Source organism: Cynocephalus volans, chromosome 15 (assembly GCF_027409185.1).
Source record: "Cynocephalus volans isolate mCynVol1 chromosome 15, mCynVol1.pri, whole genome shotgun sequence".
NCBI classification, from domain to species: Eukaryota; Metazoa; Chordata; class Mammalia; order Dermoptera; family Cynocephalidae; genus Cynocephalus; species Cynocephalus volans.
This window is the reverse complement of record NC_084474.1, coordinates 14,532,543-14,676,721: the sequence shown is the minus strand read 5'-3', so window position 1 is coordinate 14,676,721 and position 144,179 is coordinate 14,532,543. Positions and strand designations below refer to the sequence as shown.

Below are 144,179 nucleotides of genomic sequence, written 5' to 3'. Positions count from 1 at the left end.
TACCTGGCAATGCTATTCTTCAAAAATGAGAGAGAAATTATGTATTTTCCAGAAAAAAAAAAAAACTGTGGGAGTTCACCACCAAATGACCAGCCCTGCAAGAAATCCTTAAAGGAGTCCTATATCTGGAACCCGAAAAACAATAATCACTACCATGAATACACAAGAAAAAACAAAACCCACCAGTAGGACAAAAATGCAAATGAGAAAGAGAAAGAAACTATATCTTACCACCTCAAAAGTCCAGCAAACACTGAAGATGAACAATAAAAGGGAAAGAAAGGAAAAAAAGATACGTAAAACATTCAAACAAAAATTGATTAATTCCAAGAGTAAGACAATGCCTTTCAATAATAGCTCTACATGTAAAGGGAATAAATTCCCCTCTCAAAAGAAACAGTCTGACTGATCAGATTATAAAGCTAGACCCAACTATATGCTGTCCATAAGAGACTCACCTCACCTGTAAAGACACACAGACTAACAGTGAAGGGATGGAAAAGATGCATGATGCAAATGGAAACCAAAAGCAAGCAGGAGTAGCTATTCTTATATCAGATAAGATAGACTTTAAACTAAAAATCATAGACAAAGAAGGGCATTATGTAAAGATAAATGAATCTTTCCATCAAGAAGATATAAAAATCATAAATATATATGCACCCAACACCAGAGCACCCATACATATAAAGCAAATACTATTAGACCTAAAAAAAAAAAAGAAAGAAAGAAAAGAAATAGACCCTAGTATGAGAACAGTTGATGACCTGAACACCCCTCTCTCAGCAGTGAATCGACAAAAAAAACACAGGATTTAAACAACACTTTAGGCCAGTTGGACTTGGCAGATAACTACAGAACATTTTCCAACAACTACGGAATATACATTCTTCACATCAGCACATGGAACGTTCTCCAGGATAGACCACATGTTAGGTCACAAATCAAGTCTCAACAACTTTTTAAAAATTGAAATTATTTCAAGTACCTTTTTCAGACCACAACAGATTAAAATTAGAAATCAATAACAAGTGAAACTCTGGAAACTACGCAAATACATGAAAATTAAACAAAATACTCCTGAACATCCTATGGACCCAAGAAGAAATTAAACAGGATATCAAAAAATGTCTTGCAACTTGGGCCAACCCATGGCTCACTTGGGAGAGCGTGGTGCTGATAATACCAAGGCCATGTGTTCAGATCCCATGTAGGGATGGTCAGTTAACTCACTGAGTGAGCGTGGTGCTGACAACACCAAGTCAAGGGTCAAGATCCCCTTACCGGTCATCTTTAAAAAAAAAAAAAAAAAAAAAGTCTTGCTAATAATGAAAATAAAGACACATCATACTAACACGTGTGGCATACTGCAAAGGCAGTACTAAGAGGGAAGTTTATTGCAATAAATGCTTATATCAAAATAATACAAGGATTTCAAATAAACAACCTAATGCTACATCTCAAAGAACTAGAAAAACAAGAACAACCCTATCCAAAAATGAGTACACAAAAAGAAATAATTAAGATCAAGCAGAACTAAATGAAATAGAGACCCAGAAAAAGATATAAAAGCTCAATAAAACAAAAAAGTTAGTTTTTGGAGAAGATAAACAAAATAGACAAACCATTAACTAGACTAAATAAGAAAAGGAAAAAAAGGAGACCTAAATAACATGAAATGGAAAAGGAAACATTATAACCAATACCACAGAAATACAAAGAATCATTAGAGCCTATTAGGAACAACTACACACCAACCAATTTGAAAATCTAGTGGAAATGGATAAGTTTCTGGACACATACAAACTACCAAGACCAAACCAAGAAGAAATAGAAAACCTGAACAGACCAATAATAAGCAATGAGATTGAAGCAGTAACCAGCAGTCTCCCAACAATGAAAAGCCCAGGACCAAATGGCTTTACTGCTGAATTCTACCAAATCTTTAAAGAGGAATTAATACCAATTCTCTTCAAACTATTCCAAAAAATTGTAACAGAGGCCATTCTGCCAAACTCATTCTGTGAAGTCATCATCACCCTGATACCAAAACCAAAGGTACAATAAAAAAAGAAAACTACAGGCCAATATCTTTGATGAACATAGATGTAAAAATCCTCAACAAAGTGTTAGCAATCAGAATATAGCAACACATCAAAAATATTATACACCATGACCAAGTGTATAATCTGTTGCAACAGAGATGCAAGGATGGTTTAACATATGCAAATCAATAATTGTGACCCACTCTTCAATAAAGTCAAGGACAAAAAACATGTCATCGTCTCAATAGACCCAGAAATAGCATCTGACAAAATTCAACATCCCTTCATGATAAAGACTCAGCAAATTAGGTATAGAAGGAAAGTATTTTAGCACAATGAAAACCATATACAACAAACCGAATGCCAGTATCATGATGAATGGGGAAAAGCTTTCACTTTCCCTTTAAGAACAGGAACAAGACAAGATGCCCACTCTCGCTGCTCCTGTTTAACATAGTGTTGGAAGTACTAGCCAGAGCAATCAGGAAAGAGAAAGAAAGAAAGCGCATCTGGATTGGAAAAGATGAAGTCAAACCATTCCTGTTTGCAGATGCCATAATCCTAGATATAGAAAAACCTAAATATTCTAAGAAAAGAAAAAACAAAACTCTTAGAGCTGATAAATATAAACACTCATTTTTTTTTCTTGGCATCTGGCTGGTGCAGGGATATAAATCTGTGACCTTAGTGCTATAAGGCTGTGCTCTAACCAACTGAGCTAACCAGCCAGGCTTTAGAGCTGATAAATGATTTCAGTAAACTAGCAGGATATGAGATCAACATGCAAAAATCAGTAGGGTTTTTATACTCCAATAACAAACTAGCAGAAAAAGAAATTAATAAAGCAGGCCCATTTATAATAGCCATCAAAGAAATAAAATACCTATGAACAAATTTAACCAAGGAGGTGAAAAAATCTCTACAATGAGAACTACGAATCATTGCTGAAAGAAATTAAGGAGGACTGCAAAAGATAGGAATGACATTCCATACTCTTGGATTAGAAGAATTAACATTGCGAAAATATCCATACTACCCAATGTGAATCTACAGATTCAATGCAATCCCCATCAAACTACCAATGACATTCTTCACAGAGAAAGAAAACACAATCCTAACATTCATGTGAGCAGCAAAAGAACCCAAATAACCAAAGCAATCCTGAGGGGGGAAAAAAAAAAAGCTGGAGGTTTCCTTTAATAGTTAACAGAGTGGAAAGACAACCTACAGAATGAGAGAAAATATTGGCAAACTATACATCTGACAAAGGATTAATATTCAGAATATACAAAAAATTCAAACAACTTCCCAGTAAAAAACAAATAATCCAATTTTAAAAAGAGGCAAAGGAGCTGAATAGACATTTTTCAAAGGAAGACAGACAAATGGCCAATAGTTACATGAAAAAGTGCTCAACATCACTAATCATCAGGGAAATGAAAATTAAAACCACATTGAGATATCATCTCACCCTAGTTAGTGTGGCTGTTATCAAAAAGATGGAGAATAACAAATGCTGGCAAGGATGTGGAAAAAGGGGAAATCTACACTCTTGGTTGGACTATAAAACAGTACAGCCATTATGGAAAACAGTATTGAGGTTTCTCAAACAACTACAGATAGAACTACCATATGACCCAGCAATTCCACTGCTGGGTACATACCCAAACAGCTCTATTTACAATAGCCAAGAGTGGGAACCAATCTAAATGTCCATCAGCATATGACTGGAAAAGGATAATGTGGTATAGATACACAATGAATTACTATTCTTCCATAAAAATGAATGAAATTTTGCTATTCACATAGATGAACTTAGAGAAAAAAATTTTTAAGTGAAATAAGCCAGGCACAGATAGAGAAATTCCTCGTGTCCTCACTCATCAGTGAGAGCTAAAAAAACAAACAAACAAACAAACAAACATACAAACAAACAACGGTCAGAATAATTTGTTGAACTTCCAAAAGGAGAGAACAGAACTGTGGTTATGAGAGGTGGAAAAGGGGGAGGGGAAGCAGGGTTAGCAAGAAATTGGCAAAGGGCCATAAAGAACGATTATGTTTTGTAATGATGAATATACTAATTATCCTGATTTAATCATCACATATTGTACATATGTATTAATATTCATAATTACGTACCCCATAATTATATATAATCAATTAAGTTTCAATAAAATAAGTAGATAAACCACACACATCTCACACATAGTGGCAGCCACAGACTCCACAATGACCCCCGTGAGCCTTGCCTCCTGGTATTCACACTCTGTGTGATGCCCTCCCACATTGAAGAGGCTGCCCTGTGTAAACCAGTACGATTGTGGAAATAATAAAGTGTGAGTTTCAAGTACAGGACATAAAAGACTTTGTTGACTTCTGCCTTGGTATCTCTCTCTTGAATCATTCACTCTGGGGGAAACCAACTGCTGTGTCATGAGGACACTTAAGCAGCCCTGTAAAGAAGTACACATAGCAAGGATCTGAAATCTCTTGCCATGAGCTAGCAAGGAACTGCTGAGAGTGTGAGAGGATTTGGAAGCAGATCCTCCAGCCTGAGGCAAGATGACTACATAGCCCCAGGCAACATTTTGATGACAACCTCATGAGATACCCTGAGCCAGAACCACCCAACTAAGTGACTTCCAAATTCTTGACCCTCAAAAACTCTGAGATCATAAATTTTATTGTCTTAAGCCAAAAAGTAAGTTAAAAATATTAAAAAGGTATAGTAAAAATACAGTATTATAATCTTAAGGGACCACTGTTGTATTTGTGGCCTGGTGTGGACCAAGAGGTACATACAGTGCATGACTGTACGTAAATTCAAGAGTTTTCTGGGTGGTTGAAATGATAAGACTAAAAAACACAAAGAACAAGGTTAGAGAACAGAACTTCGGGAAATGTCTAAATTTCTACACTGAGTAGAAGAAAAAAATTTTGTTAAAAAATTTACAAAAAACATTTACACCTACAAGAGGGTCCAAAGTAGTAAAATATATTGAAAGCAACAAAAGAAAGAGTTGCAAAAATGAGGCAGAGGTCAACTTCCTCCATTATAAGAAAAATATCAAACAAGATCTGAAGGAGATTCTATTTTCAACTCTCAGATAGGCAAGGATAAAATCACTTTATCTTTTTCTGTGTTAATAAGGGTGTAGAGAAAGAGGCACTCCCATGCACTGTAAGTGGAGTGTAACTCGGTCCAATATCTTTGTAGGCAATTTGGCAATAACAATTGTTACAATAATTTGTGATAGTCATTTGACCCAGCAATTTCCTTAAAGGAAGACTTTAGCCTGCAGACATATTTACATGCTCAAGGAATTACTGTAGAAGATCATTTATTGTAGGATTATTTGTCATAACTAAAAGCAAGAAACAAATCAACAACTTTAATAAGGGACAAGTTAAGTAAATTATAGTAGTACATCCATACTATGAAGCAATATGCATTTGTTTTCAAAAAGACATATCCATGTGCACTGATATGGGCAATTTTCAAGATGTATTCTAAATGAAAAAACTGGGGTATACACAGTTTGCTACTACTCCTAAAAAAGGTGTGTGTGAGAGAGTAGATGGGAAGGGGTAGGTATGCTTTTATATACACGGAATATGTCTGGAAGTACTTCACACACACACACACACACACACACACACGAAAAAAAAACTGGTAACAGAGGAGTTTGAGGGTTCAGAAAAAAAAATTTTACATTTGTATTGTATGATTTTTTTCACATGAGCAAATTTTTAAAGAATGGGAGACTTTTTTTTTTTTTTTTTCTTGGCAGACTGGTTTTCCTTCCTGACCCAACTAATGAAAACCACTAGAAGTGCTCGAAATTTTTTTCAGAGTATCTTTTTAATGTATAAAGAAGCTGACCAAAAAAGGAGGATTCCTAATAAGCCAAAGACTAAGTGAAAATAGGACTCTAAAAAGATAAGCTGGCATTTTCCCTGACAGTATTTGCTGAACTCAAAGAGTTGGAGCTTGGATTTTTAAGTGTAAAGTCTTTAAGGTCTTCCTAAGTTGGGGGTCAAATAAGAGACACTCCTCTTACAGACACACTCTCAGGTTAAACTTAACCTTCAAATCACTCTTGCTCCTTCTCTCCACTTTTAGCCTCCACCAGGGGACAAGAAGGATATTACCAGGGGACAAAGCTTGGTTTATAAAGAAGAAAAATTACCCCTGAGAACTAATAACTACAAACTAATCCTCACAAAATTTTGTTGTCCAAACGTATCCAATATGAGAGATCTTAAAAAGTATTAAGCTAAGAAATAATTTAGCTGAAAATACTCCAAGTTCTAAGTGCTCCCAGTGCAAATGCAAAAACTTTTTGGAGAAATCCACCTTTTAACCAAGCCTCATATAAGTCCCACAGATAAACTTCCAAGAAGCTGGTCTTCACAGTTAGAAATTATAAACACATAAGGGAACAAAGTACTATAAATGAGAGAAACACAGAAGAAACAGGCCCACAAATACATGAATAATTTTTAGAATTACCAGATACAAAACATAAAATAAGAATGGGCTGAAAATATTTTTGCAAGGAGCAGGAGACATTAAAACATAATAACTTTTTAAAAAACAAGCTTATTCGAAAGTAACTAAATAGAACTTCTAGACATTTTTTAAAGCATAATAAAAATTAAAATACTAATGAATGGATTTAGCTGAATAAAGAAGTAACAAATGAGAGAACAGAACTGAAGAAATTTTCCAGAATATAACACAAAGAAAAGCAAAATAAAAATTAGAGAAATGGAGTCCAGAATGTCAAGTCCTAATATAGATGTCATATCAGAATTGTTGAAGAAGAAATGGAATATTTGAGCAGATAGTAACTGAGAATGTTCCAGAATTGATGAACTGGTAAAAGAACACCAATTCTCAGATTCAGGAGACCTGAAGAACCTCAAGCACAATATATAAGATAAATCCACACCTAGATGTGTCGTGGTAAATACACAGAACGCTGATGACAAAAATAACTTGAGTAGTAACTTGAAATAAAATACCTAAATAGAAATTAGGGCTGGCTGGTTAGCTCAGTTGGTTAGTGTGCCCTTGTAACACCAAGGTCAAGGGTTCAGTTCCCCATATAGGCCAGCTGCCAGAAAAAAAAAAATGACAATTAGGCTTATTGCTAAACTCTCAAAAGCAATAATGGAAGGCAGAGAGTAAAATTATGTATTCAACATGAGAAAAATTAACTGTCAACATAAAACTATACAAAATAGCTTTTTATGAAACAGAAGTTCTTTTAAAAGATTTTTTTAGAAACAAATGAACTAAAGTATCTTTTTATTTTATTAAAAATACTTTCTTAACAAAATATCTTTCAGAAATGGGAAAAAATAAAATAAAACAATTTCAGGCAAACAAGAACAGAGTTGCTACCTGCAACCCCTCACTAAAATAAACTGTAGGATTATGAGGCAAGCGGAAGAAAAATGATCCCAGAGAGAATGACGACGGAAGAAAAAAGTAAAATGTGAGTAAACCTAAACAAACATTAACTACATACAATAATAATAAATATATTGTTTTGAAAGACTAAAATAAGATAGGGTTAATACGTCTAAAACTGTCAGATTTGAACCGATCACCTTGTACTGTTTATAGGTCCTTGTACTGTCTGAGAAGAGGTACTTACAAATTTTAGATTTTTAAAGAAATAAATGTATATGCTAACATTGCTAGGGTTATAAAATAAGTAGAAATATGTACATAACTTTCAAACTAATAGATGGAAAAATTAAGAAATAATAAAACATATTCTGTAATTCTAAAAGAAAGAACAGAAGTTGTAGGAAAAACAATCACGGAAAAGGCAGAACCGGGGGACTGCGGGAAGACCGCAGAGGCTGTGACATGGCTTTCAGTATATCCAAATCCCCACAGGAGATCTTTAAAAAACAAAACAAAACAGTGACTCCATAGCAAAAGCAACAACCACAAGGTCAAGGGTTCAGATGTCCAGACAGATCGCCTGGCCAGCTGTCCAAAAAAAAGAGAGAAAAAACAAGAACCCCGTAGGTAACATTTTCAGCAAAATTAGGTGACAACTAAGTGGGGACAAACCATCAAGACCTGCGTGGTATCAGTCTATGTATGTGAGAGAGCAGAGAAGAGCAACAGTTGTCTTTCAGATCTTAGGACAAGGGAACCCCAAAAGAGCCAGCAAGTGACATGCTAGAGTGCGTTGGGCCAATTTGAAAGCAGCAACAGAAAGAGAAGGGGTTGACCCACTCCTGGGAAAGGTGAGCACAACACATCGATGGTAGGGATGGAAAGGGCTGGAGCAGCCTAATCCCTACAATTCTACAAACTGACCCACCAAGGCTTCTTTCCAGGATAGGGCCCAACAATTTGGAGAAATTTCCAAGAATGGAATCAAATTATATGGGAGAAGAACAACGGAAAAGAAAGAAAAGATGCAGGTAAACGAGATGAGAAGGGGAAAAGCCAGGAAATCTCAGAAAACAAGCCACTAACTTTTAAACACTGCAGGAAAAAATAAATAAATAACAAGAAGAGTTATGAATTTAGAAAAGCTATCTGAAACAACAGCACCTTCTAATATTCAAGAAAACTGTTTTCTCATAAAAGAAAAATACAACTGAGAACTATCATGGTCAAATCTCATACAAAATTATTGTAAGAAAAAAAGAAAAGGGAGCAAGACAGTATCCTTTAACACAATGAATAGAAGCGTGCCAAAGGCACTGCCCACAGAACTGGTCAAACTATAACGTTCTATTTCAAAATTAGTCAAAAGAAATGAAGAAAACAATAAAATACAAGAAGAAACATAACCCAGAAACTAGAACTAGAAAAACTCAGAAATAAGTTGACACAACTAAGGAAAGAATTTGAAATAAAAGGAAAGCAGCTTATTTCAGAAGTGAAGATGAAGCTAAAAGGGACGCAAGAGTGAATAAACACAACAGATAATACCTTAAAAGAAATAAAAAGTAGAAAAAGAGAAAATGATAAAAATAAAAGGTTTTATGTAACTACTTAAAACAGCATTTTATCATAACCAAAAAGTAGAAACAACACCAATGTCCATCAACTGATGGACAGATAAATAAAACATGGTATATCCATACAATGGAACAGTATTCAGCAATAAAAACAAATTAGGTACATGCCATGATGTGACTGTACCTTGTTTGAAAACATACTAAGTGAAAGAGACAACTCACAAATGGCCACATATTGTATTATTCCACTTATATGAAATGTCCAGAATGGGCAAATTCATGCAGACAGAAATATTACTGGTTGCCAGGAACTAAAAGAGTTGGGAGGAAATGGGGATGATTACTGATGGATGTCCCCCTAAAGCTCATTGAGATTTAATCCCCACTGTGACAGTGTTAAGAGGGTGGTAAATCCTATTATTGGTAATTGAAAGGTGGAGCATTGAAGAAGTGATTAGATTGTGAGGACCATACCTTAGTGAGTGGGTTAGTCTACTGATGGTATAATGGTGGTCATGGGCATGGTTCTGATGGCTTTAAAAGAAGAGCCAGTGAGGAGAACACTCGCTCTCTCTGCCCCGTCATATTTGTCATGTAACACCCTACAATGCTATGAAGAGTCACTATCCACTAACAATACTCTCACCAGATGTGTTCCCTGAACTTTGGACTTCCCAGCCTCCAAAACTGTAAGCAATAAATATTGTTTCTTTATAAATTACTCAGTTACAGGTATTTCTGTTATGAGCAACAGAAACAGACTAATACATAGGAATATTAAAATGTTCTTAAATTGATCGTGATAATGGTAGCACACCTCTGAATATATTAAAAACCGGTGAACTGTACACTTTGAATGGGTGAATTATATGGTATATAAATTGTATTCCAATTCAAAAGGTAAATAAATGAAAAAATAAAAAGGTCTTGTGAAAAATTGAGAGCCATTGAAGATAGGCAAAGAAGACCCAACATAAAAGAATTAAAAAGAAGATCTCTGCCTTGGATTGAATGTCCCCCCAAAACTTAATCTCCTTCATAACTGTTGAGGGTAGAAAATCCTATTATGTTAATTGAAAGGTGGGGACTTGAAGAGGTGATTAGATTGTAGGAACATGCAGTAGTGATTGGACTAATAATGGTTGTCATGGGCATGGTTCTGAGGGCTTTAAAAGGAGAGTGAATGGAGAGGTTGATCTCTTGCTCTCTCTGCTCCACCATTTCTGCCATGTGAGACCCCTCAGTCACTGTCACCACCATGAAAACCTCACCAGATCTGTTCCCTGGACTTTGGACTTCCCAGCCTCTGAAACTGTAAGTAATAAAATTTGTTTTCTTTATAAAATACCCAGTTCTGTGTATTTTGTTATAAGCAACAGAAACAGACTAATCTCCATAAAACGAGACTCTGAAAAAGAAGACCAAAACAAGAGAACAGAATACTTAAAACCAAAATTCTAGAAGTTTCTGAAATATAAAATAAATTTGAAAATATATTGAAATAGCATACCATATACCTGATACTGTTTACCCAGAATTACTTGACACCAAGAGTTATTCTAAAAAAAAAATTACTAGACTTTAAGGAAAAAGAAAGAATTATTTGAACATCTAGACAAAAATAGAAAGTAATTTATATGGAAACAAAATTGAATGATCCAGATTTCTCGACAGCAATATTTACAAAAGAAAAAAATGAGGTAACATATTTAAGATACTGAAGGAAAGAAAATGTGAGCCAAGCATTTTCATATTGAGAAGAATATCAAGTATAAAGAGCACAAGCAAAAATGTAATCAACACGCTAATACTCAGGGAACACTGTTCCTACGAGTCCTTCCTATGGAGTCTACTAGAACACAAGCTTTAGACAAGCAAAAAGACTAAGCAAACACTGTGTAGTAAAGAATTTAACCTTCCCCCAAAAGGGGTCTGGCTTTGCCCTCACCTTCTAGGGTGTAATCTTTAGGTGCTTGGACCATCATGCCTGATGGGAGTATTTTTGTTTACCTGGGGGCCTAGGGTCACCCTGGATAGTCTAATAGTATGATTTAGAGTGGGGGCTGCACATACCTTAGGGTGGGAGCTGGCCACACCTGAAAGAACAACAATGTGATTTAAGGTGGGGCCTTTGATAAAAGAAGAAAAATAAAAATAAAAAACAAACAAAAGAATAAGATGGAGGCTTTCAGCCATGTGGTATCAGTTGATCTGGATATCAATCAGATGGGCAATCAATTGATCATGCCTATATGTTGGAGCCCCAGTAAGAATTCTGGACACCAAGGCTCAGGTGAGCTTTTCTGGCTAGCAAAACTTCATGCACATTGTCACACATCAATTGCAGGAAAACAACATGTTGCAGGCTCCACACCACAGGCCTTTTCTCTTGGCTGGTTTTAATCTGTATCCTTTCCCTATAATAAACATAATCATTAGTATAATAGCTTTCAGTGAGTTCTCTGAATCCTTATAGCAAATTATTGAACATGACTGTGGTTTGGGGAACTCTTTCAAACCTGCAGTTGGTATCAAAGTGAGGGAGGTCTTATGTGGACTGTGCATCCTCTGACATGTGTAGTTGGCCAAGCTCTTGCAGACACCAGCATGAGAATTGGTGGTGAGAATTACACTTATAATTACTAGCAGAAGTAAGATTAAATAAGGGATAAAAGGGGAAAAGTCTGGTATGCAATGTTTGTTTGCTCAATTTAGATATTGTACAACTATTAAAATGGGGAGAAATGGAAAGAGCATATACAAAAAATGTTTTCTCAGTAGATTTTCTATACCATTCAGTATTGATGGTGGTAGTATTAATAATGTTATTTTAAAACTTGTGTGTGTGATGTGTGATGAAAAAAAAAGAATGAGTAATTATTGGAGATTGTAATTCTGTAATCACCTGTGTCCCTTAGAACCAGAATTCTTAGTGTGAAGAAAGGAGATACAGATATAACAGAGAAGAAATTACTAAAAATATCTTCTAGTCCTAATTTGAGAGAGAGAGAGAGAGTGTGTGTGTGTGTGTGTATGTGTGTGTGTGTTCTAGGACTCCTACGGTAATCATATGGTTACCATGTGGTAGCTATGCATATGATATGGGAGGCCTAGAAAAAGTCACCCAGTAGCAATGTTTATCCCAAGTAACCAGAATCTGGTCTTAAAATACTACCTACCACCAAAAGAAACTAGGGTTTCTTGGAGCTGACTGCAAGACCAGGGCATGAAATATACAAGATGTGCCTAGAAGCATTATCATATCAGGTAGCAAGGGAGATGTCATAGACTTCTAGGTCCTGTCAAAAGGACTTGGGAGTCAACTTGAAGAGGCTCCTACTGGCCCGTTCAACAGTGTGGGATTCATCAAATTATTCATCAATAAGTCATCAATTAATAATTCAACAATATGTTTAAACCCATTTATTTATAATGATATATATTTTAAACAAATGGATCATCCTTAGAGGAATGATAGGGAAGAAATTATTATCTTGAAAACTGGTTCAGAAAGGGAAAAGATCAATAATTTATCCTGACTTTTTAATATGAACTATACTACTGGGAAGCCACATAGTAAATGAGGGGGTTGTTCTCTTAACAAAGTGGATCACCACAAGATGATAAAATGTTCAACATACTTGTATTATTTTGTGTGCCATTTAATGGTTTTTAGTATACGCACTATTCAAAGAGTTGTGCAATCATCACCAGAATCAATATTCTTCATTCTTTTTTAAGGTTAAATAATATTCTATGTTTTGTTTATTCATTCATCAGCTGATGGACTTTGGGTTCTTTCTGCCTTTTACCTATCATGAATAATGCTGCTGTGGACATCCATGTGCGAGTTTTCGTGTGAACATACGTTGTTATTTCTTTGGGATATATACCTAGGGTAAAATTTCTGGGTCAAACAGTAACTCTACGTTTACCCATCTGAGGAAATGCCAGACTGTTTTGCAAAGCAGTTCTACTATTTTACATTCCCATAAGCAACGGATTAGTGTTCCAATTTCTCCACATCCTAACCCACTACCACATGATTTTTTTATTATAGCTACCCTAAAGGGTGTAAAATTGTATCTCATTGTGGTCTCGATTTGCATTTCCATGATCACTGATGACATTGAGCAATTTTTTATGTGCTTATTGATCATTTGCATAGTCTTCTTCAGGGAAATGTCTATTTAGATCTTTTGCCCATGTTTTACGGATTTAGTTTTCGGCAGCTTGCCGATATGAAGATCCAAACCCTTGACCTTGGTGTTAGAACACCGTGCTCTAACAAACTGAACTAACCAGCCAGACTATTTTTCTTTTTTTTTTCGTTGAATTCTAAGAGTTCCTTGTATATTCTTGATGTATCCTTTATCAGGTACATAATTTGCAAATATTTTCTCCCATTCTGTGAGTGGTCTCTTCACTTTATTGAATGTCCTGTGAAGCACAAAAGTTTTTAATTTTGATGAAGTTCAATTTATTAATTTTTTCTTTTTTTGATGTGTGCTTTTGGTGTCATAGCTAAGAATTCTTTGCCTAGCCCAAGGTCACAAAGATTAATTCTTATGTTTTCTTTTAAAAGTTTTACAGTTTTAGCTGCTCCATTTAGGTCTTTGATACATTTTGTGTATGATATGAGATGAAGGTTCAACTTCATTTTGCTATCCAGTTGTCACACTTCATTTGTTGAAATGACTATTCTTACCCCACTGAGTGGTCTTAACACCGTTGTCCAAAAGCAATTGACCTTAAACATATGAGTTTATTTCTGGACTCACAATTCTATTCCATTCGTCAATATGTCTGTCCTTGTACCATTACCACATTGTCGTGATTAGTGTAACTTTTTAGTAAATTTTGAAATTGGAAACTGTGAGCACTTCAACTTCATTCTACCTTTTAGGATTGTTTTGGCAATTCTGGGTTCCTTGAATTTCCAAGGTTATGTCACCTGAGAATACAGATAGTTTTACTTCTTCCTTTACAATATTGGTGCCTTTTATTTTATTTTCTTGCCTAATTATCCTAGATAGAGTCTCCAGTACATGCTGAATAGAAGTGGTAAGAGTAAGCATTCTTGTCTTATTCTAACCTTAGGGGAAATTATCAGTCAATAGTAAGTACAATGTTAGCAGCAGGATTTTCATAGATGCCCTTTATCGGGTTAAAAAAATTCTCTTCTAGTCCTAGTATGTTGAGTATTTTTATCATAAAACGTTGTTAGATATTGTCATATGCTTTTCAATATTCTGATGAGATGCTCATGTGTGTTTTTTGTGATTATTTTTTATTCTATTGATAGGGTATATTATACTTATTGATTTTCATATATTTAACCAACCTTGCATTCTTGGGATAAATTCCTCTTGGCCATGGTGCATAATTCTGTTTAATGTTTCTGTATTTCATTTGCTAGTATTTTTTTAGTGTATTTGCATCTATATTCATAAGGGAATATTGGTTTGTAATTTCCTTTTCTTGTGATATCTTGGTCTAGTTTTGATGTCAGGTAATATTGGTCTCATAGAATGAGTTGGGAAGCTCATCCTCTTCACATTTTTGGAACAGTGTGTGAATAATTGATACTAACTTTTATTTAAATGTTTGTTAGAGTCCACCAGTAAAGCCTTCTGGGCCCGGGCTTTTCTTCGTAGAGTTCTTGTTACTAATTCAAGTTCTTTACTTGTTATAGGTCTGTTCAGATTTTTTGTTTCTTCTTGACGCAATTTCAGTAGTTCGTGTCTTTCTGGTAATGCATCCATTATAACTAATCTATCTAATTTACTGGCACACAATTTTTAAAGCATTCCTTTATAATCCTTTTTATTTCTGTGAATTTGGTAATAATATCCCCTCCTTCACTTCTGATTTTACTAATTTGAGTCTTCTCTCTTTTTTTGAAAAAAGAAAATCACAGGCCACTACCACTGATTAGCATAAATGCAAATATCCTAAACAACATAATGACAAACTGCATCTCCCAATCCATTTTTTTAAAAAATTCAGGGGCTGGCCAGTTAGATCAGTTGATTAGAGCATGGTGCTGATAACACCAAGGTACAGGATTTGATCCCTGTACCAGGCAACCACCAAAAAAATAAAAAATAAAAAAATAAAATATATATATATATATATATCAATCAGGACCAACTTGTGGTTTCCAGAAAAACAAATTTAAAGGAGAAAAAAACCCATACAGTTATCTCAATATATGCAGAAAAAGTATTTAACGATACAATACAAAAGAAACTCAGCAAAGAATGGAATGTACCTTCTTAACCAAATAAGTGGAATGTACAAGAAAGCCTATAGCAGACATCATGGGGAAAGGAATGTGAAGAAGCAAAGATGCTGAACTGGAGGAAAGGAAAGTGCTCAGAGAGCAGGGCCTCCGTTCAGGGAGGTGTAGACACGTGCATATGGGAACCAGACAGCTAGGGTGCAAACCCAGGCTCCTCCACTGAAGAGACTTGTGACCAGGAGAAATTACTTTTTCACTTCATCTGTAATAAAGAGATGATAGTATTTACCCCAGACTATCATTGTGAGCATTAAGTAAGTTAATATATGTTAAAAAAAAAAAAGCTTAAAATAGTACCTAGCGTGTAGTAAGCACTCAACAAATTTTAGTTAACGAGGTTCTAGACTATTACTCCTTTATCTTTGAGCAAAAAGAATGTTTTCCTGTGTTATGCCTCCATTTTCTACCAAAAATGTAGATGTCACTTTGATATCTACCAAATCCCCCAGTTTTTCTCTCATTAAAACCTGGTTTCCTGATTCCTGGCCACACACATACACACGCATGCACATGCATGCACACGCCATCTTACCACCCTCTTGGTAGCTTGAGTGATGTCATCAGTGCTCCCTGTGACTGATTCAGTGGTCCAGCATCCCCATTCCTCGAGGGCCCCCCTTGTCTGCGGGCTTCCCTACAGCTCGCCCACCAGCGGGCTCGGCCCTGACATCTGACATTTCAGTATCCTGTTCTGACTGCTGTCTCCCACCCCTCTAACTCTCACATGACTTAAATATCTGAAAGCCTGATGGACTTTTGCACTAATCCCTCACCACAAAATAAACAATACCCTCCTCCCCTTGTATTCTGGAGGTAATTGTTTATTCCCCCTCTGTAGTATTAAATTTCCCAATAGGCAGATCTAGTATGTGATTAGGGTACCGGAAAATGAGGGACATGAGAAAATATTTTGAAAAAATTCAGTATTCAAATGTGGGAAAAAACGTATTACAGGAATACATTTTTAAAAAAAGAATTATGCCGAATTTTCTTACACCTATTATATGGTCCATTATAGCTTTTTTTTTTTTTTTTTAATATGTACAATGAGGCAACATAATCATTTTTCATACTTAGGGATCCTAAAGTTCTCAATCCAGTCCTGTCCTCTTTTAGCCCCTATTAATCACCAAGTCCTGACAATTTGGCACTCTAAATGTCTCTGGAATCCCCACCAACCCTCGCCCTTAACTATCACTATACTAATTCAGGCTATTATCCTCTCACCTGGAATTTTACCAGAGATTTCTCAATTATCCTTCTGTCTCCTGTCCCACCATCCTGTCCACAGGACCACTGGAGTGGCACCTCTCAAGTGCAATTCCAATACCGTCTCAGTCTCTTTCAAAAACAAACAAACAAGCAAGCAAAACAAAACAAACCTCTCTGATGATACCACTTTGACAACAGGACAAAAGTCCAAGCACCTTATCATGATTCTTGAGTTTTTCCTTCATATAGTCTGGTGTTTCTCAAATGTGATATTCTGAACACTTCTATCAGATTCACTTGGAAACTGTTAGAAATTCACATTCCTGGAATCCACCTCAGATCTACTGAATCAGAACTGCTGAGAGAGGGTCTATTTAGCAAGCTTCCCAAAGGAACTTATGCACAGTAAAATGTGGGGACTTTTGTCTACTTTCTGAGCTCATATGCCCGACACACCAACAGGAACTGTTTCCTCACCCTTAGTGCCTGTTAAACTCACCTACGATTTTTTTTTTTTTAATACCAATGCCCAGGCATCTCCAGACTTGTTAAATTTTTAAACTGTGGCAATGAAGTCCAAGAATTGGTATTTTTTTAGAAGTCCCCAGGGGAATTTAATGCATAGCCAGGACTGAGAACTACAGACAGCAGCTAAAGTTGATAGTAGTCAAAATATCTGCACATCTCTGGTGTATCTCACCTCCATTCCTTTGCCCATAAAACCCCCTACCTGGAATGTATCTCTGCCTTGAGATTTTGCTGAACTAATTCCTCTTTATTTCTTGAGATTTGTTTCGGGGAGTGTTAATTCCAGGGAGCTCTCCCACAGGCTCGGTTTGATCCTCTTCCTCTGGGCTTCCCTAATAGCCAATGCATCTCTCTAATATTGTAAGATCATGTGCATAATATAATTATGTTTCTCTCTTCTCCTCCAAATAAGTTTCGAGCTCTTTAAAGGCAAAGACCATAACTCATGCATCTTTGCAAACTTTGAGCTTAGCAGAGCCCGGCACTAAACAAATGATTGTTGATTGAATGAACAAATTAAAAAATGAATGGCTTTGATAAACCACACTGAGATACCATCTAACCCCAGTTAGGATGGCTAAAATCCAAAAGACTATGAACGATAAATGCTGGCGAGGCTGCGGAGAAAAAGGAACTCTCATACATTGTTGGTGGGACTGCAAAATGGTGCAGCCTCTATGGAAAATGGTATGGAGGTTCCTCAAACAATTGCAGATAGATCTACCATACGACCCAGCTATCCCACTGTTGGGAATATACCCAGAAGAATGGAAATCATCAAGTCGAAGGTATACCTGTTTCCCAATGTTCATCGCAGCCCTCTTTACAATAGCCAAGAGTTGGAACCAGCCCAAATGCCCATCATCGGATGAGTGGATACGGAAAATGTGGTACATCTACACAATGGAATACTACTCAGCTATAAAAACGAATGAAATACTGCCATTTGCAACAACATGGATGGACCTTGAGAGAATTATATTAAGTGAAACAAGTCAGGCACAGAAAGAGAAATACCACATGTTCTCACTTATTGGTGGGAGCTAAAAATTAATATATAAATTCACACACACACACACACACACAGACACACACACACGCACACAAACCGGGGGGGGGGGGGGGGGAAGAAGATATAACAACCACAATTATTTGAAGTTGATACGACAAGCAAACAGAAAGGACATTGTTGGGGGGGAGGGGGGGAGGGAGAAGGGAGGGAGGTTTTGGTGATGGGGAGCAATAATCAGCCACGATGTATATTGACAAAATAAAATTTAAAAAAAATAAAAAATAAAAAATAAAAAATGAATGGCTTGATCTTCTTGATAAAATAGCAGATGGGTCATCTGCCTAGAGTAGGAGGACTACAGTGAAGTTATGTTGGAAAGAGGAGGATATTTGGGACTGTGGCTGCAAGTCCCCAAGGTGAATGAAAGTACCGAATTTTACAAATATATTTGATAGAATTTGGATGTGTCGTCCCCCGAAAACTCATGTGGAAATCCGATCCCCAATGTGGCAGTGTTGGGAGCTGTTTGAGTCATGGGGGTGGATCCCTCATGAATGGATTAATGCTCCTCCTGGAGTGGAGGGGGTGGGATGGTAGTGAGTGAGTGAGTTTAGGAGAGCCGGTTGTTTAAAAGACCCTGGCACCTCCCCTCCCTCTCTCCTGCTTGTACCCGCCGGCTACCTGCCGTTTTCCTCCATGAGTAGAAGCAGCCTGAGGTCCACACCAGATGCAGCTGAACCAGAATTGTAAGCCAAATAAACCTCTGTTCTTTACAAATTACCCAGTTTCAGATATTCTGTCATAGCAACACAAAAAACAAATTAATACAGTATTAAAGAAAAATACAGGAATAAACTTCTTTACAGTAGTTAAAATATTGGCTTAATCATGCAATCTTTTCTATGTGCAATGGACTGTAGGTGCTGTAGCGCTGTAATTAATTAGACCCAAAAAGGATTTAGTAACTGTTGCAATGAATGATTAGCCCTTCACACCTTAGTGTAAATAAAAGCTTTGAAGTTGGGAGAAGGGTGCCATCTACTGAGAAAATGCAGCATAACACAATAGTGAAAGCTTCAGGGAGTTCCCATTTTTTAATTGTCCCTAAGAGTCGTCCTACCCAAATTCTTGCTCTGTCCACCGAAAATTTTATTAAGTATGCTTTCTAAATTATTTTTAAAACATTCTTTTTTTTTTTTTTTTTTTTTGTCGTTTTTCGTGACCGGCACTCAGCCAGTGAGTGCACCGGTCGCTCGGCCCTAAAACATTCATATTTAATAAAACTTTACATCTTCTCAATAACTATTTCATGCCCATTTGTAAATACATCACTTTGTTTATATTTTCCTTAGAATTTGTAAAGTGTTTTTTCTAAATGTCTTTAATTAAAATTTTAAAAATAAAAATTATTGGATAACACAGCTCTGAAGTGAAGACTGTTATCTAGAAACAAACAAAACTACCATTTATTTTGTTAGTAAGTTCAGGGAAAAAAAAGAATTTTTGGCGCAAGGTGAGGGCCAGATATATCCACATTATTTAATGCAAAAAGCAAACAATGTGCAATTAAATGCAGCATTTGAGCCACTCGCAAAAAGGTGTCACTGGCACTGCTAGATGCAGTGAAGGAGATGAGATCACCAGATCAGACCAATGGCTTATCAGTCTGGAAAGACAAATAAAGAGTGCCACCTCAGACCTGCTCTTTAGTTCCTATGGGCACAGCAAGGAAATACTCTGTAAGTGGCATGTCTCCTGAAGATCCTTCCTTGTTATTATTCAGAGAGTTATTATTCAGAAAGGGGGCTGCACCAAGCACACAGAGCTTGTTTCGTGGCATTCCTGCTGAGATCCCTGGAAAATGCAAACATGAGCAAAAATAGCATTTATGGAGTACTTTCTTCATGCCAGTCACTAACTTTTTGCCTTATATATGGTGTACCATTTAATCAAACAATCGTATAAGATAGGTTTCATATCAAGTTTAATGATGAAGTAAAAGAGACTCAACAAAACTGAAGAAACTTACCCAACTTCATATATTTATAACTCGTTAAAATTCCAAGGCCAATCTCTTTGATCTAAAGCCTAATTTTTTTTTTCCCATTTGCCCAGGCTGCTTCAGAAGGGAAAGCTATACAATCTAGCCAAGAAAAATACTTGTGGGTAGCATCAAAGGAGAAGATCTAATTCTTATATTGGGGATATAGAGTTGAGTGGATTGCATTAATTGGAACTCTGAAATATCTACAAGATAATGTTTCTCAAAAGGATTTGTATTGAAATGCTAATTCCTCACAGTGCCCCAAGAACAAGGAATACTTCATGTTCAGCTGGGTTTGGGAAATGTTGCATCTAGTGTTTCGTCCCAAAGAGTCAAACGTACTTTAGTATGTTAAAGCTCTAAGAGGTAAAGAACTCTGTTTAAATGGCTTAGTCCATGGTCTCACTCGGAATTATCTTGAGGCACATCTAACATCCCAGCGAATGCTGGTTAGAAACTGCTGCCCTGGCCAGTAAAGAGTCATGATGGAGTTTTAGCAGAGGAGTTACATGGTTAAATTTGCATTTTTGACACAGGATTCTGGCAGGTGGGATGTGGAGGTAGGAGAGATTGAATGTGAAGGACCTGAAACAGGGATATCTGGGGAGGGAGAGAGAGGGGCAAAATGCAGAAATATTTAGGAAGTAAAATCAATAGAACTTGGAGATGGATCAGATGTAGGAGAGAAATAAATCATAAATAACCCACAAATTTCTAGCTTGGGTGACTGGATAAATGTTGTACCACCTGAGATAGAGAAATTGGCTTAACTTTTTAAATTCAATGCTTTACAAATTGATTTATCCCTAGCCCTTTTTTGTTTGTTTACGATATTCCATGGAGCTAGTGCTCTGCAGAACACACTTTCAGAAACACTGCTACCTAAGTATCATGCATCAGAAAGGCAACTGGCATGGGATATCTTTCCATCTTCTTGTATCCTCTCTAATTTCTCTCAGCAGTGGTTTGTAGTTCTCATTATATCGGATTATATCAAACTAAAAGCAATCATGACAAAAGAAACCCAAAATGTAGATCTCTGGTTCAGCCTCCCAATCCACTTGCAGAAATATAGGAACTCCAACCCTAGCACATACCTACCAAGGTTTATGATAATGGCCCTTGTGGTGGAAACCACTTGGCAGCCCTCAGTTCTTCCCCCGCCACTCCTGACATTGCCTCCCTTACCTCTGGCTCCCATTTCCCAAAGTGGGCCAATCCAGCTAGCTACCAACACCCCCTGGTGCTCATCAGCTAACACTTAGGTTTCATGGCTTCTTTATCAGCTAGGAATGCATTGGGCAGCAAATAGCAAGAGATTTCTTCTACAAAGGATTAAACAAAATAGGTGTTTGTTTATCCATTCAAAAAGAAATCTTGCAGTAGGTGTCCAGGGCTGGTTCCAAGGAGGAAGGATAAAGAATGAGGAAGGGCTAAGGGCTGGAGGAAGCATTCTAGCCAAAATTGTCCTTTCTCAGAAACTTTACTGGTGCCCAATCTAACAGCTTCCACTTACATCTCATTGCCCAGAACTAGCTCACATGGCAACCTGCTCCTGCAAGGGACTCTGGACAGGGGAGTCTGTGAGCTGTCCAGCCCCACTGGTAGAGGAAGGGAGAGGGCACTGGAAATGGATTTTGTAGCAGCCAAACTACAGCTGCCAAATCAGAGCCTTTGCTTTGCCCCATTCCAGTGTGCTCTCACCGTTGTTTGGCCAAGAGAAGACAATGTCCCAACACAATGGCACCCACTTGGGTGTGGGCCTCACACAGTCCTGTGGTTGCATTCAGCGGCCTTGTGGTCTTGTGCATGTGTCACAACTGCCTCTGCTCACGAGTCTGGGCAGGCGGAAAGCATACTACGAAACAATCCAAGCAATCCCACCTTACCACACCAACTTTGCCATGATCTCCCTCCCTTCTTATTCTAAAGCTTGTCGTTGAGAAAAGTTTGTATCACAGGCCTCCTAAAGAAAATTCTTTCCCATGCCCTCCCTGGCATTTCATGTTGATTAATCTCCAGGAGCTGTTGCATCCATCTCCATACATAGCTGAATCTGTAGATTGTATACAGCTTGGGATCTCACTCTGGGTTCTTCACAAATCGAAAAGGTGGAGAGAAAGAAAGTGGTTGGAAATAGGGTTTCAGGAACACCAGTGCTCAGGGCTTAGGTGGGGCTATAGAAGAGAGTGTTCACGGAACACCTACCATTTGCCACAAGCTTGAAGTCTATATTTTAATTATAAATATTTTGTCTATTTGTAAAGTAGACCAGAAAGAAATTCCTAGAAATATGGTGACTAGTACAGCATTATGTTCATAAATTTAATAAGAATCACTACCTGGAACAGTATAATAGATAGTTGGTTAGTTGATTATTATTTTTGGCTAAAGTATATTCTAAGAAATAATACAAAATGTGTAATGTTTATTGATTATTCTAAAAACTACCCTTGCTTTAAAATCAGTCAGACAAGAGTTCTAAACTCTCCAAACTAGAGCAGTTGTTCTCAACTCAAATGTAGTTGCTAAATACATTGCATTGGTCATGTTGAACATTAACTAGGAAACTATTCAGTGTTACAGCATAGCAATAATTAATTTTGGTGTAGAATATCCAAATCCAATTCATGTGCATTGTCTCATTTGACTTTCACAATTAAGTCACTCCAAATTGGTAAAGGGCCACAAAAAATGTTTACATTGTGTAATGATAAAATAAAACAAAAAAATAAATAAAAACAATTCACTCCATTTTCTCTAGATTTGTCAGCCCCCGCAGAAATGTGGCTGTCTTAATTATAGGCAGATTTTAGGGGCCATGGTTAAGGGCTCCCTATATTCTCCAAATATTTTTGCAACCTGCTGGCTAATGCTCGACATTTTTTCATAAGAGAGAAATCTTTCATTCCACAATTAGATATATGACCAAACAAACTTTCCACAGGACATGTAACATATTATTCAGTCTCACAGGAGGGTGTGAAAGAAATGCAGTGATCAAGAGTTCAGGCCCTAGGCGGACGGCCAGTGACCCAACGTGGGCGCAACCGCTATTAACCATGTTTTCTCATCTGTAAAATGAAATGATCATTAACTCTTCCCCATGTGGTTTTTGCCAGGATTGAATAAAATAATATTTACAAAGGACTTACTGAGGCTGGCAGCCAGGAAAGACTCAATAAATGTTGATTGTTGTTTTTATTTTTTGTTGTCATCTTTATTGTTGGACTGATGAGAAAAAGACAGTACAGAGAGCACCAAGCCATCTGAAGGGAAGGGGCGACATACTCCTTTTCAGAGGAGAAAAGAAAAGAACACCAAAAGAGGAGAGACGTTCCCGTAGCATGTAATGGACAAACAGCCCGAACTTCCCAATTTTCCCCTTTGGCCCACACGGGCCAGTCAAGGGCCCATGGGCAGGAGCCGAGAACTCACCAGGGGAGTCAGTGCGGCAGTAGCCCACCAGATGGCAGCATGGAGCCACTGCCATTTTCACAGCCTTGGACAGCACTGCAGCGTCACCGTGCTGAACTCCACAGGGCTCCAAAGAACGGATTCACAGCAATGGAAATAGGAGTTGTCTCGGCCAGGCTCCGTCTGTTGCACCGTCTAAGCCCTGAGCGCTGGTGTTCTTGAAACCTTATTTCCGTCCGCTTTCCCTCACTCCACCTCGCTGTTCTTGGGAATGTAGAATGACTGGTAAATATGATTTACCACAGATTCTCTAAAAAGAGAATTATTTTACACCCAAAGGAGAGAATTGTAGGGTCCACTCTGCAGCAAGCATGTTGTCTGTTCTTTCTAAACCCATAGTACCTCAGCTATGGCTAAAAATATCAAAACAAAATACCTTTTGTCGTGCTTATAGATGAATCACATTTGGGCAAGATTAGTTCAAAAGAAAAGATGTTGCAGAAATCCAATTGCTTTTTTTTTTTTTTTTAAGAAAAGCCAAGCAGTAGTCCATTAACATCATTTTAAATCCAATTATTAGATACTAAATAGTTTATAAATGGATTTACACAAATAAATTATATTTCCCCCAAACCCGAAGTCCTTATGAAATCTTACTGCAGATCCAAAGAAACAGGTCATATTCCTTTATAGCTACAAATAGTAATAACACTGAAGTGATCCATCATAGAATTCATCATTTATGAATTCATTCATTTTTAATTGAAGGCTAAGTGATTTATTCAAGGAGAAGGTTGAAAGTACCAAACAAAATTTCCATGGGACAGGTAATATTCAATATATGTCCCCAAATGCTATAATTTATGTGTGACTCAGTTTTAGGCAACAGATGAGAAAAATATATGTATCCAAATAACTCCCCAGAAAATATCCATATGCAGAAGCTGAAAACAAGTCATTCCTGCTTACAACAGCATTGACATACTTGAATTTCCCCTGACCCGCTTTTTCATTGTGGTATCACCTGGTCTGGTACCGCAGTTATGTGCACACCCCTTTTCTCTGGAGGTATGTGTAACTTTAATGTGGGTTAAATGTGAGCCCATATTAATTTAAATATTTTTTTAGATTTTAAATAGTGCCATTGCTTTGAGCTAAGGAATACTAAAGTACCCACCACTTAAAATATGCAGTCTGACCTTAAAATTAATATCACCAGTAATTCACTTTATCAGCAATATTGAGAAAGACACAACAGCACTTAAATAGTGCTCCTAACAAAAAAAAGCATAACCTGAATCTGAGGATGAGGAAATCGTAGATAAAACCAAAGGGAGGGAAATTCAACAAATAAATGTCCTGTACTCTTCATGACTGACAAGTTGTGAAAAGCAAAAGAAAGTTGAGAAACTAATCCAGACTGAAGGAAACTAAAGAGACATGAAAACTAAAAGTAACGTGTGGTTACTTGACCAGAAAAAAAAGATTGCTATACTTATAGAACATTACTGAGACAATCTGCAAAATTCACATAGGGTCTGTATGTTGGATAATAATAATGTACCAATGTAAAACTTTCTGATTTTGATACTTGTACATAGTTATAGAAGAGAGTGTCCTTATTCTTAGGAAACACACTTCAAGTAACAAGGAGTAAAGAGCAATATACTCTCAAGTGGTTCAAAATATATACAAATATATGTGTAAGAGGAGAGAGAGAGAGAATGCGCAAACATAGCAAAATGTTAACAATCTGTGGATCAGAGTGACAGTATATAAAAGTCCTTTGCACTGTTTTTGCAACTTTTCTGTAAACTTAAAATTATTTCAAAATAAAAATAATCCATTAAAGAATGGTAACCAGATAATCATTTTAGGCTAAGACCCAGTAAAGCAATATTTACTTTATTTTATTAATAAAACAACATTGTGCCCAAAAAAAGGGAAATTTCCAAAAGAAAATAAAATCACCGATAATGCACCTCCTTATTATGCAGGTGTCACATGTCTAAAGGTTTCCTCCCTGTCTTAGTGTCATGTGTCTTCTCTATCCTCTGCATGGCTGCTGTCCTCTGTTCCAAGCCTCTCTCATCTCTCGACTGGAGATTGGGGCTCCCCGTTTCTACCTGTCCCCTCCTTATGTTGTCCCAGCAGAGCAGCTAACATTTTCTTCCATATTTGGCACTTTGTGAAGGCTCAACAAACATTTGCTGAATGAATGAATCAATGAATCAATCAATCATAGTGAAAATACCATTCTGTCATTTGCTTTTTCCTTTTTAAACAAAGTTGTACACATTCATCTTTTTTTTAAAAAAATCACAGAAGTAGAGATTTTGGCTAAATACATTGTGATGTGTCTGCCTGATACTTTGGCATTTAAAACATCTGAACATCGTTTAATCCCAGTAAAATCCCTTCTACTCTAGCTCATCCCTAGGGTTCTCCTTCTGCCAATTTGAAAGGAGACCAAGTGCCCCCAACTCTATCTTTATTCTCTGCTTTCCACCCCTGCCTATAGCTGGCTGCCCAAATTCTGTCTTACACTGTGATTCCCCACCTGAGCATCTCTGAGTCCAGATGACTGTATCCAAATCTCTCAAAATCAGATCAGATTGGGCTCTGCCTTCTGGCTGAGCCAGAGCTTCCTGGTCTCACCAAAATCGCGGGGTTATGGAAATCTGCAGATCGAAGGTTGGGCACCTGATAGTGAGCATCACTCTGCCACTAACCAGCTGTAGGCCTTTGGCAAATTGTATAATCTTTCCTGCTCTCAATTTTCAATTGGGTAAAACAGAGGTGGGATTAAATGATTTCTAAAATCGCCTTTAGTTCTGAAAGGCTATGATTCTATGATTCTATAGTCAGGAAAAAGGGGAAGTAATCAGATAACAAAATCAGGAGAAGGAAAATTTTGAAATGCAACAGCATATAAGTATGATGATCATGAAGATCACAGATTTACTTTAGCGTTTAGATGCAGAAGACGTAAGAATAAGACTCCCCTCACACAAACTGGTGGTAATTACAGACTGGTCACTGCGGAAGATGATAAATGACTTAATAAAACAGTTGACCATGACTCTTACCAGCTGTGGTTAAATGACACATCTTCAAATGCTGTAATTAAATACCTCTGAACTGAATTCTTCCTTTATATTTCAATAGCTTGGGAAGTAAAGTACAGTCAGTTTTTTAGGGTACTAGATCAATGGTTCTCAAAGCACGATCTACAAGTCTGGACCAGAGATCAGAGCATTTCAGAGTGAGGGGAAAAGCTGATGAACAAGTTCAACCTGAGAAAAGTAAGCACCAGGCTGCCGATGGCTCGTCAAGAGTTACAATGGCACAGTGGGCTCACTCCCAGGACGTCCAACTGGGCATCTCACTGCCATGCAACTCATTCATAAAACACCAATAACCAGTCATGAATGAGCTGGTCTCTGGTGCTGTGATTGCAGCCATGGCCGTATTTCACTTCTGGCATTGATTCATGTAATTCATCACTGTTCATGCCTCGGGGACTGCCTGTCCCCTTAGGTAGGTCATATACAATGAGACTCATTGAAGTTCTAGAGTCCTTTCACCACTCTGGGATGGGGGCCAAGATGGACACCCCCTGCCTCCCTCTCTCAAGCGGGCCAGTGAATACAATTACAGGCAACTCTTCAGACACGACCATTCAAGTGCTTTCTGTTTTTCTGATAGTAGTAGTAGACCAGGGCGCATGTTCCTCCTGGGGCTTATATCTCCATTGAAATCTCCTTTGAAAATTTGGAAAGTTAAAAAGCCATTGCATCAATGCAATCCCTATCAAAATACCAATGACAAAATGACATTCTTCACAAAAATAGAAAAAAAATCCTAAAATTTGTATGGAACCACAAAAGACCCTGTATAGTTAAAGCAATCTTGAACAAAAAGAACAAAGTTGAAAGCATCATACTTCCTGACTTCAAAATATACTATAAAGCTAGTAACCAAAACAGCATGGCACTGGCATAAAAATAGAAAAACAGAACAATGGAACAGAATAGAGAGCCCAGAAATAAACCCACACACTTACAGCCAACTGATTTTCGACAAAGGTGCCAAGAATATACAGTGGGGAGAAGACAGACTCTTCAATAAAATGGTGCTGGGAAAACTGGATATCTATATGCAGAACATTGAACATCATCATACACAAAAATAAACTCAAAAAGCATTGAAGACATAAATTTAAGATCCAAAACTATGAAACTACTAGAAGAAAACATAGAGGAAAAGTTACAGAAAAAGGGGGTGGGTGGAGCTTTTTTGAGCAAGATCGCAAAGGCACAGGCAACTAAAGCAAAAGCACACAAACGGGACTACTTCAAACTGAAGAGTTTCTGCACAACAAGGGACACTGTCGTCAAAGTGAAGAGACAACCTACAGAATGGGAGAGAGCGTTTGCAAACTACACATCAGAGAAGGGACTAATATCCTGAATATATAAGGAACTCAAAAGCAAAAAGTCAAATAATCCAATCAAAAAATTGCAAAGGAGCTGAGTAGACATTTCTCAAAAGAAGACGTACAAATGGTCAAGTACACAAAAAATACTCAAAATTACTAATCATTACGGAAATGCAAATTAAAACCACACTGAGATATTATCTCACTCCTGTTAGAATGACTGTTATAAATAAGGCAAAATAGCAAGGACTGGTGCGATGTGGAGGAAAGAGAACTCTCCTACATCGTTGGTGGGAGTGTAAATTGGAACAGCCACTGTGGAAAACAGTACAAAGATTCCTCAGAGAACTAAAAATAGATCTACCCTACGGCCCAGCTATCCCACTACTGAGTATGTACCCAAAGGAAATGAAATCATTATATCAAAAAGACACCTGCCCTCCATGTTCATCACAGCACGATTCACAATAGCCAGGAGATGGAATCAACCTAAATGCCCATAGGTGGATGATGGATAAAGAAAACTGTGGTATATGTACACAATGGAGTGCGATTCAGCTATGTTAAAAATGATTCAAATTGCAACAATTTGAATGAAACTGGAAACCATCATGTTAAGTGAAATAAGTCAGGCACAGAAACACAAATACCATGTGATCTCATGCATATGTGGCATCTTAAAAAAAGAAAGAAAGCGGTTGTCATGGAAGTAGAGAGTAGATAATGGTTACCAGAGGCCGGGAGGGGAGGGGGCCAGGAGAAGGGGTGGACTAAAGGGTACAAAACTATGGCATATGCATGTACTGAAACAACACGCTGTACACCACAAATATGTATAAGTAAAGTTAAAATAAAAATTAATCTGTTAATTAATTTTTTAAAAAGCCACTGCATTACAGCACTTTGTATGTATTCTGAAATCAAACTAACATGCCAAAGAAAAGAGCCAATCCTTTTATATGAACACCCGACAACGTGTCTTTTCCCTGGATTTGTCCAGATAGAGAAGGTACCATTAAGGAATACTTTCATGGGAGAAGGTAATTCTCTGTATTATGGCTATTGGCAATCATAAATATAGCCTTGTTACCTGATATGGCAAAGATGGCTTCCTTTTTACCATGTGGTGGAGCAGGATGAACATGTCTTCACACCTGTGCTAGTCTTCGGGCAGAGAACCATCTTCAGCACCTCTTGGGCTAACCCCCAGACCCTGCCAAAGCTAGGTGAGAGTGAAGCTTCTGCGGTGCCCCTGCTCTGTGTAGAGACCAGTCCCTCCAAAGCCTTGGCATCCAGAGAGACAGCAGCAGAACCTGCGCCCACAGAGCCCCCTGCAATGTTTTCTTATGAATATTATACATTATTTTTTTACCAGGTGTGAAGCATCTTCAAGACATACAAGAATGTAACTCCTTCAATCTCGAGATATCAGGCCTCTATGCTGTCAATAAATCCTCCTTAATTATCTGGAGGCTTTTTTTTTAATGTCACTCTACACTTTGCTAGTTCTCTCAGGCCCTTTTGTTATTCATAATATTCCAATGAAATGAAAGTGATTGCTCACTTATTCAAAAGTTTGAGAATTCTTGACTTAGAAATTTGGATTTAGAAGGATGTAATTTCTGAGGCCCTTGTTCTAGAGAACTGAGACATGTAATTTAATTTGTGAAATCATTCACGGGAAGGGGAAACGGTAGAACCATGGCGTTCGGTTTTCCCCTTTTTTGGGAATCAGACTGTCTGAATCTGAATCCCTGTTCTTTAATTTACTAGCCAAGTGAAACTGGACAAGTCACCTCATCTCTTCAAATCTGCTTTAGTCCATTTGTGAAAACAATTTGTTAATAAACAATTAATACATTTCAACTATTACTATTTTGCAAGTTCTGCTGGGAAGGCAGTGTCCCAGAACATTCAGGCTGATGGGCTCTGAAATTATACTGTTTGAGTTAAAATCCTGGCTCCAGCCCATAACTAATTATGTGACTATAGGTGAATTATTATTATCATCATCATCATCATCATCATCATCATCATCATTATTATCTTGGCAGCTGGCTGGTATGGGGATCTGAACCCATGATCTTGGTGTTATAGGGCTGCACTCTAACCAGCTGAGCTAACCAGCCAGCCTCCAAAATTATTTAACCTCAAGTTGCAGATCTTTGTTCTGTAATATGAGGATGAGGGGTTGTCATGAGGAATTAACGAGAGAGAAAATCAGCATCTCCACAGAAAGTGCACAGCGCAGTGCTTGGTGCATAATAAGCATTTGGAGAATATTAGTTGTTGTAATTATTAATAGTAATGTAGTCACAGCAGCAGTAGTGGTAGTAATATTGCTCTATTTAAGAGGCAACTTGTAATTATTAACTGTGGAATATCTCTGAAAAATGTTCTTGGCAGAATTAATGTTTCCATCCTGACTGGAGCTCATTACAAATACCCATCTTTTCTGAACAGTGCGAGGACCTTTGGAAGAATGTTCTGGGTGAACTGGGAGTGCACAGCATCCAGTAATAGTCTAGACGGGGAAACATGTTTTTCCTTCCTCAGCTGTTCCATTTGATTTACTAAAAATCTTTCTCGTGCTAATTTAAGAGTTGGGATAGTAATGAAAACAACAATTTCTGCCAATATTTCTAATATAAAAATTTTCACTAGTCTAAAATTATAAACTTTAAAGTATTTACCTGAAATCAATTTATTCTCAAAAGGCACTATTGTATAATAGATGTGCACCAGATTTGAAGTTAAAACAAAATCAAAGTGTATGTTTTTTTCATTGTCTTTTTTGTTATTTTTCTTCAAGAGAGAGAGAGCAGAGACAGTGCAAACTGTGTGTGAAACAGTCCTCCATCTATGGTCTTAGGTAGAATACTGTGGCCCTGGACCGTCACTGAATATTTTTTAATGTCGGTTTTCCTCATCTGGGAAAATAGGGGCTTTAGATATCTGCCCAGTTGTCTTCCAAAGTTATTATTGGAGATCAGATGAGAAAAACTTGGACTGAGTTGTAATTAAAGTCGTTGTACAAATTTAAGTTATTCTTATTTCAAAGGGTGAGCTCACTCACCCACACAAATGCTAGTTCTTGGATTTTGTTTGCACTAACTGAAAAACAACCGATTCAGCTCGTTGGTACAATTACCCCATGGGGACCTGAATTTGGCTCCATTTTAGGAGGGACAGTCAGTTTCAGAATATGCATTAAGGTACTGAGGGTGTAGCACCACTTTCTCTGAAAACAGGGGGCTGTGCTCCTGTGGCTGGAGCCTTTCACAGACTCCTTTAAGGAATTTTAACAGGCCCTCCCAGAGCCGTGCACTTGCCAAAATATATATTGACATGATAAACCACAATGGATTTAAGTGTTTAAAGTCAAAAATACACTTTTAAAAATAAGTACTTAAGTTGGCCGATGGAGCAATAATACCTGGATGCTGAATTGAATTTGTTTAGAATAAACCACAGAGTAAACTTTTTCTTCTTAACATTTTGCACTGAAGCGAGGAAAACCAAGGGGAAAGAACACAATTCCATGAAACATTTCCTCATCTCTACATTATGGAACAATTGCAATTTCTAGCGGAGTTGTGTAGCCAAGCCAACAAACCCCGACAGTCTGTAAAAATGTTTAGATTCAAATTAAAAGTAAATCTGCTTCCTATGCCTCTGGATCTGTCTGCTTCTTTCTGTCTTACACTTGTTTCTTACATCTCCTGTAATACTGTCTGGTGCCCAGAAAATCTGCTGCAAAAGAATCCCCCAAACTCGGTGGGGGGGAAATTGCAGAAAAAGCCAGGTGCCTATTTTTCACTTATTTATTCTTTTTTGTGACCGGCCATTAAGGGGATCCAGACCCTTGACCTTGGTGTTATTGACCCCACACTCTAACCAACAGAGCTACCTGGCCAGCCCTATTTATTCTATATCTGCCTGCTGGTGTTGAGATACTTATGGACTGTCTCTTCCTTTGATTATGTGCAGTCTATGTTACACTTTCCAGTTGTCTCCATTGTTTTAACTTGGATGGAATATTGTGAAGTAATTTTGATTTGAGCATCTTCTTGTGTGCATGGGCTACCTATGGTGAACTCCAGTGTTCTGAAGGGTAAAGGTTATTTTGTCTCATCAATTCCGTTCATTCAGACATCACCACCTCCAGCTTATCCTAAGATGTGAAATATTGTTTTTATCATTTTGTAAGCTTTCAAGCACCAACTTGGAAGGAACATCAGAGGGGAGAAACTCGGTTTAACCAGGTAGGTGGCTCAGAGAACTCTTGCCCCATTTTGTGTTTTCCAGTGTGCACAGCATTCAGATGAAACACTGAGATTGCACTGGGGGTGTCCTTGGGAAGATCTCAGAGTTTGCCACAGGCCCCTTGCTCCTCCACTTCTAAAATGGTTCTCCATTCCAGGGGTGGGAGTGGAGAGCAGTACGCCTCCACACAGTACACGTATAGCAGCAGCAGATTGGAGGTTGACAAATTCGCCCCAAGGCTTAGAGGGGACCTCCGCATTTTGAGGCATGAACTCATTTAGTGCATTTGCCTCTGCCAGCGATGAAGGCCCGCCAAACAGCATGGTTAGCCTAGCATGGGCTCCGACAGCCAGGACAGTGGCAGCGTGTTTCCTGGAAGGGGGACAAGTGTTTCCTGCTCCCACCTGACTTTGCGCTACTCCAATCTTAAACCAGTATCCTGATTATTTTATACCAGCCCTCTTATCATAGCTCCAAGCTTGACCCTGAGTACACAGTGCAGTGTCCTAGAGAAAAGTGAGAACTTAAGAGCTTGGCATCATAGCGGCAGACAACCAACTACATTTTTCACTTGGGATCTTAGAATGCCCTATGGAAAGGGATTTTTCTTCAAAGATGTTTAGCATTCTACAGATACAAAAGCGAAAGTGGTTTTGAACCTCATGGACAGTCTTTGTTCATTTTATGTGTGGCAATACACCTACTCACTCTCTATGCATGTGGTTCCTAAGCTCATTGCACTTACTCGTTGTCCTGGCATTCCTGGTGTCCTTTGTTATCTGGACCCTGGAAAGCTTTGATAACACTACTCACTGATGCATTTTCATGACCTCAGTAAATATGATTTCCATGTTCTTCAAATGCCTACTTCTGCTCTCACAGGGACACACATATAACCTCTTTTACTTCCACATTTTAAAACCCAGGAGATGCTCATTAGACAAGCAAAGTCAGATGGGATAGCAAGAAGCAAAGACGTCCCTTTGGGTGGTGGTCCACACTACTCCCGCCAGGCAGGAATGAGCTTTGCTGCCCCTGCCCCTTGCCATACTCAATACATCCACACTCCCGCTCCCTCACCCAGCATCATTTTGCTCCCCACTCCTAACCCTCTAAGCATCCACCCCCTGCCCCTCCTATCTTGCCTTATGAGTCCTTTCGTTTACAGCACTTATAACTTTCTAAGATGCTATTTAGTTCACTTATTGTGTTTATTACAATTGTTTGTCTCTCTCCACTATCATATAACTTCCATGACGGATTTTTGCCTATTTTGTTCAGTAATGAATCTCAAGTTCCAAAGCCAGTGTAGCACATAGCAGGCACTCAATAAATATTTGTTTTACAAATGAATGAAGGCTGAAAGACAGGTACTTCTCTAACATTCAGGTCATTATGTGTACCCTGCTGGTTCTCCTCATCTCTAGGTACAAAGTCTTGGCAACATTTTAAATTAAACGTTGTCCATGTCTTCTTCTCTCTTTCCTCATTGGCCACATTCCTCACTGCCCAGAACTTTTATTTAATCTAAAAACACCCATTTCTTTGGTCTACCCTAACCCATATTCTTCAAAGTGTCCCATGCTTCAATATATATAATTCATTCTCTTTGGGCATGAAGATCACTTTTTTATAGTGTTTAAATATATTCTCCACTTTACTTAAAATACTTCTTTGAAGTCTTAAAATTCTTAAAGCATAATGACACATTATTGGGCAGGTATCTTTATTCAACGAGAAATTCAAGTCCCAACAGTGAGAGAAAAAGAAGTGAGAAAAAAAAGAAGTGAGAGGGAAAGAAGAAATTAAGAGTTATTTAGGGCTAACATGCCCTAGGCAGTGTAGTGCGAATTATGATTCTCATTTACAGTAAGGAAACTGAAGCTCAGATTATGTGATCAAATCAAGGATTTTCTTTGACACAGTCTATTAAAAAATAATTCAGGGGTTCTGTTTTCATAATGGCAATGTGAGGATCTCAACAGATCCAATCCCCAGCCAAAAAAGCAAAACTGTTGAAAATTGTAAAACAAGCAAAAAAAAAAAAATAATGCTTTCTCTCTCTTGATTACTCATCCTTTCTAAGTAAATCCATCCCATCGTTGGTTTTATTGAATCTCAGAGCCATAAACATTTCAATAGTGCTGTGCGTTGATTGAATCGTGTCCCCCCAAATCCATACATTAGAAGCATAATCCCAACCGTAGCTGCTGAGGGTAGGAAATCCTATTATGGTAATTGAAAGGTGGGGCTTTTAAGAGGTGATTAGATTGTAGGATCATGCCGTAGTGAATGGATTAATAATGATGGTTGGGGCGTGGTTCTGAGGGTTTTAAAAGGAGAGTGCATTAGGAGCTCTCTCTCTCTCTCTGCTCCACCATTTTCTGCTATGTGAGACCCCTGCATTACTATAAAGCCACCACCAAAGAAGACCCTCACCAGATGTGTTCCTTGGACTTTGAACTTCCCAGTCTCTGACACTGTAAGCAATAAATTTCGTTTTCTTATTAATTACCCTGTTTCAGGTATTTATGTTATAAGCAACAGAAACAGACCAATACAAGTAGGAAGGTCTGTATTCAAATTAATTACCACAGTGCTCTTATCTCTGTAAATATACAACTGTATTCTTGAAGATTATTGAGTTGCCAAACCGTACAATCTTATCCAGGTAGCCCTCTCCCTTAGGGATACCCAGATACTAAAATAACTATGATTAGTATTGTAATTACTCAGCACTAAAGAATTATTACTCAAGATTTGGATACTATTTTGAGAACACAAGGAGCTCAATGACATAGAGGTAGATGGTATTGATCCAGAAATAAAAAACAAAATAGAAAGTCCTTGATTTTCCACATTTACACCCCATTACTTGAACGGAGATTTCATGTGTCTTTCTACTTTTCCTTCTCCTCAAAAGGTAGGAATAGAGAAAACAATTGTAATGCTTACCGGTGCTTCCTTTGGTCCAGCCACTGTGCTAAGCCTTTGACAGACATAGTCGTACTCAATGCCCACAACCACTTTCTGAGGTTGGCATTTTACAGTTGGGGGACTTGATACTTTTAAATCTAAGGAATTTATACAAAACGCACAGTTAGAAAGAAGTAAACTGGGATTATAAATCTAGCCAGTGAAATAGCAGAGGCCACACCACTAATCACTAAGGACACCTTCCACATTCTCCCATCTCTCCTCAGCTTTGCACATCTTCTCTCTTGTCCCTCCAACACCAAAATTAAAAATAAATAAATAATGGTATTTTTAAAAGAGATATAGGTAATTGACTCAAACACTAGTCTAAACACTCTTGTCCTAGGTATGAGGCGTCATAAGGCTGGAGATGCACAGCCTAATGTTTCCAGGACCACAGAAGAATTAACCAGTCTGGGGTTTTTGCTGTGGTGGTAGTTGTTTGGTTTTGCTTCCTCAAGAGGTAGAGAAATGTAGTCTATTAGAGTTGTGAAAGACATTCTTCAAAAGTGGGGATTATACACAAAAGCTGTCAAGGGTTTGGAATGCTGTTCTACAAGGTGACATATACATTTGAGGTGAAAGAAACAGGGAGATGAGATGACACTCTAGTTGGCAAGTATATTTACTATAACCTGGAAACACCCGCAACTCCAGTCTACAGCTCCCCAAGTCTTTAAGGAGCCCATGTATGTATCAGGAAACTCTAGTACAAGAAAACAACAAGACCAATCTGCTTAGCTGGGGAAAGAAAAAATCCATTTTGCAGATGACCCAGGTATTTTGTCTTAGTCTTCCTTGCTATTTTGTGACAAAGAGCACTATTTTCTCTCACTAATGTTCCCTCTCACTATAGCAGAGGATGGGACAAGGTTGACAAGACACACAGAATCAAACATTTTGAAAGACTTTTTAGAGTCAATGAAAAGGTTTGGTAGAAAACTATCCAATGAATGGTACTGGTTAATTTGTAACTTCCTGCTAGGGCATACATACTCTCACTCACTTTTACTCACCTACTGTAGCCTTTTATTTGTGTACAAATGCAGTAAGTACTGAATGGTGAAATGAATAGTAATTTGAATAATAGTCACAGTCAGAGCTGCAAAGGGAATGAAAGACACTGAGCAGGCAGAGGAGACGGGGGAGGCAAAATAGCCACTGTGTTCAATAGCAAGTTGTCTGAACTGCATGTGAGTCTCAGTCATGCATCTGCAAACCGGGGACAACACTGACTTCACAGGGTTACAGTGAATTTTAAATAAAATTAAGTTTCTGACAATATTTTATAAACTGCACTAAGTGCTGCACTAATATGAAGAACCATAACGGTCTCTGCTTTTGCAATTTAGTGCAGGACATGACAGAACCTCACCTGGAGCTGGACTCAGTGCTGCGACACAGGGAAGGCAGAGAGAGGGAAGCTGTATGTGAGGTTGAAGAATTACTTCTGGAACAGACTGGGTGAGGTAAAGTTAGCATACAAAGAGATTTCAGTGACAAGAGACTGGAAATGGTTTCTGAAGGAAATGCAGGACAGCTTTTGAAGAGAAAAAGGAGAGGACTCCTGTTCAAGGGTAGTGGGACAATCTAGCGATGTTAGTTTTATTTATGTATGTCATGCCCTGAATGTTGATGAGTAATTCCAAGTTTCTTCTCAGTGACTTGGTAAATATGTCCAGTTCCTTTTATAATCTCCCCATGGCCCCCCGCTGAAATTTTTTGAATTTGCTCTTACTTATTGGAGACTTCAGGTATACATGAAAGAACTAGGGTTAAGTGGTAGGGTGTGAGTGAGAAGAAAATTATAGGAGAGAATATTCTGTTCCAAATCGCATAATAAAACTATAAAAGAGTGAAATAAAAGAACAATCAGTTTGGCTTTTTGTAGCCTTTCCTAGCAGAGGTGAAGAGGTTTTTTTTTTTTTTTAATTGTTGTTTTGGGTCTTTTGGGGGAGGGGAGATTTAAGAGGGGGTCAAGTAAGAAGGTGGTAGTAGTGGATGTTATAGCTTTACCAGAGCTGACCAAGAATTAGCTGAGGCTTTCACTTATTACAAATAAGTCCAGTATCTATATCAATGCATTTCAACTATTAATATTTACTTGCACGACATATGGGAAACCTTTGGGTTTCACAACAATCTATAGGTTATTTTTTTAACACACATCTCACAGAAGGAAAGGTGCTCAGAGATGAGCAACTGACTCTAGATCATGCAGGTGTTTAAGAGACAGGGCCTGGGTTCACACCCAGATATTTGGACTCCAACTGCAATGCCCTTCCACAGCCTGCCGAGTTTTCCTTATGTATATTAAGTGGGACTTTTTGGTTTAGATCCTGGCATTGGGAACTTTGTGCTCCTTATGAATGCTCTTATACCTTCCAGGACTCGTGATCCGTGACCAGTGCCTGCACCTGCTCACCTGAGTCACTCTCTTTTCTCCAGCATCTCCTCAGTCTATCATTCCCTTGCTCTTCGTCTTGCTTTTATTTCCTTGTAACTTGCCTCCTTCCCCTCACCAGCCCCAACACTGAGGTACAAGGCTTTGAAATGACACTTTCTTTCTTTAGTTGCTTTAGGAAGACTACTTGGACTGGGGGGAGGAATCTCAGTCAGTCCCAAGCCTATTTATTTGTGGTCACTAAACATAGTGATAAAAGAAGCAGAAAAATTGGACACACAGACCTAGATCACTCTTGCAGACTGGTGAAAGATTTTGTAGATGAACAGATTTTTAAATGTAATTGAAGAGTTTTCCTAGATAAAAGCAGTGTTCTGAAACAGACTTTGCATTTCGTTGTGCAATAGCACCATCCAGTTGTCAGAAGAAAAGCCCAGCAGCTCCCAGAGAAATGCAGCCAGCTCCGGGGGTCTGAATGTGGCAGGCAACTTGGCTTCAGACCTCACAAATGCTACTCTTTACAGCCACAAGGCTGTCAAGTGCAGTCCGACACAAGCAGCGACAACAGAAACCACTCACAGTATTAAAACTTGTCAGTGAAAACTGTTCTTGTGTTTATAACTGAAAAGCAAAACAAGTCTATCTCTTTTAGTCTCCTTTTTGGAATAAAAGCATTTGACATTTAAACTATTTTATTCTCTTATTCTTCCTCTGCAAAATACAAATGGAAGTTAGAAAATTAAAGAGTGCATTTAGGTGAGTTGATTTGCCTAATTTTTCCACCTCCGGTTATGTACCCAGCTACCCACAGGACACACCATGAATGCCACAGTAGAGACGGAAGGGGAATGAGGAGAAAGTGAGATGAATTCTGATTGGGGATACTGGGAAGGCTGAAGAGATTACTCGTGAGCTGAGTCTGAGTAGACAGGTGAGATATTACCTGGAGCAACTGGAAGACAGTCGTTCAAGTTCGGAAACTAGGATACGTTCGGAAATGGCAAGTGCAGCAGGAAGATGCTGTGCATGGAAGAATATTTTCACAACTGTCTCCCTCATGGACATCTAAGGCCGCAGAGAACAGGGCCTGGGTCTCACATGTCCAAAAACAAATTCCTTCCCAGCTTCCTCATACTTGCTCCCTTCATACATGTGCCAGATCTCAGAGGATAAACAAACAGAAAGAATTTAGACGTTAGCCTGAGGTGGTGGGCAGGTCTTGGGAATTTAAGCAGAGGAATTATTGCATTTGCATTATCCAAAGGCTTGCCTGGCTGCAGTACAGAGAAAGAACCATTGTAGGGTAACAACTGATGGGAGAAAACAGTGAAGACAGTTTCGGTGATCCAGATCACTGTAGTAACTTCTCTGCCTCAACACCTCCAAAATTATTTTTCTAAACACAAACTGTATTTTACAGCCTGCATCTCAGAACTCTTAATAGCTTTCTCTTATGTACAGAGTAAGGTCTTAGATACCAAGCACAGCATTCAAGGCCCTTCTTAATCTGAATGCATTCTACCTTTCTAGATGTATTTTCTCCTGCTACCTCCCTTCACGTACTTCGGCTTCTGTAAGGACTTCTCCCCAAATACATCATGTGTATGGGCCCCTTTGTGTTTATTAAGGCTACTGACCCTCTCCGGAGTTTGCTCCTCCTATGTGTTCCTTTCATTCTCCCTTGCAGCATAGTGAAGTTCTTCAAGGGCCAGAATGGTGACTTACTCCTCCATCCACACCATTAGCCTAGCACCTTGCACATTGCAGGCACTCGGCAAATATTTGTGGAGCAGAATTGAACTGTAACATCAGTACTTGTACTTAAATTAATTTAATATTTATTGTGCTCCAGAAGTCATAAACAAAAAGATTAATCAATTTAATAACATTTAAATGAACAACACTGCACAGAAATGTTTTAAAAAGTCAAAAGATGGACTGACTGGGGAAAATATACAGAATATGTATGATAAAGAGGTGATTTCCATAATATACCTAGTTCCCCCCAAAATTCACACCAACACTCTGGGGGAAAAAAAAAGAAAAGAAAATGAATACATCTATTCTATTTTTTTACTGATCTGACTGGGAAGAATGAAAGAGTCTTGAAGTACCCAGTGGGAATAAGGGTATCAGAAAAGAAACACTCACAGGCTTTGTTTAAGAGTATAAATAGGTGTGCTCCTCTTTGGAGGGTGATTATCAATACCTACAAAATTCAAAATGTGGAAACCTTTAACCTTGAAATTCCTCCTTAGAAATTTATCATACAGATAAAAACACACACGGGCAAAGACCCACATACACAGATGACTGTTGCAACCTTGTGTATTAATAGCATACCCATCAATAGGAGATTTGTTCACAAATGGTATATCATACAATGGAACTGCAGCCACTGAAAGAGGTGGAGGAAATCTATAAGCAAGGATAAAAAACTATTTCAAACTATGTCATTAAGTGAAAAAAGAAAGGTTCCCTACAGCTCATGTATTATGATGTTCCATTTGTGCAAAATAAACATACACAGATATGCTTGTATATGCATGGAAAACCTTGAAAACACTTGGCAGTGGCTACTTCTGGGGTAGATTTATTGTACATTTTATACCCCTTTGCATTTTAAAATCCACGTTTTTCAATGTGTTAAATTTTGAAAGTCACCACCTCCCAATCACATACATTTGCTAATCACTTATTACACACTAGAAGCTGACCAGGCATTATGGATATAGCCATGAATAATATTGCTTATGTCCTCCAGGAGCTTAAAAATGGATACGGCAGTTCTCCAAAGGATTGCTTTTACATGCTACAGACACTGCTCTGCCCTCCCCCATCCCATTGAGAATCTGTAATGAGATGCTTCCTACAAGAGTGAGATGCACATGAATAAAGTGCCTTCTACATATTTTGTTAGTTGATAGCTGATATCAAAGGTTTGCGTGATGCCAAAATTTGTCACTGCACTCATTAACATCCTGACACAATTATTTCTCCAATTAATTTGCTTCATCTCTCCCAAAGTAGAATGCTGGAGAGAGAAATACAATAGTGGCAAATTTAACAGTGGCGATGGAATTAGGAAATAACTGAAGACAAATTTAGAAATGAATAGTTTTGCTTGGGTAGAGCCATATTATGATTACATATAAATATATGTTAACAACTTGCTGGTGAAAAATCCCAAAACAATTAGTGAAGTTTGTCATCAAAAGCAGTTCATCAAAAACACACCTCTAGAAACCAATCACCAAAGAGATATGCCATTAATACAAAGCTACAATAATTAAGACAGTTTAGTGCTGGCATAAGGATAGACATATCTTTGAACAATGAAATAAAATTGACATTTCAGAAGTAAATTGAGCCTCATGTACAATCAATTCATTTGCAACAAGGGTGCCAAGACAATTCAGTGGGGGAAAGAACAGTCTTTTCCAACCAGTGGTGCTAGGACAATTGGATAGCCACATACAAAAGAATGAAGTTGGACTCCTACCTCACACCCTATATAAAAATTAACTCAAAATGGATCAAAGACCTAAATGTAACAGCTAAAATCATAAAACTCTTATAAGGTGTAGATCTTTGTGGCCTTGAATTAGGAGATGCTTTCTTACACATGACATCAAAAGCAACAATAAAAAATAAATTGGACTTCAAAATTAAACACTTTTGTGCTCCAAAGAATAACATAAAGTGAAAATACAACCCACAGAATAGGACAAAATTTTTGCAAACCATCTACCTTATATGGTACTTGTTTCTAGTGTATATAAAAAACTCTTACAACTCAGTAATTAAGACAACCCAATTAAAAAACATGGAAAGGGTCTGAATAGACATTTCTCCAACGAAGATATACAAATAGCCAATATGCACACTAAATGATGCTCGACATCATTAGCCATCAAGAAAATGCAAATCAAAACTGCAATGAGATACCACAATGAGATACACACCCACTGGGATGGTTGTAATCAAAGGCAGCCAGCAAGCAGTAATGAGGATGTGGAGAGATTAGAACTCTCAAACGCGGCCGGTGGGAGTGTAAAAGTGTGGCCACTTTGGAAAACAGCTTGTCAGTTCCTCAAAAGGTTAAACATAATTACCATAAGACCCAGCAATTCAACTCCTATGTATATACCCAAAGAGAAATGAATGCCCACACAAAAACTTGTACAAAATGTTCAAGAGACAGCATAAGTCAATAGCCAACAACTGGAAACAACCCAAATGCCCATCAACTGATTAATGTATAAATAAAATGTGGTATATCCATCCAATGGAATGCTATTTGGCAATAAAAAAGAATTAAGTACTGATATGTGCATCTATATAGATGAACCTTGAAAACATTAGGCTAAATGAAATTATACAAATTATATAGATAAAACGTTATGCTGTATTTCATCTAGATAGATGCCGGTCACAAAAGACTACGTATCGTATGATTCCATTTACATAAATGTCCAGAGTAGGCAATAATATAGATACAAAGCAGATTAGTGGTTGCTAAGTGGTGGTGGGTGGCATTAGGAAGAAATGGGAAGTGCAAATGTTAACCATGGGTTTCATTTTGAGGTAACAAATATGTCCTAAAATCGATTGTGGTGATGGATGCCCAACTTTGTGAATAGACTAAAATCCATTGAATTGTATATTTTTAAATAGATGACTTATATGATGTGTGAATTATATCTCAATAAAGTTATTTTTTTTAAAAAAGTCTTTCAGGGTTGAGTACAGGCTGCAGCCTTTTTTCATGTAAGCAGACTCCGTGCCCCATAATCCTAGGAGGAGCTGTGCATCGAGTGAAGCTTTGGCAGTCACCTGAATCCGCAGGCCAATGTTGCCCAGGGCCAGCCTCGGCCTGAGCTCCACCTTGGTCCTCAGCACTCCAGACCTACAGCTCCCTATAGGGCCCACCAGGAGCTGGCAGGAAACCTCAGTCCAGAGACCCAGCTTAGCAATAAAGCAAAGGTGTTGAAAATAAAAAGTTAAAGAGAGCTAAAGCAGTACAAAGAGCTACAGGATGAATGCTGATATTGGTAGGTATGTTTGAAAAGGTGGCATTAAAATTCTCAACCCTTAAACAAGCATGTTTAAAAGTACTGAAATGCTTCTCACACAATTATGTATTAATTCTGTTCAGGTCCTATTTTAATCCATCTTTTAATCCATCATTTTTATAGTAATCAATACAAATTTTAAAAATTTTTGACACAATCCATTTTGTATTCAAATAGAATCACATTTAACAATCAAGGTCATATGGCTTAAAAACTTCTGAGCTGCGTTTTGAACTCGGATGGATATTCAGGGTCAGCAGCCATTAAAGTGATGCTCTTGGTGTAAGACTAGATGAAGAGGCATGAGCAATTTGTTCTCATTGATGTTCTAGTATGCATTAAATTTTGTTAAATAATATGTCTTTCATAAAACTATTCTGTAGATTAAACAAACTGGATTTTAAAAGGCAGTGGGCATAAGGACAGTTGCTACACAATCCACCTGTCACTATCCTGAATATTTTTTTTTATATCATAAAAGGAAGTTAAGCTCTAGTCTCATCTAGTGTCATGTTCACCAGATGAACCCCCTCTCCCTTCCTTGCCCATCTCATCTTGCAAATAAAAATCCTACTTCTAAGGGAATCTTTTTCCCCCATTACTGTGGTTCAAGAACTGATGCAATGGCTTCAGAAGGTTATCCAGTATTTACTGAGTTTAGTCACAGAATCCTGTAACAAAGCCTTTCCTTATAGAAAGACCAGTTTTTTTCATGCCATTTATTTAGGACAACATTCCTGCATCCTTTTCCCTCCAGTGAATGTACTAACGTTACTTAAACTTGAGTGATGTAAGGACAGAGTTTTTAGGAATGAGCCTGGCATCTGAGGCCCACCACACCTTCAACTTACCTTTCCAGTCTTCTCCCCACACTCCTCCACCTACCTGGAACTCTAGGTCCAAAAGTCTACAGACTACTCGCCAGCAGGAGCCAAGCCTGCATTGATCACTTTGCTGCTCACATCATTTCTTTGCCTTGGAAACACTGCTTTCCTCTCAGCCCCACTAAGTCTTTAGGTGTTTACATCTGATGTTCCTTTCAAGATGCTGAGGGAAAAGTTCAGCTCCTCTCATAGCCTTTGCTAACACTCCCTTACCTCGAGGAAGCACTATAAACTCAGTGCCACAGAACAGCCAGCAGTACACCATCATCATGGCACTGAGAGCAAACAAAAAGCACACGGGGCTAATTTAACTCTGTCTCCCCTTGTAGAACTTAACATCTGTCTGGGTGAGGCCTGGAAAGTCTTAAAAGATTACAGCAATCATTTATTAAAAATATTCATCTGCTTCTAAATTATATAAACAATTTTAATGCAAACATTCAATAGGGCATCTTTCCCATTGCTCCCAAGATTTCATCTCTTTCTGCTGCTGTAGGCATAGGTGGATTCACTCCATTCCGTCTTCTCTGGATCATGACAGAATGCTGTGTATGGGCATAAAAAAAGAAGAAACCAAAGTCAGTCATGTATTATATGCTAGTCATTTGTCAGTAATTCGCTATTGCTTCCCCAAAAAGGAAATTCTAAAAGCCAAGTTTAAAAAAAACCCAAAACCTAATTGTAGGAATTCAGATAAATGTTTTAAACAAATAGAAGTGATTATTCCCATAGGAATATGTTAAAAGTAATTGGGAAGGGGATATACTGTATAAGTACAAGAACACAAGCATATATATGAGGAGTCTTCAAAAAGTTCATGGAGAGATTAGTATTTATCTATTAATTCTATTTTTTCCATGAACTTTTTGAAGTACATGTGTATAGTCCACCTAGCAGAGCTACTGAGCAACTGCTAAATGAAACCAACAGTCCACTTAGTAAAAGGAAAGGAAATAGCTGGATCAGTGCTCAGGGAAACAGAAATTATATACCAATGTCTTGAGAAACATGGAAACGTTTGAACTGTTATGGATAGCAGTGGGAGAGGAGGAGGCAGAAGTACATGCCTAATGTAATGTGTTATGGCAGGGTTCAACACCAGGAAAACTCAACTCAGTACTTCTGGGCTGCAGATATTTATATTCCTAGGAAGATCTATATTAATATTGCATTCTTATACCTTAGAGTAAGTAGGATGAGGCAGCTCGCAAGAGCTCTCGAGGATCCTTTAGGGCTAACATAACACACAAGATAAAGTCAAACAGTTAAGTTTCTCTACAGCCATCACTAGGAAAGAATCGTGTGTACTGACTAATTCCAGGCCTTAGTTTGAGGCCTAACAGATGGGTTTTAACTTAAAGCTAACCAAGCTACTAGGCTTACCCAGAATCTCCGGCAGTTTTTGTACTTCAAGAAGTAAACGGAACATCTTTCTCTGTTATAGTTATTTTCATTCATGCATCTAATAGAAGCATCAGATTCCTTAAACATGTAAGAGAGGCATCTTTTAAAACGAAGAATGAGATCTTTAAAAAAACCACAAAAACTTCTGAAGCTGCTTCCCCCCAAAGCAGAAAATATGAAATAGTTCATTTTTGTTCGTTTAAATGGGTACACACTTATAAAAACTGAATTATCTTGCCAGCTATCCCAGCACTCATTCTGCTCAGGCAGACATCTTCCTTTTCATAGCCTGGGCCAGTTTTCTGAATATCTGATCGGAGGAATTTGAACTGCATGGACTGATATCATTTAATCCACTAAACAAGAAACTTTTGAGGCAAGGTGCTCAGAATCATTGCTGTGCAGCTAGAATCACAACCCCGTCTCCCACAGTACAGCTCTCCTGCTTTTCTAAATTCTCACTTTGGCTTTAATAGTTTAATCTTAATGTTGGTTTTGAGATCCTAAGTAAATTGCTAATAACTGGTCTACATCAAGGCAACTTAAATTACCACCATTCATCTCAATGCGTTTTTGGCTATCACTCACTCCATTACATAAGTAAACACACTATTATGTAAGCAATTTTAATAGATACCATTAACATCACTTCAAAACCAAAGTGAGCAGCACAGGGCTATGAGTTCAAAGGAGGGTAGCTACCATTTGGAAATTAAATTTAAGCTGTATGAACTGGAAGTAGATTGGATAACAAACTTCAAAGTGAAAGGTATGATTCTGAGAAGTCATCTGAAGTTAAGGTTTAACCAAACAGGAAGGTAATTGGCTTCACAGATCTAAGAAACATGTTCTATCTCAACTGATTTACTTAATAGACCTGCTGAAAACAGACCTAATATACAGGACATAAATTTCTATCCCAAATATTTAATGAATATATACATTTGGAAAATGCATACTGGATTAGGGAGTATAATTCTCCTAGCACCAACCAGTATGATGAATGCATTATTCAAGAGCAGTAAAGCCACAAGTACTACAGGCCACATAATGCCAATAAAAGCTTATTACTACAACAAAATATTTGGTTTATAAGATACTGTTGTGAAAATCTTTAGGCTTTGAATAGGCTAATTCTATTACTAGTCCATTAATCTCAGCCAGGTTGTCTCAAAGACATGATGAAATTATTGCTATTAAAACCATAAATTTCAGTGACAGTTTAAAAATATCATACCTTCCAAATTTCCGTGTTTGGACTAAAGATTTTCCTCAGTGTTACATATGCCTATGTAGTATTACAGTGACAACTAAATGTTTGCATATTATACAAATAAGGGATACTCAAGAGGAGGTAAATCTTTGTTAACTAAATTATGAATATTTAAAAACACTCTAGTGAAATAAGAATACACTGGCCAGGAAATTTATTTCTTGTAACAGAAATAACTTTAATACAACTGCAAAAAACAGATACCCCCCCAAAATTAGAAGTAGCCTGTTCTTCCAACTTAACACTCATAGAAATTGGAAGCAAACCACCCTACCGACAGGCAAGGATTTACGTCAGGATCTCTCAGCCTCCGCATTACCACGGGCATCCTAACAGTCTTCTTACTGCAAGTAAGATGGGGAAGAGTTACACAGTAGATGATAGAAAATAAATCAGTAAATATCCTTAGCCCCACTTGAAACACTTGAAAATGTAATTTTGGCATAATGATCATGTAGTGAGGAACTTCATGTATTCTCCATATTTTGAGAATAAAGACTTGGATGTGTCCTTCTTTTGTACTGCCATGGTACCTTCATACAAAGGCCACATTGAAATAGATCTACTGAAATTTGATTTTAATGACCAGTAAGAAATACAGTTCAACTATAATTCAGTTGTAGTTCATGCTCACTTCTTAAGTTTAAGCAACTAAATGTACTAACAAAATCTAAGAATATGGTATACACTCTAAAAATTACTTCCTTATTATATGTTGATTAGCATACAAAATAAGCACAGAAAAATTGAGTACAGCCCAATTTTAGCAAAAACATTCATCAAGTAAAGTACTGGAGTGCCTACTCTGTGGCCAGCACGAGAAAAGCAAAGTTATTGCTTAGTTGACATTTTGAAAAGCCATAGTGATTTAAAAAAAAAAAAAAAAATGTTAAAACTTTACTTCCAATGGCGTCTTCTATTTAAGTGATACTTCCCTGGGCTGAAGTAAGTCAGGAATGCTGCAATGGTTCAGTAATCTTCCCACTCAAGTCTTAGAGACAGAGCTTTGTAACAGTCTTTATCGAGTAAAGATGATCACAGTTCCTCAAAAGCCAATTAGTTATTCCAAGTCAAGTCATACACACGTAGTAAATATGTCAACTATATCCCAGGATAATTGCTCATTATCATGTAATTCAACTGAAATTGGTGTGCCTACTATCTTTAAAGCAATGTCAAGGGAGAACGCAGCAAATGCAGTGTGACCTACAAAACTCCACTGATTAAAAAATTGCATTGGCCTGTATAACCAGAGGTCAGAATTTTTGTATGAAATGGTTTCTACTTTCCTTGACCACAATGGGACCATCAAAAAACATCAATCATGTTCAAAGAAATGAAGTTTATTCAGGAAGAACAATCAAACCTGATGAATGGGGTACTCTTAATCAAGAGTCGTCTGTTAAGGGAAAGATCAAGATGTCCAGGCTAAAACAGACCAATCTTTGCAAAGAAGGATGAGAAGGGTTTGGTTATTTGGGGTCCTTAACTTTCAGTAACCTATAACTAATCATTTTATTTTATGATTTTCATTGAACAATACATGAAAATACCCAGCTAACAGAAACACCTTCGCAAAAAGGAAATCCAAGATGTTGTTCAATTGTATCTAGAAGCGTCTTCCTCTTCTCGACACAATCTATTGCAGGCTTGATTTCTTCTTAAGAGAGATGAACTAAGCAAGTCCACAGCCTTGGATGTGAGAACACAGAACTCTGTTTAGCTGTTCATACACCTTGGATGTAATAATCTCAACAAGGATCAGACACAAAATTCAAGTTGTATGCCTTACATGAAAGTGTTCTACTCTGTATTTTATTATCATCATCAGTCAGAAATTCTTCAAAAGTAACACCTAGGTAACATCACATATACCCGGACCAAGTTTGTTGCATGAGTTTATTCACATTTCATTCCCTTTTCCTTCCGGATTCTAAATACAAGTCACTCTAAGTTTGGATTTCCGAAACTCACCTCCTTTGCATGAATTCCTCATGCATTAACTGGAAATGAAGAAGAAATGTCAATTTACAGTGAGGAGCGGTGCTGAATGAAGAAGGGCAAGATCGAGTGCTCTGCTAAAGAGGCCTTATCTACTTACTTTTTGCATGTACTAAACAGATGTTACAAGGCTCTACTACTGCAGAGGACAGCCAGAAAGAAAACCAAACAAAGATTTGAGGGAGGGGCCGCAAAACCACAGCACACTTGAGGAATAACTCTAAAATCCACTCCAAAGAGCACACTGCTTAATAAAGTAGCTGATTTCCAATCCAGTTTTTCACGTCCCCGCTCTCCAAGTAGCTGTGAAAGGGAAGGGGGAAGGGAACATTACTGAAGACGTCCTGTCCACATGCTGGTCCAAGCCGGGGCCAAGGCAGGGTCTGTGGCTCTGCTAAATAGGGAAGGTGAAACACATCTTGCCGTTAACCCACTGTTGGGTGCAGAGGGACAGGGTCAAGAAGTCCAAGGTGGCGTACCAGAGGGAGTTGGAGAGGTCGAAGGAGAAACTAGACAGAGGGGAACCCAAGGCCTCGCCGCCCTCCGCGGTCTGCCCGTCAGTGTCTAATCCGGGACGACGGGTACAGGTGAATACACCTTGCTCCGTCCTGCGAAGATGCCGAGAGGGGCAGGGAGTAAGGAACACGCAGGGAACTGGGGGTGGGAGCAGGCAATCGCGTTTCAAAAGCTGGAGAAAAGGAGAGTGAAGGAAGAGCTGGAGGTACCCGGACGGAGAAGGGGTCACCTTCCTCGGCCCCGGCTCGAAGAGACCAGAGTGGCGGGAAAAGGAGCGACGGGAAGGGGCTCGCACTGAGCCGAGGCCTGGAGGGAGCGGCTCCGGGCGGTAGATGTGGGTTCGGGGCCCGCGGCGGCCCAGGTGCGTCCCCCTATTCCCGCTTCCCTGAAGCCGCTGCGGAGGTAGGGAAGGGGGGACCACTTACCTCAGGCAGCAACTACTCCACAACCCAGGACGTCTCCAGCTCCAAACACGTCAATGGCTCACGCAGCAGGACCTTAAGTAGCGCGCAGCCCAACATGCTGCCCCCGCTCCCCGGCGGCCGCCCGTCCAATCGGCGCGCGTCGCAGCCAGACTGACAGCCGCGCGGGGCTTTGCGCGGCGGGGGCGGGCGAGCCTCGCCCCGCCCCCAGCTGGCGGGAGGAGGACCAAGGAGGGAGTAATGGGCGTGGCGTCGCGCGAGGCCCCGCCCCCAGCGCTGCTGCCCGCCTCTTAACACTTTGGCTTGATGGACGGCGCCACCAGCCAATCGACGGGCCAGTCTCCGGCGGCGGCGGCACCGAGTGGCCGCCCCCAGGGCGGAGCGCGCGCGGAGGGCGGGTGCAGTAGCGGGCGGGGGCCGGGGGCGGGCCGGCGGGAGGCGGGGGCGGTGGCCGAGCAGGCCGGGGGAGGCGGCGGTGGGCGCGACGTCGGCGGCGGCGGCGGCGGCGGCAGCGGCAGCTGCAAGTTGGGCTGCAGGGGCAGCGCATACACTACAATGGCTGCTGGAAAGAGGCGTAAGGAAACAATTTCCAGGCCCGCCGCGTCCAGCCCGAAATATGAGAAAAAAATTATTAGAAATTCCGCGGGCGGTGTAAAGGCGGCGGACGGGCCGGAGGGAGGATGTTAAAGCCCCGCGGTGAGTTCTCCCGGGGTCCGGGGCGGCGGAGAGGCATTTAGCGGGAGAAATATCAGGGTTATTTAAATTATGGGACTAGCTGAGGGGGCAGAGGAGCAGCGGCGGCGGCAGGAGGAGGAAAAGTTTGTGCTACTCTCAGCCCCTGCTCAGGACCCCAGAGAGAAAAATAATAATAAAAAATAAAATAAAATAATTAAGCGGGGCTGCGAGGACTCCCGAAGTCGCTTCTGACAGGGCAGGGGGCGATGCGGCTGGGGACCCGAGGGTGAGGTCGGTGGGAAAAAAGAAACCCCTTTATTCAGGGTCTGGAAAGTTTGAAAAGTTTTCCTCCTCCTCCTCCTCCTCTCTGGTGCTGTGAATATTGTGACAGCGGCAGCGGCAGCAGCGAGAGCGGAAGACATTAGAGACCCGAAAAATAAGGGAAAAATTAATATAAATTCAGTTTTGAGAGTAAATTCTCCGCATTTTCCACCAAAACATCCCGGGGGAAGGTCGCTTCCCAAAGGGCCTGGCGGAAACCCGCAGTCGGCAATATTTGGGGGGCACTTTGAGTGACTTGGGGTAACTTTGCCCCTTTTTCAAAAGAGGTTTTTCTTTTCTGGAGAAATGAATTTGTTTTTGCCCTTTCCTCAGGTGGGCGAGCCGGGGTCGGGGTGCGGGGTCTGCGGGGAGGTGTGAGCCCGGGGTGTGTGGCTGCGAGGGGGGGTAGGGGGAGGGGGTGCTAAATGAAAGCAGGAGATCGGCACAGAGCAGGGACAGCTTGTTGTCAGTATCATAAACAACCAAAATGGAGGGAGAACTCAGGCATATAACCAAATAAAAATTTTTAAAAAATCGCAAAAAATCCCTAAAAATCCGGGATGCTCCCCCTTTTCTCGCTAAAGGTAAAAGTATGAACCGCCTTTCCCCTGAAGTCCATTTTGACTTTTCAGGGACCAAGGAGTTAATATTTATTTATTTTTTAAAACTTTCGAAGGGCAAAAGCCTTTTATAACTCAACCGACAATGAGAAAACGTGAAAATCCAATGCAAGAGAAGCAGGGGGAGGGAGGGGGGAGGTGGTAGTGCAGAAACTGCTAAACTTATTGGTAATGTGTACTGATCTGAGATAAGATAAACACTATATTTGCTATTTTATAACTCCCTTTTAATGATCTTTGCGGGTTTTTTTTTTTTTTTTTTTTTTTTTGGTGGAAAAAAAGTGATGCCATTTTCTTAATAGAGTTAATATGTGTGATTGGAAGAATAAACCTTTCCGGCTTTAGATTGCATTTTCGTCGCATTTATGCTTCAGGTTTTGTTAGTGGCTCCCTCCTTTCTTTAAACTAGTCTCACAGAGGAGGGGTAAAGAGGTGATGTTGTACAGAGAGGCTGGAGTGCAAGACTGGAGTACCTTTTGGGGAGGGCTGGGGAGTTGCCTTGGTTTCTCCCTTCCTGACACGTTGCTTCTTCACCTGCTCATCCTCACTAAAGAATGTTAAGCTTTCTGGTTTTATGTATATAAAAGGATGGTGCCTCTTGCATCACATTGATGTTAATGGGAAAGTGCTGCTGATGTTGGTTCCACGTGGGATATGGGACAGAGCAGGGCATTTTAAAGGGACAGCTTCTCTTTTCTTATAGTTTTCATCACCTACACAGAATCTCTGTCTGAGGACCAAAACCAGAGGTGCTTGAGAGGGTGTGGTGATGGAAGAGCCTTCTCTTTCCATTACTCAAGTGCACCCACCTTTAGGAGTGATGGAGGGAAAGAAGGGATAAACAAGCTCAACAGAAGATGGATATGTGTTTCGATTAGTTTGTATCCAAGCGTTCTTTTGTGTAACAAGCCCTCCCAGGAACTTTTCATGTTACATTGCTTTGCTTTGGAAGCTGATTTTGGAAGGAATTGTGGAAAAATGGAAATAGTTTAAGGTGTGTGGTGTAATGGTATAGCATTATTGAACAGTTATGAATTCTGTGCACTGAGATCAAAGAGCTATGTATGCCCATAAGGTGATTTTACAGCCATTTTGTAAAAGCTGTAAAATACCTAATATTCCATTTGGCTTAAAGTACATTGAGAACTTCTGGTTGAAAATTGCAGACAGGGTGGTGAAGATTCTTTAACATTGTAAGCAGTAGGCATTTCTTTGGGGGGAAAAAAAACCACGTACATCAACACCATGGAAAAGTTTACATATGTATCCATTTTTAAAGTCCATCCTATACATGTGCTGTAACTTTGTGCCTTTGAAAAGATTTTAAAATCCTGAGACACATCAATTTGCATGTTTTAAGTTGAATTTATTTGTGTTATTTAACAGGAAATGTTTGCTGGTCAGAAACTACTGTTGGCTCTTATGTTTTAGATTTCCACAATATTTTTAAAGTTTATAATATGTAAATTGTTAGCTATTTGGGGTTAAGGTTAATCTTGAATAGAAATTATTTGTCTTCCGTTGTCCATAGGTATATGGAGTTTCTGAAATAAATCCCTATTTTCCTTTGTTTTTATGATGTATAGAAATGGATTGAAGTTAGAGCTGAATTTTTAAATTTCTTGTACAGAATCTTTTTTCTTGCCATTACTGTGTAAACAGATTATTATTTTGTGATCCATTGCATGTTACCTTGTGTTCACAAGGAAGCTCCTCTCTGCACCTTTCTGTAAATACCTGCATAACAGCATTATAGTGTTTGAGTACATCATCTTATGGCTTCTGATTTTGGAAGCAATTACAACTTTCTAAGAACTCATTAAAAAATTAATCTCATGAACCGCTGTTAAATCAAAATTGATTGGAAAGGGATTAAGCTATCGATGGAGAAGAAAAACTCCCCTGCTCCCCAAATAATCTTCTGTCCAGAGGTTTCAGAATGTCATTAATACCTACAAAAACCTTTGAAGTTTATCTTACATTTTCATAGTATTTTGGTTCAAGGTGGTTAGGTTACATTTTCTGTAAGTCAGAATTATGCTATGTGTTTAAAATAAATGAGACTTTTCAATCTTGAATAGTTGCCATTTTGACAAACTAGACACTAATATCAATAAATTCAATTTCTGTAAAAGTGAAGGAAAAGTATTTCTATTATAGTAGTAGATCACTGAGTTGTTCAGGTTCGGACACTTCAAGTTATGATTAGTTTATTGTCTACCTAAATAAAAGTGCTGCTATTGTGATTTTTATTTATTTATTTATTTTGTCTCACACATAGGGTGGTATAAAACTTTCTTCGTATTTGGGTTTTACACAACTAGCTACTTGTCTGAATTAGAAAACACACTCAGAGTGCACAAATGTAAAATTTGTAGTAGCGCAATGTCTAATTTGAATTGTTTGTATTGAACTTTTTTGATACCTTAGAAATATTACCTGTTGAGCTCCTTTGTTGGAAGTTATTATTAAATTATACCAATTTAAAGAAATTATTTAAGGATATTGTATACTCAAAATCTTTATTTCATTTAGAATTGGAGAAACCTCATAGATGAAGATTCTTATTTGAAATTTATATGCCTAATTTTGCTGTTAGAAATCCTATTATGAATTTAGCTACTGTGGAACATGATTTGTGAGTGTGGGCTAGTACTGATAAAACTCTATATCTGTATATTTATTATAACCAAAATATTTTAATAAAAAGATATTTACAGGTAATAAATTAGTGAATTTGCTTTTATTAATATAGTTTTAAAATTTTAAGGATGCTCTTTGTGTTTTAATATCATCCAAAGATGGGGTTTTTTTCCTTCACTTTTAACATAATCCTGGTTGTTACTACATACATTTTGGTTTGGTATTCTGGAAATTTTCCTTTCTAAAGATTGAGTTGTTTTTTTCCTAAATTAAATGTAATGCTCTCGTCTTAACTGAGATTTGAAAAGCCAGATAACTAAAACATGTATCTTTAGCTATCTTTGAAGTTTTGTTTCAGTAATCATTTGCCTCTTGAGCTCTGTATCAAAATGATTGCTCCTTTTAGGAATGTTATAATATTTTTAATTTGAATCTTGTTCTTTGGAAAATTAAGATATGTGAAAAATTACCTGTTACACACACACAGACACACACACACACACCCCCAAGGGGGGAAAAAATCTTACTGAATAACTTTACTTACACTGCCTGGAATACATGTTCTTTTTGATGTGTTTGCAATTTATAAGAAATAAATATAAATTTTTTCTCTTTATATTGATAACATCTTAGATTCTTAAGTTATTTGAGTAAGGGAAGAGTTTCAGAAGGAGAGAACTGATTCTGTCCTACAAAATTCCAAATAGTGAATATGTTCAAGGTAAAAGAGCTATTAATTGTCCCTTGAGCCACTTTAAAAATATTTTAAGAACATGATAAACACCTTTTCTGAAACATTAAATACTTTGAAAGTATATCAGTCACTGCTGAAAAACAAAAGTGGATCTTTAGTTTTTTTAATTTTAACAGGAATTAATATAGGCAGCATATTTAACCAATTAGGAAGTGTTTAGGTAGGCTGGGAAAAGTATTTACAAATAAGTTAAATGTGAGGGCAAGGTGCATCAGATTGATGAACTGTGAAGTTAACTATGATCTTAGAATTCAGGCATGGAAATTCTTTTTCATTTTACTATAAGAACACTTTGGAGGTCACTAATTTTTACTTTTTGTATTTATTTCAATGCCTAAATTTTTTGAAATGCCCGAACCTGAAATCCACTCTTACACTTTTTATTTATATCAGGGCAACTTTTATATCTCATTTGCAAATTTAATTTTTAGATTTAATTTGAGAAACTAAATGAATTTTTATATCATAACACTTTATAAAAGTATTGGTGTGTAGTTATGAGAGATAGACATGTGTGAAAGCATAGTAGAAATTATTACAGAGGCATAATTTGATTTTTACTTTTAAATTGATTGGCCTGCTGCTCAGTGGTTTGCATTCTACTCAGTGTGTACACCTGTCCCTGCCTCCTCTTTTCAGGGTGGTCTTGACAAGGATATGGTGGTGTGGAACTGCCAAGAGCACTTGGGAATTTTTGGTTTCTGATTTTGTGTATGTATTGATGTTCATTGTTGTTAAGGACTTTGCTCTTTTTTTTTTAAGTGCTTATCAGAATACAAAAAAAATTTTTTTTGTAAAACAAATATTTCACATTTTAAAAATGAAGTGGTATGATACTACTTTAAAATTATTAGTATTTAAAAGTCCCTGAATGTCTTGTAAACAGAGTTACTGCAGGATCATTGTATTAAAACTAACCACAGTGTGTGTTGGGAATTTGAGATGACTACCTAAGAAATGTGTTTGCATATGTAGAATGAATGAACTTATGCAGTTATGTCCTAGGTTAATAGGATAAGCAGTTTGCCTAAAATTTTTCTTTGCAGTTTTTTAAAAGTGGAATCTTCCTAAAGACGTAGAAAACCTAGAAATGTGAAGGTATTAGAAGGCAAAAATGGTTTTTTGATGCCTTTTAAAAATAAGAGTTTGAAACAATGAAAGTGTGTAATAACAATGTAAGTGTGGACTAAAATGTCCAAAATTAATGGTAAGGAACTAGGTAGGTAAGTATTTCAGAATAAAATAACAATTATGGTAAGTTTAAAATTCAACTTATATGAATAAAGAAGAACCAATTCAAAGGCAAAAATTAGAAATTTACTAAAAAAAAACGAGAGAGATAATTAGGGGGATTTATCAGAGAATATTTGTAATGCAAATGGTCACTTTTATAAGCACCTTTTAAAAATAGATCCTCGAAGCCTTTTCTCCTTATCTTCTTAGATTTGAATCAAACTAAATTAAATTGTAAGAATAATTTGTAGTGGTTATTTGGAATTCTTTTTTTTTAAATAAGAAAAAATCATTTTCTTCTATTTTTTAAAAAGATTTCAAAGATCATTTAAATTGTACCTATGTATTTTGAGAACCTTAGAAACCATTGCAAATTATTTTCTTCATTGTTCATGAGAAAGCTTAAAACTTTCCTTTAAGTTAATGAAATAAATTTTAAAACCTCAGTTTAAGAACAGCTTGCTTTGTGAACTTTTTAAGGGAAATTTAAATAATTTCTTACAGACTTAACATTTTTAAAGTTTTTCACAAGATAAAGGTACAAACATTTCACCAACAAAGTTCTTAGTTTCTGGAATATTTTTAGGTGTATGCTGCTGATTAAAGGAATTTTTCTTTGCCATTTATTAATTAGCCATTGATTTTCTGAAGGAGAATCTAAACCTATTAGTGTTATGTTTGGGAGTAGAAGTTGCCTTTAGTATTAGAAAATACTTTGAGAATGGAGGAGGCATCTTTTCTTAAAGGGTGACAGAATCCTCTACAGATTGAGAATGTCATGCTGTTGTAGAGTCTTGAACTCTCCTTTCTGAGAGTGAGAGCCTCATTTTAGACTTTCAGTTATTAAATATTTGAATTATTGTCTCAAACCAATATTGGAATTGCACACATGCATATTGATTATTTATGATTTACTATCTTTTAGTTTCTGAATATAAGACTATTAATTCTCAGAATAAATGCTACAACTAAAGGGCTATCTGGCGTTTTAAAAAATAAAACCTCTTTATTCAGTGGTTAGACTTTAGAGCCTTTAACTCTAGGGTACATTTTTGGAGACAAACTAGAAATCAATTACAGAATGAAGAATTTAGCCCCTTTTGCCAAAAGGCAAAATTAGAAAGTGTTATAATCAATTTTGTTCCCTTGAAGATACCTTAGTAGACATTTATTGAATTCTTGATCAGAACAGTTTTAAGAAATTGAACCTGGAAGCTTAAGGTAGTTCAAGTGTGCAGGTTCAAAACAGTACTAGTTGAATCTGAGTCTGCTACATTTTCTCAGTAACTTGATTTTATTTTTTTGTACTGTCTTAATGCTGGAATTACATAGAACCCACATGACTCTTCATCATACCCTGAAAATGTTATCAGTAGGTTTTATTTTTACCAACTTTAGGCAATGAAGTGAAAACACTGTTTTATATAGGAGTTGCATTCCCTTTGTTAAGCTACTTTTGCATTTTATAAATGTAATTTCTTTATTTTACTCCAAAGAAGAGAAATTAACTCCATTACTTTAAAACTAAATTTGTTATAAATTTTCAGTTTATGGGAGAGTTGTCACTTTCTATATGTCGATAAGACCTATTATAACCTCAAAAATAAATATTACTATGACCAGCATATCTGATTTGAAGCCACATCTCAAACATGAACTTGCTTTCCTCATATTTTTAAAATTATTTTCTAAATAAATCTGAGAAAATGTTTTTCATGTGTTTTGCTAATTTGTTATTGTCTGAAGTAATTTAATTGAGTAAAATTTAATCTAGGTTATGTTTCTGTTCTAATTTTAGTAATATTTTATTTGAAAATCACTATTCAAATTTACAGGGCTTCAGCATTAAAATAGAATTAGATATAATATAGGCTAATTATACCAAGAGTGGTTGAAACAGCCCCACTAGTTCTTATTTGAAAGAATTTAAAATGTTTCAAGGAAGGAAAATACCTGTGAGTATAGGGCAAACCAAACAGGAGTTAGTGACATTTACACCTTTTTTTTTTTTTTCTTCATTAAACTCGAGCATCCTCAGAGCTACTGTCATGCAAACAGATAACTGATTTAACTATGCTCAGTGTAAAGTACATGTGTCAGGTTTAACTTTTAGTGTAATTGCTTCAGTTTACTTTTAAGAAAAAGGTATTAGATATTCCTCAGCAATAATTTGGCATACATCACATTTTAAAAGATGCTATATGTAAGACATATTGTCATACTGTAATTGTTTACCCAAATCAAAACAAAAGTAAACTATCAATAGATTTAATTAGAAATAGAATGTAGGTTTCAGATATTTAACTGAATAACTTAATTTACTGCTGAAAAATATACAGAATTTTAATTGAGTTGTTTTTGTATCTGAATCTATTTTTTGTGTCTAGAAGTTTGTAAACAAAGTGAATACATATAAAAGTCTGGTGGTCTACAGAAGTTCCTAAGCATCTGTCCTTTGACAGTTAACAAAAATGTTTTTTCAAATGCATGGCCAAAATTACTTCAAAGATTGTGATATATTCCATTATTTTAGTTATTTTTCAAAGACAAGTGGCAGTGAATGGGTTAGTACTCATTTGAATGTCTATTTGAAAATTTTAATCATTGAGCATTTAATATTTTAGTGGTATTTTAGGTTTTTTAAAGTACTGTTACAGATGTTTTCCTTAAAAGCCTTTCTTTGTAGACATTATAACCTAATTCAAACAGTTATTTTAAAACTCTTAACTCTAACTACTTCTATTTATTAAGAGTATTGCTGTTCCTGAGATCTTGTTATTCTTAAAAGAAATTCCTATCTTGGAGCATTTTGAATCATACCTTGGGTTAGTTTTTAAAATATATTCTAAAGATACAATTGCTGTATTTAAACATTGGATCTGATGTGGCGCTTGAATTGAATTATACCTTTTATCTGTCCATTCAGGAAGAGGAAGAGAAAGTTTGTTACGAGAGAAGGGCAATTCATCCCATTCAGAGGCTGACTCATAATAGCTTTTCTACAATGCATGAGATCTCTGCCAGAATTAAAAGGATTTTTTAGTTAAAACCAAAATACCCGTGTGTCTAAGAAGTTTTTTCCTAATCAGATTTCAGGCACACTTGTGTGCTTCCATGGGCCATTCCGAGTGTCCTTGCTATTTGCCTCTGTTGTGTTCTCAGTGCTGCCACCCTGTGTATAGCAGTGCCCCTGCTACATGCACTAATTTTCTGTGCTTTATTATGAGGCAATAATATCTAAAACTATTTCTGGAGAATGAGGATACATAACAAAATTAATATAAAAGGTATTGTGGTATATTCTGCTTCTATGTCTAATGCTGTACTGAATCTAGGTTTGTAAAAGATACAAAGTTCGAAAGTATGGTATTCAACTGCCAAAAATGAAATTTGGAAAATTTTGAAGGTAAATACCTTTATCTGTTTCATCTGTCATTTCACTAAAATAAAGTAGAATTAGACTTTTATTTTAAATCTAGCTTGAAATGGATCAGATAAGAAAGCAGAAGCTCTGATCCTTTAAAGATGAGAGGTGGTTCAAGATTTTTTTATTTTGGCCAAGTTTTGGTTAAAAGTTCTTCCTAGTAAAAACAAAACCAAAAATGAGCACAAAAAAAGAGATTGTTTCTGTTTAAGAGAAAAAGAAACTTAACTAGATTGGTTAAATTATTCTCTGAATGACTTAGCCAACATGACTTTTAAATTATATCACTCAAAATATTTGGAATAATAATGCTATGATTCAGCAATAAAATACTTTGGCTGGATAGCCGTCTTTGCTTTTACCTGTTATTATCTCATTTAATTTTCACGGCAATCTTATGAGAGGGGAAGTGCAGGCATAATGTGTATGCAAGAAGCAATAATTTCAGAAATTGGAATTCTGTTACTTTATACAAGTCAGTCTTTAGAATGGACAGACCATAGAAGCTAATTATTATAAATTAATTTGCTAGTGTAAACTTAAATTATGTCCATATTGAATTTAATGTATTTACAAAATGATAAATTTGTTGTAAAAATAAAATTTTTAGGTATAAAATTGACACTGAGTAAGTAACTCAAGTTAAAAAGTGCCACATGTCTACTTATTTTAAGCTATACATAAGGAATTGGGGGAAAAATTATAAATTTACTAAGTTAAAGGAGATTTTTAAAGATATAGGCCTAGTTTCATAGTAAGGATCTTAAATAGGTACAGTTTTATTAATTTTAGCTTTAGAACAAATTTATAGCAAAACCATTTGATTTCAAAATAATGAATCAGAATTTCTATGTGAATTTTTTAATGGTCTTGGTTAAATAAACAATGTAATTCTGTGCGGTAACTTAGTTTGGTTTATTTTGCTTTATTTTATTTTTTTCATTTCCTAGATGAAATGTCACCAATAATCTTCCCACACAGGATTGTTGAAAGAATTTAATAAAGTACAGTATATGATATTGCCCCAATTACTGTAAAATTCCAACTTATATTCAGGTTCTTCATTTTGTTACTCATGTAATTATCTCCACAGGTTTGAGGGATTTAGAAATGTCTCTCTTCCTTTGTGTCTCCCCCACAACACACACACATATACCTCTTTTAAAAAAAAAACAACTTGATTGATATGGGAAATGTGACTGTTGAGTCAGGATTGAAGTATTATTACCTTGAGAGAAAGAATTTTTTAAGAAATTATCTTCATTATTTATAGCAACCTTAAGATAAGACTGGATCTACTAAACATATTTTGATACATAAAGCAATATGAGAGTTGTGAGGACTTGTCTAAAATCACAGGATTTTAAACTGAGTGATTATCTGTGATTTAAAATGCATTGCACCCTCCAAGTTTCTTGCCTGTGCTCAACTCCAGAGAACCATGCTGCTACTTACAATGAGTAGTATTTTATCAGACATTGATTATCTTCTACAATGAGACAGAAAATTGTTTGTTTTTACTTTGCATCCTGTTTATTAAAAATTTATTCTTGCTCCAAATGAAAGCCAGAAGTGAGGAGCGTACTTCATGTCACTCTTAGGGTACTTACATTTGTCTCCTACTTTTTCCTTGACTTTTCTCTTATGCCTTTTGGGTTAATGTACAAAAGAGATCACAAAGCAGTGTATTTTAAAATGTCAAATGAATGGTACAGACAGGAAAAACTATAGGTATTCAAGGGAGGTGGAGCTTGAGATAGGCTAGGAATAGGTGGAAAGAAGACAGGACTTTCAGGTGAAAGGAATGGTTTCAGCAGAGGTTAGGAGGGAGAAATATACTTTTTGTTACAGCCACCAAGACCAGTCTAACTGGAGAGGATGGTTTGTAAGGGAACAGTGCAAGGGAAGACTAAAAAGGAATGCTGAGGCCTGATTGTGAAAAACCTTGATTGCCAGCCTGAGGAATTTGTGCTATATGCTGTATGTAGCTTTTTTTTGTAGGCATTGCTGCTTTTTGAGCAGGGGAGGATGAGTTGGGGAAATTAAGTCAATTCAGAATCCAGAATACATTGAATCACTGGATGTGAAACTAGTTACAGAAATGTGAACATGATCCATATTTGAAGTGGTGTCCACTGCCACGCACAAGACTCAGGTCTTTATCAGTAGATCTGCTCTCATTAGCAAGTTCTAGATATCTATTTTCAAGTGCCTCTTTGCCATAGCCACCTGGATGGATGATTGGCATCTCAAACTCTCAACATTCCTAAAATCAGCAATTCAGACTTTACTAATTTTATGAATGGCCCTACCATTCTTTCCCCTGACCCCAGTCACTAAAACCCCCCTTCTACATTCAGTTGGAACTTCAATTATAGTTTTAATTTTCTGTTGTAGAGACATGCAACACACATTGGGTTCTCTCCTGTTGCTGAGTATAGGGTGCCAGGAGTGAGCAGAGTGGTGGCAGAGAAGGCTGGAAAGGGAGACGAGCCAGGAGGTATGGGTTCCCAGATACCATACTGAAGGAGTTTTATTCTTGTCCAGTGAAGGACCTGCTGAGATTCAAAGCTGGTTCTATAAATGGTGTAAAGCCACTTTCTTACCTTTGTCTCCCTTCTCAGTCCTCTTGCTCATTCCTCAATGCTTAACAGTTTCTTGAAGCCCTTTTTCCCCTACTCTCTCACCAACAGTCTTGCCTGGTTCCCAGGGAAGACTGGGGCCGTCAGTGCCCTCTTTACCTTTGGGTTCCTCTGTAATGGTGTCCAGCCCTCTTGGAGGGGAGGACAGGGGTCCAAGGCTCTGCTGCGCCCCAGGAAGAATTGGTCTAGCTGGGAAGGCTGAAGCCCAAGGCTACTGGGCCCGCAGCTTTCTGTGGCCCCTCTCCCCCTCCCATCTTGGAATTCCCATCTCTTCCTCTCCACCTGTAAAGTATGCTCAAATCTTCTTCCCCCATCAGAAAAAAACAAAATACAAGACCCTCATCCTACCCCCTCAAGTATCTTTCTCCCCCCATCGGTACCAAACTTCCTGAATGAGAGATCTGTGTGAAATCTCTGTTTCCTTCATCCCCCTTACTCTTTAACCATCCTGCCCTATCCTTTTGAGTCTACATTTGAAGAGAATATCCATCAACAGCCCTCCAGATGCCTAGCTAGTGGCATCTTTTCCATTCTCTTCCCACGTGGACTTTCTGCCATACTCCACTCAGTTTGTGGTTTGTGCACTTTGCTGCTCTTTCTCTGGCACTTTCTTTGCACTTTCCTTTGATGGAGCACATTCTTCCACCTGTCCCTGATCACCAGTACTTTGGCATTTCCCAGGGTTTGCAGGGTTCCCTGTTTCACTTCTCTCAGTGGACACCTTCCCTGGGCACCAGCTCCCACTCTTGCAGTACCTTTGGCTTGCAGCTTTGTGCTAATAAAGCCTCAATCTCTGCCTCTCTCTTGGGCTGCCATGCCTTATTTTCTTTTTATGCCAGTATCTCCACATCTGTGGACAGGACACCTTTCCTCATTCAGCAGACTTTGCAAGGTACCTGCCACTGGTCACGGTATGGTGCCAGGTGCTAAGCCAGGCCCCACCCTTGTTGAGCAAAGGAGACAGACAGTAAGCAGAGTTCCCTCAGATTGTGACAGGTGGTGTGAAGGGAGTAAGAGGGAATACCTGGAAAGCACAGCCCCCTGAGACTAGTGGAGGGGGGGAACACACACACCAGGATGTCAGGGGAGATGCACTAACTCCTGCTATGGGGGAAGACACACTCGCTGCACCTGGGGTTAGGGGGGCAGAGATGCATTCACACCAGAATGTAAGGGGAGACACATTCACTCCCACTGTGGGGGGCGGGGACACACTCACACCAGGATGTGAGAGGAAATATGCTCTCACTGTGGGAAGGTGGGGAGAGACACTCACTCCCACTCTGGTATCTGCACCATCGCGCCAGTGACAAGCTGAGAAATGCTCACAGTGCTGTTCAGTCCGCTGATGTGTTCTGATGCCCCTGCTGGGTTTTGCCAGAGAGAGACGGCCTGTAAGTGGAAGTCAACGCTTGTCCACTGAAGGTACCTTGACCTCCAGTCTGTCCTCTTCATGTCACACAGAAGGTCACACCACATTCCTTTTGCTCTAATTAAAATGCTAAAAGTGTGCAGTGTAGCTATCATATATTCATGAGGAAGGTTTTTTCTCAGACTGTCATGTACATATGAGTCACAACCATCTTGAGAGCATGACAGTAGCTTAAGAATCCTTTGGTTCAACCAGCACGATAGGTTATTACCAGAAACACTAACACTTTCAATCACCATGCCTTTGGCTCCCCGGTGTCCTTCATCTTGGGATTCTCTTTTCCCACTTCTCCCTGGACAGCATCCTTTCGTGCCAACTCCGCAGTAATTCTGTGCTCCCAAAGTCCTCTTGCAGCACCTGTGTTATGGCACACAAGCCACAGTGTGCCTTGCCTCCCAGTTGGGTGTGTCTTTCCCCCACATCCTTGGGACTAGGTCTTATTTATCTCAATATCATCCCTCACCTGCACACAGAAAGCACTCAGGAAGTTTTGTGAGATTTAAGCATTGAGAGCTATAACAGTTCAAAGGAGAGACTCCTGTTGCCAGTCTTGGGTCCTGTCTTTTCACTAACCCAGAGCTCCTTGGCAGCTGGCTCCCTCCCAACTTGCACTGTCTCTCGTTCCCCACAAGAAGCCAAACGTGCCTGGCTCCAGCTCCAGGATTCCCTGCCTCCTTGGAGTTGGACTGAGATGACTTCAGGCAGGGAAGCCTGCTCAGCGCCTTCCCCAGCTGCTGGGTACGGATTTCTGTCCTACCACCTGCAGCCTTCACCTGTCCCTGACACCTGGCACTGGCTCCACCGTCACCCTGCCCCAGTCTCTCTGGTCACCTGCCCCCTGGATGTTCTCCCCCGCTGGTCCAAGGAGGCTGGTAGCTTCTGTGAAGAGGGCAGGGAATGTGTACTGTTACCAACCCAGTGGGCTGGGATGTTATCTCCCTTCTCTGGAATAATAGTGTTACCTGACATTGTGAAGTGCTTGCTGTTCGTAGTGCGCACTTACACATAGTGACACCTTGAATTCTTGTGACAGCTCCCTAATAATGGTACTCTGATTATCCCCTGATCACAGAGAGAGAAAATGAGGCACAGAGAATTTAAGTAACTAAGCATTAAATGAGATAAGGCATGAAAAAAGTTCTTAGCATAGTACCTGGTTTATTTAAGTGCTCAAATAGTTCTTGTTTTCTAAAAACCCTGTCTACTCTATTCTATGAAATTCTAGCTAGTAATGAAAACGATGATAACAGTTCTCTAATAGAAATAGAATCTCTAATAGTTAAGTAGCGTTACCCTAAGTTCACTGAGAAAATGGAGTCTATCAGATATGCTCTGTCCACAGCCTGTTGCCTGACCACCAACCTTATTTACACCCTAGCCCCTACTTTTCTTGGCTTCTGAGAAGCCCTGTTCTCCTACTCCAGGCTCATCATCTCTTTCTCTGGCCCATTGAATACGAATTTGTGTTTGGCCACACTGGCTGCTTCTCTTCAGCCAGAAGAAATGTTTAAGATACTCCAGACCAACACTGTTCAAAGCCTTTCCTTGACTGTGCCATCTCCACCCCATCGTTCTCTGTCTCCTACAGGCCTTCACATCTTCACCTCCTTTCCCAAACCACACAGTTCACACTCCCACCCCACCATTCCACTGAAGCCGCTTTGGCACAGGTCCCCATGACAGCCCCTGCTGCACACTCGTGTTCAAACACACACGTTCCACTTTCAAGTCCAGCAGGTGCTATCGCTGGTGCTGGGTCTGCTGCTCCATGACTTGGGTCCCTCCCACTGCAGTGCACCTGTTGCCTCCACGAGCCACCATATTCTCCTACCTCACACCTGACACGGTTCCTTGATACTGCTGCACTCATTTATTCAACCCTCTTATTAGAGTTAAAAATTGCCCAGTCATTGTATGCTACCATACCTTGTGCATACAAGGTATAATAAAGCACATGATGTGTGTGGATTTCTAACATCTACTTTGGCTGTTCAGAAACTGTGCTCTTCCTTTCTGTTGTTTTCCCTTGTGTTTTAGATCATTGATGTTGCTGGACAAGTGAAAGATGACTGTGTATTAGTACCACAAGTTCATGTTAAGGTTGGGGGGAGGGGCAACACACCTCCCAAACTGAATTAACTGTAATTTGCAAAGCACATAAATTAAGGGAGTAATTATTCACATTACCCAATAACTCACCTTTTAAAAAAAATAAGGATTCAAATTGGCACCTCTTTTAGTACCTTTAAGTATTAACTATCTGCGGGATGTCAGTTGAGAAATCTGAAGTGTTAGGACAATTCAAAAGTCATAAACAAAATGCTGTGAAATTACAGTACATTATAAAAATACCTCATATTTGCATAATGCTTTGCAATGTGCTATCATCACTTGAAACCTCTCCACCCCTGTGAACTTGAATCCTAATGTGGCCCTTGCCGACCACAGTCTCATAACCCTTACTCCGCTTACTGCCTTGCTTCTACTGACCTCCTCTTATCTCTTACCATGACGGTTGCTTTCAGCACGTCCTTTCCTCTTGCTCTGTGCTTCCCTGTGGTCTCACTCGCTCCCTGCCACCATAGCTGGCTCTTGGTCATGCCCTAGGATGTTCCACTCCATCACCCCTCTATACCTGCCTTCCTGCTCCCAGCCCTGGAAGAATCCTCTCCTCTTGCCCTTTCTTTGCCTGGACTCCCAGATGACTGGGGACAATGATGTTACTGATCTAGAAGTTGCACATGTAGAGTAGACCTGAAATGACAGTGTGAATCCAGTTATGATTTGGTAGAACTGATGAGTGATTAATCTTTGTGTTCTCTATGATACCTTGATAGTTAAATTAAATGATATTTATTTATCTGTAAGTTTGGTCTTACAGATAGACTGTACTAGTCTATTGAGGAAGACGAACTTTCTAGACATGACCACAAGATGGCACAGTGACTGCAGTGTCCTAGTATCTGTCGAGGGTGGGCCAAGTCAAGAAAAAGAACAGTGTCTTCTTGATTGCTGGATATACTCAAGGGAAATCCAAGAGAATTTTCAAATTTGAAGCATTCTGTCAATTCCCAGTCATTCACAGAGGTAATCAGATAGATTTGGCATCTTTCTTCCACAGATCCATTTGGCCAACAAGGTGGAAAGCTTCTCTCCTTCCCTTCTTCTCTTCCCTTCTTCTTTCTATTTATTCAGCAAACACGTGAGTGCTTCCAGTGTGCATCCACTGTTGTAGGTATTGGGTGGGGCACGATCTCTGCTCTGCTCTGCCCTCACTTATATTCTGCAGCCTTTACTGGGACCCAACTGAAGGTATTGGAGACAGAACCAAGAATTTCTTTGCTGTTTTTTGTTACTTCTGAAGTCTTCTTTTCCCCTCTCCACCAGCATGGATCAATCCATAGTTTTATATTATCCAAACCTGCTTCAGTTTAACAAGCAGAAGGACCACTAGTCAGTGTATCGCAGTGACTGATTTTGTTTTAGCCATGATTATCCTTGGTCTTCTCCCTTACTTCCCAGTTACCTGGTTAACCAAGAATTGGCTATATTCTCTTTCCAGTTAAAAATATTGAGGTTCAGAAAGGTCAGAAATTATGTCCAATATTGCACAAGTAATGTGCAATACATGGAGAAGTACACACTCAGGTCTATGTGTCACTTATTCCTTTATGATGATAAGGTGGGCCTAATATAAATTTACTTAGTTAAAATTACGTCTATTGTTTGGAAACAGTTCTTCTCCAAGGGGTAAGCAAGAGTGCAAAAATAATACAAGTATAATAATTTAGAAACATTAATATCACACATTGCTTGTTTTAACGTTATGAGAATTTACTATGAGAGCAGCCCTCTTTGTGGTATGTCTCAGTTGAGTACTCATTTTTTTTCCAGTATTGGATCCCTGTCTCCTTTTTATGCCTTCTCTCCCTACCTAATCCCTCCACTAGCTTGGCTCTGCAAGATGAGATTCAGTTCCATGCACCTCTTGCCAACCCTTGCTTCGGTTTCAGGAGGATGTGGACAGGGGATTAACTTGAGAGGCTATGTGAAAGAGACATTCCCATATTGTAGAATTCACAGTGCGGAATTTTGCCAATAGAGTAGACTTTTTTCTAATATGTAGCTGTTTTTTCTGATTTTTAGTAATCATAATATTTTCACAGATGCATTGTAATCTTTTATCAACCACAGTTAGGCCACAAGCAGGGGTCAGTCCCTCCCTGGATACTCAATAATCACATATTACCCAAATTACCATTCAATTAACATGTAAAATGACTATGGGCACCACATGGATCAGTTTTATCTTTTGGGGTGGGGATCCAAGCCCTTGACCTTGGTGTTTTAAACACCACATTCTAACAAACAGAGCTAACTGGCCAGACAGATTAGTTTTATTTTAGCTGTGATTTGGGCTTATTTGTGACCACGGCCACCCTAAAATTTAAGATGCACCCTACTTGTGTCACTGAAATGAGATCTAAAGTATGCTTCTTCACCAAATATCACTTTTAATTTAAATCTCACATTGTATATGAGTGTGTAGTCTTCTTCACATGAAGTAATTCCCATTGTGTGTCCTTCAGAGATTTGGTTGCCTCTTGATTCTGTATGAGAACTTGGGGGCAGTGGGGGAATCCTTATTTTTGAAGCCCACATCAGGCCATTTTGGGACAGTACTTATTTCTGAGTAACACACTGAATACAGTAGCTTTGCATTTCCAGCCCTCAGAAAGATGCCAGAAACTTTCCTTCTCACAGTACTGCATGGTATTTATTCCCATCTTGCAGGGGAAAATGCTGAAGAAAGATTAAATAAATTGTCCAAAGTTACACTGATAGTGAGAGTCAGACAGGATTTAAACCCAGTTCTGATTCTCTGAGTCAGGGTAAGGATTTGTGTTTTGAGGTCCTCTCTGAGTCACAGTTTCAAAGGAAATTTCCAGAACTGTACTGCCTGAGATTATGGAAAGAGATATAACACATCTCTTTGTCACAGTAGGGAAGGGGACGAGGGGTACAGGGCAAACTGAAGAGTGTGTCCTGCAGTGGGGAAGGTATTGCCCCAGGTCCTGGTACTGAAACTTCAAGTAATAGGACCTGGGGCTTCGTACTGATGGGTTTGAGCACCGTTTAGTTAATTACCTGTCAGCAAACACCGCAAAGGACTAAGTGAGTTTGTAATTTAGGAAGGTCAAGTTTCTTTTTAAAAATGCTAACTGGAATAGAAATTGAAAGGAGAATCACCACTTCATGCTGTTACAGAAAGCAACAAAGGCACACAAAGATTGGTTGTTTTGTGAATAATCTAAAAATGGGACTGGATGCAGGAGTGGGGGGAGCAAGTTGTATGGGTTTGTACATTTAGGGTAATTTGTAAATTATCAGAGTAATTTTAAAAGTTTCAGCTCCTGTTAATGTGATTCACTCGAGGCTTCTCCACCCAACGCCAGTCTCATAACTCCAGTCTATCTTTCCCTTTGCTCCAAGAATAGCAAATCGCCTGAAGTGATCCAGACCCACCATACAGCTTTCTGACTCCAGGTGCCTGGAATACCTGCCCATGCTTGGCTGATACTTGTCTTTTGTTATCTTGGCTCCAGTGTCACTTCGTTTATTTTATTGAATTAATCAAATGCAGGTCTACCAATTAGCATGACATTTCTTTGTTTTTATGGCTACTGCTAATGAATATATCTAAAAGGGCTGCACAGAGGCTGAGCTGAAACACTTCAGTGGGTACTTCCTTTGGAATTTGATAAATGGAACTTATCCCAGACTATTTATTATCTGTAGGTGTCAGTTCCAGTTAGAGTGTATTCCTGGAGCCTTTAAATCATGTAGTCTGTAAAGCAACAGGTGATTTGCACTGGCTTCCTCCAAGTTCGACAGCTGAGAATGTGGCTGTAAAAACGCCTAGATATGCATCCTTCTTAGTAGGGATTGAAAGCAACTCACATTTAAGCCAATATTCCTCTCATCTTTTTTCCACCCTCTGTTTGGGAAGGAAAGATTTTAGTCATTTTGAGTTATGCCCTTCTAAAAGATTTTAGTTTATCAGTTCACAAAGTTTTCTTTTTATAATTCAGTATATTCATGTGAAGATTTGTTTCTCATCCTCATCAATTTTGTTTTTTTCAATATGAAAACTTTACCAATTTTTGTATTTTTTTTACAGCTTTATTGAGGTATAATTGATGTTTTATAAACTGCACATATGTAAAGCATACAGTTTGCTCAGTTGTGACGTATGTATCCATTCCTGAAACCATAACCATGATCAGCATAATGAACATAGCCATCATTCCCAAAAGTTTGGTCATGTCCTTTTGTGGCTGATCCCTCCTTATCTTACCTCCTGTCCCCACATAACCGCTGATCTGCTTCTTGTCACTATAGTTTGCATTTCCTAGACTTTTATATAAAAGGAGTCATGCAATATACATCTTTTATTTGCCTGCCTTTTTTCATTCAGTGTAATTATTTTGAGGTTCCTCCATGTTACTGCATGTATCAATAGTACATTCCTTTTTAATGCCTATTATATGAACCTGCTGCAACTTTATCCATTCACACATTGTGGACATTTGGGTTGTATCTAATTCTGACTGTTACAGACAAAACTGCTGTGAATATTCATATACAAGTCTTTGTGAAGACATATGTTTTTATATCTCTTGAGTAAATAAATACATAGATGTGAAATGGCTGTGTCATATGGTAGGCACATGTTTAACTTTAAGAAACTGAGAAATTGTTTACCAAAGTAATCATACCATTTTTACCCTCGTGTCAGTGGTGGATAGGAATTTCATTTGCCTCCTGTCCTCACCAGCACTTGATACAGTCAGATGTTCAGTCTTTTTAATTTTGGTCATTCTAGTGGGTGGATAGTATTATTGCATGTGGTATTAATTTGCATTTCCCTAATGACCAAGGATGTTGAGTATCTTTTCATGCACTTTTTTGCCATCTGTATTATTTCATTGGCAAAATGTCTCTTCACATGTTTTGTTCATTTTTTCTCAATTGGGTTGTTTGTTTGTTTTTTTTAATTTTTATTGAATCAAAATTGATTATACATATTTTGGGGGTTCGACATTGAGATATGTTGATCAAATCAATATTACTAGCATATATATTGTTATAAATCATAATTATTCTTTATGCCCCTTGTCTAATCTCTCTCCCTCCCCCCTCGAATTACCCTAGATTTCTTCTCTCTTTCTGAAAGAATAATGGTTACTCTGTTGATTTGTTGCCTAGATGATCTGTCCAATGCTGAGAGGTGTGATCAGTTCCCCCAATATTATCATAGAACAAATGCTTCTTCTGTCACTCTGAAATGGGCTTTGTGGAGAGAGACATCCTCTTCTTTTCTTTATCTCTGCTGGTGACTCTCCTTGGGTCAATGCACTCCAGTGGCTGGCAGACCATCTGCATGGTGGTTGTGGCATCTAGCCGCTTTCATGGCAGCCATGGTTATTGTGGTGGCTTGATGGGCCACCCACATGGAGGTGATGTTTTTGGCATGCTCCTTGGTGTTGGCAGTGTGCCTGGTTGTGGGGAGTGTCTGGTCCCGGCTCAATGCATCAGGTCCCCAGGCAGGCCCCAAGGCACTAGCATGGTGTGCCTGGTTGTGGGCAGGGGGTCCAGTCCCTGGCTGCATGCCCTGGGCCCCTGGGCAGTACCCGAGGTGCTGGCAGTGTGCCTGGATGTGGGAGTGGGGTCTGGTCCTCAGCTCCAAGCCTCGGGTTCCCAGGCAGGCCCCGAGGCGCTGGTAGTATGAGTGGTTGTAGGCAGGGGTTCTGTCCCCGGCTCCGTGCCTCATTTCCCTGGTGGGCCCCAAGGTACTGGTAGTGTGCTGGGGCCAGAACTAATTTTTTGTCCTTTGCTTACTTCTAACACAGGGGAACTTCCTGTGGGAACCAGTACTTGAGCTCTGTGGTTGAGCTAAATTGCTGCTTTACTGCTTTTTCCCTAGGGAAGGCTTTTTGTGCAGCTCAGGGTTTAATGGTTGACCTTATAGGTACTCCTGGCTCTCCAGAGACTCGGTGCAGAAAGACTGGGTTGTGTAGAAGCTCTAATCTGGGCCTGAGTTTTTTCATCAAACTGCACCCCATGCAATTCTGCATTCCCAGTCTCCTCTGAGTGGTCCTGTGCTGATTGGGGGGTGGATCGGCTGTCCTTGCTGTGTCCCAGTGTTCTCCCAGTGGGCCTGTCTCCCCTACCACCCATGCTCCAAACGCTTCCCATGGGACAGGCCCTGCACTGGTCCCTTGCAATGACTCACCAGACTCTGATGGCTTCCCAGCCTCTGAATGGCTCCTCTTTTTCAGTTGTTCTGGCTCCACCTGCATGGGTCCACAGGAACCCTATTGGTGGTCTTGCTGTCCTGGGAACCACCAAGGTCCTCTTCTCCCCTGCTGCCTCCATGTAACTCCATCAGAAGGGCACAGCTGTGGCTTCTGCCAGCTCCTGCTCCATGCACTCAGCAGCTCCAGCCTTAAAGTGGCTGCATCCCGTAATACTCCAAGCAGTTTTTTCTTTCTCTCATCGTGGTTTCTCCCGCCTTCATGAACTCTGTAGGTCTCTCCTCCTCTTCCCCTAAGCTCCAGCAGCCCAAGCTTGGCTGATGTTACATTTTTATAGTTGTAAATTGGTTGATTTGTGGGAGAGAGGGATACTAGGGACCATGTGTTCCGCCATCTTGACCGGAACCTCTGTTTGTTTTCTTATTGTTGAGTTTTAGGAGTTCTTTATTCTGGGTACAAGTTCTTTATCAGATATATGACTTATGCAAAGATTTTGTTCTGGTCTTCTAGTGGCTTGTCTTTTCATTCCCTTACATTGTCTTTTGAAGAACATTTTAAAATTTATGTGAAATTCAGTTCATCTATTTGTTATTTTATTAGTTGTGCTTTTGATGGTGTAACTAAGGAATTTTTGACTAACTGAATGTCACAGAGATTTTTTCTATGTTTTCTTCTAGAAGTTTTATAGTTTTAGGTTTTATGTTTAGGCCTATGGTCCACTTAGAGTTAAGTTTTGTATATGGTATGAGATACCGTTCTAAGTTCATTTTCTGTATATGAACATCAAACTTTTCCACCAGCATTTGTTGAAAAAAAGACATTCTGGGCCGGCCCCATGGCTTACTTGGGAGAGTGCGGCGCTGGTAGCACCAAGGCCACGGGTTTGGATCCTATATAGGGATGGCCTGTGCGCTCACTGGCTGAGGGTGGTGCGGACCACACCGTGCCGAGGGTTGTGTTCCCCTTACCGGTCCAAAAAAAAAAGAAAAGAAAAAAAGACATTCTTTCTGATCAAATAATTTTTCATAATTATAAAAGTAATGTATTTGTGTAATACAGAAAAGTATAAAGCCTATACCATATGTATCTTTTGTTTATAACTCTCCTAGGTACATTAGTTGGGGGGGGGGAGCAGTGGCATAGTTTAGTTTGAAGTGCATACATTAGAAAATTGGAGTCATAGTGTAGACACTTATTCTGTGTCCTGTTTTTTAAAAAATTAATATTATGCCTGTTTTTCCATGTGATTCAATATTCTTTAACTGTTCTTTTACATCTGATTTAATATTCTTCAACTGCATGGTTTTTAGTGTTTGCATAATTATTCTAGACATTGTCAATTTTTATTCTTAAACTATACTTTGAATGTCTTTATACTTAAATCTTTTTTCCTCATTTTTTGCTTAAATTTCTAGAAATGAATTATCAGGTCAACATACAAACATTTGAAAAGCTTTGATTACATATTTCTACAGTGTATCCCAGAAAACTTTCAACAGTTTACCTTCCCACCAACAACAACTAAGAGATTTTATCCTTTATGGCAAGTTTTTGTTTGTTTTTGTAAAACCTTCGAGGATGTCCCTGGACACACCCCTCCTCCCCATGGCTATTTTTTCCCTGGCCAAGTGCCTTGCTCCTCTCTCATTCTTACCAAACATAGGACCCTTCTTCTCAGCACTGGCCACAGTGAGCAAATTCCTGGCATTTCTTGCCTCTGTGACCAAAAATCTTATCAGGATGAACATACAAGGGTACTTCAAAAAGTTCATGGAAAAATAGAATTAAAAGATCATACTAATCTTTCCATGAACTTTTTGAAGTACCCTCTTAGATCCCTCCTAGGTCAGTAAAAAAGCCTCTTTTCTTATCCGAGACAAAAACCTCTCCTCCTCTGGATCCTGTGCTGCCCTGTTTCGTTAAGAGTGCTTCATTTTCTTCCCCACCTCTTTATCCTCAGCACAAAAACATTCTCTTCTCTCTCTCACCCGCTTCTCTCTCTCACCTGGTCCTAAGTTCTCTTTTAGCTACCATCCTCCCTTTTTTTCTTTTCTTTAGGGTCAAAGCTCTTTGACAGAAAGCATCCTTTTGCTGGAAGTCATTCCCTAGCACCCAACCAACCAACCTCATTTACATGTTTCTCCCCCTTTCTCTCCTTCTCACCTCACCCCACCCCACCTCACACTCTTTCCTGCTGAAGTTTGGTGTCTTCATTCCTAAGTGGTGAACACTATGCAGGAATTGTGGGGTGATTCTGTAGCTCTTAGCAGCTTTACCTTTTTGAGGTTTTTGCCACCTTTTTCTTCTTTATCCTTGAAGTTCAGTCTCTACCTCCTGGTCTCCTTTGATTACCTGGTTTTGTCTCAGTGATGGTCATTAGGCTCCAACATGAGTAAACTGTTATCTGGTTTGATTGTCTATTCTATGCATGTAGGCTGTTCAACTATCTTTGTCTTCCTTTCCTTTATCTCTTTTTGTTAATATTGTCAGGCATATAAGTGGCCTTTCTTCTAGGAAATCTTATTTTTGCTGGTGTCCACTCTGCCTTGGACAACTCCAGAACACATCGTCTGTGTCTAATTCAACAAGCACCCCTCTCCCCTTTCCCCCAATCCCCAAGTGCTTGTTGTTCTATGCACTTTTGATCCATTCAGTGTTTTAAAATTACCCACTTCCTATCATGAGTATGTGAGTGTCAGATGTCCAGACCATTTGGTCTTCAGTGTACTTTCCTCATTTGAATCCCTACAATGAGTGTAAATTACACAATAGCCAGAGGCCTCTTAGACTCTGTAATAATCTGGTTCTAACCTCTGAGTTCTTCTGGCTGTCATGCTCACCCTCCCCCCACGACCACACATACATTTTTTATTCTTAACCTTTCTTAATTGTACATTCTTCATGGCAAAAATCATCAAAAATCCATAGTATTCTTTTCCTTTTTTGACCTTCTAAGGTACTTGTTTATACTTTATAATATTGTTCGTAACTGTTAATTTGTCACTCTAATGCCACCTTATGGCAGGTTTTATTTAACAGTTGTACGTATTTTTTCACTTCACAAAAGGTATACAGAATATTCCACAGCCACACCTAGCTTGTGCACTCCTAGAGAACAGGGATTGTGTCTGTCTACACCCACAATAAATTCAAATTGGAACCGTATATAATAGGTGTCGGTAATGTTTATAACATCAGTGTCAGTTATTTATCTTAAGAGAGTGGTAACCACATAGAATTAAGCATTGACTCTCTGGTGTAGGTAAATGAAGCAGGTGATTTTCTGCATAGAACACCTGGCATTTCTTTTCTCTCTTGGTTAATGCCCATAGAGGTCAGTCTTCATAATCTGCACCAAAAGAAGGATGCTGAGGATGACTCAGAACGTTGAATACTTCAGAATACGTTTTGGTTTTTCATTGTATGTTGTTGTAGATTGAATTGCCCCTGGGAATTGACTTGGAAACAAGTAATAGTCACATCATAAAGACCAACTCAGGAGCTCAAAAGTTGTCCCTTGCTCCCTATTCTGCCTCTGCTCTGGGGTGCTCAGTAGTTGGCACCTTTCTCTGCACAGATGGCCTGGTCTCTGACCGAGGAAAGCACTCATGGGGCAGAATTTCTCCCAGAGCCATTGTTCAGAACAAGACAGACGCCACAAAAGGTTTTTCTGAAAACCGTGTTACCGAGAGGATAATGGATGTGTTTATAATACAAATAAGGTAAATAAGCAGCAAATTTGAGAAATGGCAATAAACTTGGAATAATAATTTTACTGCATAAAAATATAAATCTAGGTAACTGTGATTCAGAGAGAAAATACATAAACGTAGGGATATTGATTTGTTTACTTTTCATTTTACAATGTACTGCACTATAAATATTTTATTTGTTTCACATGTGTTTCTAACAGGATTTAAGGAAGATTTTTCAATAAAGTACAAAGAATATGAATAAGTGATAATGAATAAAACACAATTTGGTTCATATGCCATTAACCAATTTGGGCCTGACTTTTGGAATTTCAAACTAACTCTTCTTTTCTTTTTAGGTTTCCTCTTGGTGCTGCCTTGGCTGTATTTGGCACCCAGAATGCCTCATTCTGTGACAGTCTATTGATAAGGTTGCTTTGCTAGAGTTTGGAGCAGAGCCTCAGGTAGGTGGCTTTTATCATTATATGGCATGACTTTCAAAGTGATCAATTATTTCCATTCCCAACTAATGTAAGATATAATATTAAAAGCTTTGAAAAGCATGCCACATAATAAGCATGCCACTTACCATCTTAGGGACCATCAATATGTATTGTGATCGTCAGGACTTCATTAATAGTTAAGGTATAATGGAATGTTTGAAGTACTAGCAAGGAGCAGTGTTCCTCCCCCTGTGCACAAAATTCGTAGTGTTGTAAAAGCTTATTGTTCCCCAGATAGCTACAGATGAACTCTTAAGCTCTTCTTTCTCTGAATCTTTCTCCGAGTGATAGACTATCCCATGTTGCCACTGTATCTTTTTCTGTCTGCTGGAAAGAGAGGGGGGCTAGATCTGCTCACTGGTATGATGCTAGAATAAGGAACCCTGTGTAACAAGAGCAACTTGCTAGCATTGTTGGGAAGAGGACATGTACAAGAATCTAGATTTCCCAACCTGTAGCTGCAGCTCAATGGCAGAGAATCAAGGGGTAGCAATACTTGAAAATCCAGGCACACACGGATTTGGCACCAGGTAAGTGTGTCAGAAGGACCTCAAAAACAGGGTTGAGGTTTAGAGGCCAGGACCCTCAGCTCTAGGGTGGGGAGACTGGAAAAAGCAAAGGTGACTGTGCAAGTACCAGGGGATGGGTTTGTGTTCCTAAACTCTCCACTGACTACAGACAGGGGCCCCCAACCCTGGGGAAAGGAGGACTTGGGCTGAGAGCCAGACAGGGCATCACAGTATATACGAACAGAGCTTTTTCAATCAAATTAAAGGTGCAGAAATTAATCTGGCTAAAATTTTCTGTTAAGCACAACATTCTGTGGAAGTTAAGCATTAAAATCAAGTTAGCCTAAGTTTTTAGCCATCTGTATACAATAAATATTTTTTAAATAAATAAAAAGATGTTAATGGTTTTTTAGTGTTACAGGTTTTATTCTTTTTCTACTTCATTGTAGTTTTTAAACTTTTTAGTGCAGCTGTTCTTTAGCAGCTAGATAAAGAGGGAAGAATTAATTTACTTTTACTTAAATAAACCACATTTATACAGATTTTCTCCTTTTTGATTCTCTTGTATCTGTAATGAGTCAAATTTTCCATTTTGAACATCTCCTTACATTTTAATTTTACATGAAGAACATCTTCTTTGAAGATTTGAATTTTACTTTGTTTTTTTTTTCCCATAGAGCTTTCCAATGATAAATCATTTCCAGTGATAAATCATGATCCATACAGGTTATGTGTGCTTAAGGAGCTATGAAACAGAACATTCGAAGGCAGAAATGTTCTGAAAATCCAGGCCAGCTGAGTGCTGCCTGGGTTTGTCTCCATGCTCATTGAGCCTCTGAGTGACACGTGCCCAGTGCCCCTAGCTTTCGGGGCCCACAGAAGCAAGTGATGCTTCTCCCAGTGACACAGAGCAGTATAGACTCACAAATAGTTTTGTTGTTCCCCTAAGTTCCCAGCCCTCTGCCAAAACAAACTAACCATTTAATTTTGTGGGGGGTGCCTTCGGAGCTTGCTTTGTAACAGATTTGAGATTTCGGGAGCCCTGATACATATTTATTTACCTGCTAGCTTTGATTCGTGAAATTCCCTTAAAGGAACTACAGTTCATTCAACAAATATTTATCAAATGTCTACTATATGCCAGGATACTGACCAGGTGCTAGGTATACAGGGATGAATAATAGTCTCCCTATAGATGAATTTACTGTTGCCGGAGGAGAGAGAGGTCAGACAGGTCATTTCAAAGAATGGCTTTCCAGTCCATATTAGGGGTAAAAGGCTCAGAGAGGTGAGGTTTTCAAGTTCTTTCTCACTCGAGTAGAATCAGTGAAAGAATATACATATCAAGTCTCTTCTGATTGTGCCAGCTGGAGGTGGAGGAGAGCGTGGCCGCTGACTTGGCAGGTTTGCCTAGATCACATCCTATTCACTGTCAACTGTGTGGGAATGAATAGAAGTGGTTGTTTCCAGAAGTGATTTTATCCTGGAAAGCCACATGGGAGGACAGACTGAGGGCACGTGCAGACGCTTACCTGGATGTGGATTCTGTTTTCATTACATTTTTCAGTGCTGCTCAAGCATCAGCACATATATTTAACAACATTTATATCTCTCATACCACAGCACAAGCCCATATTTAAAGTGCACTTTACTTTGAGATGGCTTAAAACTAATTCTCTGCATGAGCATTTGTAATTAAGTAAAACTTTGTTTTCTTAGCACTTTTGTTATAACGCATCTGATGTCTGCCTTTTCATTTGAATTTATAGACAGGTTTAGTATGGGTGCTTGAGAGGTCAAACATGAAATCTGGATTATTCTGTTTTTGTGATTTTAATAGTATTAGGCAATTAACCGTACTTGAAAGGAGGCATGTCCTTCAAACGTTTAGGGTCTTTCAATGTTAACATTTTTATAGCTGTTGTCAAATATTTTTGTTATAGCTTCAGAAACTTAAGAGGTTACTGGTAATAAGGTAAAGAACTCGTCACAGTTTGGGATATATGCAATTTTCTAATAGAGCTGACCTGTGAGCTACCTGCTTTATCATAATAGCCAGATCACCAATATTTTTGGAAATGTTTTATACAAAAAAAAAAAAAAAAACCCAGGAAATCCTCTAAAATAGTTAAAGTATTGATTAAGTAATCTTACTTTGTATTTGGATATAATTGCGGTTCTCTGTGCTCTCTCAAGCGTCACTGCTTCCCCTTGGCATAATTCCTCTCTCATTTCCTGTTTGCAAATACTAATTGCCCTATGTGGGGAAAATGAAAATACCCTGATGTACCACCCATCTGTATTTTTTAGTTTTTTTATTTTGATAAAAATATATAATGATAGAGAACCCCCCCAACACACACACACACACACACACCCACACACACATAGTGGTTAAACTTCTAAATTATGGATCTTTAAAAGAGAAGAAAAACGTGTTTCCATGGCATTTTTGCTCCATAAAATAAATAACCAAGGAAAATATCTCTGATTGGGAGATAAAATTTATTTGAATATTGCATCTTTATCAGGTTATCTGTTCATTCTGTCTGGGTACTCTAGAAAATGAGTGACCTGAAAAGGAACATCCTAATTGTACAGATAAGAGAAATGATGGGATTTGTTGGTTCCACTTTGGAATTCGTTTACTTTTTCCTATTGTATCTTAAATAGGTCTGCTATTTTCCTTTACTTCTCTGTTAGTTTTTATTATTTGTATATTAAATATAAGACATTTCTAAACTCAGTAAGACTAATTTTTTATGGTGAATTTCAAAAAGATTGTCTTAGAACTACATTTTAATGAATTGCTCAAAATAAGTTGAAAATATCAAATACAGTAATTCAAAAAAGGCATTCTTATTTTTTATTAATTTTAGTTAACTATGATATCTAATATAGGAAAATAAATACTGTAATTTCCCATATTCTGACTATAAAATGAGTTGTCTGGGGACCCACTATAATTCAAGCACATTAGGCGCACGTCTGGGCCATTTCTCCTGCTTCTCAGTAGGCTCTCAGCTCCTTTCTTTTCTCCTCTGTAGGGATCAGCAGCCCCATCCAAGTGTCTCACTGTCCTTCCTGCTCCATGCCAGGCACCGATCAGGCACCAGGCGTGTTTCCACTTTGGAAATTTTGATGAGGAATGTGAACTGGATTGATGTTATCTGCTACTACTAGTTGATTCCTTAGTAATAAGAGCAATCAGAGAATACTTGTTTTCTGAAACAAAATAAGTATTTTAGTCAGCTTTTATTATAATTGCTGTTGTGTTAATGTAAGACTTTTCAAATAGGAGCCAAGTTTCACAAAAATATCCTTCTATTGAGTTATTCAATATGTTGGACCAAATTGTATCCATAGTGCATTATCTTTGACTTGATTATAGACATGTATATTCTGTCCTATGTCCACTGTGGTGATTGAGCAAGCCTTTAGGTCATTGTGTTGCTGGTAAGCATTTTCCTGGTTCTAATTTTTTTCATTTATTCAATAGTGACTTTTACTGCCTTTATGGGAAACAGCAGTGAATAAAATGGACATGGCCCCTGCCCCTACCCGCTTACGGTCAATTTTTCCATTCTTTCTTAGGTTTTATAATTGCAAGATAGATTTTTTTCCCTTTATTCTTCACTAACAAGTTATTTTACAGACCTGTGGAAATTGAATGCTGTAGATTCCCAAATTATCACACAGGGTCATTGAAGTTGTTTTTTTAAAAATGTCCTAAGTATGTTGTTGACATTACTTCAAAATAGACTGTCTTCAATTATGTTATCTTGTGAATAGTTTCTTTCACATCATTCAAAATTCTATTGAGTGTAAATTAAAATATTAATAACTGGTAAGTTTCATTTTGCAACCTACCTTATTTACTCTATATGAAAAATATATTTTAAGCAAACATTGACATTTTCTGAATTGTTTACTAATGGTATTTCATGATAAGCATAAGGGAAAATAAAGTTTTGATGATTGTTGGTATTTACCCTTGGTTAGCAAAATCTATGTTTGACTTTTAAATATGAAAGAATTATTGGTGCAGGTAAGTGTTGTAAAAATTCACAGCTGTTAGCAAAATGATTTTCAGAACTATGGGATTTAAAATACAGAAACAGTTTCTATACAGGCCTCTTCTTTTGCTGGCATCTCATAGAAATTGGTTTTAGTAGACCCTCTGATGTCTGGTTCATGTTTACTTGTTATTTGTTTGTTATTTTTCTGTCTGAGTCACTATTTTAGAATAATGCAGAACACAGAAGGATAGGCCTGTGTGTGCACAGAACGTACAGTATTCCCTCTAACTGCTGTTTCTGTGTATGCAAAGTTGCTCTGGAAAAAAAATGTCTGTTCTGGTACCAAAAAAACTGAAAGGGTATTCTGAAATGCTTTTTCATCATAGAGCAATTTGAAATGGGTATATGTATTTTCTACACAATTCTTCAGACCAAGGCAAAGACGGATTTTCATCAGTTGAAGAGTATAGTAATCAATCTTTGATAAGTTTTTTAAAAAGGTAGAAAAGAGAAACACGGGTACAAGTTTTGTTGCAGACTTTTCAGTCTCAGTACTTCTTTGAAGTATTTCTTAATCCTAAAAAGAAAATACACTGATAATTTTAGTTAACATTTTAGTTAGGATTACATAAATACAAACTTTTTATGTTTATTATGTCAATCCAAATAATAATTAATTCTAGCCACTTTCTGATTTTGTTTTGGGAAATAATTTACAGTCCTTTGAAATTACATGGCAACTCATTAAGAACTCAAAATAGGTTGAATTTAGGGAAATTACTCATAACTTTGGGATTATGTTTTGTGATAAAATAGATTAAAATAATGGCTTTATATTATTTTATTTCAGACTTTAAAATACATAGCTGGGGTAATTTATAGACTATTGGTCTATCTCAAAACAAAATGTATAATTTTAAACTATATTGAAATACTTAGAGCTAAAGTATTTTTATAAAATGTCATTGAGCATTGAACAGTAACATAAATAAAACTTTTATGCAATTTTATGAATGTATTTGAGATACAGTAAAATTTATACTGTTTGGGGAAAGAAGAGAAAAAATATACAAATTTATTGTTTACTCTTCAATTTTGGTTTTAGATTTTTTCCACCCAAATCACTATTTACTTAGATGTACTAGTTATTATTTTAACAGTTAGTTAAATTATTTAAAATTTACTTTGTAAACTGTCTTTTAAACTTTTTAGGTATTAAATTTATTTTGGGGGGACCACATTTGGCATAGAGAAAATAGGCACTGTCCTCTCTTCTGATCTTTTAAGTATAATGCAAGATTTATCCACTTGCAAATTGGTTTGCTAACCTGCTCTTGTCATCGAATGCAGTTGAATAAAAGGAGTTTTAGGGCATAAGCCCTCTCTTAACCACACTGTCAAGTTGTTGGGCTTCTAAGGCCTCTCACCTCTCACCTTAAGATGGCCTGATAATGAATGCGTCCACCTCTCATATTCATTGAATTCCAGGGAAGTAATAGAGATGAGAACACTGTATACTTGTATTTATATTATTAAAATAACATAATACGCACAATGGTCTTTCATATTCTTAATTATCCTACAAAAACTCAGTATGTGCCCTGGGCAAGTAAGTACGTACAAAGTTAATTTTATTATTTTGCAATTTTGATGTGCAGAATTCGTTCTTCCATTTGTGCATGTCTTGTGCTTTTCAAAAGAATGGAGCTTTTGCTTTAACTTTTTAAATATCTTTTATTCATCTAAATTTTTATTTTTCTTGTCTTTTAAACTATGAGAATAATGCTGCTTTCAAATATACCGTTAGTATTTTTATATTGATGCTTGAATGTCCTCTATTGAAAATTTTATTTAGACATCATCAAATTCTTAAAGTATGTGAAAATTTTATTTCGGGGAAATTATTAGATTTCTGTTTAGAAGCTTAAAGTTATTTTTATTTAACCCATCTATGGTGAATCCTTTTATTGTGTTTTAACTATTTGACTTATATTATCCTTCTCAAGTTCTTAAAATTATAATTTCTGACCATTCATCTTTAAGATACCCAGAGCTTACTAATCTCTCTATGCCTTGTACTCTCTATAATAAATGATTCTATGTTTTTCTATCTTTCAGCCATTATTGTTTTCATGTTTACTTGTACCATCAATAATTATTAACAAATTTTTTCTATGCATGTTCTCAGTCTACTTAAGATCATGCTACTTACAGGCATTTTTAAACTACTTTTAGGTTTTTCAACAGAGATTTCTTAAACCAGATGATGCTTTCTTCCTAACACCTCCTTCTCCTGTAGCAAACCTATATTTAACTTCCCTGCATGCTTTTGACATCTAAAGAGCACAGAGTTATTGCTACATTTTAGCAGTCCTTGCACCATTCTTTTCAGAATTGGCAGGTATTGCAGGTAACAAAAGTGTAGCTCTGAGAAGCCCCAGTTGCACAAGTGTGCACAGCGTGGGCGTGAGTGCGTTCAGCAGGAGTCGGTTCGTTGGTGCGGTTTCTGATGCGCTCTCTGAGAGGGAACTGAGTTTGTCTCTTCCATAATATTATGAAGCTTAATGAAATTTTGATCAGTTTGGTTTACAAACAGTAATCCTAATATCCATTTTTCCTAGTAGGAAAGTTAGATCAAAAAAAATAAATAAATTGAATTTGGGAAAGAAGTGGGGAGTCATTCAGCATCACAAATTGCCATTTATCTAGGTAATACTATTTGCTTTTTATTTCTGCATTTATTTGGTCATGTAATTGTGCTTAGAACTAATAAAAATAAGCAGTTGGTGAAAATTAATGCATGACTTGTCGGCAGAGTATGGAATGTAAGCATGTGCCATGAAGTTGCAATTCTTTTATCCTTTATTTTCCATCATTTATGCACTTGTTCCATTTAGAGGATAGTCCATTCTTATTTTTTTTTTAATAGATTGGCCAAAATGGGAAGGATTGGATTCCACTCTCTTCCACGAAGAGTCAATGGAACTGGCTAAGATCAAAGTCTGAGGCTTTTTCCAACTGTAATCAGGTATGCATTGAACAAAAATCACTATAATACTGTGCATGCGCCTTTCAAGTATTTGATTGATTTGCATATGATGAATGTGGTTTTTTATTAGATATTGAGCTCACAACCTTATATTCACCCTATAGTTTTAAATGCACCTGTGATAATTAATTTGATTTTGTAATACATTAGGATAAAGTATTATCAGCCATGAAAAAATTTCAGCTGGTCTTAGAAAAGTGTAATATTTGGAATCAGTGCAATTCTTCATTGCTCAGTATGTACATCCAAAGATAACAGAATTCACTTATTACTTTATATTGAGTATCACCAATTTTAATATAATCAGATGTTTGTATATTGTTTCATGGTGCACTTTTAATACATTTTCTTTCAATAACTTAGAAGTAGTTTTTCTCAACTAGAATTCTCTGCCCATTTTGGTTCGATTTTGTAACAAATGGCAAATATGACCATTTTTCGAAATATTTTCAGATATTATATACAAAATGCATTCCATTTTGATATCGCAGTTGGAAAATGGTTAGCTTGTTTTCCACAGTGTTCTAAATAGGTGCATAAAAGCATCATGTTAGGAAATCAATTTAATGAAAATTAAATTTTTTCCTCCCTTGGCAGAATGCTTTCTATACATTTACAGTATCTTTACTGGTTACAGCAGAATATCTATTTAGGTATTTCTGAGGGAGGCAGAGGAACTATCTTTTGAATGAGAATGTAACAGGAAAAGAACAAGTCCTAAAGATTCAGAAAATCTGAAACCAGAGAGGGCATATTATGTTAGCATTGGTAACATCAGTTGCATTTTGTTAATCTGAGTTTTAAACTGTAAAGGGGACATTTAGGCAATTTGAACAGCTCAAAGGGCTTGCCTAATAAAGAAGAAAGGACACGTGAAGCAAACACTGGCTAATTCACCCATACGCTTTACTACTTTAATTAAATGAGAAGATAATTGATATATTTTGCCTATTTATGGATCGCCTCTACATTAAAATGCAATAAGACCTATTCTAACATACACTTAATTTTACAAAAATGTGGGTATTTAGAACTCCTACAAAAGTGTAACTGGAATCTGAGAAAGTTGGTGTAATAGACGTAAGCTTGTGAAGGCAAGAATCAGTTTGATACCAGAACACGGTGATATAAGGAAGTTGGTTTTCACTTTTTAAAATATGTAATAGGAAGAAAAACCCAATTGATTAGTAGTTGATAAGTCGGTTAGCTACATTCAAGTTTTCTATTTAAAATTAGATCTTTTTTAGAGATGTTGCAGGTATTAAACATTTTGTGGTCTCCTAAAAGTACATTGCTAAACTAGCATTCACAAACCTTGAGGAATTATTTAACTCTTATATCAACTGAATCTTTGGAGTTGGTTGTCTTACTCTGAGAAATAGAGTTGATAATATTTACTATCTCTTGACTATGAGTTTCAAAGGTTTCAATTCAGTTTTAAATTTTTTGTTTAAAAAAACATACTCCTTGCTGTACAATTGCTACATTTTATTCTTTCTCACAGTGCTTAAAGTGAATTGAAACTCTGAAACACCTCATCATGTATTCTTGCACAGGTATCATGCGCTAAGTCGGAAGTCCCAACAGGTGTGTTGCACAGGGGTTACAGGTGTGTCGAAAGGCTGATCCCCTCAGCTCTTGGGGAGGCCTAATGACTCTAGCTTACCTACTAACCTGTGTGCCGCGTGAATATAATCATTTTCTGTGACTTGACAGGTGTTGAGGAAAATTACTTTAAGCATATCTTTCCCCCAAAATGACAAGAAGCCATGCTCTTTACCTAATATAACATCAAAAGTTTTTAGCATTTCAAGAATGTGTATTTGTTATAGAGAGAAATCATTTCTGCTCTTGACTCAGATATTCCTCAGAGTATGATGACACTGGTGTAAAGAATAAATTTTCACTTTGGGTGGTGCGTTGGACTCTTTCAGGCCTCTAGTATCTTTGCATTGAGTAGTTCTTCCATAGACTCAGTGGCTCATGAGGTGCCTAGAAGAGTTTACAAATGCTTATCTCTATTTTCCTTTAATAAATACAGAGTGTGACTAGAGCTGATGTGCACAAATTAGAATGACTTTTAGACACTGAAATATTTGCTGAAACATAATTACGTTTTCAGTTAGATTTACATTCCCTAATTCCTTGTGAAAATTGATGCTTAATAATGCCACTTTTAGAATCATGTTTTGATGCATCCTGAGAGTTCCTGAAATCAGTGCTGCTATGCCTAAGTACATTTGTCAGGTGGAATTTCAGGGTATGTATGAACTGTTCATTCTGAGCAATGCATTTATATGAATTTTGACAAATATAAAGAAACCTACAGATATTACATTAGACCAGCTGAATCCATTTTATGGTTTCTTTTTTAATTCAAAAGCATCACATAGCAAATAAAATTTTTAAAAATTGAGTTTAGTTACAAACTAGTTGTTTCTTATTTTTTTTTTCCAGTCCCTTTTTGCTTTCTTTTACGACCACATGAAACTTGAGAAGCCACCTAAAGCTATATCATTTAGTGGAGTTGGGCAGTTCCCAAGTGTCCAACAAGAAGGCCTGGTTTAGGCTGCGATGGCCACTGTCATTCCTGGTGATTTGTCAGAAGTAAGAGATACCCAGAAAGTCCCTTCAGGGAAACGTAAGCGTGGTGAAACCAAACCAAGAAAAAACTTTCCTTGCCAACTGTGTGACAAGGCCTTTAACAGTGTTGAGAAATTAAAGGTTCACTCCTACTCTCACACAGGAGAGAGGCCCTACAAGTGCATACAACAAGACTGCACCAAGGCCTTTGTTTCTAAGTACAAATTACAAAGGTATTAAACTCTATTTGTCTTTCAGATTATATTTTCTCTTATGTTGGCCATTTGAAGCCATTGTAAACGTATGTATTTGTATACACATTTTTCAGATAATTTGAAGAGAGGAAATGTTAAGTAGATTAGACATTGGCTACTTTTTAATATACTAAATCACATAGTTTTATATGTTAGTGTCTTTGGATTTTTTAAAAATAAAATGCTTACTAAGAGTAGAATTTCCATTTGTAGAAAGAAATTAAAACAAGAAAAGGGTATGGACATTTACGTGAGTATATTCAGGCTTGCTCATTTGTTTTTGTAATGATAACTGAAACCAGCAAAAACTAAAGTGGCAATTTAAATGGCTCAAGTTTTGCAGTATTTAGGTATATTAACTATCCTTGTGGTATATATTAAGTTAAACAGTTTCCATTATTGAGGGAATTCTGTGTTAGCATAGTAGTTTAGCTACCATTTGAAAAGTGAATACATACCATTTTTGTCATGATAATCACTTACAGAATATATCTGTGTTTAAAGGCACATGGCTACTCATTCTCCTGAGAAAACCCACAAGTGTAATTATTGTGAGAAAATGTTTCACCGGAAAGATCATCTGAAGAATCACCTCCATACACATGACCCTAACAAAGAGACGTTTAAGTGTGAAGAATGTGGCAAGAACTACAACACCAAGCTTGGGTTCAAACGTCACTTGGCCTTGCATGCCGCAACAAGTGGTGACCTCACCTGCAAGGTGTGTTTGCAGACTTTTGAAAGCACAGGAGTGCTTCTAGAGCACCTTAAATCTCATGCAGGCAAGTCGTCTGGTGGGATTAAAGAAAAAAAGCACCAGTGCGAGCATTGTGATCGCCGGTTCTACACCCGAAAGGATGTCCGGAGACACATGGTGGTGCACACTGGAAGAAAGGACTTCCTCTGTCAGTATTGTGCACAGAGATTCGGACGAAAGGATCACCTGACTCGACACATGAAGAAGAGTCACAATCAAGAGCTTCTGAAGGTCAAAACAGAACCAGTGGATTTCCTGGATCCATTTACCTGCAACGTGTCTGTGCCTATAAAAGATGAGCTCCTTCCGGTGATGTCCTTACCTTCCAGTGAACTGTTATCAAAGCCATTCACAAACACTTTGCAGTTAAACCTCTATAACACTCCATTTCAGTCCATGCAGAGCTCGGGATCTGCCCACCAAATGATCACAACTTTACCTTTAGGAATGACATGCCCAATAGATATGGATGCTGTTCATCCCTCTCACCACCTTTCTTTCAAATACCCATTCAGTTCTACCTCATATGCAATTTCTATTCCTGAAAAAGAACAGCCATTAAAGGGGGAAATTGAGAGTTACCTGATGGAGTTGCAAGGTGGCATGCCCTCTTCATCCCAGGATTCTCAAGCATCATCATCTAAGCTAGGGTTGGATCCACAGATCGGGTCCCTAGATGATGGTGCAGGGGACCTCTCCCTATCAAAAAGCTCTATTTCTATCAGTGACCCTCTAAACACACCAGCATTGGATTTTTCTCAGTTGTTTAATTTCATACCATTAAATGGTCCTCCCTATAATCCTATATCAGTGGGGAGCCTCGGAATGAGCTACTCCCAAGAAGAAGCACATTCTTCTGTTTCCCAGCTCCCCACACAAACACAGGATCTTCAGGATCCTGCAAACACTATAGGTCTTGGGTCTCTGCACTCACTGTCAGCAGCTTTTACCAGTAGTTTAAGCACAAGCACCACCCTCCCACGTTTCCATCAAGCTTTTCAGTAGGATTCTGGGATGTGGATTTATTACAGAAATGTATGCGTAGCTCTGCCTTAGATGACCATTTTTATTTTAGTGCCTACTTTAAGACGGTGTAAAAATTTCTGCTTTTGTATAATACCAGTTTTCATCAAGCCAGTATAAAATAGAAACTAGCTTTTTAAATGAGCTTTGGAACCATTTGTGTTCAGTTATGTTTACCTGGGTATTTTGTCCTGATTCACTGCCAATTGTCAGATTTTAGTAGTTTTTTTTTTTCATACAGGAAAGCCATTATTATTAGTAAAGTTTTACAAATCCCATGTTCAAATTACTTTTAGGTCTTAAATTTTTCATTGTTGTCCAATAACAATGGCTCTACCTTTGGACATTTGGCTCATTAAAAAATTTTGCAATAGAATGTAAATTTTATAAAATATATGTAAATAACTCAAGAGTTTTAAAATTTTTACTAGCCTCTAAATGGATTCATAATCAAGTGTTTCAAATGAATTAAGAATCTAGTTTGGAGAGAAAACAGATGTTTCTTAGATATACCATAATTTCTGATCAGTATATTTTGAAGACTTGCTATTGTCTGGCTAAAATATTTGCCGTCTTTATTATGAGCATATAAGGAAAACAAAACCTAAACACAAAGCATCAGTATTTATAGCAAAATAGATTCCTAGTAAGGTGATATGGCATTCCATGTTACTTAATAGTTGACCCTAAATTAGTACACAGGATATTTTGCCATTTTTCAGCCTTCTTAATTTGCTATCTTTCCATTTAGTAATATTAATTGTGTATGGCATTGGAGTCTTCAAAGTTGGTATATAGGTAGATCTCTTTAATCTTTTCCACTTTCCACAGCCAAAGGGCGGGTTAAGTGCACCAGCAATTTTATATTGATTGTTGGTCCACCATTAATCGAGAATCTAGAGTCATTGTGGAACTACAGATGTTAAATGTGTTTATCCCAGTGTCCCAGCCTGCATGATGTGATAGACTCCTAAGCAGGAAGATAGATGTGAAGCATGCAGTTAAAGTTGGGAAATTGTCTAGGCATCATGTCGCCTGTTGCTAGGCTTGAAAACTGGACTCTTGAGGAGTAAAGTAAAAGCATGTCGCTTACATCACTTCTTGCTGAATTTGATACATTTTTCTTTCCCTTAAGAGCCAAAAGCAGAAAACAAAAACAACAGTCCTGCCCCCATGGTATCTTATTCAATGTGAATCCATCTTTCCTTACTATTTTTGGATGGAGAATTCAAAGTTGAATGCATTAGAGAACTATTTGAGGAATTACCATAAAGTTTTAAGTAACTAAAAATGTATGCAGTAGAACCCCACTTTTACAAAACTTTAGGAAATGGGAGAAATGTTGCACATAAGTTGAATTTGAACGGGAACAAAGTAAAGTAAAACAAGTACTATCTTAGTTAATGTGAAAATAACAATTGAGAATATTATATTCTCTGAGTAAAATAGTTATTATGGGCTTTCCTCATGTTAGACAACCACCATAATCTTCTCAAAGGTCCAATTATATTTTCTAAAGGTCAGTTGGGATATCAACCTAAGAAACATCTATTAAGCACTTGTTAACACCTTATTTGGGGACCCCATCTGTTGGGGTAGGGGCAAGGGGGGGAGGTTTATAGAAGAGTATATATCTCTTTAAAAAAGAAAAAGAAAAATATTTCTGAGCACTCATTAGCCCTATATGGAAGCTTATTTCCCTTTTGCAGGGCCAGTTATCACTGCAGATTGCAATGTTTACCAGGAATTTCTAAAAATGAGTGCAGATTACTGAATATAATGCATTATTTAAAATATTTGGGAGTACTAAAAATTTTGTGGAGAAATGTAAATTGTAATAATGTAAATGGGGGTTTCACTATATATATTGTATACACACACACATACATATATCGCACTTCATAGAATCAAAGTTGCTCTCTGAAGGAGCTTTGGCTCCTCATATTTTCCCATGCTCCTATATTTTTTTTAATCCTAGGAGCAGTAGTTTTTATACTTATGTATTTAAATTTTATTATGAAAAATTACATTTTATTAAAAAAGTGTGTTTCAAAGGCATTAAAATTATATATGTTAATAAAGAAATACATTTTTAAATTTTTCAAACTGCTCCTAAGCTTGTGGTTAGGAGAATATTTGCTCTGAAAGTAGGCTTTTCGCTCTGCTTCATTACCACTTCCTTTAGTTTCTATGAAACAGATTGCTTACCTAAATCTTTAGTTGAATGATTAGTGTTCAATATTGCTTTAATCACCATAAAAAAGGAAAAAAGAAATTTGGTGACAGAGCACAAATGAAAAAACCTATTTTTAAGTAGAAATCACAAATAGCAAGTGTGGAAACACTACTTTATTTTGTCTAAAATTTGCTTAAGAAGTTGTCAAATTAATGAACTGAGACATTGGCCTTAGTAGGCTGTATTTCACTGCTAATAAAAAAAAAAAGGGAGTACCAGGATTTATTAAATAACATATTTTGGAAATGGGGAATGGCGCCATATATGTATATGTATATATATACATATATATATATATATATATATTTTTTTTTTTTTTTTTAACCTAATTCTCGCCCTGCATGGGATTCACATACATGCAGGCACATCTTTCAGGGCACCAGTGCTTAAAATTGTGGAGTCTTAATTTTCATATGTACACCTTTTTGCCTGTTGCTGCCCCACAGACTTGAAATAACACTGCAAAGTAAGAGGGAATTCAGCTCATTTGTTTTTAAAATTGACTGTAGTGGTCACTAAACCCCTTTGAAAGAATTTCTACTAAAGATGAGACAGACTTGTTTATTTTAATTGCACAATGTTCTAACAAGGATGTAACACAGGATTGGCCTTTTTTTTTTTTTCCCTAGAAAAAGAAATTTGTCATTTGTTTTTATGTCAACTAGATGTGATTAAAAATAATTATTGCCAATGTTTTCATTCTCCAGTGGCCAGAATCACCATTCGTGAAATTTCTGGTAGTGCCTTAGCTTGGTAAAAAAGGGATTAACATTAAATAAAAATATACTAGTCTAGAATTTGGACCTCAGACAAGATATTGAACCTCATTCACTTTGACTTCCACACCTGTGTCCAAATTAGGTCACCAAACACGGAAGTGTGAGTGTGGAAGGACCTTGGCACTGTAAGCAATATTATCCATTGATATATACAAATATCATCTTTATAGTTATTGGTCACTGTTAGAACTTTCATTTTAAAATTCTGTTACCAACTTCAGTTTTTTAAAACTTAAGTTGTCCTGGCTGATTATGTACCACTCTTTGTGCAACTTTTAATATCACTTTGTGTTTCTTTCAAGCTGCATATTTTTGCCTACTTGTTACTTGTGCTTTATTTTTTTTAGTCATTTGTGGAATATAGTGATATATTGTGTTAATTTGGACAGTAGCGGTTTTTAAAAACCATATACTGATTTAAACATGAGCCAGAGCTGATTGCTTTATTAAGCTAATAATGAATGTTAAAGAGTACATATTTTCAGGATCATTCATTTAGTGAGCAATACACATATTATAGGCCAATATTTTTTTTTAAAATAGAGCTTGGTCAACCTCTATACTACATATATTACAAGATATAGCACTTTCAAAATGAATCTAAACCTTTACAGAAACTTTCTTATAGGTTATGCCTTTAATTTTAAGACTTATTATAATTTGTTTCAAGTGCCATTAGATGATATATATGTAGGCCTTTGATATATAATGCTTTGTGTACAAAAATGGTAGATGGCATTTTAAACAGGTACATTTTTACAGTGTTTTCTTATCAATTTGCTATATTGCACAGAATCAGTGTGTGTCTTTTCAAAAGGTTTTACAATGGTTTATTTTTTTACAAGGTTTACGTGTTTCAAAGCACACTGTCTTCCCAGTACGTAAGTTTAAAAATACCAGTTCACCCAAGTTGCTTCTAGCCTACTGAGATCCATATGACATTGGAGGAGATCTTTTAAGCGTTGAGTATTCATTATTAGCAGTGGCAGACTGTTATCTCTGACAAGTGAGTGCCTGAATTGAATTCGTCTTGTTTTCTCACGCTGTGTCAGCATTCATATTTACAACACAGATAGTCTGTTGGTGATTACATAGGTCTACATGAGTTGTGTAGCGTAGTTTTGTGCTAAAAACCCATACAGAGCTCCTTTTGGATCATATAAGACAAGATATTGCTACCAACATTGGTAAAGGCACATTTAGATCACCGTTAGGCCTTCTGCAATGTTATCAGCCCTCTAAGGATGGAAGGCATTATCTTTTGATAAATTTAGCTAGCTCTAGAAATGACAGAGAACTGTTGCTAATGTATAAAACACTTCATTGTATAAGCTTCAGTGGTACAGATGAACCAGAATGAATGTTTATCTTCTCAGAAACACTCCTTCAATATTATGTTGGATCATGCTGCTAATGTAACTTGGGATACAACTCTTCATGGTGCTACAAACTTCTCTGTCTTGTTCAGTTGTATTTTTTTATCCATAGAAAAAGGACTACATTAGGTGTAAAGGTGTACAATATATTTTTATACTGTGACTTAACTTGTCATTAACAAACTTTTACACCACCGCGATGTATTCATGTGCACTTGCAAAAGGAGATCTTGGACGTGCAAATGTTACCGGAACAAACCCAGCTTTTGTCCACAAGGTGACTGTAACTCAGAATGGAAAGTGGGCTTTATAATTGGGTGTGGAGTGAAGAATATGCTGTATGTTACTAACAGCCCTTTGAATTTAACAAAAACTGGGAATCCATTAGGAAGTGGATTGCATCATGCCTGAACATAAGCTGGACTGCTGAAATCGTATTTTTAGCTGATGAAAGTGTTTGGACTAGTACTCTAAAAATGTTCTAATGATAAAGTGTTGAGTCAAAATAGAAAAGAAAATCTGCATTCCAGGCTGAATTTTGTATATTTTTATTGCATTTGAAATTGCTATTCTGTGATATTGGGAAATCAAGTGGCTTATCGTGTATATCATGTACTTAAAATGTATTCACAAACTACTGTTGTATTTGTATAAAATATAGACAAAGATCATATTTTTTGTGTGTGTATAAGCTCTGTAAAATAGCGATCACATTATGAAGCTGCAGTGATACTACATTTTAAACATTCACATCCAAAGAAGCAGGCTATTTATTGTCCAGATACCCAGATTTAAAATATTAATTTGCTGCTAATTAAACAATAGTACTGCAGCTTCTTGTGGCCTACAGTGTTATGTTTGCTGTAAGAAAAAGATATGTGAATTCCACAAAATATATAAATAAAATTATAGACTGGCTTTAGATAATGTAGACCTTCCTGAAAATTTAATAGATGATCCTTTTCTATTTGCTATAACATTTTATCTTCACCGTGTATTATAAGTATTTTCTCATTTGATAAATATAAGATTCTAATTGCTGGCTCTAGGACAATACTTTGTTGTTGAAGTGAAATGTAAGGGTTTGTTTTTGTTTTTGTTTTAACTTTTGTACCTTTAGAGGAAGGATAGAAATGGTAAATAATAAAAGTCAAAAGTTGGTGCATCCAAAACTTTAATCCAGGTGAATTTAGAATTCACAAAAGGCTATTACATTGTTTCTTGTTCCTGTGAGATAAAATTGGCATTTAGTATTCCTTTACCACTTATTGTCTGTTAGTACTATAAATTATCCTTTTAGAAGTTCCCCTTAGGCTGTTTGCCTAAAATTTTGCTGAAGAAAGCTCCCTTGGCAATTCATGTGGTCCAAAAGGGCAATCACACATACCATTCAAGTAAAACTCCTCAGTTAAACAGCCAGTAATGCCACTTCCAAGAGAGAGATTAATTTTAAAAATTTGTTTAATACCTGTCCAGGAACCAATTGTAGAAATAATTTGTTATGTATCTCATGCACCTCTTTCATATGACAGGAACAATTCTTCCTTTACCTTTGGCTTTCCTACTTTTAGAGGGGTAAAGAAAATGAACAGTGATTCCAGTGCTGGCAGTTTCTTCCTCTTTTCACTTGTTTATCATTTGTTTAATTCCAGCAAGTCTAAAAGTATTCCTGTGTTAATTCTTAGAATTAAATATGTTTTTATTTAAATTCATTTATATGAACAATTTCAAGGACTGTTTATAGAAGGAAAATGCTTTTGCTCTTTATAGGACTCAAGTAGAAAACTCTGAAAAGGTATGTTTGAGATTAATTCATTCAAGGTATAATCTCATTTATGGAAAACTAATTAGAAATGCAGTTTACTTTTTGCATCATAGACCTGATGGGGCTAAGGGAGTTTTTCATTAGTGTTAGATGAAAAGTTCACAGTAATGGTTTACCATTAAGGAGAAGAAAAAGTTCTCTCCAGATATAGACAGCTTGAGTTTTGCTATCACTTTTGCTTAATTGAACATTTATTCAACCAACATTTCTGAAGCAAAAGGGCACCACTTCGTGCTAAGTCCTAGGGGTGTTCCAAAGAAGTCTGCTTTCTGGAAAGGAGAGAGCAGCAGCATCTGACTATGGAGTGGAAGCCTAAATTTTGTATTGAGCCATACCAATTACCCTTTTTCATAGGTCAAAAATGTTCAAATGTTGACAATTTCAGCCTACAACAAAACAAAACAACAAAATTCAGAATGTCATTAGTTCAACTTCATTCTATTTCGCAAAGAATAGTAGTTAGTAATAAATCTACTCTGAAGATGTTGACCTGTGTGATGGTTAATTTTATCTGTCAACTTGACTAGGCCACAGTACCCATTTTTTGGTCAAACACTAGTCTAGATGTCACTATGAAGATTTTTTTTTAGATGTGAATAATATTTAAATCAGTAAAGCAGATTACCATGCATAATGTGGGTGGGCCTTATCCAATCAACTGAAAGTCCTTAAAAGACTGAAGTCCCCTGAGAAAGAGGCAACTGTGCCTCCAGACTGCTTTCAGACTGGAGCTGCAACATCAACTCTTCCCTGCTTCTCCAGCCTGCCAGCCCCCACAATTACATGAACCAATTCCTTAAAATAAATCTATTTATGTTTATGTGCACATTCTATTGGCTCTGTGTCTCTTGAGAACCCTGACTAACAGCTAGTGTCAGCTGTCATTCGTTAGAGGAACTGGGTTTATCTTGAGGGTAGTGGAAACACTTTTCTCCCTGATTAATACTGTTATGGCAGAGCACATAAATTCCCAGGTTCTGTCTGCTTTAGAAAAGGAATGGAAGAACAGCACAGTGCTTGATGGAGACTCTATCCATGAAGGAGTTCTCAGAATATCCTTTTCCATACTGTTATTTTCAGCTGCCATTGTTACAGATGAAAATGGTTTTCTCCTAATGGACAAGTCTTTTTTTTTTTTTTTTTTTTACAATGTAAACAGACTAACCTTCCTTTACTCAATAGATGAATATGTGAAATATAAACTAATTTTTTTTTATAAATGCACAAGTGGAAATTTCTGTAAATTGCATCTTTTTTGAAAACAGGCAGATAGTCTATTTATAAACTTCATTCAAGGCCCTGGGGTTTGAGGGGAGGAGAGTGGAAAGTGTAATGGAACATCATATAAGTGTGGACATTTTCATGGTATATAAATTTTTGGAAGGGTTTTACATTTGGTTTATTCTATTGTCATTAGAGAATTTTAATCTTTTTCTTGAGGCTCCTTTCAAAGTGTTGCCAGTGCAGTCTGTGTGGTCTTACTGGAATGTCAGTAAACTTGTTTCTAAAAGTACGTAATTGATCTGTTATTAGTATTCACATACACTTGATGATATTTCTTAAGCAGGTTCCTGTAGCCAGATTTTCATGCCCTAGGAATGTTCATTGTGTAAGTAGGTTAACAACCTAAGCCATGATGCCCTATTTCAAGATTTTAAGGTATGTTAGCTTTCCCACCCTACAATTAATGGTGATGAGTGGTTGTAACAAATATAAACCCTGTAGGTGTCTTGAAGACCATTTAGTCTTCAGACTTCAGGCAAGTTAGTTCAACTCATTCCCAGTTTTCTAAATTACCTTTTGCAGTGGTAAAGCACTACTTACTGTTGTATGTTCTGTCATAAATTCTTTCGTATATTCATATTTATTCCTAAATGCCAGCTTTACTGAGAGAGCTTCATGTTAGTCAGTGATATGAAGGACGCTGAAATTTTTCCTCTATTCTTAACAGCATCCACCCATTTCCTTCTCATCCTTTTTCTAGCATTTTCATGTGGAGGGTTACTCCTGTTCCTTATAGTAGAACCTGTGTGTATCCATCCCTTTGCCTTCAGTTCTCCTGTACTCCATCTTTGGAATGCTTTCTTCTCTCCTCCTGCCCACGAATTCCACATGCGAAAACCTTACCATCCTCCAGCCCTTTTTAAGTGATCTCTCTTCCACAAAGTCTTCTCTGGTTTCGCCCACTGAATGGTAACTTGTTTTCCCTCTGAACAATTATTACAGTTTATTGTATCTTCTCAGGATAATATATGATAGAGATCTTCAAAAAGGTCATGGAAAGAATCATTTTTTTAATTCCATTTTTTCACAAACTGAATTACTCTCATATTCTAAGCACTTAAAGGCAAAATCCTATCCACACAGTTCCATGCACATGGCAGATAATCAACACATATTTGTTGAATGAAGGGCAAATATAGCTTATACCTAAAAAACTCATTTAATATTTAGGGCACATTTGTAAAAAAAAAAAAAAAAAAAAAAAGTACTACTCTGAAAATTTGACCCTAGAAAACAAGAAATTAAAATAATAATTTTACTGTTTGGGTTATCTGTTCTATAGGAAAGTTTTATACACTAGAGATTGTGTGATCATACTTGAAACTTCACTTTCTCCTGGCCTTCTGCATCAAAGTGAGCAAATTCTACAGCAGCGTACGATTTCTTCAGAAGTAAATCACTCTAAATGCTTTCACTGCAATGGACCAAAACTAGAGAAGCTTTGAGGATTCTAATTCTTGTAATTTTGTACTGCAAAGGCTCTAACCATGAAGGCTTTAGCTCTGAATTATAAGGATAAAGGAAAATATAAGAACATGCCAGATACCTACAATTTGAAAGACAATGAAAACTGAGATCAAACTGCCTGAATCACTGAATGGTAGAAGTCAGCGGAGCCGTATCAAACCAACTTGTCAAACAGGCGTTCAAGCAAAAGAGTTCTGACATGCAAGGATTCAGAAAGTAAATTATGCTCTTTCTATTTTTCAAAAAATTTACAAATAACCCAGAGGTAAAAATCGAGTCAGTATGGACATCTCCAGAACACAGAAGATAAACAAGGAAGTGGTGAACAATGATACTGATAACTCTTGGTTAATTCAAAGTCATTGATAATTTCCTAGTGAATAAGTATTTTTAAAAGAGATTGGTCCTGATGTAATGCAAATGTTCTCAAATAGGTATTTAGAAATAGTAAAAGCGGCTGCTGTTTATATGTCAAGTTCCTATCACACACACATAGCAGTGAAGCCACATAACAAGGTGTCATGGAGTTCAAGTTGAAAAATCAAGTTTGGCTGGAGAACAATTTAGAGCAAAAATAATGCTGGAGAAGACCAACTTTTTTAAGAACTCTGGAGAGGCCCCCAAATTCTCACTGTTAAGAAGAAGGGGGGAAGCAAAAATGGCTCCTCTTCGGATTCAAGACCAAACTGCAGGGTTGCAACCAAAGACAGCAATTCAAATTTGGGGGACAATTTGACAGCAAGTATGACTATTGGGGGACAATTTGACAGCAATTCAATGACTTTGAATTAAGCACCCCCTGCCCAGTATGAATCCCTGATAAACAGGATCCATTCATTCATTCTACAAATAATTATTGGACACCTACTAAGTACCAAGAGCTGGGAATACAGGATTGAACAAGACAAAGTTCCCATTCTCATGGAGCCTATGTTCTGTTAGGGAAAGAGTTTCCCTGCTCCTGGTCAGAATGCTCCCAAAGTATACTCAGGATCCTGCTAAGAAACTACCTCCTTGTCTGCTTCCAGTATGTGGGATTTAGTCTCAAGAGTGGACAGCTGTGCCCACCAAACTACACGCCATTTTCTACCGATTCTCCACCATCTGTACTATCCAAGTATGCAGGGGAAATGGAGATGCTGTGGTTGTGAAGAGATTACACTCACGATGAAAACTGGGAGAAGAACAGGGGAAGGGGCTCCCCCACTCCATACCCCACCCACCGTCGCTTTCAGCCTCCCTCCGCAACCCCCTAACCCCGAGCAAAAAGATCTTGACAGGATACCGGGTTCCTAACTCCTACACTGTTTGGTGCAAATGTAACTTTGAGAAACACTAGTAACCGGGCCAGACATGGACGAGCACAGGAGGTGGGATGTCAGGAGCTTCTCCCAGACAGCGCGAGTGCAGGAGCAGCAAGGCGCCCACAGGGAAGGAGACTGTGGTGTGTGGAAATTACCCATCAATGTCGGCTGTGTATGTTTGAAACTTTCATGAGACTTAGAAGTTAATCATGTATTGGGTTACAAAAAACAACAATAAATTCCCCCAAAAAGTAGTCAGATAAGTCAGAGGACATAACATAATTTTGAATTTCCTAAACGCTCTTAAATTATAATAAATATTGCCAGATTGCTCTCCAAAAGAGCAGTACCAATTTACATTTGCTTACTTTTTTCCTAACTGTTGAAAGTGAGCATTTTTATATGTATTTATTCTTCTTTAAATTGCTATTTATGTGTTTATTTTTCCAGGTAGATGTTACTATCATATTGTCACATTTTTCATTATTAAGATCTTGAAATATCCAAGGGATTTGGGGACATAACAGGAATGCATATTACTATGGGTGCGAGTTCTCAGCTAAATACATTAAATTTATAAATGTATGTCTTAGTCTCTTCGGGCAGCTATAACAAAGTACCGTAGACTAGGTGGTTTATACACAACAGAAATTTATTTCTCACAGTTCTGAGGCTGGAAGTCTGAGATCAGGATGCCAGCACCGTCGGGTTCTGGTGAGTACCCTCTTCTGTGTGGCAGAGAACTGACTTGCCATTATATCATCACAGGGTAGGAATAGAGCTAGCTAGCTCTCTAGCCTGTTCATACAGGAGCACTCCTCTCAAAGCCCGCCCTCCCCCAATACCTCATATTGGGTTTAGGGTTTCAACATATGAATTTGGGGGGAACACATACATTCAGTCCATTGTAATACATTAAGCAAAATTTTCTAAACAAACATAACTAACACAACTCATCAATATGTATTAATTGCATATACTATATTAACATTGATCATTGATCGGGAACATATTTAAATGAATTTGCTTAAATATTGTATAAGAATGCTAATGACGATTACAAAGTGTCATTTAAAATAAGCAAATTTTGCAAAACAAAAGCAAAAAAACAAAAAGAATGCTAGTGATGAGCAATCTTTCTGTTTCCAGTTCTTGACCACTGAACAATGCTTCAGTGAGCATCATCGATCATGGATTCTTATTAATCGATCTATGAGATAGATTCTCAGAGGTGGAATTCCTGGGATAAGAGTATTTAAATTTTAATTTTGCGAAATGTTACCGGATTGCTTTCCAAGAACATTATAGTTCAGTTGCTGTAACACTTGCCATCTGAAACGTTTCCCATACAGCAGTATGTAAAAACACTGTCTGCCTCCCCACCAGCAAGTAATAGGCATTACATTTCTTTTTAGTTTTTGCCTGTCTGATGGAAATAAAGAGATATTTCAATTGTTAATTTTGTTTGCATTTCCCTGATTAACTAGTAAATTTGAACATCTCTTCAGATATTTGGTGGCCATTTGGATTTCTTTTGTGACCTGTTTATTTATATACCCTTTGCTCATTTTCATTAGATGTTTGTTTTGGGTCAATTTGTAAAATTTCTTTGTAGAATAGAGCAATTAATCGTTTGTCATCTCTAGCGATACTGTTTTTCCATGCCTTTAGAACGAAGATATTACAGATACCATTTTATAAAAGCTTTAAATTTCTATGTAGTCATGCATAATTACATTTTCTTCCATGGCTCTAGATTTCCAGGCTTTGTTATATGGGATAGAATCCCAAGAATAGAATTTCTGGATTGAGGAATGTCCATCTCCCTCACTTCCCAGATTTCCTTATAAGATTTTTATTGTTTCAATTTTTATATTTAAACTTCAGTCTATTTGTTTTTATATCAGGTATAAGATGCTGATAAAATTTTGATTTCTTCCATAAAGGCAGATGTTTGTGCTGACATCATAAGGTTGACTACTGTGTCTGTTCCCTACCCCACCCCCCAACCAGATGAACTTCCACACTGGTCATATATTATTGACTTTTCTGGTAAACCAGAGTCTAAGTCTGGATTCTGTACTGTTTCACTGATCCATATGTCCGTACAAGGGATCTTCAAAAAGCACATGTAAATTTTCATATTATCTTCTAATGCTATTTTTTTCATGAACTTTTTCAAGTACCCCCTTGTACCAATCCTATATTGATTTGCTTAAGGTGACGTTAGGGTAGGTTCTGATAACTAGCAAGGCAAGTCTCCCTTCTACTGTTCTTTTTCATAGTTTTCTTAGCTATCCTAATAGGCATTTGTTCAACATAAGAACTTTAAGATATTTTATCCAATTAGGGGGAAAACCCTGTTTTATTCTCTAATTGGATTCTAATTGGAAATTGCAGTATATTTAGATGTTAATTTTGAGAAAGTGAATAATATAGATAAGTCTTTACTTCCGAGAACATGAGTGACCTTTCCATTTTTCAAGATGTTATTTAATGTCTTTTAATATTAGCTAATATCTTAATATTGGCCCTCAGTCTCAATTGTTAAAATTTTCCCTGCGTCATTTAAAGTTTGTCTTTACATTTCACATCTAGATTTTTATCACTCAAACATAAGAAAGCGTTGATTTTTTCGAACGTGTTTCCTATCTACTTAACCAAATTTGCATAATTATTCCAATTGGGTTTTTATCCTCTATTCTCTTCGGTTTATTAAAATGTGCATTCATATCATCAGCAAAAAAGATATATTTATGTATTTTCTAATGTCGATGCCAGTCATGTCATGTTTTATTACATTTACTAAAATCACCAAGAAAATATTAAGTAATATTAATATTAAAAATATTAAGTAATGGTGATCGGCATCGGTGTCTCATTCCTGATTGAACTGAAACGCCTTTAGTGTTTTCATATGTAAGATATTTGCTGATACTTTTGGGGAAATCCAAGCATTTCTGCTGTAAAATAATCTGCTCTTGAAGAGCCTTACATTCTGTAAACACCGCGCACGAACGGCACCGGACGTACCCGGCGAGGACTGCCAGGGCGAGTGAGGGCGGCCGGCCGGCCCGGGTGCTCGGAGGTGGCGGCGCCGGGACCCTCGTCGCTCAGGCAGCTGGGCCAGGGAGCCCCGCGCTGGGACCCCCGGGACGACGGGGCCGTGGGCGTCGCCAGGGGGCGGCGCGCGGTCCTCGCGGCCCTCCCCAGCCCCGCGAGCTGCGCAGCCCGCCCTGCAGGAGCGCGGGCCCGGGACAGCCTGTGCCCGCGATCTCTGTCCGCCGCGCGCGGCGCCGCTTCCCTGGGCTCCGCGCCGAGGACGCGGGCGGTGCCGGGCCGGCGGCTCCGGGGCTGCCCGCACGGCCAAGGGAGTGGACCTCGGCCAACTGGGGGACAGCCATGTGGCGCCCGCGTCGGGCCCCTCCTGTTACACAAGCCCCCGCCGACTCCCGGTCGTCTTTATCACGTTCAAGAACTCACACGTCTGACTGCCGCCTTCTAGGAAATGCCTTTTCAGCATCTGCTGCTGTGTCCGCAGGAGCTTCCTCCTCAGTTTAAAGATGCAGCGTTTCCGTCCTGCGTGGGTCGCCTGCACACGGCTAGAATAACCCCTGCTGGCCACTGGGACGTGACGACGTTCTCTTTACTGATATTTTGTTTAAACTTTTGACTCCATGTTAATACGTGACATTGGTGCACAGTTTCCTTTTTACTGATTTTATTAGCTTTGGGAACTCCAAGTGTTCTGGCTGCAGAAAGACTCGGGGGAGAAGAACGGGGCTCATCTTTTTTCCCATTCTAGAATAGCTTGGCTGTCGCAGGCTGGGTGGCGCTCTCTGAAGAGTGGGTGGTGTTTGCGGCGCCCTTTCCTCTGGGCCGCTCCTACCGACCTGCCCATCTCTACTCTGCCAGTTACTCGCTTCAGATGCTCCCGGTCGTTCTCGGATCAAGGTGCGGAGCTGGAACTGCCAGAAAATCGCGCGTTCGCTGCGGATTCTCGCGTTCGCTGCTGCAGGAGTTGCACGCTTTCCTGGTGCTTGCTATCGCCGCTGACGCTGCCGGTGTCTGGCGCCCTCGTGGTCTAGCCCGCCAAACGGACACGTCGAAAGGATCGCCATCCGTTTGCGATGTTGTCGACCTCTCGTTGCTTGCTTTAATTTTTTATTGGTCATAGCTTACTGTGGGGCTTTCAGTTTTTAACCTAACCCAGCAGCCTCTTTTCATGGGCTAATTCCGTTTATCCATATTTAGACTGTTTGATGTCACTTCTCTCTCTTACTCTGTTTATCACTTACCTGAAAGGTGGTTTCTCTCTTTCTTTTACTTTATTTTTGTGAGTTTGATAGACTTGTTAATCATTCCACTTCTTCCCCTTGTAATTTTGAGGGGTTTTGGTATGTTTTCGCACCATTAATCACTATGGCCTTTCTTCCCTCCTTTATTAATCGGTCACACGTTACTCTCCTTTTGTTTGTATTTTCCCCCACTGAGACACTCCCCTCAACACACGAATTCTTCCCTACTCACCCTCTCTCCATGGTCCTCACAAAGGACCTTTTCACCTCCCCCACCTACAACCGCCCCCACCACGCTTCCTGGTCACCTCCAGTACTTTGCAAGCCGACTGTAGCATGTTATTTTCCATAACTCTGGATGACCATCAAGTGAAATATTTTATTCTAGTAGTATACTTTTAAGTTCTAGAATCTTTATTTGTTTGCTTTTCTTTTTATAATTTCTCTTTCTTTACTGAGATTTTCTATTTGTTCATTCAGTGAGCCTGTTTACACTTATTTCTTTTGGCATAGTTTCTTGATCTTTTTCTGCTAATTCTAGACACTGCGCCTTCCCAGGGTCAGCCCCCATGGCTCACCTTTTCTCTTGTCTGTGCCTCACATGTTTCTTTGTATTTCTAGTAAATTTGTGATTTGGTTATGTTTCTCTAAAGAGTACTGGGTTGTTGTTGTTGTTTATTTGTTTGTTTGTCTTGTCTCCCCTGTGGTGGGCTGCAGTTAGTACAGAGGTTCTTTTAGCCTATGTTTGCCTGCTTGGCATCGGCCCAACACAGGGGTATTTCAGGAGTCAGTCAGAAATTTGGGCAAAGCTTAAATACAGAATTTGGCCCCATTCTGTGGCTCTCTCCTTTCCGAGGGTTTCCCCCATCACTTCCCAGCTGCTGTTTTCCCTCCAGACTCTGCTGTCTGGTTTTTCCAAGTCAGCGAGACTGCAGGGTTTCATCTGAGTTTTAGTTGTCCCTGGGAGCATAATAAACTTGGAAAGTGAATTTTATTTGCCTTGGTTTACAATACCTGCATCATCTGAAAAAGCTATGAAATCTGTTAAATCTCCGGAAAGTTTCCTCAATTTTTATGGATGTGCTTCCTTGGTTTACCATTTATGGCCTTTACCGTGAATATGAATGAAGGGTATTTTTTTTTTTTTCTGTGTAATCTGTCTAAATAGCAAAGATTCTATGTGATAACTAGGTCAGATGATAAGTCTATGCTTAACTTTTTACCAGACTTTTATACTGTCTTCTAAAAGGGCTATACCTTTTCAGGAATAATGAACAAGTGTTCCTGTTGCCCCACATCTTCACAGTATTTTGATATTGTAGGATTTGGGAATTTTAGCTGGTATCTCATTGTTGTTTTAATTTGCATTTCTCAATGAAAAGTGATGTTGAGAACCTTTTCATATGTTTGCCAACTGTATAACATTTTTGGTAAAACGTCTGTTCAGATACTTTGCCTATATTTTTATTGGATTTTTTAATTAGATTGATTGCTTTTTATTGTTGAGTTTTAAAAGTTCTTTATATATTATGGATATGAATCCTTTATCAGATATGTGATTCCTAGTATTTTCTCCCAGTCTGTGGTTTGTCTTTCATTGTTTTAACAGTCTCACAATGAACAAAAGTTTTCAATTTTTGTAAAGTCAAATTTATATAATTTTTTTTCATGGATTGTGCTTTTGGGGTTGTATAAAAATGCATCACCAAGCCTATGGTCATGCAGATTTTCTCCTAGGTTTTTCTAGAAATTGTGTAGTATTACGTTTTACAAGTAGGTCTATGATCCTTTCTAATTTAATTATTGTATATAAGATGTGAGCTAAGCATCTTCAGGATTAAATCTTGTGGAGCAGATTTACAAATGGACAGAGTATTTATTTTCTAGATTGCAACGATGTTTTCTAGGTGGAATAAAAGGGATTCTCCGCTGCTTATTTTCTATTTGGAAGTATATTTTATCAAGCAGACAGCTGGATGGAAATAGTAAGGTTTTTTTTTTCATAGTCAATAGAAAACTTTGCTGATAGAACTCAGGCATGACAACAGTTTAGGCAATAATTTGTTCTTTGAGCTTTCAGGATGTAAACATTGTTGCCAACAACCAACCAAATGCACTGAAGCTACAAATGCTTAGTACGGTATGTTTAGTATACAGGTATATGCAATCAGCTAAATAAAATTTTGTACCTCAAAAAAAAAAAAAAAAGATGTGAGGTATACGTTGAGGACTTTTTTTGCAAATGGATGCTCAATTGTTCCAGTACCAGATGTTTATTTCTGTCTTCTCTATTCTCTTCCGTTGATCTGGGTATCTATCTTTTCTCCAATATCACATTGTCATAATTACTGTAATAGTCTTAAAATCAGTAAATGTGAGTCTTCCAAGTACATTTTTCTTTTAAAGAATTGTCTTGGCTATTCCTTTTGTACTTGTGTGCATTGTATATACTGTATATATACATTTTAAAATCAGCTTGTTGATATCTATTAAAAAGTTTACTTGGATTTTGATTTGGATTTTATTGAATGTATAAATCAAATTGGGAAGAATCGACACCTTTCATATATTGAATCTTTCAGTTCACGAACATAGTATCTTTTTCCAGTGAACTGGATTGTCTTTGATTTCTTTCATTGGTGTTTTGTAGTTTTCTGCATACAAATCTTGCATATATTTTGTAAGGTTTAAGCCTAAGTACTTCTTTAGTGTTATTGTAAATGGTGTGTTTGTTTTGTTTTGTCTTTGTTTTTGTTTTTGTTTTTGGCAGCTGGCTGGTATGGGGATCCAAACCCTTAACCTTGGTGTTACAACACCATGCTCTAACCAACTGAATTAACTGACCAGCCCTTTTTTTTTTATTTCAAATTCCAGTTGTTTATTGGTAGTGTATAAAAAGACAATTGACTTTTGTATACAAGGGTACTTCAGAAAGTTTGTGTAAAAATGGAGTTAAAAGATAACATGAACCTTTCCATAAACTTTTTGAATACCCCTATATTAACCTTATTCTGTGACCCTGCTAAATTTCCTTATCAGTTCCAGGAGTTTTATGTGTGTGTGTAAATTTGGGTGGGATTTTTTCACTGCCAATCATATTATTTGTGAAGAAAGAGTTTTATTTCTTGTTTTCCAGTCAACATGCCTTTTATTTCTTTTTTCTTGCTTTATTGCACTAGCTAAGACTTTGAGTATGATGTTAAATAGAAGCAGTAATAGAAAACATTCTTGCCTTGTTCTAGATCTTAGGGGGAAAGCATTCAGTCTCTCACCATTAAGTATGATGTTAGTTGAAGGTTTTGTATAAACATCCTTTATTAGATTAAGGAAATTCCCTTCTATTCTTAGTTTGTATGAGTTTTTTGTTTGTTTGTTTTACCATGAGTAGATGTTGAATTTTGTTGAATGCTTTTTCTGCATTCACTGATACGATCATGTACTTTTTCTTACTTAGTCAACTAATATGGTGAGTTACACTGATTGATTTTGAAAGCTGAACTAGCCCTACATTCCTGGTATGAACTCTATTTGGTTGAGAGGTATTGTCCTTTTTTATATACTGCTGGATTTTATTTCTAATATTTTGTTAGGATTTTTGTGTCTGTGTTTATGAGAAATATATTGGTCTAAATTTTCTTGTGATTAAAAAAGAAAATGTGTGTGTGTGTATATGTATCTTAATCAGTTCATGGTTATGCATCCAAAAATTTCAATCCAACAACTCTGAGTTTGATCTAATCTTTCCCCTTTTCATATATTAATCCCCTTCTCCAAGAGTAAGAAACCTAGCTCTCATTATCTAAAATATATTTACTTACCCACTTATGGAATATACATAAAGTAGCTTCATAATTGTTAATCCATATCTACTGACTATAGCACAATATTTGATTACAGTCTTTTGGTCGTTAGCCTAAGGGCTTATAGTCAAATTACTATGTTCAAAGTTATCCCCCGTCCTCTTTCAGTGAGGTCATATTATCCGTTTAAAATATAGCTAGGTTTATTTGTTTCTGTGTTATATTTTTTTAATTCCCTTCCTGTGTTGATATTTTCTTTAAGTCTGTGAAACATTAACATTGTTTTAAAATTTAGAGCATATAAAAGGTATACCAAAGAAATGCCACTCCCTCACTTCTATCCTAGTCTCATACCCTCTTGCTTTCTACCTGATTTTCTACTTGTTAGCTTTGGTAAACAGTCTCATTAGTGTCTGGTCTATTCTTCCTAAATTTCTTGTCTTTTTTTTCCCAAATAAGCAGGTACATGTATATTTTCTTATTGCCACCTACCCCCCCATTTTTTTATACAAAAGATATTATAAACATACATTGTTCTATGTTTTGCTTTTTCACTTAATATAACCTGGATATCACTCCATGTCAGTTCATAGAACTCCTAATATTTATTTTACTGTATAGTATTACTTTGTTTATATATAGCATAGCTTATTTAATAATTATTCTATGTATGCGTACTTAGAATGTTTCTCATATTTTGCAATTACAAATAATGCTGCGATTAATAACTTCATGCATATGCATTTTAATTTTGTTGCAGGGGTATCTTCAGGGTAAATTCTAGAAGACGGATTGCTGGGTCAGAAGATTGCATATGTAGATTTGTTGATACTGAAGATTCCACTCTAAAACAGTTGGACAAATGTGTATTCCTATTTGTATTGCTTTTAAGGTACTTTTTTCTTTATACTTTCCTCCAACATCTGTAGTCATTATCATGAGAAGGTAAGTCTGAATAAATTATTTCACCATTATAGGAAACCGGAAGTTTCTTGTGCATCACTCCTAAACATGAAATGATGGTCAATGACCACTAGACACTTCAGGCAATCTTCCACATGAAAGAGACATAGAATGAAATGGCAAAACAAGAAAAAATGAAACAGATGAAACAAAGGCAATAAAGAACAGAAAATAGTTTTTTAAATCCTCTAATTTTTAAAGCAATGTATGTATAAGTGACAGAGATATACTGTATGTATATATATATATATATATATGTAAATACAAACACGCATGCACGCATGCATGTATTTTTTAACTCTGTTTCTGAGAGGGCGTAGAAGCAGTGATACTTAGTAGCAGTGAGCACACTAAATACTCAGATCTTGGTTTCTAAAAAATTCAGGGCTGCTTTTGGGCCTAGGCAAGTAAACAAGACAATCCTGGAAGTCCTTAAAGCAGGGATGTGTAGAAAAGGACACATGAGCCAAGCTCAAGAGGCACCCACTGACCTACCTTGGGAAAATTTGTGCAAAAATAAATAAATAAATAAATAGTGATAGCAATGGATTATAACTCATGAGGACAGACAGGACTACATGAGGCCATAGTAATAAAAATAAAATGAACGAATATAAATAAGTTGAGAAGTAGGATTCCAACTAACAACTGTAGAAAGAATGAATAAATTACAGAGCCATAAATTGACAACTATCATGATAATTACTTCGACAAGAATCATCAATGGATTGCACTGGTGGGCAAAACTGATGAGAAGCAGGATATTTATATAAGATTAAAGTATCTCCCCACAAAACCACAAAGCGAAATAGACAGGAAGATTACTAAATTCCTACTAGATCTGTATAAGCAGAGAAGTTCTATGTCCAGTGAATAAAAGTCTAACTTGGATCATAAAATCAGAGAGTTGTGGCCCCTTAGTCACTTCCAGATTTCAGCCAGTTTATAGAACCAGACCCCTTTGAATGAAGTGAAGGTTGGGTCCCCTTGAGGCAGGACCCCAGGACACTACCAAAAATTTATATTGTTAATCTTTCTCCCAGCCTTCACCAAAGGAACCTACAGCCTTTTACCAGAGTAACTGTATTGGAGAGAGGAAATAATCAGAACTTTCAGAGAGTGGCTACTAGACACTGGCTGTGAACTGACAGTAATTCCAGGGGACTCAGTGTGTCACTATAGTCCACCAGTCAGAGTAGGAACTTATAGAGGTCAGGTGATCAATGGAGTTTTAGCTCAGGGCCAACTCACAGTGGGCCCAGTAGGTCCCTGAACCTATTCTGTAGTTATTTCCTCAGTTCTGAAATGCATAATTGGAATAGATAGATATATTCAGCAGCTGGCAGAATCCCCACATTGGTTTCCTAACCTGTGGAGTGAGGGCTATTCTGGTGGAAAAGGTCAAGTGGAAGCCAATAGATTTACCTCTACCTAAGAAAATAGTTAACCAAAAGCAATACTGCATTTTTGGAGGGATTGCAGAGATTAGTGCCACCACGCAGGACTTGGAAACTAGAGTGGTGATGATGTCCACCACATTCCCATTTAACTAATCAATGTGGCTTATGCAGAAGACAGATGGATCTTGGAAAATGACAGTGGATTATCCTAAGCTTAACCAGATGGTGACAGCTGCTATACAGATGTGGTTTCATTGCTTAACCAAATTAACGCATCCCCTGGTACCTGGCGTACAATTATTGATCTGACAAATGCTTTTTTCTCAATAACTGTTAGTAAAGGCCACCAGAAGCAGTTTGTTTTCAGCTGGCAAAGCCAGCGATACATCTTCACTGTCCTACCTCAAGGGTATATCAGCTCTCCAGCCGTATGTCAGGATTTAGTGTGGAGGGTACTAACATTAATAAAGCACATGTATTTCACAGGGCCTTAACCTTTAGCTTAGTAGGGCCACAGCCCTTAGATTAGAAGGACCACAGTCCTTAGATCAGGCTGTAGCTTAGTAGGCTCTTTATCTTACTAGAAAAACAGTCCTTAGTTTTAGAAGGGCCAAAGCCCTTTAGTTCAGGCTGTAGATTAGTAAGACCACAGTCCTTAGTTTTAGCAAGGCCAAACAAAGACTTGTAGCTTGGGAATAGCCTACCTTTTTAGTATTGCACATAGAAATGCTAAGCTTGGGAAAAAACAGAAAACTTTTACAGGACTAAAAAGTCTCTGGTGTGGATATGAAAATTGTAACACAGCAAAAACTGCTTGCTCTAAGGGCAGATGCCTTTGGTGCAGCTAAACCTAATGGTGGGAAAAATATGTGAATTAAAATCTTCAAGGCTACTCTGCCAGTTAGTGGTTGGTTCCACATTTCACTTTCAACTTTCTCTAATTTTCCTAGGGAACTAAGTGTTGCTGTAATGTTTATCTCATTGGTTCTTTTGTATGTCACATAGCTTTGTTTTATGACTCCTTTGATGGTAAATTGCTTAAACTATTTCTAAGTTGCACTTGCTTTAATGAAAATTATCATGTAGCCAGTTTGTTTATGTTTTCACTATGACTGATTAACCACCTGTGTTTTTTTCTGTAACTTTTTGCCTGGATAATAAAAACTGAGAGAAAACCTAGTTCAGGGTTATTTCCAAGGAATGCTTCTCTCTTGAAAAAGTTGTCTCCTGGAATTAACCCCTTCTGGGCCTCTCACTGCTCTGGAAAAATGGGCTTTGAGTAGTCCTTTGCATCTCCATCTCCATCACCCTGGGGGAGAGGTGACAATTTAGTTGTCAGGGATCTTGATCACCTTTTCCTTCCACAAAATATTGCACTGGTTAGATGACATTATGCTGATTGGACCAAATGAGCAAGAAGTAGCAACTACTCTAGATTTATTGATAAGACACCTCATGTCAAAGCGTAGGAAATATCTCTGACAAAAATTCAGGGCCCCATCTCAGTGAAGTTTCTAGGGGCCGGGCACTGTGAGGCATCCGTTCTAAGGCAAAGGGTAAATTGTAGCATCCGGCCCCTCCTACAACCAAAAAAGACAAAATGCCTAGTGGGCCTATTTGGATTTTTGGAGGCAACACATTCCTCATTTGGGGCCTTACTTGGGCCCATTTACCTCGTGATCCAAAAACCTGCTAGTTTTGAGTGGGGCCCAGAACAGAAAAAGTCTCTGCAGCAGGTCCAGGCTGCTGTGCAAGCTGCTGTACCACTTGGGCCATATGATCCAGCAGACCCCCAATGGTGCTTGTAGTGGCAGTGGCAGATAGGAATGCTGTTCGGAGACTTTGGCAGGCCTCTGTAGGTGAATCTCAGGGCAGACCCTTAGGATTTGGAAGCAATTCATTGCCATCCCCTGAAGATTACTACTCTCCTTTTGAGAGACAGCGCTTCACCTGCTACTGGGCCTTAATAGAAACTGAATGCTTAACGATGGGCCACCAAGTTATCGTACGATCAGAGCTGCCCTTCATAAACTGGGTGTTATCTGATCCAGCAAGCTATATGTCTGGGCATGCACAGCAGCATTCCATCACTGAATGTAACTGGTGTGAAGGTGACTGGGCTCATGCAGGCCCTAAAGACACAAGTAAGTTACATGAAGAAGAGGCCCAAATGCCCAGGGTCCCCATTCCTGCTACACTGCCTTCTCTCTCTGAGCCTGCACCTGAGGCCTTGTGGAGAGTTTCCTATGAGCAGATGACAGAGGAAGAGGAGGCTAGAGACTGGTTTACAGATGATTCTGCACAATATGCAGGCGCCACCTGAAAGTGGACAGCTGCAATACTATAGCTCTTTCTGGGACCTTCCTGAAGCACAGGGGAGAAGGGGAATCCTCTCAGTGGGGAGAACTTGGAGCAGTACACCTGGTGGTTCATTTTGCTTAGAAGGAGAAATAGCCAAATGTGCAATTATATATGAATTCATGGGCTTTAGCCAATGGTTTAGTTGGATGGTCAGTGACTTGGAAGGAACGTGATTAGAAAATTTGTTACAAAGACATTTGGAGAAGAGGTACATAGATAGACCTCTTTTAATGGACCAAAAATGTGAAGGTATTTATGTCCCGTGTGAATGTTCACCAAAGGGTGACCTCAGCATTGGAGGACTTTAGTAATCAGGTGGACAGGGTGACCTATTCTTTGGATACCAGCAGCCTCTTTCCTGGTCACCCCTGTCATCACCCAGTGAGCTCTTGAGCAAAGTGTTAATGGTGGTAGGGACGGAGTTTATGCATAGGCTTAACAACATGGACTTCCACTGACTAAGGCCAACCTTGCTATGGTCACTCCTGAGTGCGAGTCTGCCAGCAGTAGAGACCAACACTGTGTCACGGAAGGGACAGTGTTTTGTTTTTACTGAGTAGACAGTTACTCTGGATATGGATTTGCCTTCCCTGCACACAATGCTTCTGCCAAAATTACCACCTATGGACTTACAAAATGCCATCCACTGTCATGGTATTCCACACAGCATTGCTTCTGATTGAAGAGTTCACTTCACAGCAAAAGAAGTGTGAAATTGGCCCATGCTCATGAAATTCAGTGGTCTTACATGTTCCCCACCATCATGAAGCAGCTGGCTCGATAGAATGGTGAAGATTCAGTTACAGCACCAGCTAGATGGCAGTGTCTTGCAGTGCTGGGGCAAGATTCTCCAAAAGGCTGTAAATGCTCTGAATCAGCATCCAGTATGTAGTGCTGTTTCTCCCATAGCCAGAATTTATGGGTCCAGCAATCAAGGGGTGGAAATGGGAGTGGCACCCCTCACTATTACCTCTAATGAAATGTTTGCTTACTTTTCCTATGACCTTATGCTCTGCTGCCCTAGAAGTCTTAGTTGGGGTTCTTCGGGGACACAGAACCAATAAGATATGTATAAAAACATATAAGAGGAGATTTATTAGGGATATTGGCTCATGTGATTATGAAGGCTGAGGGGTCCCAAGATAGGCCGTCTGCAAATGGGATGCTGGTAGCATGGCTCATTCAAAGTGCAGAAGCCTCAGAACCAGGGAAGCTGATGGTGTGATTCTCAGTCTGAGGCCCAAGCCCTGAGAGCCAGAGGTGCCACTGGTGTAAGTCCTGGAACCCAAAGCCTACAGAGTCTTGAGTTTGGTTGTCCACAGGCAGGAGAGAAGAGTGTATCCCAGCTCCAGCAGATAGAGAGTGATATATTCACCTTTTCTGCCATTTTTATTCTCTCCAGGCCCCCCACAGATTGGATGGTGCCCGCCCATATTGAGTGAAGATCTTTCCCATCCAGTCCACTCAGGCTCACATGCTAATCTTTTCGGGAAACACCCTTACAGACAAGCCCCAAAATAATGCTTTACCAAGTTTCTATGTGTTCCTTAATCTAGTCAAGTTGAAAACTAAAATTAACCTAAAATTAACCATCACATGGTCTTAATTCCAAAGGGAATAATGCTTCCAGTAGGAGACACATGATGATTTCATTGGATTGGAAGATGCCCAGCCACTTTGGGATCCCCATGCCTCTGAATCAACAGGCAGAAGAAGTCACTGTGCTGGCTGGGTGATTGCTCCTGACCACCAAAAAGAAATTGGACTGCTACATCACGATGGAGATTAGGGAGAGAATGTCTGGAATACAGGAGATCCCTTAGCGCTTCTTGTAGTACCACCATGCACTGTGATTAAAGTCAAGTCAATGGAAAACCACAGCAACCCAATTCAGGTAAGACTGTGATGGCCCACTGAAGTGCTTGCTGAAGGCAAAGGGAATACAGAATAGGTAATGGAAGTAAGTAGTTATAAATACCAGCTATGACCATGTGATCAGTTGCAGAAATGAAGATTGTAATTGTCATGAGTATTCCTCCCAATTTTGCTATGAATATGTTTGTGTGTATGTGTATTACATATATACTCTTATTTCCTTACCATGTATCATAACATGTATTCACATTAAATCATAGTAATTAAGTATTAAGTATTTCAATCATAGTATTTATGTTCGGGATATCAAGAAGAAGAGTAAACATCATTCGAGGACCTTACCTACTCTTCTGGGGAAGAGATTAGTGTGTTTCTGGTTGTATGCAGGATAGTTGTATCACATTAAGCAGAATTATGACCTTGTTTTTGTCCTTATTTGGAGAGTAACTATGGTTTAAGGAGATGCATATGGGTTGACAAGGGGTGGACTTGTGGTGGTTAATTTTATGTCAACTTACTGAGCCATGAGATGCCCAGATATTTGGTTAAACATTATTTCTGATGTGTCTTTGAGGATATCTCCGGATGAGATTAACATTTGACTTGGTAGACAGAGTAAAACAGATTCCCTTCCCCAATGTGGTTGGGCTTCTCCGATCCATTGAGGGCCTGAATAGAATAAAAGGATGAGTAAGAAAGAATTCTTTCACTCTGCTTGACTGTCTTTGAGCTGGATTATCGATCTTCTCCTGCCTTTGGACTCAGACCCAAACGCGGATTGGAACATACACAATAGACTCTCCTGGGTCTTCAGTTTGCTGACTGCAGATCTTGGATTTCTCAGCATCCATAATCACGAGTCAGTTCCTTTTAGTAAACGTGTGTGTGTGTGTGTGTGTGTGTGTGTGTGTGTGTGTGTGTGTGTGTGTGTGTGTGTGTGTGTGTGTGTGTGTGTGTGTGATCTCTTATTGGTCTGTTTCTCTGAAGAACCCAGAATAATACATATGCTAAATGTAAACAAAGTTTGGTTATCAGTGTGAATGCAAATGTAATAAATGAGTTACTTTCTACTTTAAAAAGACATACTCTGTCATAATCGATTTTTTAAACCTTATACATGTTGTTTACAAAAACCACACCTGAAACCTAGGGAAAAAGTAAGATTAAAAATAAATAGATCTTCTGTTTTTAATATCCAGAAGAATGTAAAGAAACTAAGAAGGAATTAAACTGATGACATAGAAGTGCTTACTGATAAGGTAGAAACAGGGTAAAGAAAAAAAGATCAAACTTTTTGAGTTTGTAATTTTGCCTTCTTTCATCAGCATGGGGACCAGAGGAAGTGTTTTGTCATGTGACTGCTTGCAGCTAGAACTTTATTTGGATGTGAGAACAATATTTGAATACTGGCTTCCCCCACTTCACCCCCCACCAGAGTATTCTCTATTTGATGTTTCACAATAACTGGTTTTCTTGAAACCCAATATATGTTTTTAGATAAGAAAAGTACTAAAATAAAAATAAACATATTTTTTATTTAAAACTTTATGGTTTTCAAAATAGTAATGGCATAAATATTCTACCAGGTGTTGGCAATGAAAATGGACAGGTGCATGACACAGTTATGTTGAATAGTAGAGACAGTCCACTAGCTAATGATTAAATTGGTTAGAATGATGATCAGAGGGAATGGGTAGATAGATAGATAGTATTGACCTTCCCAGTAATGTATAATTGAAATCAGAGAGCATCAGCTCAGGCAGATCCATTTTCATAGACCCAGAAGCAAGATAAGAATACCACTCATATGGGTAGTTCTTTATGGTTTACAAACACTCTCCCATTATTTTTTTTCATCCTCACAAATGTCAGGGCATATTTTATTATGCTCATTTTACAGAAGAGAGAAATAAGGCTTAGGGGAAAAAACACATGAGCAAATAGGTTCTAAACAAATACTAAAAAAAAAAAAAAAGACATCACAGTGACATTTACATCACAGAACAGAATCTGAGATTAAGACATTCAAAAAGGAAAAGCAGGGATACAAAGTAACATTAAATAAAAATTTTACAAAGAAAATATACACTTGTTTCAACAAAAATCATGGCAGCTAAATATATAAATGGAAACTATTAGAAATGCAAGAACTTAGTCTAAAAATTCTACTAGAATGAGAGAGTTTAATAATTCTCTCAGAATTAGATATAAAAGACAAAAATAAGAAAGGACATAAAATCAAATAATCAAACTTGATGTTTATATTTAATTCTTTGTCATTTAAAAAGGAAATACAAACACATATGTATGTCCAGGTATTACAAAAATCTCTTATTCATTTGGTCATAAATAAAATATAAACACACTTTTTTAAAGTATAAATTTTAGGATCACATTCTTTTAACAAACTAAAGATAGATAAAAATATGACTTGAAAAATGCACAACCACTTGAAAACTAGTAAACATCATCATCTTAAATATTCCTTGGACTAAAGAAGAATTCCAAACTGAAATTACAAACTACCAAAAAAAGAGACTGTCATACCAAAACCTCTGAGTCAAAGTTTAAGCCGTACTGGAAAAAAATTCATTGCTTGAAATTTCTTAATGATTAAAGGAGAGAGATAGAAAATAAAGAAACTTTGTATTTATCTATGAGGGAAACTGGTAGCCATCCTCGAAAATCCATTCTCTCCTTTTCCCACGTAAAGGAATAGTAGGTGGGCACGTGGTGTGTGCAGCTAGTGCTCGACTACACTGCATCCCCCAGACTCCCTTGCAGTTAGATGTGGCCATGCAACTAAGTCTCATCAATAAAATGTGAGTGTAAATGTTATGTGCACTGTTGATCAAAACCAGCCATGGACAATACGCAAACTAATAAGCATCGTTGCATTGTGATAAAACTTTATTTACAAAAGCAGGTAACACACAGAATTTGTCCCAGTGTTGTGTTATGCTGACCCCTACCTTAGAGAGTGGCAGAGTCCTTCTGCTTGCTTGTGTTCCTGAATGTCTCATGTAATAGACCACATACCTAGCCTGGACTGTTCCATGAAAGAGGAATAACCAAAGAGGTTTGCAATAGCAATTTAGTCTTTATCCTAATTACTTAAGAAATTAGAAAGTAAAGAATAAAATAAATCAGAATAAAGTAAATAGATAAAATACATTAAAGATTAATTTGGTGATGTGAAAATACAACCAAAAAATTAGGAAAAATAAATTCAAAATTAATGCTTTGAAGCAAACAAAAATAACAATAAAGCAGATAAACTCCTAGTGATCCTTCTTTTAAAAAAAAGAGATAAAGAAGAGAGTAAAAGAATTATGAGAGTACTACATCTCAATCTACAGAAAGTATTTTGAAAATTTCGAAGAAATAGTTTTCTAGCAAAATATTAATTACCAAGACCCAAAAAGGTGTAGAAAATTAGACTAAATTACTGTATACATAAAAGGAAAATTGATTTAAAAATCTATTATTTTAAAAGACCAAGACCCCACAGATAAAAATCATAGCTGAGTTCCATCTAAACTTGCAAGAGCATGTACCTTATTCCATAAGTATTTACTGAGTGCTTACCACCTGCCGGGCACACTTCTGGCTCTGGTGGAAAAGCAATGAAAAAACACAGTCTCCACCCACACTGAGATTACATTTTACTGGAGAGAAACAGACAATAAATAAACACAAATAAGTGCTGTAGAGGAAAGCAAAGCAGGGTGTGGGATAGAGTGAATAGATGCCCAATGATAGGGAGTTTCTCATACATACATAATTGATTATACATATCTGTGGGGTACAGAGTTGAATATCACTGCCTATGTACAATATGTGATGATCAAATCGGGATAATTCTCATATTCATAACTATAAAACATAATCATTCTTTGTGACCCTTTACCATTTGTTGTTAACTCCCCTCCCACTCCCTCTTTCCCACCTCTGGTAACTTCAGTCCTGTTCTCTCCTTTTGAAAGTTAAATGCATTATTATGATTGTTGTATCTTTCTTTTTAAAATTTATTTATTAGCTCCCACTTATAAGTGAGGACATGCAGTATTTCTCTTTCTGTGCCTCACTTATTTCACTTAACATTATTTTCTCCAAGTTATCCATGCTGCTGCAAATGGCAAAATTTCATTCTTTTTTTATGACTGAGTGATATTCCATTGCATATATATACTACATTTTCCTTATCCAGTCATATGTCGATGAACATTAGGTTGGTTCCATCTCTTGGCTATTGCATAAACATGGGAGTGCAGGTAATACAGGAGGTGCTCAGTTTCCCTGGGCTCAGGTTTCAGGACATGCCTCTGGGTTCCCACTCTCTGAGGTCTCAGGCCCCCTTCTCTGTGCTCTCCCCTGGAGGAAAGTTACTGTTGCCAGCTAGACCTATTTTTAGCACCAACAGGGGGAAAATGAGACCACAGGTGGCTGGCTTATGCAGTCCAGGGCTGGGCATGGTCCAGGCCTGGCACATATAAGTGGGTAACCCTCCTTAATTGAATATTCATTAGATAGAGAAACTGTAAAGGCCAAATCACAGCTGAAGACAGGGTTGTTGCTCACTTTCCTGGAGGCAACTGGTGCTTCCCTGGCTGAGGCAAGCAGCTGCTCATTCTCTTGAGACACCCTGCACTTTGTACTGAACTTTAAGTATGTTTTTCTTGCTTTTGTTTTAGACTTGATGTAGTGAACTTACTTTTGTGTTAAACTTGGTTTGAGCCCTGCTATATCGCTGGAACACGCCACATTATCTCTCTGTGGAAGCTGTATTTCTTATCCCTTACATTAAACCTGTTCTCACTGTCTACTTTGACTCTGCCCTTGAATTCTTTCCTGTGGAGGAGTCAAGAACCTAGTAAGAGGACTGGGCAGGTTGAGGCCAGCTATTGGGCCCCTCAGACCCCACCTCCAGGTATCCCTTCAACCTGAGTTTTGGGTGTACGCTCAGCGGTGGGATGGCTGGGTCTTATGGCAGTTGTATGTGTAGTTGTTTGAGGAACCTCCATATTGTTTTCCATAGTGGATGCACTAATTTACAGTCCCGCCAACAATATAGGAGGCTTCCCCTTTCTCATATCCTTGCCAGCATTTGTTATTCTCTGTCTTTTTGATAATGGCGAGTCAGACTGGGGTGAGATGGTATCTCAGTGTGGTTTTGATTTGCATTTCTCTAATGCTGAGTGATGTTGAGCATTTTTTTATGTGTCTCTTGGCCACTTGTGTATCTTCCTTTGAGAAATGTCTGTTCAGCTTTTTTGCCCATTTTTTAATGGGTTTACTTGTTTTTTCACTGTTACGTTGTTTGAGTTCCTTGCATATTCTGGACATTAATCCTTTGTCGGATGCATAGTGTGCATATATTTTCTCCCACTTTTTAGGTTGTCTTTTCACTCTGTTGATTGTTTCCATTGCTGTGCTGAAGCATTTTTGTTTGATACAATCCCATTTGTTTATTTTTTCTTTCATTGCCTGTGCTTTTGAGGTCTTACTCATGAGGTCTTTGCCCAGTCCTACATCTTGAAGTGTTTTCTCTATATTTTCTTCTAGGAGTTTTACAGTTTTAGGTCTTATATTTAACTGTTTAATCCATTTTCAGTTGATTTCGGTATATGGCCAGAGGTATAGGTCTAGTTTCATTCTTCTGTGCATGGATGTCCAGCTTTCCAAGCACTATCTATTGAAGAGGTAGTCTTCCCCAATGTATGTTCTTGGTGCATTTGTCAAAGATCAGTTGGCTGTAAGTATGTGGATTGGTTTCTGTGTTCTCTGTTCTGTTCTATTGGTCCATGAGTCTGTTTTTATGCCAGTACCGTGCTGCTTTGGTTACTATAGGTTTGTAGCATAATTTGAAGTCAGGCAGTGTTATGCCTCCAGCTTTATTAATTTATTTATTTTTGCTCAGGATTGCTTTGGCTGCAGTCTTTTTGGGAGTCTTTTGTTTTTCCATATGAATGTTAGATTTGTTTTTTTCTATTTCTGTGAAGAATGTCATTGGTATTTTGACAGAGGTTGCATTAAAGATTGCACTGTAGATTGCTTTAGGTAATATGGACATTTTCATAATGTTAATTCTTCAAATCCATGAGTATGGAATTTTGTGTCCTCTTTAATTACTTTCAGCAGTGATTTGTAGTCCTTGTTTTTTTTTTTTTTTTTTTTTTTTTTTTTTATTTTTTTTTTTTTTTTTAATTTTATTTTGTCGATATACATTGTGGCTGATTAATGCTCCCCATCACCAAAACCTCCCTCCCTCCCCCCCTCCCCCCCTCCCCCCCAACAATGTCCTTTCTGTTTGTTTGTTGTATCAACTTCAAATAATTGTGGTTGTTATATCTTCTTCCTCCCCGCCCCCCGGTTTGTGTGTGTATGTGTGTATGTGTGTGTGTGAATTTATATATTAATTTTTAGCTCCCTCCAATAAGTGAGAACATGTGGTATTTCTCTTTCTGTGCCTGACTTGTTTCACTTAATATAATTCTCTCAAGGTCCATCCATGTTGTTGCAAATGGCAGTATTTCATTCGTTTTTATAGCTGAGTAGTATTCCATTGTGTAGATGTACCACATTTTCCGTATCCACTCATCTGATGATGGGCATTTGGGCTGGTTCCAACTCTTGGCTATTGTAAAGAGTGCTGCGATGAACATTGGGGAACAGGTATACCTTCGACTTGATGATTTCCATTCCTCTGGGTATATTCCCAACAGTGGGATGGCTGGGTCGTATGGTAGATCTATTTGCAATTGTTTAAGGAACCTCCATACCATTTTCCATAGAGGCTGCACCATTTTGCAGTCCCACCAACAATGTATGAGAGTTCCTTTTTCTCCGCAGCCTCGCCAGCATTTATCGTTCATAGTCTTTTGGATTTTAGCCATCCTAACTGGGGTTAGATGGTATCTCAATGTGGTTTTGATTTGCATTTCCCGGATGCTGAGTGATGTTGAGCATTTTTTCATATGTCTGTTGGCCATTTGGATATCTTCCTTAGAGAAATGCCTACTTAGCTCTTTTGCCCATTTTTTAATTGGGTTGCTTGTTTTCTTCTTGTAAAGTTGTTTGAGTTCCTTATATATTCTGGATATTAATCCTTTGTCAGATGTATATTTTGCAAATATTTTCTCCCACTCTGTTGGTTGTCTTTTAACTCTTTTAATTGTTTCTTTTGCTGTGCAGAAGCTTTTTAGTTTGATATAATCCCATTTGTTTATTTTTCCTTTGGTTGCCCGTGCTTTTGGGGTCGTATTCATGAAGTCTGTGCCCAGTCCTATTTCCTGAAGTGTTTCCCCTATGTTTTCTTTAAGAAGTTTTATTGTCTCAGGGTGTATATTTAAATCCTTAATCCATTTTGAGTTGATTTTAGTATACGGTGAGAGGTATGGATCTAGTTTCATTCTCCTGCATATCGATATCCAGTTATCCCAGCACCACTTGCTGAAGAGGCAGTCCCTTCCCCAGTGAATAGGTTTGGTGCCTTTGTCAAAGATCAGATGGCAGTAAGTGTGTGGGTTGATTTCTGGATTCTCTATTCTATTCCATTGGTCAGTGTGTCTGTTTTTATGCCAGTACCATACTGTTTTGGTTATTATAGCTTTGTAGTATAGCTTAAAGTCAGGTAGTGTTATACCTCCAGCTTTATTTTTTTTGCTGAGCATTGCTTTGGCTATTCGTGGTCTTTTATTGTTCCATATAAATGTCTGAATAGTTTTTTCCATTTCTGAGAAAAATGTCTTTGGAATTTTGATGGGGATTGCATTGAATTTGTATATCACTTTGGGTAGTATGGACATTTTCACTATGTTGATTCTTCCAATCCAAGAGCATGGAATATCTTTCCATCTTCTTGTATCCTCTCTAATTTCTCTCAGCAGTGGTTTGTAGTTCTCATTATAGAGATTTTTCACCTCCTTGGTTAACTCAATTCCTAAGTATTTTATTTTTTTGGTGGCTATTGTAAATGGGCAGGCTTTCTTGATTTCTCCTTCTGCATATTCACTATTGGAGAAAAGAAATGCTACTGATTTTTGTGTGTTGATTTTGTATCCTGCTACTGTGCTGAAATCATTTATCAATTCCAACAGTTTTTTTGTAGAGGTTTTAGGCTGTTCGATATATAGGATCATGTCATCTGCAAACAGGGACAGTTTGACTTCATCTTTTCCAATCTGGATGCCCTTTATTTCCTTCTCTTCTCTGATTGCTCTGGCTAGTACTTCCAACACTATGTTGAATAGAAGTGGTGAGAGTGGGCATCCTTGTCTAGTGCCTGTTCTTAAAGGAAAAGCTTTCAGCTTTTCCCCATTCAGGATGATATTGGCAGTGGGTTTGTCATATATGGCTTTAATTATGTTGAGATACTTTCCCTCTATACCTAACTTATTGAGGGTCTTTGTCATGAATGAGTGCTGAACTTTATCAAATGCTTTTTCAGCATCTATAGAGATGATCATATGGTCCTTGTGTTTGAGTTTATTAATATGGTGTATCACATTTATTGATTTGCGTATGTTGAACCAACCTTGCATCCCTGGGATGAATCCCACTTGATCGTGATGAATAATTTTTCGTATGTGTTGCTGTATTCTGTTTGCTAGTATTTTAGTGAGGATTTTTGCATCTATATTCATCAAGGATATCGGCCTGTAGTTTTCTTTTTTGGTTATATCTTTACCTGGTTTTGGTATCAGGATGATGTTTGCTTCATAGAATGAGTTTGGGAGATTTGCGTCCGTTTCAATCTTTTGGAATAGTTTGTAAAGAATCGGTGTCAATTCCTCTTTGAATGTTTGGTAAAATTCTGCTGTGAATCCATCTGGTCCTGGGCTTTTCTTTGTTGGGAGCCTTCTGATAACAGCTTCAATCTCCTTTATTGTTATTGGTCTGTTCAGATTTTCTACGTCTTCACGGTTCAGTTTTGGGAGCTTGTGTGTGTCCAGAAATTTATCCATTTCCTCCAGATTTTCAAATTTGTTGGCGTACAGTTGTTTATAGTAGTCTCGAATGATTCCTTGTATTTCAGATGAATCAGTTGTAATATCGCCTTTTTCATTTCTAATTTTTGTTATTTGAGTCTTCTCTCTTCTTTTTTTTGTTAGCCATGCTAATGGTTTGTCAATTTTATTTATCTTTTCAAAAAACCAACTTTTTGATTCGTTGATCTTTTGAATTGTTTTTTGGTTTTCAATTTCATTCAGTTCTGCTCTGATCTTAATGATTTCTTTCCGTCTGCTAACTTTAGGATTGGATTGTTCTTGTTTTTCTAGTTCTTTAAGGTGAAGTGTTAGGTTGTTCACTTGCCATCTTTCCATTCTTCTGAAGTGAGCATTTAATGCAATAAATTTTCCCCTCAATACTGCTTTTGCAGTATCCCACAGGTTTTGGTATGATGTATCATTGTTTTCATTAGTTTCAATAAACTTTTTGATTTCCTGCTTGATTTCTTCTTGGACCCATATGTCATTAAGTAGAATGCTGTTTAATTTCCATGTGTTTGTATAGTTTCCAGAGTTTTGTTTGTTATTAATTTCTAGTTTTAATCCATTGTGGTCTGAGAAGATACATGGGATAATTCCAATTTTTTTGAATTTAGTGAGACTTGATTTGTGACCTAATATGTGATCTATCCTGGAGAATGATCCATGTGCTGATGAGAAGAATGAATATTCTGAGGTTGTTGGGTGGAATGTTCTGTAGATATCTGCCAATTCCAATTGGTCTAGAGTCTTGTTTAGATCTTGTGTTTCTCTACTGATTCTTTGCCTAGATGATCTGTCTAATATTGACAGTGGAGTGTTCAGGTCCCCTGCTATTATGGTATTAGTGTCTATTTCCTTCTTTAGGTCTAATAGAGTTTGTTTTATAAATCTGGCTGCTCCAACATTGGGTGCGTACATATTTATGATTGTTATGTCTTCTTGATGGATCAGTCCTTTTATCATTAAGTAGTGTCCCTCATTGTCTCTTTTTATAGTTTTTAGTTTAAAGTCTATTTTGTCAGATATAAGAATAGCCACTCCAGCTCGTTTTTCTTTTCTGTTTGCATGGTAAATCTTTTTCCATCCTTTCACTCTTAGTCTGTGTGAATCTTTATGGGTGAGGTGGGTCTCTTGTAGGCAGCATATAGTTGGGTCCTGTTTTTTGATCCAGTCAGCCAGTCTGTGTCTTTTAATTGGGGAATTTAAGCCTTTAACATTAAGAGTTGTTATTGAAAGGTGTTGATTTATTCCTAGCATTTTATTGGTTGTTTGGTTGTCTTAGGTGTCTTTTGTTCCTTGCTTTTTGATTTACTCTTTGGTTTCTTTGTTTGTTGGTTCCTTAGGTTGTAGATAGTGTTTTTGTTAGCTTGTTTTCTCTTCATGAATGCCATTTTTATTGTACTAGCGGGTTTAGATTTTTCTTAGGTTTTTATGGCAGTGGTAGTTATTTTTCAGGAACCAAACCCAGTACTCCCTTGAGGATTTCTTGTAAGGGTGGTCTTGTGGTAGTGAACTCCCGCAGTTTTTGTTTGTCTGAGAAGTATACTATTTGCCCCTCATTTCGGAAGGATAGCCTTGCAGGGTAGAGTATTCTTGGCTGGCAATCTTTGTCTTTTAGTATTTTGAAAATATCATCCCATTCCTTTCTAGCTTTTAGGGTTTGTGATGAAAAGTCTGATGTTAACCTGATTGGGGCTCCCTTATAGGTGATTTGACGCTTCTCTCTTGCAGCTTTTAAGATTCTCTCTTTGTCTCTGAGTTTTGCCAATTTGACTATGACATGTCTTGGAGAAGGCCTTTTTGGGTTGAATACGTTTGGAGATCGTTGAGCTTCCTGGATCTGAAGATCTGTGATTTTTCCTATACCTGGGAAGTTTTCTGCCACTATTTTTTTGAATATGTTTTCAATGGAATCTCCATTTTCTTCCCCTTCTGGAATACCCATGACTCGGATATTTGAGCGCTTGAGGTTGTCTGATATCTCTCTCAGATTTTCTTCCATGTCCTTGATTCTTTTTTCTTTCTTTTTGTCTGCTTGTGTTATTTCAAACAGCCCATCTTCAAGTTCAGAGGTTCTCTCTTCAACTTCGACAAGCCTGCTGGTTAAACTCTCCGTTGTGTTTTTTATTTCGCTGAATAACTTCTTCAGTTCAGCAAGTTCTGCTACATTTTTTTTCAGGACATTGATTTCCTTGTATATTTCCTCTTTCAGATCCTGTATACTTTTCCTCATTTCATCATGATGTCTAGCTGAGTTTTCTTGTATCTCATTCAGTTTCCTTAGAATTATCACTCGAAATTCCTTGTCAGTTATTTCAAGGGCTTCTTGTTCTATAGGATCTAGAGTATGAGATTTATTAACTTTTGGTGGTGTACTTTCTTGATTTTTTGTATTTCTGGTGTCTTTTTTTTGGTGTTTATTCATTGTTGCAGGGGGTTTCACAGTCCACCGGTTTAAGACTAATGACTAACTAGGATGTTGCTGTGGTTGCCAATTTGGTATGGCTCCCGCCGTGACTGCTCAGTTGGCCTCTAGTGTCTTGTGTGTGTGGTTGCCTCGGGTCTTGGGCTTCTCCGGGGATCCACCTTTCTGGTCAGCTTGTACTCTGCTGGGCTGGTGGATCACGTACCACAGGGTGTGTGATCTCTGTTGAGCTTTCACTTTCTGTACAGGACTTCTCCCCTTTCCGTGTGCTCTGGCCCAGGCTGTTAGATCGTGCAGTGGCGACCCCACCGGGTGTGTGGTTTCTGTCGAGACTCCGCCTCCCTGGCCGCACGTCACCCCCCTCTGTGAACACTGTGCTGGGCTGGGGCGTGTCTTCTGCACCCCTCGTCTATCAGCTGGGCCTTCAAGACCCTGCTCAGCACCGCCTCGCCCTGGTAGTCTACCAGGTTTCTGCTAGGCACAGACGACCGGTCTCTCTGGGTGCCTTTGTAGCACTGTGTAGATCTTTCTCGGGTCTTGTTCACCTTTGTATCCCCCCGGTATAAACCGAGTCTAGTGCCCGCCTGCAGCCTGCTCTCCGGCAAGTTCCAGCGGACCTGGGAACTCTCCTACCGCACTATTCCCAACCAGAAATTCGTTAGGCTTTTTTCCAAACTGGTGGTCGCAGAGATGGTATCTGCCTCCCAGTAACAGGAAGTTTACCGGGGCCAGAGTCCAGGGTGTGGTGGAGTGACAGTCGGCCCGCCCGTACTTCCTAGCCCTCCCAAAACTGGTCGGGACGCCCCACACCCCCAGCCCTGCCAGAGAACCGCGGAGGGAGTGGGAGAGGAGGTCGGCCCGCAGGGTCCGGAAAGCCCCGCGCCAGGCCAAGCAAATGGGCTCAGTGATGGCCGAGCGGGGCGGAGCTGCCCGCACCTGGGAAAATGGAGGCAGCACCGGGGCAAGGAGTGGCCTGGTGGTGCAGGCGGGGAGCCGCGTGGGCATCCACCCCCCGAACAGAGCTTTGCCAGGGATCACTCACAGTGCTGTGCCAGGTCGGGCGCTCGCTCTGTCTCTGGTTTGTTGCCTTCCGTGTTCTCGGCGCTGCCGCCTCGGGCTGTTCAGTCGCGGCGCCGCTCGGGCGCTCCCAGGAGTCTTCTTTAATGCCGGCCTGAAACCTCGAATCCTGGATAGGGTAGCTGGCCGCCTTCAGTGCGGCCCCAGCCTCCGGGATCCTGGCTGCATCCACAGCAGCCCTGGCGCCGTGTTCCCTGTTTCAAGACTCGCTTTTGCAGCTAAGGATCAGTTCTTTTCCTGCTCCACACTTCAAAGCTGTTGCCTGTAAATGAGGCAGCCTCTCCTGCCGGGGGCAAAGTGGCGTTGAGCCCCCACGACCGGCCAGCAGCAGCAGTCCTCCCTTAAGAGATGGCCAGAGGAAGGTCCACAAGTTTCCCGGCTGCCTGAGGCCCAGTGGCCACCTTTTCCACCTCAGCTACTCCGCGCCAGCCGCCGCAGCCGCCGCCATCTTGAAACTCCTGTAGTCCTTGTTATAGAGATTTTTCACCTCCTTGGCTAAACTTATTCCTAGTTATTTATTTATTTTTTTTGGCAGCTATTGTAAATGGGCTTGCTTTCTTGATTTCTTTTTTTACTAGTTCATTGTTGGAGTATTAAAACACTACCAATATTTGCATGCTGCTTTGGTATCTTGCAGCTTTACTGAAATCATTTATCAGCTCTAAGAAATTTTGGTAGAAGTTTTAGGTTTTTCTATATATATGATCATGTCATCTGCAAATAGGGACAGTTTGACTTTGTCTTTTCCAATTTGGATGCCCTTTATTTCCTTCTCTTGTCAGATTGCTCTGGCTAGTACTTCCAGTGCTATGTTAGTTGGAATAGTGAGAGTGGACATCCTTGTCATCTTCCTGTTCTTAAAGGAAAAGCTTTTAGCTTTTTCCCATTCAGGATAATGTTGGCAGTGGGTTTGTCATATATGGCTTTTATTGTGTTGAGATATTTTCCTTCTATGCCAATTTGCTGACAGTCTTTATCATGAAGGGATATTGAATTTTGTCAAATACTTTTTCTGTGTCTGTTGAGATAATCATAGAGTTTTTGTCCTTGATTTTGTTGATGTGATGTATCACATTTATTGACAGGCATATGTTGAACCATCCTTGCATCCCTGGGACGAATCCCACCTGATCATGATGTTTGACATCTTTTTGACATGTTGTTGTATTCTACTTGCTAATATTTTGTTGAGGATTTTTGAATCTGTGTTCATCAGGGATATTGGCCTATAGTTTTCTTTTGTTGTATCTTTGTCTGATTTTGGTATCAGGCTCATGCTGGCCTCATAGAATGAGTTTAACAGAATGGCCTCTGTTTCAATTTTTTGGAATAGTTTGAAGATACTTGGTATTAATTCCCCTTTAAGGATTTGGTGGAATTCAGCAGTAAAGCTGCCTAGTTTTCTCTTTCTTCTTGATTCAGTCTTGGTAGTTTGTATGTGTTCGAGGTTTTCAAATTTGTTGGTGTATAGTTGTTTCTAATAGTCTCTAATGATTCTTTGTATTTCTGTGATATTGGTTGTAATATCTCCTTTTTCATTTCTGATTTTTGTTATTTGGGCCTTCTGACCTTTTTTTAGTTAGTCTAGCTAGTGATTTATCTATTGTGTTTATCTTCTCAAAAAACCAAACTTTTTATTTCATTGATCTTTTGTATCATTTTTCTTGTCTCTCATTTAGTTCTGTTCTGATCTTAATAATTTCTTTCCATCTGTTAATTATGGGATTGGATTGTTCTTGTTTTCCTAGTTCTTTGAGGTGTAACATTAGGTTGTTTATTTGAAATCTTTCTATTCTTTTGATGTAAGGATTTATTGCAATAAACTTCCCTTTTAGTACTGCTTTTGCAGTATCCGCTAGGTTTTGGTATGATGTGTCTTTATTTTCATTAGTTTTGAGAAATTTTTCGATTTCCAGTTTAATTTCTTCTTGGACCTATATGTCATTCAGGAGTATGTTGTTTAATTCCTGTGTATTTGTATAGTTTACAAAATTTCACTTGTTATTGATTTCTAATTTTAATCTGTTGTGGTCTGAAAAAATACTTGAAATGATTTCAATTTTTTAAAATTTGTTGAGACTTGATTTGTGACCTAACATGTAGTCTATGTAAGTCTTTACAGGTGAGATAAGTTTCTTGTGGGCAGCATATAGTTAGGTCTACCTTTTTCATCTAATCAGCAAGTCTGTCTTTTGACTGGGAATTCAATTCATTTACATTAGGGTGGTTATTGAAAAATATTATCTTCTTCCTGACAACTTACAGATTTTCCTTTGGTTGTTTTAAATGTCTTTTGTTCCTTTCCTTCACTTTTATTGTTTGTCTTAGGTGCTTGTTGGTTTTTTGAGATGGTAAGATAATAGTTTCTTTCCCTTTCTTGTTTGCATATCTGTTCTACCAGTTGGTTTTGTTCTTTCTCTTGTATTTATGGTGGTTATTATCATTGTTTGGATTCCAGATGCAGGACTCCCTTGAGGATTTCTTGTAGCACTGGTTGTGTGGTAGTGAATGCCCATAGTTTTTGTTTCTCTGAGAAACACACTATTTCTCCTTCATTTCTGAAGGACAGCCTTGTTGAGTATAGTATTCTTGGCTCACAGTTTGTTTTTGTTTTTGTTTTTTCTTTTAGAATGTTGAATATTTCATCCCGTTCTCCTCTGGCATGTAAGGTTTCTGTGGAGAAATCTGCTGTTATTCTGATGGGAACTCTCTTAATAGGTGACTTGATGATTTTCTCTTGCTGTTTTTAGAATTCTCTCTTTGTCTTTGAGTTTTGCCTGTTAGACTATGATGTGCCTCAGGGAGGACCTTTTTGAATTAATCTGTTTGGGTATCTTTGAGCCTCTTGCCTCTGAAAGTCTGGGAAGTTTTCCACTATTATTTCATTGGATAGGTTTTCAATGCCTTTTCCTTTCTCCTCCCCTTCCATAACACACATGATTCAGATGTTTGTGCACTTAAAGTTTTCTAATAGCTCTCATAGGTTTTCTTCATTTTTGGGGGGGGGTCCACCCAGATTATTTCAAAAACACTGTCTTTGAAAACAGAAATTCTTTCTTTTTTATGCTCTAGCCTGTTACTTAAGCTCTCAGTTGTTTTTTATTTCATTGATTGAATCCATCAGTTCCTGAAGTTCTGCTACATTCTTTTTTAGGTATCTATCTTCTTGTAAATTTCCTCCTTCATATCTGGATAGTTTTTATCATTTCCTTGTGCCATCTAACTGAGTCTTCTTATATCTCATTGAGTTTCATTAAGATTGTTGCTTGGAATTCCTTTTCAGTCATGTCAAGTGTTTCCTGCTGTTTAGGGTCTGGTACTTGAGAATTATTGTATTCCTTCAGTGGTGTCATATTTTCTTGTGGTTTTATTTTTTATTTTTTGTCTTCTAGTATCCTTATGTTGATGTTTGGTCATCTGATAGAGCAGTTACTTCTTCTGTTACTTTGGAGTGGGCTTTTCAGGGGAGAGACTTCCTCCTGTAGTTGTGTTTTATATTGACCATTGAGTAGGGTGTTTTAGTATTGGTTCTGGGTAGGCTGCAGTAGTGTAGTCTTCCTGTGCTTATTTCAGCTGTATTCAGTGTTGAAGTTGCATGTGAGAACCTCCATGGCCTAGGCACTGAGGCACTTAGCGGTTCCTTGATAAGGTTAATGACACTGTATTGGGTCATCAAGGAAATGGGCAAACTCTCAAGTTCTTGGGATAAGTGCTTGGGTGTCCCATTGCTTTTTGGCTGGGGTGGGTGACACTGGGTGGGCTTGTTGGTACCCTGACAAGTTTATCATGATGCTGATAGGTTCACTAGGGTATACTGGATTTCCTAAGATTGAATGCATGGCCCTGGGCAGGATTTCTCTTTTCTCATTCCTACCAGCAGAGGCTCCTCCTGGATAATTGCTTCCCCTGGTTGAGGGATGGGTTGGTGTTGGCTGGGAGTTTTCCTCTGTACTCTATTTGACTATCCTGGATTTCTGCCCTCTCTGGTGTCTTCTCATGTGTATCTCCCCATGTCAAGGCAGTCATGTGGGCTGTGTGTGTGGCTCCCCCCCACACCAGCTGCACAATTATGGGGTCAGTGTAATTCCCACTATGAGTCAGGCCACGGGGACAAAGGTCTGCAGTCACTCACCTCTTTGCAGTGGCTCCACTCAGGACCCTCCTTGTGTCAATGCAGTCAAGTGGGTATGGTGAGAGCCTGCTCATGGCAGGGTGGTTGGTGTGGTGGCAGCACAGGGGTCCCACACATGGCCTTGGTGGCTGATGTGGATGACACAGTGGCAGCATAGCAGGGGCCATGCTGCAGGTGGCAATGGCAGGGAGATGAACAAATCTCTCTGCATGAAGGGGTGCAAAAGTCCTCAGACCAGACAATGGCACCAGCGACTGTAGTGGTGGTGGCAGTGGGCCTGCTCTGGTCTTCTTCTGCAGTAGGATTGTGCCTTGGGCACCTCTAGTCCACCATTTTCCCATAGTTCCATTTTTTGTAGATTTTGGGGGGATTTTTTTTACCTAAATAAGAGTGTCATTAGCAAATAAGAGCAATTTTATTTCTTTTTCTGATCTCTTTGACTTTTCTTTTTTTCTTTATTGTTTTGGCTACAGTTTTCAGCACTACATTGAATGAGAGAGGTGAGACATCCTTGCCTTGTTGCCAATCACAGGGGAAACACATTCAGCCTTTAAACATGAACTATACTACTAAGTGTAGGATTTTATAAATGCCCTATATCAACTTGAGGAAATTACCCTCTATTTCTAGTTTTTGAAGAATTTTATCACGAATGGATGTTGAATTTTTCAAGTATTATTCTATATCAATTTATGTGCTGATATGACTTCTTAATCAGCCTTTTAATATGGTGGATTACATTGTTTGATTTTCAAATGTTGAACTAGTCTCACATTCCTTGAATAAAACACTTTGGTCATGATGTACAATTTTTTTATATGTTGCTGAATTCTGTTTAATATTTTGTTAAGAATTTTTGCACTAGTTCATGAGGAATATGTGCCTATACTTTGCACTGTTTTTGATTTTGGTATCAAGGTAATACTAGTTTTATCAAGTGAATTGTGGTGTATTTCTTATCTTTTTTCTGAAATAGATTATGTAGAATTGGTACAAATTTTTCTTTAAACCTTTGGGACAGTTCTCCAGCGAAACCATCTGGGCCTCAAGATTTCTTTTGGTGGAGTTTTTAAATTAAGAATTAATTTCCTTGATGCTTATAAAGCAATTCAAATTATGTGTTTCATATTGGGTCAATTATGATAGTTTGTGATTTCCCAGGAATTGGTCTGTTTTATTTAATTTGCCAAATTTATAGAGAGAGTTTTTCATAGTATCCCCTTACCTTTTTTATGTTTGTGGGGTCTGTAGTAATATTCCATGCTTCATTCTTGATATTGGTAATTTGTGTCTTGTCTTTATGGCAGTCTTACTAGAGGTTTGTTGTTTTTATGGATCTTTTCAAAGAGCTAGGTTTGTTCCACTCATTTTCTCCATTGTTTTTTGTAGAGCTAGGGCTAGGGTCTGGAGCTCACAGACCCCTTGAGCCCATTCACAAACCCTTCACATGCAGGTCTATGAGCTAGGTAACTGGCAAAAAAGTCCTTGGAGCATTGGCTGAAGTAGGAATAGTCTTTATTCAGTGCACACAACACTATGAGCCAGGCAGTCCACAGAGAAACTCAGAAACTCAACTGCTATCAGCAAAGTCCAAAGACAAACTGAGCAGCTGCCAGCAGAGTAAACATGTTCTATTTTTAGACATGAGCTCTCTGCTGGCCAGCCTGCTTCACAAACTCAAGAACACACCATAGTAACAAAACTAAAAAGGTACATTGGTGCACATGCGCACTAACTCCACCCACACACAACTTGTTTACAAGAAATGTCAAGGGAGCCTAACCAAATTATCCTATTTTCCCTACAATTTTTCTATTTAAAATTTTACTGATTTCTGTAGAGCTAGGGCTAAGGCTCTCAGACCCCTCAAGCCCGTTGTCCAGACTGGGTCACAAACCCTCCACACACAGGTCTATGAGCTAGGTAATAGGAAAAGGTCCTGGGAGCTGGGGGTAAAGAAATAATAGGCTTTATTCAGAACTAGAAGCAGCTGCCCTGGTGGATTCCCAGAGCATCTCAAGAAGCTTCCCATTTCCAAGCCGTTAGTCCTTCTACTCAAGTCCACAATCCAAAACACCTCAGGCAGTGGCTGCAGCCCAGAGTAGAAGTGGTGGGAAGGGAAAGGCAGAGCCTCAACATGGCTGCCGGCCCTGCCCACACCAGAAACTTGGCAGGATTCTGAACATCTGAGGGGCCCTGACCAATTTTTTATATTTTCCCAACAATTTCTGATCTCTATTATTTTCTTCCTTAAGCTTCCTTTGGGTTTATTTTGCTCTTCTTTTTCTAGATTCTTGAGGTGGGGAGGTAGACTGTTGATTGTAGCAGAGAATCCTAACATTACCAATGCCATCTTAGGTAGGCATTCATTATCAGACTACCTCCATCTGCATGAGAAAACGTTGACCTTCTCATAGAAACAGAAACTGTTGCATAGCAACAGGAACCATACACAGTGAACTATTACATAGGAACAAGAACTATACACAATGAAAATTTCTATGCTTGATTGCTTTAACTGCTCACTTTTTGGCTTCTGTAACCTAGCTACCTAGCTTGCTTTGTTCACCTGGACAAACCCATGTGCCAACAGGATATGGTTTTTGCCTTTATAAACTCCACCAGACCAAAGCAAATTGCTGCTCTCCTAAAATACCTAGGGGAGGCAGTCACTGGCTGGCTAATAAAGACTCTGTTAAAAGTCTTAATTAAATGTTTGGTTCCTTTCCGGGGCGACAACCTCACAACATTATCTGGGACTTTTCTTCTTTTCTAATGCAGGCATTTGGTGTTACAAATTTTCTTTTTATTTCTGCTTTAACTGTCTCCCACAAATTTTGATATGCTGTATTTTCCTTTTCATTCATTAATAATTTTTTGAAAATTTTTTTGAGACTTCCTCTTTAACACATGGATTATTTTGAAGGGTGGTGTTTAGTTTACAAGTATTTGGACATTTTCCTGTTATCTTTCTGTTATTTTTTTTCTAGTTTAATTCCATCGTGATCAGAGAACACACTGGTTTCAATTGTCTTATATTTTTAGGGTTTGGATTTTGGATATGGTCTTTTTTCATATATTCCATGGGCACTTGAAAAGAATGTGTATGTTGCTGTTGTTAAGTGAAATGTTCTAGCAATGTTAACTTGATATAGTAAATAACAGAGGACAAAGGAACAAATTGAACATTACCAAGAGTATCAATCAGTAAAATCCAGACTGGGGAGAGTCTACAGATAAAATGGTCCACATGCTACAACAGATAAATTATAAGGAAAAGAAAGGGATAGGGGGGAGTCTATAGATTAGAAGCCTTAAAATATACATCAAGGTAAAAATAAGGTATGTTATTAAACCATAGCATCTAGGGATGGAAACATGGGTATAATAAATTGTTAAAAAGATAGAAACAAGGAAGTGATTACTATAAGAGTTAGGGTAGTGGTTAGTCTTGGAGAGAGAAGGCTGTGATGGGGTACATGGAGAGGTCACTGGGATAGGTGGCAAAGTTTTATTCATTGGCTTGTAGTTACAAGCAGTGGTGAGCTGATATTTAACAATTTGCTCTCCAGGAAGGAAAGGAATCCCTGAATTTTAGCATTTTCTGATTGCTATCATATAAATACTACTACCATGGACAATTTCAAGCTACTAACCTGATCTCACTGAATGTGGAGTTGGGAAGGTTCTTAGGAGCATATGTGAGCCAACTCCAATATAACACTGGAAGTTTATGTTAATTTTCTGAGCTATACATTTGCTTTTTTTGTTTATTTGATAATTAAAAAGGTTAAAAAAATTATTTTAATGAATAGCACTAGAGAAATGGCATATTCTAGGTTTACCTTAGAATACAGTTTATTGCCAGAATGTAAGGAGGTGCACAAAAATAGATGCAAAAAATCTACAATGAGGGTGGTTGCCAAAGGGACATAGGAGCCAATTGCAAGAACTCCCGGTGGCCAAAGCTGGAACAGTTTGAGCAGGAAGGTAAACGAAGTAGTATCGGATAATAATCCAAAGTAAAAAGTAAATATCCATAAGTTCATATCAATATAAATAAATGATTAAATAAATAAATAAGGGAGAAGAGACAAATCTTTTGTGTAGGATTCCAAATAATTTATGTAGATACTCTGCCCTCAAGGGAGGGAACCATAAATCCCCACTTTTTAAATGTGATACACATAGAGACTTCCTTCCAGAGTACAATCTGGAAAGGAGGGAAAAGTGACTTCACAGTGAAGACACCTGACAAATTCTCCCTCAGCCAGGCGATCCAGCCACCATCAGCAGTGATTAGTTATTCTGATAGTACGTACCCTTGATATGACAGGACCCACTCCGTGGTCTTCCTCCCCCAAACCCATAACTCCAGTCTAATCCTGAGAAAAACATCAGATAAATCCCAAACAAGGGACGTTCTATGAAATACTTGGCCAATACTTCTCAGACTGTCAATGTCATCTAAAACAAGGGAAGTCTGAGAAACTGCCATAGCCAAGGAGGATAAAGAGACACAATAATTAAATGTAATCTGGTTTCCTGGAAATAGAAAAGACATTAGGCAAAAACTAAGGAAATCTGTATAAAGAATGGATTATTGTTAATAATGTATCAATATTGTTACAATGGTAACAAATGTGACATGGTAACATAAGCTGCTAGTAATAGGGTAAACTGGAAGCAGAGTATTTGGGAAACCTCTGTACTATCTTCACAATTTTTCTATAAATCTAAAACTGTTCTAAAATAAGAAGTTTATTTAAAATTTTCTGTTTAGGTTTCTGGTCAAGATGGTGGAATGGCCAGTCCCCAGCATCAGTCTCTCACACAAATCAACCAATTTACAACTATTAAAAAGCAGCAACAGCCAAGCTGGGCCACTAGAGCTCAGGGGAAGAGGAGGAGAGACCTACAGAGTGCATGAAGGCAGGAGAAGCCGTGATAAGGGAAAGAAAGGATCGCTCCCACCATTTCGAGACCCAACCACTTCAAGGCTGGCCCTGGTGAGCACACAGAGCAAGAGCTGGCAAAAGCCACAGCTGTGCCCTTCCTATGAAGTTGCTTGGAGGAGGTAGGGGAGAAGAGGGCCTTGGTGGCCCCCAGATCATGCAAGACCACTAACAGGGTTCCTGTGGACCCACATAGGAGGGAGAAGCCACTCAGTGGACAGTGAGTTATTGCAAGGGACCAGCACATGGCCCAATCCCATGGGAAGTGTTTGGACTGTGGGTGGCAGAGACGGGCCCACTGAGGGAACATTGGGGCACAGTGTGGAAAGCTGATCTGCCCTCCAGTCAGCTTAGGACCACTCAGTGTAGACTGGTCAGTAATATGGAACTGCAGGGGGTGCAGTTTGCTGAAAAGACAGGCCCAGACCAGAGTTTCCACACAACCCGGGTGTACTGGACCTGACGAGACCCAGAAGTGCTTACCAGGTCAAAAATTAAAACCTGCACTGCACAAAAAGCCTTCCCCAGAAAATCAGGAGCAAAACAGTGATTTAGCTCAACCACAGTGTTCAAATGCTAGTCCCACAGAAAATTCCCCCATTTTAGAAGTAAGCAAAGGACAACAATTAGTTCCAGTGCAGAGTTTGAGTGGTAGGAACAGCAAATAATCCAACACAGAACTGAAATATAAAACAAAATACCCACAGAATCAGAGACAGTTTGATATTAGCCAGTAAAGGTCTAACACCACCACAGAACAACTATAAAACCTAGAAGGACCAGAAGTTCACTGAGCTCCCAAGCCAGGGTTGGGAGAGAGCCAAGGGCCTCAACTACTGCCCCACCCAACAGCTACACCCAGCCCAGCAGTGACCACCAGGCTACCACTGGGGCAGTGGGAGACCAAAGGCTTCAGCCACACCACCCTGACATATGTATCCAGCTCAGCAATGACCAAGCCACTGCTGGAAGCCCCCTGGTCACCTCTGCTGGAATGAGGGACGTGCCACAGGCCTCAACCTCACCCCCCCCTTATTTTTCTCCCACCCTATTTCTCTCCCCCTTTCACTCTCCCCCTTTCCCCAGCTGTTCTGTAACATATTAGAATGTAAAAAATATATTAATAAATGAATAAATAAAATGAACACATTCTTGCCCTTGAAAAAATAAAATACAATTTTCTGTTTATTCCTCATCTGTTCCTTGTGAAAAGCACACAGTGAGGCTAACTCATCTCACCTAAAATTTATGACCCTAAAACTCATATGGGTCCTTGGTATTGTCTGGAAGTCTCACTGCTTTGTCCTGGTCAATTTACCCTTTCATTCTCCAAATCACAGCTCTTTTCTCCTCACACCTCTTACACACTCATCCCCAGCCCAGTCCCAGCTGGTCTTGCTTTTTATTTTCCCAAGAAAATAAAAGCAACTGGAAGAGAATTTCCACCTCTTTCAACTTCCAAATCTAACAATCTACCTGCATCTACACTCTGCCCTTCCTCCTGTTAAAATAAGTGAAATATCTACACACCCGTCTGACATAAGCTGCTTCATTTCTGCCCTGGATCACATCCCTCCACCCCAAATTATTCGTTTTTCCCCTTTTGATAAGATCATCACCATCAGCATGCGAACATAGTAAAATATCTTGATCTTGTATTCCCCTCCAGCTTTCTTCCCACTTTTATATTTCTGTTTAAGGTAAAGTGCTCTAAAAGAGTTGTTTATACTCACTATATCACCATAGTTTTAAAATACAGTGTATTAATAGAAAAATTGGGGTACGATAAGACCAACAGATCTGGAGATGATTGTCATTGAAAAGATGGTTTATTACTCACAGTTCCCAAGAGGAAGGGCACACCATGCCATGCCGGGCCACCAGAGTAGGTCAGGAGGCAGAAGGAGAGGTGGCAGCTGTGGGCAAAAGCCTTTATGTAGTTTCCAGGGGAAAGGAAGCAGGCTGAGGCTTGGCCAGTTTGAATAATTTTAGAGGGCTCTGGAGCATAAGGGCTTTCCCTGGTTGACTGGTACCTGGTATTAGGGAAGAGGGGTAATGGCCTGGAGTGTGGGAGTTGAGGGTGTGGCTCTGAATTGGTTGGTCTGTATTTCAAAAGCATGCTCATGAATAAGTTGTTTACTCTAGGAATTGGCTAGCCCTGGGAGGGACAGTCCCTCCAAGGTCAGCAAGGCCCCATATGCCAAAGCATCAGAATACAGAAAGTAAAAGACAGTTAATACAACCATTTCTTCACCTGTCCTCTGTTTTTAACACACTCAGAACAGGCTTTTTTCCCTACTACTGTCGCTTGTCATGACACTTTTTTCCTTCTGCCTTTCTTTTTACCTCCTTAGTGGTTCCTTCTCAGGTTCCTTTGCTGGACCCACCTCTTTTGCCCAACCTCTAAAGATTGAAATACCCTAGGCTTGATGCTCTCTCTCTTCTGTTTTCACCAGCAACTCCCAAATTGTGATGCATGGATCCCTGCGGTCTTTGAGAGTCCCCCTCAGGAACTCCATGAGGTCAAAACTGTATTTCTCTTTTTCACTCTGTTGATATTTGCATTTACGGTGCAAAAGCGAAGGTGGGTAGAACTGCTGTTGCCTTAGCATGAACCAAGGCGATAGCACCAAATCATACCAGTAGCCATGGGTTCTTCATCACCTCACACTCACGTGAATGAGAAAGGCAGTTTCACTTACTAATGTCTCTGATAAAATACCATAGGGTTTTCCTTTCATGAAATTCCAACCTTTGAATACATGTTATTTTAATACTCTATGATTAAATAGGATGTATGCTTAAGGTACTTCTGTGGCACACGAGTAAATAACTGTTGTCCTTAGGAATAGCACTTGTGCAGTTGCTGAAGCTGCGAGCTGAACTAGCCTCTTTTTTCATCGAACATCATTTTACTGGAAAGGACAGACTAACTGTGGTTCATCAGAATTGAGTATTTGGCAGACATTTTCTCAAAAATGGAATGAAGTGAGCCTGTTGCTTCTAGGAAAACAACCAACAAAATTTGTTGCTTATGACAAAATTTGAGCTTTTAAGAGAAAATTTAAATTTTGGAAAAAATGTATCCAGTACCTTGAGCTTGATGGTTTCCCAGCACTTTCCTGATATCAGTGGTGATATTAACAAATGTGATTTTCTGATATTGTATCATGAAATAGTCCACATCTGGAAGGTTTGCAAAACTCAATGAACTAATATTTTTCAAATGACCAAATGCGTGATTTTACAAAATCATGCACAGGAAAAGATCCATTCAGTGTAGAAGAGAGATCAGTGGATTTTAATGTAATAGAGTACAAAACATTGTAAAAACAACTAACATCTAAAAAACTACCACTTACCAAGTTTGGGTGTAATATCAAAGTAGCATATACACTTATCTAAAAACACTAATAAAAAAGCAACTGCAGAACTTTGAGAAACTACTTTTCTTCATGTAGTTCAACCAAAAGAACATCACCACCGATCGAATGCAGCAGGGGTATGAGAATCTGGTTGTCTTCTATTAAGCTAGACCTTTAGTGAAAGATATTTGTAAAATTATGAAACAATACCACTCTTCCCACTAAATATTTTGCTTTGCAAAATAGTTTTTAATTAAAATGTATGTCAATATGTAATGGATTTATGATTCTTTTAATATGTATTTGTATTATTTATATTTGTATAACATGTATTTGTAAAATAGTTGTCTTTTATTAAAATGCGGGGTTAACATAATAATTTATAACCATTTTAATATGCATTATTTGTAAAATAAATATTTTTGAAAATAAATACATACTTTAAATTTTCTTCAGTTTTAATTTCTTATAGGACAAATATCATTAGATATAGCCCACATAAACCAAAGCTCTTTGCCGGTCCTCATTAATTTTAAAGAATGTAAAGAGTTCCTGAGCCCAAAAAGTTTGAGAACTGCTGATCTAAACAATGCAAATCCCCTGTGAACCAGCAGATGGTACACTGTTGTCTGCCACAATCTCACTAACAAAATCAAAATAATTCTGTTAATATTAGGATAAGAAAACTCTTATTTCTCAGGGTGATGTCCTCGAAGAAATAAACAGGGAGCTAGGTACACATTCATACCAACAAAAAATCCTAGCAAAATTGTGACGGGGCTGATACGACAGACAGACCACCAACCTTTGTAATCCTTAAAATCTGCAATGAACATAGAGAGAACGTTTCAGCTTTTCCTTCCTGAAGCCTCACCCTCCCCTCCTCTCCCTTTCTTCCCGGGAACTTCTCTCTCTCTTGAGCCATCTGGCACACACTAGCCAAGAAATCCCAGGCCCTGGCTCTAGCTTGCACTTGGTAGGAAAGCCCCCATCAGCTGGGGTCTGGGAACCCAAAGTTTCCAAAATTGAGCCACCATCCAGTCTTCCAGCTGGTGTGGCCACAAGCTCAGGGAAGCCTCCCCTGACCTGCTTGCGTCCTCGGCATTCTTGGGCATCTTGGTCCCATCCTTTCGCATGTCCCATCTGCTGTGTGTTTAGTGGATGTGAAGCCTGGCTCCATGTTTTAAGTTAAACTTTGTGAAGTCAGGGTCTATGTCTCTAATGCATCCCCACTCTCTCCCAGCTGGACCTAGAACAATGAAGCGTGGAAATGCTTCTAATCCTCTGGGAGTGCCTCATGGGCCCCGCAGCCCTGGGCGGGAGTCTAGCGGGTTCAGAGCCAGCTTGGGGTTACTGCAATGCCCAGTTGGTTCCCATCTCTAATCCATTCTCCAATCACTACCAAAAGATTCTTTCTAAAAATGCAAATCTGATCACACTCAGATCCTTCACAGACTCCATGCTTTCCTTAAGGTCAAGGGGAGAACCCTACCTGGCCCCACTAGTTGACAATGGAGCAGCCCTCCCAAGCAGCCTGTTCCCACTCATGCTCTGTAGGGAAAATATAGGAAAATGGTCAGGGCCCCTCAGGTGTTCCGAATCTTGCCTAGCATTTGATGTAAATATGCACACGCACGTGGTTATTGTCTAATGAAATTGTGCATGTGCACCCAGGTATCCCGGATTACGGACTTAAGTATAAAGGACCAGTGGCTCTGATCCACAGGGACCCCCCGCCCCCGGGGGGCCACAGGGAGGCCGCTACTGCTGCTGCAGACTGTTGCTGCCAGTGCCCCCCTGCCCCGGGATGCCCCAAGAGGCCATTGCTGCTGCTGCTTCTGCTGCTACTGCTGAGGAATGAGGACTGAGCTCATGTTGTCTGTCAATGGCTCCCAGGATCTTTCCCAATAATCTAGCATGGACTTTCATTTGAGGGGTCTGGTGACCCAGCCAGGCATGTGAGGGGTCTGGTGACCCAGCCAGGTATGGGAGGGGTCTGGTGACCTAGTGTTGGGAAAATGCAAGAAAATGGTCAGGGCCCCTCAGATGTTCAGAATCTTGCTGAGCATTTGGTGTAAATATGCACGTGCGCCCAGGTGTTCCTTGGTTATTATCTAATGTAATTGTGCATGTGCACCTAGGTGTCCTGGGTTATGGACTTAAGTATAAAGGACTAACGGCTCTGATACACGGTGCCTCTCCAGACACTCCAGAAGGCCACTAGGGCGGCTGTTCCTAGCTCTGAATAAAGCCTATTGATTTTTTTTACCCCCGGTTCCAAGGACCTTTTCCTATTAACTAGCTCATATACCTGCGTGTGAAGGGTTTGTGACCCAGTCTGTACAATAGGCTTGAGGGGGTCTGTGAGCCCTAGCCCTGTTGGAAATCGTGTAGCTTTACACCCAGCCTGGCATGTGGGGGGTTTGGTGACCCAGCCTGGCATGTGAGGGGACTGTGACCCAGTCTGTACAATGGGTTTGAAGGGTCTGTGGGCGCTAAGACCTAGCCCTGACAATACAAATGGAAAACTTAGTATAATTAAAATAAAGAAACGTTTTGGCTTTAGTTATGTATAGTCATGTAGCAATACTATTAGCATAGCTATTAGCCTTAACCCTACAGGCTCCCAAAGCAACACCCCAAATGCACAGCAGACACCTCCCTCAAGTCTAATGGCAACGCATCCGTAAGCCGGATGCCGCTGGCAAGTCCACACCACACAGAGCTCTGCTGTTCTTCCCTGGCTCTAAATACCTACCCCATCGTGCCTCCCCAAACCATCCTCAGAGCTCCTGAGAGTCTAACAGATAGGCTTCCCTCTTTGCAGTAAATTTTTTTTACTCGGTTTAATCTTTGGTTTCTAATAGTCTATTTTTTATTTAACAATTTGCAAATTCTTTGAAATGGCTTAAAAGGACCTCCACAATCTTGCCTCTACATCTTCTCCAAACCTGATTCTAAAAACTCTCCCCAGCTGTCAGAATTTTCTCCGGCAGAGTACTCCTTTCAGTTCCTAGAACCAACATGTTCCTTCCCTTCCGAGCCTTCAGGTGTGCCGTTTGCTCAGCCTGGAGTGCTCTTCACCTCACTTACCTGTTGGCCTCTGCTTTCTGCGTTAAATGTCATTTCTTCTAGGGTGCTGGCCTGGACACCGGGACCAGGGTGGGCTTCCCTGCTGAATGCTCCCACAGCTCCCTGGACTTGGCTTTGACGTTCGAGTACAGACATGAAAGCCAGCACCTGTGGGTCCACACTTGAAAACGCATCCAAAGGCAGGCCCTGTGGACTGCACAACCACACATCCTCTTGCCTGCCTCTATTCTAGAAGCTGAGAAAACTACTGATCCACTGTTTTTTCTTTGCAGCTATCCTTGCCGCTAATGGTAGTCAGATGCCCGCATTGTGGCATACACGAGGGACGTAGGATAATCTGCTGGGCTACTTCTGGAAAGGCTGGATCTTCCCACATGCTCCAGCCTCCTGCCCAGGATACAGACATGCTGCCTGAAGCTGCACAGACACTTCCACCCACAAGTGGCACACCAACGTGACATGAAGTATTCCAGCTGCTCTGACCGCCTACTTCTATGTTTCCTGTTATATGAAATAATCAATTTCTTTATTGCTTAGGCCAAAGTTAGTTAGCTATTCTGTTCCTCACTGTAGAGAGTGTTTTATACTGATGCATGACCTCATGCATCTGGGAACAGGCAGGTAATGACCCTCAAAAGGACAGGAATTCTTATCCGGGAGTCTCACAACTCTAACTGAGTGAATGTGATTTTTCTTTGTTTTCCTTCCTCATCTCAGTTCACAACAGCCCTCATAAGACCCCTCAAAGGTGACCTTCTTATGGATAATAAGGACTTATAGAGTCAGAGAAGCTGAATTTGGGATTTGCACTCGGCAAGACAGTGCCCTCAGTGCCCAGCATGGTCCCCTCCCCATCTTACCCCAAAGGACCCAAGAGGCCACAGTGGGGAGCAGACATGGCCCCCAGGAGTATGTGTCTGTAATGTCACAGCCTTCAAGTGATGAATCCAAGTGAAGTTGCTGAGCGTCTTAAAAATTGAGGACTAATCCTTTTTGAATCTCTTCTAATTGCTATTAAACTGTAAATTTCCTGAACAATTGATGACAGTGACTTTTTTTAGTGTCAGCTCTTAGTCAATGGAGTAGCACCAACACAAGCATTTCAGAGCCATTAGAATTGCTGTTTGACTGGAGACAACTGTACAACCGCTTCTCTCACGCCCTGGGATCTAGCTTCTTAGTCTTTGTGCTTCTTGTGCCAAAATTTGTTTTCATCTAAACAAACCAACAATTCTGATAACTAATAGCCCCAATCCCTTTTCCATGAACTGCTGGAATTTGGCAGGTACCCCGAAGTATCTTGGAACATTCACTAAGCATTTAAAACCACCGAAGACACGTGAAGACAGCTTTGGCTTTGCTTCATCGGCCCTGTGTGGCAGGCCGGCCAGGGCACCTTGCATTTAGGGGCGATGATCTAATCACACAATCCAGCGGTTAAGCCACCGAGTCCCAACACTTCCAACCTCTATAAAGAAAGGTGCTGAGATGCTTTTTATAAAATGAATACTTCCTTAAGAACATTCTGTAACTATTGAGTTTCAAACATCCTGTGTTTTTCCAGCCACCTCCACTGGAGGTCCCAGCAGCCACCATGAAGGCCCAAGTCTACTATGTCAGCTCCAGGAGAAAACTCTTAGGCACGTGTGTGGCTCCAGCATTCTAAGATGTAAGGACTAGGGGCCTGTCCTCTGCCCCAACTATACAGGTAAAGGTGTCCCCTGCTCACCAGAGTTTAAGGACTCCATGCAATCGGCTCCCACAGTGGAGCAGTCTCCCCACTCTACCTTCTGCAGGCCTGTAGATCTGCTGTGATGTTACTGTGGGGAATGCACTCTAAAAGAACTGACGTGTAACCTGTGTGCTTCGTATAGATAGAAAGAGTATATGGAGAGAGACAAATAGATAAACACCAATTTTCTCCTTAGGGACAGTTAGAAGTTGGAGTACCCTAATCAGAAATTTATTTTCCTAAATTAGAGAACTAGCATATAAAAATTATGATGGAAATATACACTAAAACATTTGTTAAAAGATATAAGAGAAAAATTCATTGATGAATGGATGTCTTCAAGACATGTGCTTGGTTATGGAGACTCCATGACCCCATAATTAATTATTAATGAGCTAATGAAAGATGAAAATTCAGAAAACCCAGCAGTCAAAGGCTGTTGGGGCTTTGCCCAAGAAACCCTTCACCTTAGAAGACTTGGGGGAATGGCCTGATGACCACAGTTGAAAAACATGTGCCCTCTACAGACGGAATTTGTCGCGCAGGGTGTTTAGGGACACTGGGGTGTGCTGCCTGTAGCCCTCTCCAGGACTCAGGACTTCCTTTCCAGCTACTGGAGTGCTGCTGGCAGACAGTCGTCCACGGTCAGCCTTCTTTGAGAATGCCTCAGCGGAAAAGAGCCACTTTGCCCAAGGTCATACCTTTTTCCACAGGTGCAGTCCTCACTCGTTGGAGGCCTTCAGTAAGACGGCTCATGGCTCAACTTGTTTGTCTACCTGATCCTACTCCCTTCCCTTCTCTTCCTTTCCATGGATGTTGACCCCAAGAACACTCTCTAAAGAACATCCTGCATAATAATCTCCATGTCAGACTGTTTCCCAAAGAAACCATTCAGCGACACATGAGTCAGTGGTGACAAAGCAGATGCTGAGGTTGTATATGGGAGCAGGATCATCCCTACGTGCCAGCATTGAAGATCCCCAGTAAGAGGAGGAGTACAGACAAGTTCTGGCACAAGGTAGCAGAGCAACTGTTAAAACTTTGACCTGGGATGAACTCGGATGGGATGGTACCATGTACCCTGTCAGGTATTTGAGAAATATAGGGGACACAGTAACTACGAGAACAGTGGAATTGGGTCACTTGTGCTAAATGCAGTGGACTCTTTGACAAAAGATGAAGAAAGTCTGAAAGTGATTAGTCAACAATTAAAAGTTAAATGTGAAGGTCAGAGGGTTTCCTTTGTAGCATATATGAGAGTACTTCAAAAGGTTCGTGGAAAAATAGAATTAAAAGATCTTTCCAGGGCCGAGCCCGTGGCGCACTTGGTAGAGTGCTGCACTGGGAGCGCGGTGACGCTCCCGCCGCGGGTTCGGATCCTGTATAGGACTGACCGGTGCACTCACTGGCTGAGTGCCGGTCACAAAAAAAAAAACGACCAAAAAAAAAAAAAAAAAAAAAAAAAAAAAAGATCTTTCCATGAACTTTTTGAAGTACCCTTGTATAGAGACATTCATCTCCTGCAGTCAGAGAGATGTCAAATGTCTGCATTGCAAATATCTTTTTTCCCAGTCTATGGCTTGCCTTTCTATTTTCTTAATGATATCTTTTGAATTGAGTCATGATTTCCACGTCCAAGCTAAGAAGTCTTTGCCTATCCTGAGATTGTGAAGATTTTATCCTATTTTTTTCTAAAAATTTTGTAGTTTTAGTATTTACATTAAAGCCTATGATTCATTTTTATTTACTTTCTGCGGATGGA

General features: G+C 38.5%; 2 protein-coding genes and 1 pseudogene across 6 annotated transcripts; 2 read left to right on the top strand and 1 right to left on the bottom strand.

The window, feature by feature from the left end:
* Window positions 1-44,016: 44,016 nt before the first annotated feature.
* On the bottom strand, window positions 44,017-49,303 carry CHCHD7 (coiled-coil-helix-coiled-coil-helix domain containing 7). Of its 5 annotated transcripts, XM_063079839.1 has the most exons (7): window positions 49,230-49,279; window positions 48,768-48,896; window positions 48,389-48,591; window positions 48,262-48,290; window positions 46,562-46,631; window positions 44,994-45,092; window positions 44,017-44,155 (listed from the first exon to the last, which is right to left on the bottom strand). In XM_063079839.1, the coding sequence occupies exons 3-7, from the start codon at window positions 48,395-48,397 to the stop codon at window positions 44,051-44,053; spliced, it is 312 nt and encodes a 103-aa protein (XP_062935909.1). In that variant the 5' UTR covers window positions 48,398-48,591; window positions 48,768-48,896; window positions 49,230-49,279; the 3' UTR covers window positions 44,017-44,050. The 5 variants fall into 5 exon arrangements, with proteins under 5 accessions (XP_062935909.1, XP_062935908.1, XP_062935911.1 ...); XM_063079838.1 differs by lacking the exon at window positions 48,768-48,896 and having other exon boundaries at window positions 49,230-49,290; XM_063079841.1 differs by lacking the exons at window positions 48,262-48,290; window positions 48,768-48,896 and having other exon boundaries at window positions 49,230-49,290.
* Window positions 49,304-49,811: 508 nt separating this feature from the next.
* PLAG1 (PLAG1 zinc finger) lies at window positions 49,812-87,873 on the top strand. Its single transcript, XM_063079968.1, has 5 exons — window positions 49,812-49,922; window positions 75,340-75,444; window positions 82,941-83,039; window positions 85,518-85,876; window positions 86,402-87,873. The coding sequence occupies exons 4-5, from the start codon at window positions 85,635-85,637 to the stop codon at window positions 87,657-87,659; spliced, it is 1,500 nt and encodes a 499-aa protein (XP_062936038.1). The 5' UTR covers window positions 49,812-49,922; window positions 75,340-75,444; window positions 82,941-83,039; window positions 85,518-85,634; the 3' UTR covers window positions 87,660-87,873.
* Window positions 87,874-98,019: 10,146 nt separating this feature from the next.
* LOC134363638 (uncharacterized) lies at window positions 98,020-111,834 on the top strand (annotated as a pseudogene).
* The last annotated feature ends 32,345 nt before the right edge of the window (window positions 111,835-144,179 follow it).

Coding starts and splice junctions, on each gene's coding strand:
- PLAG1 (XM_063079968.1), top strand. CDS start 85,635: ATGGCCACTGTCATTCCTGGTGATTTGTCAGAAGTAAGAGATACCCAG. Junction 85,877..86,401: donor TCTAAGTACAAATTACAAAG/GTATTAAACTCT, acceptor CTGTGTTTAAAG/GCACATGGCTACTCATTCTC.
- CHCHD7 (XM_063079838.1), bottom strand. Junction 46,632..48,261: donor GAGGAATTCATGCAAAGGAG/GTGAGTTTCGGA, acceptor TCTTACTTGCAG/TAAGAAGACTGTTAGGATGC. Junction 44,156..44,993: donor AAAACTGCCGGAGATTCTGG/GTAAGCCTAGTA, acceptor GCCCATACACAG/CATTCTGTCATGATCCAGAG.